At 40.4% G+C, this 144,179-nt stretch overlaps 1 protein-coding gene and 2 long non-coding RNA genes across 6 annotated transcripts, besides 2 other annotated features; 2 read left to right on the forward strand and 1 right to left on the reverse strand.

Moving 5' to 3' along the window:
* Positions 1-2,028: 2,028 nt before the first annotated feature.
* LOC107986789 (uncharacterized) lies at positions 2,029-2,491 on the forward strand. The gene is made up of 2 exons (XR_001745187.2): positions 2,029-2,152; positions 2,243-2,491. It is a non-coding gene; the product is annotated as an uncharacterized LOC107986789 (long non-coding RNA).
* A 1,476-nt stretch (positions 2,492-3,967) lies between these two features.
* Positions 3,968-24,260, reverse strand: INHBA (inhibin subunit beta A). 3 transcript variants are annotated; one of them, XM_047420335.1, is made up of 4 exons: positions 24,138-24,260; positions 23,583-23,638; positions 18,841-19,371; positions 3,968-9,396 (listed from the first exon to the last, which is right to left on the reverse strand). In XM_047420335.1, the coding sequence occupies exons 3-4, from the start codon at positions 19,226-19,228 to the stop codon at positions 8,504-8,506; spliced, it is 1,281 nt and encodes a 426-aa protein (XP_047276291.1). In that variant the 5' UTR covers positions 19,229-19,371; positions 23,583-23,638; positions 24,138-24,260; the 3' UTR covers positions 3,968-8,503. The 3 variants fall into 3 exon arrangements, with proteins under 3 accessions (XP_047276291.1, XP_016867663.2, NP_002183.1); XM_017012174.2 differs by lacking the exon at positions 23,583-23,638; NM_002192.4 differs by lacking the exons at positions 23,583-23,638; positions 24,138-24,260 and adding an exon at positions 21,859-21,944.
* Positions 12,773-98,232, forward strand: INHBA-AS1 (INHBA antisense RNA 1). Of its 2 annotated transcripts, NR_027118.2 has the most exons (4): positions 12,773-12,942; positions 29,452-29,636; positions 91,750-91,848; positions 95,695-98,232. It is a non-coding gene; the product is annotated as an INHBA antisense RNA 1 (long non-coding RNA). The 2 variants fall into 2 exon arrangements; NR_027119.2 differs by lacking the exons at positions 91,750-91,848; positions 95,695-98,232 and adding an exon at positions 30,517-32,048.
* Positions 23,985-24,074: an enhancer, noted in NCBI's record as "active region_25899". NCBI's record gives its function as "activates an Ori minimal core promoter by ATAC-STARR-seq in GM12878 lymphoblastoid cells {active_cell/tissue: GM12878}" and the evidence as "EXISTENCE:reporter gene assay evidence [ECO:0000049][PMID:35858748]".
* Positions 27,992-29,191: an enhancer, noted in NCBI's record as "CDK7 strongly-dependent group 2 enhancer chr7:41748736-41749935 (GRCh37/hg19 assembly coordinates)". NCBI's record gives its function as "activates an origin of replication core promoter dependent on BRD2, BRD4, P300/CBP, MED14 and CDK7 cofactors, with strong dependence on CDK7, by STARR-seq in HCT116 cells {active_cell/tissue: HCT116}" and the evidence as "EXISTENCE:reporter gene assay evidence [ECO:0000049][PMID:35650434]".
* Positions 98,233-144,179: the final 45,947 nt, after the last annotated feature.

Raw genomic sequence — 144,179 nt, forward strand, 5'->3', positions numbered from 1 at the left:
CACAAAACCTCAAGCAATCTGGGTTTTTTGTTTGGTTTTTGTTTTTGTTTTTGTTTTTTTTCAGATGGAGTCTTGCTCTGTCTCCAGGCTGGAGTGCAGTGGTGCAATGGGCTCACTGCAACCTCCACCTCCTGGGTTCAAGCCATTCTCCTGCCTCAGCCTCCTGAGTAGCTGGGATTACAGATGCCTGCCACTATGCCCGGCAAATTTTTGTATTTTTAGTAGAGAAGGGGTTTCACCATGTTGGCCAGGCTGGTCTCAAACTCCTGACCTCAAGCGATCCACCCGCCTCGGCCTCCTGAATTGCTAGGATTACAGGCGTGAGTCACCACACCTGGCCGAAATCTCAAGCAATTTGATTCCCAAGGGCCAGCCCATGCCTTCATCAGACTATTCCCTGACACATCTAAGTCACAGTAGAGGATAGAGAAAGGCATTTGATCTTGACCTCATTGCTCCTAGATTGCATCTACTTTTTTCCCATATATGATCATCTGAATGGTGTTTATTACAGGGATTTTTTTTTCCATAAAATTTACTTCCAGTGCTTAATCCATCTACTATCAATTCTGGGCTTATTACTTTAAAAATCAGTTCTGGGTGATGGATGAATTGAGTCAGAATCATAAATGTGTGCTTGTTCAATACAATAATGGGTTAAGGTTACATACCCTGTTTTGTAAAATGTTTAAAGCCCAAAGATAAAAGCTGTTCACCTATCACCTTTTCTCACTCACCAGTGATGCCTAATAGCAGGAGTAAGCTGGGGTGGTCAGGTGGTGGACTGGGAACTTGCTGTCTTGGGAAAAGGAAGGCAAGCTTGTCTTGTTTCTTTGAAGCTGCTGACACTTGGCTTGCTGGGGACATTGGTTGGACCAGCTAACATTTGCTGTCCATCCCGCTTTAAGGCAATCAAAAAGCCACCCCATCTGTTAACCTTGGCAGTATTTAGCTTGTAGATCACTCTTAAGTCCCCAGAATGTTTTCATACAGCGGTTAAATTAATGATTCAATCAGCCCAATTAGCTAGATTTTAAATTGTAATACATATCTTATCCAAAGCCCAAAAGGAAAGGACTCTATTTGCCTACTCCGGGTTTTCAATTCGAGGCCATTAGTAACTTCATGGCAGTATGGGCTAGTCCATGATCTGATGGAGACTGGTTTAAATTCACTCTTTTGAGAACATAGAAGTTAGTTGATTTCAGAAGTGCGAACCCCATAATATTTGGTATATTAATAGCTACTAAATGTATGCCACTGAGAGAACCTAAGCATTTCATCTGGTTGGCAATTAGATCACATTTAGGATATGATTACTCAGATGGAAAATTAGCTTTATCTTTAAAAAATATCCTATGTACTGACAACTTAGAGTCTTTGAGGGATAAGTAGATCAGCCATGAAACACAAACATTTGTTGTCACATCAATGGCAAGAAGACTTCCTGGTTTCATTTAGGAGGGTTTGATGGTTGTCTTCAAAGTGGTTGGAAGCTTTAACACAATAAACACTTTGAAGCACAATGCTTTGTCATTCTCCTGCCTTAGGCCTGCCTGTTTCTGGCATAGATTAGCACTGTTTGTCTTTTTTTCCCCTTTCTTTCTTTTTTTCCTTTCTTCCTTTCACAATGGAAGAGTTTCCCTTTAATGATTGCTTTTGTCCCATGTAAGTACCAAACTTTTTAAATGGTTTTTGGCTGTGGAACTCAACCATGTTGATAAAACTTCATTAATGAAAGGCATTTTCTATGGGAACTTTTGTTGCCATATTATAGTATTCGTGTTAGAACATTGGGTCCCCTGTATAACAGTGATGCAGGCACCACCACCACCATGACAGCAGGAATTACAGCAGGACATTAACTCTAGCCCTGGGTGGCTTTTTCATTGCTGTTTTCCGACAATGATGGGACCTTCTCTCAACACTTCCCCTGATGTGTTCCTGAAGAGAAGTTAGCTAAACCAAAAAACATTCTTCATCATTTTTGTTCACTCAGTTGGCCTAATATTTCCCAAAACCATCTCCAGATTTCAACTGACAAGTTTTCTGCAAGAAAGATGCTTCTCTGGTATCTGCTGAGATCATTTGAAATCATGGTAGAACGCCCAGAATTATGGGCTCTTCTTGAAATTGGATATCATCAAACGAGGTAATTGTTCATTTCTAAGCAGCCTGAAACAGCTTTGTGGTTCTTTGCTTGTGGACAAACAGTTTGCCTTTCCTATTTTTCTTACTGTAGGCACTAATTACAGAACAATTAACAAAAGCCTAAAAGGGTGTAATGGAGAATTTCTAATGAATCCTGACTTATCATGGCTGAAAGAAGACTTGAAGTTGGATTAATGTAGAAACACTGGAATTCTACTGAAGGAGCTGGTGCTTGATTTGATAGAAAAAAAGAATTATTACACTGTTCTATTCCCTTTTTCAGTTTGTAAAACTCCTCAGACAATTGTTTTCTAAGAAAGGATTAAACTCCTATATGAAATGGATTTTGATTTTAAATGATGACACATTCTCTTTCTCAGTCCCATATATATGTGTACAGATATCATATATACACACACATAATCATATATATCATGTATACATATGTGTGCATATATATATACATATGTATGCATATTCAAAGTATTTTTCTATACCTGACTTTAACTTTGTTTTCTTTCAGTAATTTTCACCTTGATTATGATAATATCCATATAAATTTCATTACAAGGTTACTCGTTTATAATTCAGTGAAGTTTTTACTTCATCCCTAAAATGTATTCATTATTAAACTTGGCAGGAAATAAAGGCTAATGCAAGTGCTCATGTATGTACCTGCAGGCACACACACACATACATGCACACACAAATGTCCCACTGTCCACAAAGTAAAATAAAGTACTTTGGATTACCCCTAGCAAAATATGAGAATAGCAAGATAAGACAAAGTAATAAATATAAAGCAAAACTAACAATTCCCATTTTCTAATTTGAAAATAGAAACTTTCCTACTAAAGTAAAAAGCGTTTAGGATAAACTTACATGAACTTGGCATTTCACTTCAAGATAAGTGCCAGTGAACTATCTGGTGGGTATGAAGTGTCTCTGCGTTAAAAAGTTAGAAGTGACTTCAACACTCAATCCACTCACCCCCCTTTTTTTTTTACTACATAAGAAAATTAACACAAAAATGCAATTATGGAAGAACAAAAAGAAAATTAACTTTAGATTTGAATATAGACCTGGGTTGGAATTTTAATTCCAATTAATGTTACTCAATCATGCCTCAGATTCATCTGTAAAAGCAGCAATAACACCTATTGTGCAGGGTAGTTAAAACAATGATATGTGAATATCAAATGAGGCCATACATGGGATATTCCTGGTCCAAATGAGCAGTTTTGGAAGTTACTTTCTCCATATAAACTCTGAGATGGGCACAGATAATAGAGAAAAATTATAGAAGAAAAGGTCGACCTATCAATTAATGTTTGACCTTACTTCTGTAATTCCAAATTCCAACTCTGTTGGTCCCGGTAATAAGACTAAGTACATTTTTCCCCATGTATATAGATCTCTAGCTCTAGTTGCTCCATGCATTTCCAGTTTTCTAGCTAGAAAGGAAAGGAGGAAGAAGGAAAGAGGGAGGGAAGGAATGAATATCTCTTCATTTCCTGTGAGTAGTTGCCACTACACTTGAAGAAATGGGAAATCAACAAAAGAATAAAATATAAATATTGCTGATCCAAGCATCTGCAGCCCATTACCAGCCTCTGCCATGGCAAAATCTATTCTTTTTCTACTTGAGCTCTCTCACTCCAGCTTTTGTTATCTCCCACATTCAGTCTGTTTCTCATCCTCTTCTGGATAATTACAGTAAAAACAAAATTATCACCCAGCAAAGGATGTGTCAATATGTGTGCAAAGTTGATCATGGAAAATAAATAAGACATAAAATAAAAATAAAAATAAAAAATACATCCCAAACAGGTCTTTTTATTTAACATAAGGCCAAAGAAGCTATCAGGCGTTGCTGAATACTGTCCACTAACTGTACAAAATATTGACTGCATGCCTCGCAAACACCAAAATATCCGCTGGAATGCCATAGAAATAAATAACTTCTGCTATAAACACATGAAAACATATCAAACTGTTATCTCTTTAAACATATTGTAAATAAAAAAATTACCAGTACTTCTACACAATAAATATTAAGAAACCATTGACATAGTTGAAATGCACTCATATAAATTAACAACTTTAATTACATTAGCCAAACAGACATTGGTTAAAGAACTGCATGTAGTATGCAAAACAAAACAAAACAAAACAAAAAACAAAGTAAAAAACCAACAAAATAGAAACAAACAAACAAACAACATCAACCACAGAACATAAAAAGTTTTAAAATAAAACAGGCTTCAGATTATCTTGGCTTTCATAATTATATTTTTCTTTTAAAGAAAAATATCAACCCATTGTCAATGCACTGTTTTTCAAAGCATTTAAATAGAGGGTAAAACCCTTTGGAAATTAATACAGAAGAAATGATTCACTTTATGCATAAAAAATAAATAATAATATAGCTGAGACATGTGGTTTGCTTCTGCTCTTGAAGATGTGAACAGCTTCTAAGCATTCATTTTCTCTGACCCATACAACAGCTTCTCAGTGATACAGGGTTTAATTTAAACACATACAATGTCCACCCCCAAACCTTCTGCCCACATCTACAAGTTTTATTTATTTTGTGGGTTTTCAGGGTGACTAAGTTTTTCCCTACATTGAAAAGAGAAGTTGCCAAAAGGTGCACAGGAAATCATTTTTTTAAGTGAATATGATAATATGGGTCCGTGCTTAATACAACTGAGACATATTTGTTCTCTGTTTTTTTAGAGTCACCTCTTAAAGTCCAATCCCACAATGGTGAAAAAAAAATAGAAAGTATTTGTTCTACCTTTAAGGAGACTGCAGGGATTCTCCTTGAAAACGGAGTATGGAATCAATCTTAAATAAATATGAAATTGGTTGGTCTTCTGGGATAAGAAATTCCCAACTCAGTGTGCTGAAATTCACCTGACTTTTTTGGAAAAAATAGTCGAAAATGTCAATTTGGTCCATAAAATACATGTTACTATTAAAAGATATTTAAAGACAAATTCTTTTCAGAGCTTCTAAGATTGGTGTGGGCAGATTTTTAAGAGCCTAGAGTTTAGTCTTAGAGAAAGAGTGAGGAGATAGTAAGGTTAGATAGAGCCACTGAGTTTCAAGAAAAAAACATACTACTAAGAATCCCATATGTTATAATTTAAAGCCTTTACTTTTGGCCTCATGCTGCTAGGTGAAAGAGTGGTTGTTCACAGGACTTGTATTTTCCAAGATGATTAAAGATGGTAAAATACTATCTTTCAATGTTATCAAAAAATGGTAGCAACTTATACTTCTATTTCAAAGCCATATAAATTTAACAAAATTAAAGTTTGTGGGTGTTTGATAACCCAATCACTCAATATCCAATTAAAATATGGAATAAGTTTCAAATAAAATATGGAATTACATTTCTCTGCTTCTGATAACTGTGGTCACTAATCAACCCCCATGTTATCCCCGATATGTCTAGGACTTAGCTTAAAAAGATAGCAGATGTATTTGAGATGAGTGGGAACTATACATGGGTATCAGCTTTCTTGGTAAATTTCTGCTTTTTCCATGGCCTTGACCATCTTTGCTACTGCGCAGTGAACCAGGACTTAATTTCTCACACTGTTTCTGCAGGTTCCGGTACCAAAGAAGATGCAGTTCAAAATACTGCCAGTTTTCCAAGAAATTTTGTAAAGTTGAACATGGCCATCTACTCTTGCCTTAAAACTTTTCTCACCACACCCACCTTCCCACATGCATGATATCCAAGGTCGACAGACCTGGATTAGAATCCACTCTCAAGCTTCTCATGCAGTGCGTATTGTATTTTCTGCATAAGAAAGGGCTGCCTCTAGAACACAGTAAGTGTATTTGCCCAGTAGTGACATTGCCTACATATAGCCAAGTGTTATAGTATACCAACTTAGTATATTTTTCAAGGAGAGCTAAACCACCTTTTGTAATGTTTGGTTTCTCACTGTTATCTTCCTTTCCTATAATTAATTTATTTTAATCTACAAATTGACATAGGGCTAAAAGCTTCAATATTTTACAAAATATTAATTAATGTAATTGTTCCCAATTATTAGAAACTTTTTTCCATTTTTCAAAATGTTTGCCAACTTCACACAAGTGTGTAAAAATAGGGCTCTGGATTTTCAAAAGCACATACATGAATAATTTATTAGCTATTCCAGGCAAGCTAAGTACTAGAATAAACTAGATAAAAACTTGGCTTTAAGCATGTACTTTGATATTTATAAAACAAAGGTGTTTTTTTTTCATTTCTGCATCTGAATCAATACAAATTTACACATGAAGAATTTTGGCTGTAAATTAAAATTTTAGAGATTTTTACTACTGCCCTCACCTCTGCCTCCTCTTAACTGTTCTCTTCCTTACTCTCCCTCTCTTAACACTTTCTCTCAAATTAATTATCTTTTAGTTAGTGATGACATTATTTTTCCCAGCTGGTACAGGTAATATTTCTCACAACCAAGCCTTAATCATTTTTAAAAAATACACTCAACTCTAATTCTGGCCTAAATATTATTTTTCTGAAAAAGCTTCTGATTTAAGATTGATTCCAATAGACACTAAGTTGGAAAAACATCAGCCCAGAGTTTTGATTATCATCCTGTTTTCCCCACAGGGGATAACTTGTAGAAGTGGGAGGGGGCACAAAAAAGAGGAGGAAATTTGATCCCTGTACAATGAAAGAGGGCCTTGCTGAATATTCACTGGAATTTCCAGGCTTTTTCCCATCCGAATTTTTGAAATGCGCCCACCTAGTTCAGAGTAAAAGCAAAAACTATAGCCTATCCTTCTTAAAAATACTGTGTTTTGCACACAAACATTCATTGCTTTAAGAACATTAAAAAATGACAGCCTGAAGTGCTTAAAATGTGTATGGACATGGTACAATACATGTATATATACATACAGATATGCATATGCACAAGCAATGTATATATACACATACAAGCATGTAGTTCCATGAATTTGATTGAACTTGATATCCAACAGTGTACAACTACTGTACATCCAGTATGAAATGTCCTGTTTCATGGATGTAAAAGGAGTCAAAAACCAAACTTCTCAGGTCTTTTAAGCCTGAACACAATCCACACTACTCAACCTTGAATCCCAACCCCTGACTCATTGATGGTGAATGATACCAACCACAGACAGACTGTTTAAAGGCTCACACAAATGTCTTTGGTGTATGTGTCTATTTTTTAAGGTACAAAATAATAATAATAATTATAATTATAATAATAAAAATAGCTATTTTGTGTGCTGTAGCAGTTCTTTTATAGCTCACATTAAGTGCAGCTCTTAAACCCCACCCCCACCCCCAACCAAAGAAAATACTTGTTAAATAAGGATTAGACAGGTCAAACACCATTGTAGTGCAAATAGTAAACGATTAAAAAAAAAACAACAACAACATTTACAAAATATAGAAATGTTTGGATCCAACAGATGGACAAACATATTCCTTTCAAGTATCTCTCCTTGAAGAAAATAAAAATTAATCAGATTACTTCCAATACAAAAAAGTCTCTCTTTTTGTTCTCTCTCAGGTAAACAGTTTCAAACCTATTAGGTTGCATAGTTCTAAGATCATAAGCACCTTAACGAAATGTAACTTGGTATTCTTTTTTCCTTGATCTTTCATTCTTTCCATACTTGTTCTCAATTTTTTAATGTTGTTTGTTTTGTTTTGTTGCAAAAGTGGTACAGAAAAAGGAAGTGTGACCACCTGCACACGATTGTTCTTTTACCAGTATGTGTATATATGTAATGTGTGGAAATGCCTGTGTGTGTGTGTGTGTGTGTGTGTGTGTGTGTGTATGCTGATATACACAGAGATAAGTGTCACACAGACATACCTTATGACCTGGGTAATTGGGTAGGAAAGTGCCTGTGATGGGCCCTTTCAAACTCATGGCTTTCTAGATGCTATTTGGGTTGTTCTAGTCCACACTACTGCAGACTAGATTGGTTGATTCAAGGCTCACAAGGGAACCTCAAGGGGGGAAAGGACAATACCCCGTTTAAACAACTGATGTCATCAGTGTGATTTCAGAAGAAATAAAGGGTACACCATTCTCCCTTTCCCTCCCAATTCCTGTCTCTTTCACTGCTTCATCTCTGAGCCCTGGCTAAGGATTTTTTCCACATCTTCCTTCATCTGTTTCATCAGGTTTTGTTTTTAATTTACTTTTGTTTTTTTTTGTTTTTTTTTTTGTTTTGTTTTTAATTTCTATTTTTCTGGTTAACTCAGAAACCTTAAAAATTTCTTCATTTTGCCACTGTCTTCTCTGGACAACTCTTGCTCCCTTTCCCCCTGGGCTGGGCAACTCTATGAGCACCCACACTCCTCCACGATCATGTTCTGAATGTCCTTTTTGATGATGTTTTGACCATCATCATAGTACAACATGGACATGGGTCTCAGCTTGGTGGGCACACAGCACGATTTGAGGTTGGCAAAGGGGCTATGGCCCCGCATGCGGTAGTGGTTGATGACTGTTGAGTGGAAGGACAGTGAGGACCCGGACGTGCCTGCTATATGGCTCGGGCACTCACCCTCGCAGTAGTTGGCATGATAGCCAGAGGGAGCAATGATCCAGTCATTCCAGCCGATGTCCTTGAAACTGACAAAGAACTGTTTCTTACAGCAGATGTTGACCTTGCCATCACACTCCAAGCCCCGCCGACGCCGGCGATGAGGGTGGTCTTCAGACTGCCGGGCCTGCAGCATGAGGAAAGGTCTGTGCGACTGCTCCTTTTCCTCATCTGCTCCTGCCCCACCTTCACCTCCGCCCTTCTTTTTCCCTTCCCCCTCCTCTTCTTTCTTCTTCTTCTTGCCCAGGAGAACCAAGCTGGCGCCACTCTCCTGGCACTGCTCACAGGCAATCCGAACGTCCAGGGAGCTCTTGCCCTGGTCCAGCAACCGCTGGATGCTGCTGGAGACAGGGAAGACATGCCAGGTGCTCTTCCGAGCGTCTACTACTTTTTCAGAGAGCAACAGTTCACTCCTCTCCCCCTTTAAGCCCACTTCCTCGGCCTCTTCCCCTGTGTCCAAGCTGCCCTGCGGGTGCTTCTGCTGCTGGAAGAGGCGGATGGTGACTTTGGTCCTGGTCCTGTTGGCCTTGGGGACTTTTAGGAAGAGCCAGACTTCTGCACGCTCCACCACTGACAGGTCACTGCCTTCCTTGGAAATCTCGAAGTGCAGCGTCTTCCTGGCTGTTCCTGAAGATGAAAGACAGCATAAGAGAAAACAGGCACACCTGTTAATTCCAACATTTACATGCACTCGTAAATTTCAGGCAAGCAGGAGTCTTCTGTGACAGACCCTCTTGAATAGGGGTCAACAAATGACAGCCCATGGGCTGAAACTGTTTCTGTACTGCCTGCAAACTAAGAATGGCTTTTATACTTTTAAGTGGTTAAAGAAAAGTGATATTTTGTGACATGTGAAAATTACCTGAAATTTAAACATTAGTGCCTGTAAATAAAGTTTTGTTGGAGCATGGTTATGCTCATTTCTGTACATGCTGCCTATGGCTGTTTTTGCACTATAATAACCAAGGACTGCGTAGCTGCAACAGACTGCCTGGCTCACAAAGCCTAAATTATTTACTCTCTGGCCCTTTATAGAAAAAAGGTTTTGGACCCTTGCTTTAGAATGAAGAGGGCCTGCGAGTCTGTGTCTGTTGACTAATTGCTCAACCTCAGTTTCATCTTCTATAAAAATGGGAATGACATAAGGACATTTGACCTGTTATCTCACAGGTTTAGGAAGGTCAAATGAGATAACATAAACAAAAAGACACTGTAAGCTCTAGAAAGCTAAGGAAATACTATTCTCAGACAAAAATGCAGCCCCTGGCCCCACCTCGCTGTGTAAGTCTGTGCAGTCGAGACACACTTGAGCCAGCCTCTTCTTCCCTTGTCACAGCCTGATTCCTCCGCCATCACCTCTTTGCTGGGTCACTGCAGCAGCATTTTCTTTACTTTGCCTCTGCAACACTAAGGAAGGCCTCCTCTCCAGTCATTTCTCCATGAAGCAGCTAAAGGCATCTTTCCCACAGGTGGATCTGATCACATCACTTCTTCTTGAAAGTCCTTTACTGAATTCCTATTGCTCAGTATCCAACAGAAAGTGGCTGGGACTTTGGGCTCTGTACATGCTGTTCCTCCCTTGAATGTCAGCTCTTGCCCAGTCCTGTTCTCTGGGGTCTAAGGCCTTGAGAATTCCACCCCCTTTCTCAACTGCAGGCAGTGACACCTGCTGTTCCTTCTGCCTTAAGTGCTCCTGCCCCAACTCCAACATACCACCCTTAGTGCTGCCTTTAATAATGTTTCAATTTTCAGATTGTTTGGATGACAGTTCCTCTAGGAGGCTTACCTCACATCACCTCCACCACCACCCTCCTGCCAGCCTGGTTTAGAATGCCCGGGGTCTAAGGTCACTATCATAGTCTAGTGTTTAGCAGAAAGTAGCCAATGACTTGATTACTTATTAACAAATAGAGGCGTCCTTAGCATTGAGTTCTATTAAATTAAGAGAGCCACCTAGTACCTCTGAATCCCCCATTTTTGCCTCTGACCCATTACAGGGCAGATTAATGGGCACCAGAAACATATGTCAAATAGCAATCGCTGCTAATGGACAGGAAATCCCCACATTGTCAGGGCAGTTGAATTTAGCAACCACTCAGTTCCAGCCTAACTCTAAAATTAGAAAGTCACCTATTTCCTTCTCTTTTCCTAAGCAACTGTATGTTTAATGACACAGCAACAATTACTATGAAAGCAGGTATCCAAACTAAAATTTTTTGATTAATCAAATATTTTCCCTCACTTCCATTTTTCCCACTTGGTGGCATATAGAAACATATCCTCTTTTCCATGACCGTGGACCTCCTTACAACTGTCTGCTGTACATGTATCCCATGCACAAATCTGGGAACAATCTTCAAGAAGTTCATCTTAGAACTTGCAACTCCCTGGGAGGATCTCCCTGCCTGGATTTCTATAGTTAACGGAAATCCAGCCATACTTATCACTCGAGGCCCTGAGATGTTTACGGTACTATAAATTTTAGGCACAGTTTCAAGTTCTCTGCAGCAGAAGGCAGGCTTTTCTGTGCATTGCGTACTGTGGATTCTGTTCTTAATTTAACACACTCTGCACACTGTGATTATGATAGTGGTAAATTCACTGAGGCAAGGGCCAAGCAGGGCTGCAGATGGATAGGAAAGGTTCTCTGGCATCTTTCTATAAACTTACGAGGATGCTGGCCATGATGATGGTGGCGGTGGTAAGGGGAGTTCCTCTGACTCCGACCTCATGTCTTTGGCAGGAGTTGAAATGAATAATAAAGCTGGGTTTATGATTAGATAGAATACCAGAGCAGAGAGAGCAGTTAGAGGGAGAAGCTGTCTTATTTTAGGAAGCATGATGACTTATTTTTTCAAAATCTGAATTCGATATTCCCCTTTGCTAAGAATTGGTGTGGGTTTTGTTGTTGTTGTTTGTTTCTTAACAAAATAAAAGAGAAGAAGATTCCCATAAGCAGAGCTTAATCATTTAAATCTAAAAAGGCAATCAGCAGTTGATTTTAGGGTGGCAGGGTCCTGCCAAGGCCTTAGGAGAAGGCCGAGGGAAACCTCCCAAGCCTTGGATAACTAGCCTGGAGGGTGTGCAGGTTTCCTCCAGCTTGGGCACATCTGCCTTGCCCCATAGAGAATGTTAACAAGATACCTGCTGTTTTCCCTTCTGCCTCTATGCAGGACAGCTTCTGAAATCCTAAACTGCACAGGGTGTCACTCCAAAAACAGACAGATAGTAGCTGCTAAATTAGAGAACCCAGAGGGCACAAGGTTGGGTTTTGTTTTTCTAGGAAAGAGTGTAAAACTGGAGTGTCTGACTAGTGCCCCGGATAGGGAGGCTTAATAGGTTTGGGGTAACTCATCCCCATGAGCTCTGCTCTACTCTCATCCACACCTGCCAGAAGGGGTCAGGGTGAAGCCGATGGACAGCAGTGCTGACCCGCATGCAGTGGACTTTCCATGAATAACACCCAAGGCTGACTACAGATGTTTAGGTGGGGGTGCCGAGGGAGGGTTACTTGGCTGACTAGAATTAGGGACAGCCGTGTGCAAATTGCTTTTTTAGGGCCAGAGAGGCTGAGGCTGCTGGCTTCCAGTCACACAGCCTACAGGACAGCCCCTGATTTCACAAGAGCAGGTTTCTGATGCATGATCTAGCCCCACCCCTTCTTCACAGGCAGCTGTACTTGGAAGCAAATGATTTAGTGTTCCTGAGAGAGGATTGTACAAAGAGAGTACTCATTAGAGGGGGCTCAATCTGTCAGGTGCTGTTATATTAGGATCAGAGAGTCATCATAAAATGACTTTCATGCTGGTCTTGGCTGATAATTAACTGCATGGCATCGCCTGCGTATTGTAGAGAGGCAAGGGTGCTGATTTATGCATCCGTTTAATTATCTGAATTGAAAGACTCTGTTCCCTGTATTTGCATCCACTGCCTGCGTGCTTTCTCTCTCCCCCATATTTCTGACATTTGGATTTTCCCCCTACTAATTGACATGCCTGTCGCCTCCTTCTCCTGGTGTCCATTTCTGGAACTGCTATTTGTATATTGCATGATATTTTATCAGGAAAAAATATAAAACAGATCTAATTTCATGAAAATGCTGTTGCCATAATGCTCAGGAGAACAGGGGGAAGAGAGAGATTCAAGTCTTCCTAATGTCTACCTTATATGCAGGTACATTTTACAAGTTCTATTGTATTCTGACTTATTAAGCAGTGCATATTTCTTTCTTTTACATTAGCTTTCATTGCAGAAGGGTGTGGGGAGATGAGACTGCTGGAAACTGACGTGGGATTGATGTTTATCAGGGCTGTAGGCTTCAGAAATATATTAAGCCTCGGAATGTCCTAGGTATGAAAAAGATAATAAATAACAGGTCAATTTATTATATTCCCTTTATCTCTATATTACCTGAGAGAGATTGCTATACTGCAGTGACACTTTCAAGATGCCCCAATCCTCCAATCTCCATGCATAACAATTTGAAAAAGGGAAGGTTGACTAAGGCTGGGATGTTCAGGATCAATTTCTAATCAGTTTCAGGTTTTACTCAAATATCTCATGCTGTAAACTCTTGAAATGAATGTCTTCCCATAGTGCGCCGTGAGCAGGTTCTGCATTAGTTTGTACAGGTGCGACCTAGGTTCCTGCACTATTACCTAGCTAACCAGATATAGCTGGTTGCTTTGCGAACCTTTCATTACCTGCTCTCTAATAATATTCTTTTCATCCTCTGTGCTATTTTTTCCCTCCCGAGGCTTGTGAGCAAGGCTGTATCACAGCCTGCTCTGCCTGAGTAATTCACTAAGAAAGTCCCACGCAAACCCATGTGGGTGATAATATTTCATCACTTAAACCTCTATGAGCTTGGTGGACACATACCAAAGAGAGAGAAAAAGAGGTGCAGAAAAATGGGCAAAGAGAAATTTTGTACCTCACAGGGAATACCTCTGAAATGCTGCTGGGTGGGAAGGATTGGACAGAGGAGAGACTGTGTAAGCTGGAAGGAAAGATAGCTGGAAGGGTGTTTGCAGCACATTTTCCTTTGCTTTCAGAATTTTAAAAATGTTTTGAATAAGTCAATCATGAAGGCATGGCAAGGGTTAAGCAACTAAGCCCCTTGTTGTTCCCTCCCCCTACACTAAGATGCAAAATGCTGGACTCATCCAAAAGTCCAGCATCTCAGATTTGTGGGTCTATGAACATTTTCAGTTAAATAAGCAACACACACATGCAGTGTTTCGATTTGGTTTTGTTTTCCTCACCAGGGTCCTGCTTAAAATATGTTGCTCTTTTACATATGGGCAATAGTTATGTCTCTAATGTGAATGTGGAAAGCCTCGTTGTTTATAGAACACATTTAAACTTACCATGGGATGGGGGCTGGGGGAAGCCTCCCTGTAAAAAGCGTCTGTTCCTTTAATTTTCCATTCTTCATCAAGATTTCACTGTGCCTAGATATGGTATAGTCAATGGTAAGGGTATACACAACTACCATTTACAGGGTGCATTCTCTGAAGCCCTAACTTTGCATTTGGACTGCTTCCAGGGGTTTCTGCAGAAAGCAGCAAGTGAGGTCTTAAGGTTATTCCTCCTTTGACCTACAGTAGAGGATCTTTCCTGCAGTAGAACTATAGGTTTGGCCATAAATTATCTTGATTAATTTTTTAGCTTTAATTTCCCTCCTTAGGGTCCATTATTGATTTATAAATGCCCTGGCACAAACGTCCATCATCCATGCCTCTTCCATTAAAGTGGTGATGAAAAAGGTTAAATATTTTGGGAGAAAGGGGTTTTAGGTTCCTACAAGTAGCAAAAATTCTTAAGGTTTAACCCACAAAATTTCAGAGACTTCTTCCAAAGTTCCTGAGAACTTTGGCACTTCTCATTTTGGACTTAGGAACCAGTCGAGTACGAAGAATTCAGAACTACAGCTAGGAGATCACGTGCAAGTATTTTTTAGCAGAAGAGGGGCCAAGACAAATATGTGTTTTCAAGAAAAGTGCCTGGGAAGGTATTACTGCAGTTCTTTAAATATTACAACGGACTTTCCACCCTGGCATCTCCACCACCCCCAGCCCAGTCCATCCACTGCACAGGCCGCAGACCACTATTAATCTCTTTTCCCATCTTTCCCACCATTTCTCTCCACACCCTCAGTTCGGAAACAAACGCATCCTCAGAAGCCGAACACCATGTTCCCACAAGGCATTACAGAAAGAACCTTTTTCCTCCCTGTTTGAAGTCACTTGTCATTTGTCGCTGGTGGAAACTGTTGATAAGGCAGGAAAACTAGGCAACAAAATCAGGGGAGATGGAAGATGTTTTTGTTACGACCCGGGAGACCGTATTAGGGAGAGACTTGTGAGCAAATCAGTATCGCTGATGATTCATAGTCACATTTCTCCCTGCTCCGCTTTGTTTGCTTTTGAAATTTATCACTCGTCTGCCTTCCATAGAGCTCCGGAATGTTCACATGTATCACTAGAATTTCCATTTCCTTTCCTTCTGTCTCATTTAATGTATTACAGGTAGTCATGCTTCTCCCATCTCATAAATTCCTAACTTTTTCTGCAGGATGAGAGGGAGCAGGCGGTAACTGATAATCACCAAGATTAGGGCGCTACAGACAGGGGCTTCCAGTACGCGCAACTGCCTTTCCCTGGATACACTGACAAGGAGCAAAAGTCTTTGGAACGCGCCCTCTTGTGGCCGCTCTTCCCCATTATTCACGGAAGAGAGCGTGTAACCCCTAAAGGCATCCCTAAAGGAGGGGTGATTCACAGAAAAGTTCGGAAGGTGGGATTGGAATGGTGGGAGTCAGCTTCATTTTGAGATGGCTTTCTTGGGGTGGGGAAAATGGTCATCCAAGCAAAGCTTCTTGGATCCCTGTCTGGGCAGTGCAAACTTCTAACTCAAATCTTCCATACATAGTATCCTCCAAGGGGTAGACTTATGTGTTGCGCTTAACAACACCTAGGCTACGTGAGCACATCCATTTCTTGGTGTGTCATTTGTCTTTCTTTCCCTATTCTTTCTACAACAAGTGCTATCAATTGCTAAGCTAATTACCAGAACCCACATCCAGGTTTGACAGCATATGGAGACTTAGAGGTACATTATTATTATGCATTGATTGACCACCTACTGTCATGAGTCAAAATAAAATAAAAATAAGCTGCATCAGCTGAAAAGGCCACTGAATTTAGCTTCATGACATTTATAGTGATAGCTTGGCTTTACCCATCCCTTCTATCTTTCCTTGTGAAGAACTCTGTAGGCCTTAAGGTAAAACATTGAGGGTTTTGTGCCAGCCATGCAAAGAACACACTAACCTTGGTGAGAAATCTTGGGTGATGTGACATATATAAAAATAAAATAATTTTTGTTTGTTGGGATACATTTCAGAGAGCCTTAGAGTGATTCCCTGCTGTTTAGTCAATAACAACTCGCATCAACTTTACAAAAATTGAGCACTTTCTACCTAAACAGGATGGGACAAACTCAGTTAAAAGAGTCCTCAGCACTTCAGCTTTTGGAGGCTCTCTACTTCTGTAGCCAGGCCTTGGCTTTATCCAACAATCAAGGAGAGAAAAGGCAAAAATTAAACGTAGCCTCAAATTGAAGAATCTTGAGGTTGAAAGGGGCTGCTATGGGTCTGCATCTGTGGCATGCTCATGGGTGACAATGTCTGGATTCTATGCTGCACAAAATGGTTATAAGGGAAAGAAAAATGCATTCCTTTTTCTATTCTCCAAAAACTCTTGACATTCCACATAGTTGGAATGTTATTAAAGTTGAATTATTCCAAAAGCAACAAGACATAGGTCTTTTCTATTCATGTTCATATATTTGCTACAATCATTTGGATGATAAATGTCTTTTCTGGACTAGCAAAATCAGCAGCAAAATGCTCACGTGGTTTTCTGCTTGAAGAGTAGACAGTCCATACAGCAATCATTAAATACATGAAATTACATTAAATCAACTTGAAGTTGATGTGTGAAATCCCTCAGAGAAAAATAAGCAATTGTAATAAGTGTTTTCTAAGAATCCAAAGTCAAGTTGTAAAGTCAACCAGGAGTTTCCCATTACAAATCTTAAACTTGACTCAATGTGAACGTCCAACGAATCGCTTTTTCAAAAGTCGCTCATTTTTTTTCAAACTAAACACCTAACTGAGAAGTAAAAAAATGACAAGATCTCATACAACTGAGAGAAGACTGTCACAGAAAGGAAGACCACACATAAGAAAGAATGTAAATGGTCAAATTTTTTCACTGCCAAATCTCTAAATGCTAAGAGAGTGATTTGCTATACAAGTCCAGTAAGTCAGAAAGAGGGGCATATTGCTAGTAACGGTAGTGCGGTTAAAAGTGGTCAAAGGCATAGGTATACTTAGTCATATGACATGGTTAAAGGCAACTGGATACGAGCTGTCATTGAATCCATCATGTGTGGAGGTTGGTATACAAAGACAGGAAGCAACCCTCTAGACCACTGAAATCTGTTTCACATGCACAGCCAAATATTGTAAATATTTTCTTTTTTACCTTTTCCCACCATGAAAAGTTGAGAAAAAAAAATGGGTGTCAACTTGAAAAGTTCCAACCTAGCTTTCTTCCTCAAAAAGCTCCAGAAGATAAAGTCCTAATGATCATGCCTTTTGGGGCTGGGTTAAGAAAGAGCTTTAGGGAAAGAAAGTAGGATCTTCCCTAAGTGAGAGAGGCTTCTGGTGAGAGAGCCAAACTGGGAAGCTTGTAGGACACCAGGGCTTCTCCTGCAAGGGGAAGCCACACAGCCAGCAGGCTATCTGCACCCCCGGAAAGATGCCCTGGTCTTTCATGGTTTTCTTGAAAACAGAACATCTGAGTCAACAGGTTTTCAGATTGGAAATTCTGAGTGTTGCCTTAATTGTTTATACTGCTGCGGCAAACTTTTAAACAAAAATGCTGGGAGTCCCTGCACATACTTTACTGGCCATATGCTCTACCAAACAAAACAATGGCATTCCTTTCAAATGGAGTTGGCAAAGGATGCAATTCTTTAGCCTGGCATTACCATGAAAGTAACACGGTATTAACACATCTGTGTGCCTGACGTGCATGGGCTTGCAGGCATGCAAAGGATCTGTGTCACTTAACTATAAAAATAGCCTGGCTCCAAGTCCATGGGCCCATACTTTTGACAGGTATTGCTATTCAGCAACAGGTTAGTGTGGTCCTGGGCCAACGATTAGAATCTATTTATTAAAGTTCTTCCTCTTAAGGATTGAGTGAGTTCAGCGTAGTATCTGAGAGTACTTTGTCAAGGTTGCGTTCCTTGGCAGAGAGCTCTTAGTAACTTTAGAAAGAACAAAACTGGTTGTTTTATTTATTTTTTTTTCTTTCAGAGAGCAAAAGTCAGTGTCCCAAAAGTAACTGCTGGTTCAATGACAACTGTCCCCCAAAGTAGCTCTTCCCTGTCTTGAATGTGGTGCCTGTGCACTTATAGACATTTTCTAAAGGTAAAAATGACTGTCACTCATAAATATGCCCTGCTTCTCCAATGTGGCCCCAGATTGGACTTTTAAAGGGGAAGGTTTGTTTTAAGAGAGTGACTTCATCTGTGCCATTCCACTCCAATCCTGGTACATTCACCCCTCTACCCTCAATAAAAACTTGGATGGGGTCCGGAAGCCTCCTCTGCTCCCCTAGCACCCGAAAATGCCGCGGCTTTCCTCCGGCTGCTCAGATCTGGTTTCACAGGCAGGGCAAGGCAGCCCCTCACAGTCTGCCTTCCAGCTCAACATTGGCCCCGAGCTTCCTCTCTGTGTGACCCGCTGGGTTTAGTAAGTGTAAGCCAGTCATCTCCAGGCAGAGCTCGACCGAGAATTCCTTTTCTGTAAAGTCCTCTCCCCCTCCCCTGCCTGCCCTCCGTCGGCTAGTCCGCTACCATCACCTAATAACTAATAACCTTCCCAGGCAGTTTCCAGCTGAAGGGAAAAGAAGTTCCTCCTGGGACTGTCAAAGAAATATATTTTACCCTCCCACCCCCCACCCCTCCCCACCCCCTGCCAATGCCAGCACCAACCTGACTCGGCAAACGTGATGATCTCCGAGGTCTGCTCCATAAGTTCATTCATTTCTGCCCTCCTTCCAATGTCATCCTCTATCTCCACATACCCGTTCTCCCCGACTTTGCCCACATGAAGCTTTCTGATCGCGTTCAGAAGCGCCGCCTTGGGTACCGGCTGGGTGACATCGGGTCTCTTCTTCAAGTGCAGCATGTTTAAAATGTGCTTCTTGACGGCCTCCACCATCTCTGGCTGAGAGTTGGGTACATCCTTTGGGAGGGCGGCCAGCGCACAGGACGGACAGTCGGGGGCCGCGCTGTGCCCCTCGGATCCTGGGGTGGGGGAACTCCTCACTATAATCCAGCAACTTGCCAACAGAAATCCTCTCAGCCAAAGCAAGGGCATCCTGGCAGCAAAAGTTGTTGTGATTGCCTTTTTAAAAGGCCCTGCTTTTCCTCCCCCCTCACGCGCAGGTTTTTTTGTGTGTGTGGATTTTTTTATTTTTTTTTTTGGTGTTTTTTTTTTCCTTCTCCTCTTCAGCAAATTCTCTGGAACAAGAACAAAAAGTTTTCTGTGAAGTTTTGTTTGCAGGTTCCTCTCTGAATGCAGTCAGTGCTGTAGGTTTGTGGCTGTCAGGGAGGAGAGTTCTGACTGTCTCCGAGTAAGAGAGAAGGAAGGAGGGAGGGAGGGAGGGAGACAGGGAGGGAGGGAGAGACAGGGTGGCGGGGAGACAGACAGAGACAGAGAGAGAGGATGGGAGGGAGACAGAGACAGAGAGAGAGGAGAGAGGGGGAGAGAAGAGAGAGGGAAAGAAGGGGGAGAGAGAGGGAGAGAGGGAGGGAAGGGAGGGGGAGAGGGAGAGAGGGAAAGGAAGAGAGAGAGAGAGAGAGAGAGAGAGAGAGAGAGAGAAAGGATTGGCCCTAAGTAAGTGAGTGAATGGAGAGGGAGGGAGTTTGCTGTGAGTAGGGCTGTGATTAGGGAGGGAGGGACAGCCCGTTTTCTGACAGGCTGCTCTCCTTCTGCTCTTAGCTTCCTCACAGACACCTCTCTTCAAATATCACCATTTTCGGGGGTTCTACTTTCTCTTCTAAAATAAATTATCCTAATTTTGTTCACTATTTTTTTTTCTTTCTCTGCCCAGTCTCCTGGTTTCACCTTCTTCCTTTTTTGGAGGGGAGAAAAGAAACCCCAAACAAACACAGTGTCTCAATCAATAGGGATGAATTGATTGAAAAAGTGTTCCCACCGCCCCTCCACCCAGCCAAGCCACAGCCCTAGGTGGTAGAACGCCCACCTGGCCACGTGGTGGGGCAGAGGGTGCAGGGAGGTCCAGTGGACAGGTAGTGGAGGTCAGGGAAGAGGGACTCAGGGGTAACAGAGGATTGTTCTGGCCTGATGGGATCCAGGGGAGATGGTCCTTTCCCCCAATTCATTCATATTTAAATGTTCAGGTCATCAACACTGGCAGGCAATCTGAGGAGAGCGCAATGGAACTTTTGTTTGGGGTCATATAATACACTCCACTCTTCCCAACTGTGAAATGCAGCAGGGCACTGAAGGACCAGAGGGCAGGCAGCCTGTCACAAGCCCAAGTTCCAGAAGCGCTTTCTCCCCGTCGCGTTCAGCTGCCCCCTTCTGCCGGGGACCCACTCACTCTCACACATTACAGCCTACCACCACTCGCCGGACTTCACAGATAAAATGCAAAATTCTCTTGGCCTTTCCCACATCCTTTTATAAAAAGAGTGCACTCGTATGACTTGAATAACTGGTCCTATGGGAAAAGACTCTCTAAAATATATTGGCAAATTATTTTTCTCTGTCATGTGGTAGTTTTTTCAGCTTGCCCCAAGCCTGTCCCGACCAGTGCATTCATAGACAGCCTCCTTGACTGCTTCTTTTTCCCTCAAAGGAACAGTGCAGATGAAATCATCATGGATTTTAGTGTGCACAGAAAAAGAAAAATGTGAATTTTTTAACAATGCCTTTCTAAGGCTTAAAAAAAATTCTTCCCCCTCCCCTCTTTTTCATTTTCTGTCTTATTGCTTTTATCTTGCAGAAGAATCTTTAAGGGGTCCATCTGTTAAAGCGTTCCTTCCCTCTCGGTTTCTTTCCCACACATAAGCCCTCTTGGTTTCTGAAGATACACTCAGCTTATATCTGACACCTAGTGTGTTCATAGCATTACAGTCAAGCAATGCAGTTTAGGTGGAAAGAGTTAATAAATATCATTACTACAAGATAAGATCTGAGTGCAAGGGGAAGAGGGCAAGAAAATTGTGACACTAAGTTATAATTACAGTTTGCACAGGTTAACAATGCTTTCTGAATTATATATACTGTCCCCTTTTCCAAAACAACTATTTGTAAGACTTTTTCTGTTACAAGTAACCTAACACCTTTGGGGTTTCAGCTCCAGAAACATCAATTACTCCACCATTATTGTTAAAACTTTGTCAACATTGCCTAAAAAGCCTCATATTTTTTACGGGGATGGTGAAAGAGAATGGGGGAGGCAGGGGACATTTGTGTTACAATGGTTTTATAAAAAATCTTTGTGCTATAATACTTAACATCATCCACCTATTTGGAGTCACATATACAGTACCCAAAATGTTTTGCAGTTCAATTAAGTTTTACAAGAAAGTCTGAAATACAACCAAAAGTTTAATGGCTCTAAACAACTCAGGAGTCCTAATAGCAGCATTTAGATAAGTGCAACTTATCAATATTTGGATTCTCTCTGCATCTGAGTATGTGTGTGTTCCCTGAATTTACTGTTTGCGAATGTAACTCTTAAAAATAGCTTTCTCTTTGGCATATGTACTTGTATATATGTGCTGAGTGGCTTGTATAAACATATAATCTATTTGCATGCTCTAGGACTATTAAAAGCTGTATTAACCTGCCTGAATAATATAAAAAGGTACACATCACAATGCACATTGGAAATGCCAATTAGTTGTAAAATTCCTCCTAGCTTTCCTATCTTTGAATGTGTAAAGAGCTCAGAAGTAAGAGTTAAAAAGCATTACCTTTCTGGTCCCCACTCTTCCACCAGCCGGCTCTTGTATCATGTGGTAAGAGCTGTCTGAGCTCCTCTTCATGGTATTGGCACTGTGAAGTTTTATACTGTACTACTTATTTGTACACCACACATTGGTACCACTGAAACAGAGGAGGGCTGGGGCTTTGTTTGGGATTGGTTGGAATCAGCATGACATCAGCGGATGACTGGTTTTTCCAGTGTGAGACATTTCATAATTCATTATCTAATGGAAAGCCCTTCCTGGCTTCTGAGACACTACTGGGTGATGCACTGAGCCAGTGAAACCTCTGGCTAGGATTACTCTACCTTTTAGAAAAACATTGGAATCAAATAGATATGTCTCAATGAGTGTGTCCAACTTTCAACTTTTACTACTCGCACACACGTCTCGTTATATTCAGGTTCAGTTTTATGTCTTTACATAAAACATCTGTTACTTCATGAAGTTGCTTCTATTTACAAAGTATTTTATTGTTTCTTTCAGGAAAGAAAATTGGTAGTGTTCTTTATAGGGATTCTAATTTTATATTTTTAAAATAAGCTATTTCATTGAGGAAAAAAATTGGGAAAATCTGTATAATCATATGATGATGGTCTCCCCCGACCCCAACCAACTTACACTATTATTTTACATCTTGAAATTGAATGCCTGCTTCATAAATCAAGAACTTTGGAAATAGTAATTCTCTTTAAATGAACTTCATAAGTATCCTTCCCAGGTCTTTAGAATCTCATTCTAACTAACCAAACACACACACACACACACACACACACAACAACAACAACAACAAAAACCCTCATGCATCATTCTTTTTTACCAGAACTTCAACTCCTATAATTTCTAAATTGTTACAAATATAACAGCAGATTAATGAAAAGAAGTGAACACTCCTTGAAATAGGGGTAAAGCTGGTCAGGCTTTTTTTGTGGGGGAGGGGTGTTGGCAAGTCTGGTAAATAACACAGGAGGAAGGGGTCCTCTGACAAGAACGGTGAAGGGTTGTTTGAAGGACTACAGTTGAAGCATAAGCCCAGTTCTCATGACAAGTTGGATAAAATGTGCAAAATTGGGAGCTAATGAGAGCCATATGACCAGATATGTTGTTTTGTATGCAGGATTTAACATGCATAAAATAAACTTTTCACTGTGCCCACAAGCAAAATATAGAGGCTCTGGCCTCCTGATGTGTGGCTTAAGCAGGTTCCATTAGGACACCAGAAGTTTTCTGTGTAAAAGGGTCTCTCTTGGCTAGATACAGAGAAAGTGTGGGTGCTGAGCTGCATGGGGGTGGGGGGAAGGAGTATTCTAAGAACTGCATATGCAGAAATGAAGTAGGAAAAAAATCATTAGGTTGTAGAGGAAGAGAGTGAATCTGAGTGGCGAAGACAGAAATAGGATTAATGATGGTGAACTCCAAACCTGCCCCTCAGCTTAGCACTGGGTGAACTCAAACCCTTTATAAGAAAGAAACTTCTCCACCCTTTTTGCTGAGAATTAGTGGAGTCAATGACCTTCAGGGCATCTAAACTCACCCCTGACCCACACATGAACCCTAGTGTCCTGAAAACATCCCCTCCGCCTCCACACAAAGTAGTGTGTGTGTGTGTGTGTGTGTGTGTGTGTGTGTGTGTGTGTGTGTAGGTGACGTGGGGTGGGGGTGGGGGGCACAAAACAAACCCAGATCAGATCCCAGTTCCTCTGCTCACTCACCGTGTAAACTCAGGCCTCAGTGTTCCCATCTATAAAATGGGATCCATGATATGAACCTGTGGGGGTCAAGTGCAGCTGTCAGATAATAATAAGTGATACTATTTCTGAGAAGCCTGGTGGCTGTTCTTAAACATGGGTGTCACAGGAATCTGCAGCTCTCTGACCAGAGGAGCCACAACACAAGTGTGACTCTGAAACTCCGCTGGCCATCTGATGCCACCGAGTGCCCACCTGCCAGGCCAGCCTACCAGCCGTGCTGCAACCCCTCTGCAACCACCTGCACCACAGTGGCAATGCCTCCTCCCTCGGTGCAAATCAAGGTGGGGGTGGTGGAGGAAGCAGGCAGGTTAAAATAGCTTCTGTGGAATATTCTAGACTGGGAATCAGCTTTTCCCTGCGGAACTCAAGGGCCCGGGGCACAAGCTGGTCAGCCCAGTCCTGACCAGAATCTCCTTCTCCTTCCTTGGTTTGGTTTCTCTTTCACTTCCCCCTCCCCCGGAGCTTCCCCGCACCCCAGGCCCTTCGGGTCCCGGCTTCTCGGCCCTGCTACTGTACCTTGAGCAGCACCTGCTGGCAGCTTCCAGGGATCACGCCGGAACGCGGCCGCTGCTCGAGCCCAGCTCGCAGGATGCCTGGAGCCAGGGCCAAGCCGGTCTAAGCGGCAGCCTCTATTTTTACCCTGAGCACCAGCAAGGGCAACTTCTTTTAAGAGCAGCTCTTGATTTTTTCCCCCCTTTTGGCAGCTAAAGAATTCAGGGAGGGGAAAAAAATCACTGTTCAGTGAGTGCAGCTGGGAATCTCTGAACCCAGCCCTCAGTGCCAGGGAGTGAAACCACAGCAAATGTCAGGGAGCGGGACCTGCGGAGGGGCCGGCTGGCTCCCCGCGGACAGAGGCGAGCCGGGAGCGCTCGCGCACCAGCCAACTGCCCCCTTCTGAGTGCGGAGCGCGGTCCTCCAGCGACTGCACTAGCAAAGTGGCCCGCTGCCACCGCGTTATTCACCTAGTGGAGGCGGCCTGATTTACTGGCGACTTCACAAACCCAACTCCACGCTGGAGCATTTGCATGGCTCTGTTCTCGCCTCGAGGAGCAGCCACTAGCGAACCCGGTGGAGCAGCTTGCTGCGAGAAGGAGCCGGGAGGGAAACTGTGGTACCTTATTTTACTGTAATTGCAAAAGGAACGATGTGCCAGAGATTTATATTTAGAAGTTGTATGTTTCTACTTTTATGTAAATGGAGCAATTAGGGCCTGTCTTGCTGCTGCTAACTCCAATGCGTGTGCATTGCTGGGGAGCTGGTGTTTTCAATCACAATTAGTGAGCTGGTCAAAAAACAAAGTTCGTTTAAGGATAAGAGCTCAATTGTGCGAATGGGGGAGAGGCCAGCGTTCGTGTGCTGGCCCGTGGCTTACGGTGACACCTAGCTTAGGGCCACGGCCAACCCTATAGTGGTGTTTACCTGTGGCAGCAGCTGTCCCTGTTCAAAGTTGGCATAGATGAGGAAGCAAGAATGTTCACTTTTCTTCTCAAACCGTCTGTCCTTCAGCTTTCATCCACGCTATTAACTGGTCTCTTTCCTCACTACTCCTGGAGCAAGGAGACAGGACCAGAAAAGGGAGTGGGGGTTGGGGCATTTTTCAGGGCTCTATTATTTTAGCTGCTGCTCACGGATTGCTGTTATTCAGTCAAAAATACAAGCCAGGAGACGCGAACGCCCCAAGCAGGTGACTGGGATGTTGTTCTCTGATTCAGCTGAAATGACACAAGGCTGGGGGTTCAGAGGCACGGACAAGAGTGCTGACGAGTCACGGTGTTTTCTTTCCTTCCTATGAAAAAATCTGTTTCCAAAAAAGCATGATTTCTGGTTCATCCCGTCTGGGAAACCGAACATAAAACGTGACTATGGAGAGAAATCAAAAGGACTCGAGGTGTTCCCAGCAGCTGATGTGTTATTCTGGGGCTCAGGCCGGAAAACCTGGCCTTGTTGGTGAGGGGTGACTCCCTCCAGAGGCAGCTCAGAATCCAGAGAACGTGGGCAGGATCCAGAGTACTATTTGCTGCAGGGAGACTGCGAGAGTCTGTGATGAAGGGTCTCATCAAATGGTTTAAATCGAACATGGGATTGGCAAACCCTGCCTGTTTCCTGGACAGCCGCAGCCTGTACATAGCTTGGGCTGAATGTTAGGTAGAAAGATTTGGGACAAAGGAGAATCAGCGTTTCACGTTCAAAATTGAACTGGGAAGCTGTTTTGCTTTTAAGTTAAATCAATGAATGAATAGATCGAAACAGAGAGAGAGAGGAAAGCATTAAAAAGTCCCCTGAAATTCATTGAGAACAACAGGGTCAGAAATGGTTAATCTGAAACTTGACTCGTAAGCTTCACATTTCTTTCAGAACCACCAGAATATCCCACAAGGCCTTCTGCTATGTAAGAGCACTCTGTTTTTAGATTATTTGGAAATGCTGCTTTCTGAACCAAGGGAACCCAGATACTAGAACTAAAACAATTAGGGAAAAGAGAAGGAGGAAGAAAACCCAGTAAGTAACCTATTACTCTTCATTCTACAGCAGTGGTTCTCAACCGGGGCGATTTTGCTCCCCGGGGAACATCTGGCCATGTTTGAAGACATTTTGGTTGTTACAGCTGGGAGGGAGGTTCTACTGATCATTAGTGGGTAGGGCCCAGGGATGCTGCTGAATATCCTACCATGCACAGGACAGCCCCCAACAACAAGAAATTACCTGGCCTACAGTGTTCATTGTTCTGCAGTTGAGATACCCTGATTTCATATTATAATTGTAAAGTTTCACTCAACCTTCTCCCTATCCATCTCCAAGAGGCCTTGGAAACCAAAAAAAAAAAAAAATTGCAGCTCTACAAAATACTAATAATTCAAGTGATTCTGCTTCCTTTTGCATCTTATGTTTTCTGATTACTGGAGACTACAGATACAATGTTCCTCTTGGGCAACCTCGTTGTTCCAACCAACTTTCACGTATGGTCTCAATACATTTTCCTGCTGGCTTTTTGTTCTGACCTAAAGCAGAATCTTGGTGACCAGCAACAAAATGAGATGGGCTGGCCCACACCCAAGTTGTTAGGAGACAAGAGACTCATGCAAAAGAGTAAATGAATAAAGGATTGAGTTGTTCATTTTAGCAATTCAGTATCAGATAAATCCATGCAATAGAGAATTCCCTGAAGTAAAATTCACAAACGTAGGATAACCATGCCTTTCTCCTAGAGCAAACAAATATGATGTAGCTTGATTTTATTTGTTTAATACCTTAGGGGAATGACATACAATCAATATCCAAAGAGATAAAACAGTGTTTTGCTAAATCCTAATGGCTGTTGCAAGCAACATTATATTCTCCAAACTTCCTTTGTAAAAGGAAGTGGTGTGTCTATTAAAGGAAGGCCATGCCCTTCCAGGTGTTGCTCTCCTGTGAGGACTGGGGAAACTATTGTGAAGGATTCCATCTCATGGAAAATCGTAAGAGTAATCAACAAGTATTGGTGAAATGCACAAGAGGGAAGTTGCCTGGATAAAACTAGCTTAGAACTGAAATCCTGTTGTCCATACAGTGAGTGCTTACTTCCCTGGTTCATCACTTAGCTCCTGAGTAAAATGGGTCATCCAGAAAGGAAAGGGTAGGTCAGAGATCATTTTAAGATGAAGGGAGCCATGAGGGGAATGTCTTAGACACTCTGACGCCGTATCATCTCTTCCAACGTGTGAATCACTGTCTCCTCAGGTAAATGGTCATTTTGGAACCAAAGGCCTCAATCAACTTTCAAATGATTCAGAAATGCCTGGACTTCTTCCCAAGAAGTAACCATGTAGTACATGTAAAAAAAATTCAATATTGAAAGAAATACTCATTTACAACCACTATATAAAAACATATATTGAAAAAAACCCAGACTAACTCAACCTGAAGAAATATGCCCTCAACATTCTTCCTGACCAATATATATTTCAAAATTGTTTATCATGACTCAGTTCTAACCCAATCAGGAAACATCTGCTTCAACAATTTATCTTCCTATTGCCTCAGAAGATTATTGAAAAATACCCCCCAAGGAATGCGGAACAGATTGTTGTAATCATTTTTCTCACCTGGATCCCCTTGGGTAATAAGTTCCATTGGTGACTTGAAGACATGGTGGTTTAGCACGTAGATTCCATTGGACTGATAAGAGAGCAGCAATCTTGATTTGCATCCACTTTTGCCTGTCCACAAAGATCCCCCCACAACCTGTTCCCAAATCGCTGCTTGGAGGGAAAAAGCCCGACAGAAAAGCCTGGGGGCAGTTCTGTGTGTATTTTTTTTAAATCAGTGAATTGCTGCCTCCCTCGTGTCCTAATAGAGTCCAAAGGTTCTGCCCTCTGTGGGAGCAGCTCCAAGGCATGGGCTGAGTGCTGCTGTTCACGAGTCCTGTGGACTCGCGTGGACACTGGCAGCAGCTCAGCTAGGTGAGTAAATATTTCCAGGTGGCCCACTCTAATTTTAGGAAGGTCAAGTTTGCAAAGGTGAAATAGCAAGTAGGACTTCTGTCACTTTAGATTGGAAAAGCAAACTGTAATTAAGCACAATATTCTTACAAAGTTTAAAATGGAATCACTGAATTCTACAACCAGCTTTAAACTTTCAAAAAATAACTTATGGCTACAATCCCTCTTCTACTCATTGAGTTCCTCTTAAAAGATGGAAGAGTATAATGAATGAGGGAGGAGCCTCTATAGTAGAAGGAAAAAAACACTCCAGAAAACCTCTCTCCAAAAGGCCAGGGGTTCATTTGTGATCCCTTAATGAAACAGGGGCAGAAAGCCAACAAGGTAATTTTGGCCAACTCCAACATCACTTAACTATGAGCTGAGAATAATTAAAATGGTGCTCCCTGTAGAAAAGAGTTCACCCAATAAGTTTCCCAAATTTCAAGGAGCTTTTGTTTTATTAGATGCTGTTATCTTCATGTTAGTCACAGGAAAAAAAAATGCCCACATACACACGCACAACTAAATGTAGTCAGTTTGCTCAGCTGCTGCTGACGTCACTGCTGCCCACTAGGAGTGAGTTACTGTCATAACCCCTCTTTTATTAATCATAGGCTGGAGGAAGCACAAAGTGAGTGACATCATTAGGCAAAGGACCGGCTAACTCATGCTCCAATTTACTCAGCTTTATTATAACATTTCTCGAGTGTCATATGAAAGTGATTACCATTTCACACTTTCCCCATCTGAGCAATCATCCCTAACCTTCAATTCAAATTCCCAGAGAAAAGCTTAGCTTTTCAGATGGAGGTGCATAAAGGCCAAATCTCACTAAGGGTCCTTGTCCCAAGAAGGAATGTCCTCCTCAGAAAGCCTTCTTCCTGGGCTTGAAACAGAGGCAGTTTCTAGAACCACTGGATACTAAATAATTCTCCATTGTCTCTGGCCCTGGCGGTGGCCTCTGACTGGAGAAGATCCTGACAGTCCAAATGGGTGCAGCCAAGTATGGCCTCCCAGTGACCAAGGGCACAGCCACCTCAGTGCTCTGAAGTATGCAAAACACCATTTGAAGATGAGGCAAAAGGTAGTGGTTGAATGTGTGGGTCCTGCAGTCAGACTGACTGGGTTCAAATTTAGGATTCACCACTTTCAAACTCCTGGGCAAATGACTTGGTTCCACAATTAGTATAATAAATATGGATAATAATATTCATAGATAGGATTGTTGTCAGGGATAGCTGAGTTAGTCGTGTGAGCCGCATAGAATGTGCTGGTACACAGTCAATGTTGCTTACTGGTATTATTTCTCTTCCTTTTTTAAAAAAGCTTTATTGGCTGACCTGAATTCCCTGCATCCTATTTTGTAGAGCCTTGGAAAGATGGGCAAATGCTCTGTGACAAGCCACCAGGGTAGACTGGTACTGAAAAGACCCTACTACACACAGGGGCTCTGTCCCTGGCTGGAAAGTTACAAGTCAGCCTACCTCTCTGTGATCTGGTTTCCACACCTACTACTCTTTATCCCATGAGGAGCTTCTGGAAACTAAAATAGGTACGTAATCAAAACCAAAAGAAGACATTGGTTCAAGGATCCTCAAGAGCTCAGCATCATGTTTCTGTTGTTTCTTTTTGAATAGACAAAATTCTCAGTGTTCAGTAGCTACACACACACACACACACACACACACAAACACACACACCCCACACACAAAAGTAGCATCTCCACAATGTTGCATGCATCAGGAAAGCAAATGTTTTTACCACAGGCTGGCTATGCCTCATCCTCTTAAACTAGCATCTTGAGGTCTTTGCAGAAGCCATTTTATAGATGCCTACACTCATCCCATTACTTGCATTCTCATCCTGAGGGTATTTTAAGGAGTCAAAATAAAGTTTACTTAGGCGTGTGTGAGAGACAGAATGATAGACCAAAAGAGAAGGCTAGGGCTTCGTAATATTTAGATAATGATGAAACTGAAATGGCTGATGCAGAGTGCAGTAATTATATAGGATACTTTATTATTTGGGTTCACCTTTGCTCAGTAGTGAATTATAAGCACTCTACTAGGTGAGAGGTTTGGCTTCCAAAATGAACAGCTGGCGCAGGATGGAACTGTCAGACCATGTCACATGATAAATAAAATAATACATAGAAACTTTAGGATCTCCTAATTGGAAGCTTCCTTTAGACAACAAAAGATGCCAGGCTATCTGCTGCCCCCTAACTGGTACCATGAAGAACAGCACATAACTTTTTAAGAAACAAAGTCTGATTCAGGTACAATTAGTTAGTGGCTGAGTCAACCTCCTAAGTTATAGTTGTGAATTTGGCCATTTCCATGAACCTGTTTGTTGCGATTAAGGCAAAGTCATCGGGTAGAGTCTGTTTTGTTTCTGTCTTTTCCTGATGGAGAGGCACTCCTGATTTGCAGCAGCTGCCCAGGTAGAAGAGTGTTGACCAAAGGACACATCACCAGCACAGACTGTTAATCATGTGACTAGAGAAAACTCTCATGGTGGCATTCAAATTTCCATATCCTTCTTCTATGGAAATTTCTGAGAGACCCAGAAAAGAAGCGTAACGACGAGGGAAAGTGATTCCTGCAGACCTGAACATTCCAGACTTACCAGGTGATCCAGCTGTCTGTCAGCGGGAAGAGGCTGAGGCGCCCCCTTCTGGTGCATCTGAATAGTAAGAAACCCTGTGTAGAAAGAAACCCTGTAGCAATTGGGCACCTTCTCCGTGATCTGTCTGCTTCCAATACCAAAAATTGTTGCTTTTTAAATGACATCCATCCTAAGCTTAAAAAAGACGCATATTATTTGTATAAAATGTTGAAGACGCAGAACAAAAAATGTAAATCACATGTAATCATCCCTTCCAGAAATAATCGTTATTAAAATTTCTGTGTATGTGTAAAAAAAAAAATTGCAATCCTACTGTAATATAATCCTGTATACTGATATTTTTCACCTATCACTGTATGTTGAGCATTTTCAATAGTCAAATTATTTCTTGAAAATATTAATGACTGGGGAGTAACCTTTCAAATAGGTGTGTCTTTATTTTTAAACCAGTCCACAATTATTGTATATTGAAGTCATTTCCCAAATTTTGTAAGTATAAGTATTGCATCCATCCTTATATGTATTTAAATGCATCTCTTATTATTTCCTTGAGATAAGTTCCTAGAAGTGGAATCACTGGATTTAAAAATGTGGACATATTTATGCCAGACGCGGTGGGTCATGCCTGTAATCCCAGCACTTTGGGAGACTGAAGCAGGTGGATCACTTGAGGTCAGGAGTTCAAGACCAGCCTGGCCAACATAGTGAAACCCCATCTCTACTAAAATTACAAAAATTAGCCGGGTGTGGTAGTGCACGCCTGTAATCCCAGCTACTCAGGAGGCTGAGGCATAAGAATCACTTGAACTCAGGAGGCGGAGGTTGCAGTGAGCCAAGATGGCACCACTGCGCTCCAGTCTGGGCGACAGAGTAAGACTTCATCTCAAAAATAAATAAATAAAATTAAAATTAAATAAGATAAATAAAAAATAAAAATGTGGACATATTTAAATCTTCATATATATTACCAAATGCCCTCCTGAAAGTTTTTACCTGTTACATTCCAACCAATAGTGTAAGGGCATGACTCTTTCCCTGTGTTTTGGGATGGATGTTATCAAAGTTCTCTCCCACCCAGGCCAAGTATGGTATATGCTTTGATTTAATTTGAATTTTTAAATTATTATTTAAAATGGACATTTTGTTGTCCATTTGAACAACTTTCTTTTGAGTCACTGTTCATGTTCTTTGCCCATTGTTTCTCTTTTATTAGTAAGAACCCTATTGTCATTTTTATATTTTAAATAAAATTTCATTGTATATACATTTATATTATCTATAGTAAAGTATATTTTATTATTAATGAGAACTTTTTATATTAAAGATCCTAACCTACTGTCTGCTACATATTATTGTAATTTGTTTCCCTGTTAGTTCCTGGCCCTTTAATTTTGTTTATATTAATAGTGTTTCAGGCCAAAAGAGAGTTTACACTTTTATATGAACTAATCTAGGAATTACTATCTTTTTGCTGAGGCTTCTCCATCAGGAAATCAAATTGATACTCATGTATATTTTTCACTAAATATTTTTTGGCACTTTATTCTTTAATCCAACGTATCTGGAATATATTTTGGCATACAGAACAAGGAAGAGCTTGACTTTTTAGAAATTTTTCCAAAGATTGAATGAATGAGCACCATTTATGAACTTTTCACTTTGGAATGCCATTTTCATCACCTATTGAATGTGTATAAATATGAGCACTAATTTCATTCAATTGATCTGTAGTGTGTTGCTAAGCTTGTGATCCCGTTCCATTGATATCTTTTTCCAGTTTTAATGTTTTTCTTTTAACTCTGGTTCTGTCCTATCCCAGGTCTTTTCACGTATGTGACTCAAATCCACAACTCAACAGTTATCTTGATTAAAATATCATTTCCTAATGCCAGGGCTTTATAACAACTGTAGATAATTCTAGGTTTTTCTCTACCTGCAGTTACTCAAAGTTTGTCATTTAATGGTAGCATATTATTGAACAGTGTGTTTGTTTGTTTGTTTGTTAAGACTGTGTCTCGCTCTGTCGCCCAGGCTGGAGTGAAGTGGCGTGATCTCGGCTCATTGCAACCTCCATCTCCTGGGTTCAAGTGATTCTCGTGCCTCAGCCTCCTGAGTAGCTGGGACTATAGGCAAGCGCCACCATGCCTGGCTAACTTTTTGTATTTTTAGCAGAGACGGGGTTTCACCATGTTGCCCGGGCTGGTCTTGAACTCCTGAGCTCAGGCAATCCGCCTGCCTCGGCCTCCCAAAGTGCTAGGATTACAGGCGTGAACCACCATGCCTGGCCTTAAACAATGTTTTTGATTGAAAAAGCTTCTTCCTAATTCTAGAAATAATAGGTATTCATTTTTCAAATACAAGCACCATCGAGGAAAAAAGAAAGGAAGGAAGAAAGAGAAAGAGGAGGGAGGTGAAGAGGAAACAAAGAAAGGGAGAGAAGGAGGGCAGAAAAAGAGGGAGGGAGGGATAGAGGGCTCCTACAGTTTAATCATTCAAAGAAAACCAGAAACAAAATTATAGTTTATGTCTTTCCAGAAATGGAAAGATCTTTCTTCATTTCAGGAACATTTTCTTCTATTGCATTTTTGACAAGTGTTTTTGTTTGTTTCTAAAATTTTCTTGAATGTGTAAATTGTTGATTTAAAGATTCTTTATTTTTTGAGTGTGCTCTTTAGCTTTCTTTGCGCTTTGTTTCGTTTCTTCTTGTTAGTTGAGGAATTTATGCATAAGCCCTATGTTGCTGTTTATTCTTTTCTGTTAACTCATTTTTGAATGGGATAAGACAGCAGGTCTACTGTTTGTCCTAAAATAGCATAGGTGTGTTCTCATCTATCCTCCTTTCTACTTCTCTCAACATCATCTACGTCTTGTCTAAGGGTTGGGTGGCCTCTGAGGCCTAGGACAAGAGCTGAGGTCATGGGTCGGAGCCTTCCAGTGACCCTGCAGCTAGGGCTTGTCTTGCCAACTTAGGAGCGTGTCCCTTCTGTTGGAGGAATACCCTTCAGGTTTCAGCTTTTTCCCTAGTTTTAGAATGGACTGGGTTAGAAAGATATTGGAGTTTGCAGCCTTTTTCTTTTGTACTGCTGCATGTGTTAAATTCTTCATCGTGTCTCAAGCTGACTGCTCTCGCTCCTCATTTCCTTTTCTTACCTGTGACAAAGCCTCTGTTCCTCCATCCTTGGATGTAAGCTTATGCCACCGTTAACAAAACTTAGGGAGAGAAAACTAAAATCACCCATGCACTCCAGGCTCGGCAGATGCTCACACCTGACTCATTCTCTTGTTTTCGGGTCCTTCACCCAACGGCTACCACAGCTGTCTGTTGGCTGGCTGCTCCCCGGTCCCCACTTGGACCCTGCTTCTCTGCAGTCCCTTGCATACAGACTCTCTCTGTAAGACACATTCTCCTCCCAGGCCATCCTCTTGGGCAGGACCTAAAACAGCGCCAGGCCTGCCTTCCCTCCCATGTAGACCCTATTAGCTCCACGGGAAACTCATGCATTTCTAGCCCACGCTTGATGGGAATGTGGTTTCTTCATAAACATAGTCCCCTCCTCCTTTTATCCTTTACCTTGCCTTAGACCAATTTACATTTATTCAGGCATGAGTCAAGCATCAGTATGCAGGGGTCCCTCAGCTGCAGAAGGTGCTGTTGAAGCCTATGTTAGTTATCTTCCCTGGAGTTGAAGAAGATTAATTAACCCTGTCCTGTTGGGAGAGCTGGGACTGACACACACCTGGCAGGTGCTTCTTCTGAAGGTGTCTCCCAAAATTCATCCCCCTCCCCGCCTTGCTCTCCACTCTCTTAAACTTTTATATTCTCAACATCTCTCCAGAGTCTTAAAACTAATGGAACCTGTTCTCAGATATCTACTTTAAAGATTCCTTTGCAGTGGTCTCTATCCCCTTCACTCTGGTATATGATAGCTATCTGGTATCCTGGCCCCTGGGTTAGAATTTCAATTCTAAAACATTATACTAGTTTTAAAACACTAAATGTTTGTTTTGTATTATTGCTTGAGTGAGAAATAAGCCTTTATTGATTTTGAGGCATCATCATTTTGGGAACTATTTCTTCTAGCAACTATTACCTTCAAGACAGAGAAGAGCAGAAGATGAGAAATTTAAAGGCAGAGGCTTGGGAACCTTCATATTTACGAGGTGAGTGGAGGAAGAGGAGCCTGTGAGGAGCTTTGAGAAGGAGTCAGATGTGTAGGAGAAAAACAAGTAGGGAACATTGTCAAGGAAGCCAAGAAAAGTGAGAGTTTGAAAAGGTCATATGACACGATGTGGTCAAGTAAGACACTGACAGAAAGGCCCAATAGATCTGGCAATATTCTAATCAGTGCCAGTGCTAGCCTGAGCAGATCAGCTTTGTTACTTGGGGATAGATTTTAGTGGGAAGAGAAGGGGATGAGAAGACTAAGGAGATGTATTCTGTCAAACGTGAAGAAGAAATTGAGTAATGACTAGAGAAGGAGACATTGAGGATTGAGAGAAAGCCCTTTTAAATTTTAAGATAGAGATTTAAGCTCTTCGGAGAGAAGTGAACTGCTAAAGGTAAATAATTTTACAATATGAGAGAAGACAGATAAGCAAGTTTCCTGCTGAAGTGAGAAATGATGGATTGATTCCAAAATAGACCCACATTCACACCACTCCTTACCACCTCCACCACCGTCCCTCAGGCCAAACTGCCATCCCTATTGACCTAAATATACCACCACACCTGAATAATTGCAACAGCCTCCTAGCAAATCTCCCTACTCCCATCCTTGCCCCCATAGACTATCTGGAATCCAACACTCAAAATGACCCTTTCAAAAATGCAAGGCAGATGAGGTCTCTCCTTTGCTCCTACCCTCCCGTGGCTTCTCCACTCGCTCACTATTGTGGCCAGAGAGAAGCTACGTGACCTGGCCACATCCCCGAACGTGCCTTCTTCTCTGTTTCTCCTTGGTCTCTGTCTTCTTCCCATGTGATCCCCCTTGCTATCCTTCCAACAGAATGAGCTCGTGCATTTCCCAAGCCTTTGTGCTTGACGTCGCCTCTGCCAGGAATTTCATCATTTTCCATCAGACACCCTCGCAGCTCACTCCCTGAATTTCTTGTTATTTGTTTCCAGATCGCTGAAGCCTTTTTGGACCACTCAATATAAAATAGCAACGGACTCCATCCTGGTACACCCTAACACCCAGGCTGTTTCATTTTTCTCTGTTATATTTATCACCATCTGAGGTATTTTTTTATTGCCTATGTGACAACACTAGAATGAGGGTAGAGACATTGTTTTGTTAACAGCTAAATCTTGGCACCTGAAACTGTGTTTGACATGTAGTAGTTGCTCAATAAATATTTGTTGGCTGATGAATTAATCCTAAGCATAGGTGGTAGGATTAGCCTTAAATTAAACAAGAAGAAAAAAAAATAAAGGATAGGCATAGAGAGACATGATAATAACTGACAGAGAAGGGAATTAAGAGAATTTTCATCTCATTGATTTTGCAGTAAAAAAGAAGGTAAGCTCATCTGCTGAGAGAGATGTCAAAGCTGGTGGAGGTGGTGGAGTGGAAGGTTTGAAAAGACAGATGAAATGTTATAACAGTGGCAGAAGCAGATAGGAGATGAGGGGGCTTCCGAACACCTCCAGGCATTCTGGAAGTCATTGAGACTGAATGCACAGAAGTTTCAGGAACACCAAACCACAGAGTTGTTCTGTCTTACCCAGAAGTGTTCTTCACTGTAAAGTGTAGAAGAGAGAAGGTCAATTGTTTAGATATAGCACTCCTGTCCAGTAGAACTTTCTGCAATCATGAAAAGTTTCTACAATCTGTACCGTGCAATCGAGTAGCCACTGGCCACGTGTGCTTATTGAACATTTGGAATGTGGCTATTGTGACTGGCTGCACACTACACAGTGCACATCGGGCGATCCAGACTCAGATTCTGGCAGAGCAGGAGCTGAGAAAGGACAACAAAGAATGGGAGTAAAAGGAAAGGTCAGTAAAGAAACTGAGCTGTGCCCTCAGGAATCTGAACCAGGTGAAGAAAGAAGTGAAGCCAGAAAGCAACTGATAGTTTGTGAAAAATAGCATCATCCAGGAATCAGAGATATCGATGATGTGAAATGTAGGTATGTTGAGAGAGAGTGAGAGCTAATGGGCATTGGGTCTCAGAAAATGGAATGCTGAAGATTAAGATTTCAAAGGACAAACCATTGTGAATAGTGAAACAGCCCAGGGCATGGGCATAGGATGTGTTTCTTATGTGGAGTGGTTGTGAAAGTCTTTGGTGTTAAGGGATTCAAAGGTCTGTAAGAGAGGGTTGGCTGAATAAAAAACCTGGGGTAGATGTCTGGCACAGAGATGTATAATGTGATAGCCACAGCCTCAAGGCTGTTTTTAGATGAAGGTGGAAATACGATGAAGATGATGCTCTGTTAGTTATCATTGATCAAGCACTCATTTCTGCTACGCATGGAGCAAAGTGCTTGATATATGTGTAATACCCTTTCACCCTTCAAATAACAATTTGAAATAGGTTTTCTTATTATTGCTAATTACAGATGAAGCCACTGAGGTTTGGAAAGACCAGATAACTTGTCCAAGGATATACCCTGAAGCAATATCCTTGGAGCTAGGATTTCAATCCAAGCAGCTTGGCATGAAAGCTCATGCTGGCCAGGTGCAGTGGTTCATGCCTGTAATCCCAGCACTTTGGGATGCTCGAAGTGGGTGGATCACTTGATGTTGGGAGTTCGAGACCAGCCTGGTTTACATGGTAAAACCCCATCTCTACTAAAAATACAAAAAATTAGCTGGGTGTGGTGGTGCTACTGGGTAGTCCCAGCTACTCTGGAGGCTGAGGCAGGAGAATCACTTGAACCTGGGAGGCGGAGGTTGCAGTGAGCCGAGATTGCACCACTGCACTCCAGCCTGGACAACAGAGTGAGACTCTGTCTCAAAAAAAAAAAAAAAAAAAAAAACAAGAAAGCTCATGCTGTCCAGCACTAAGCTCCATTGCTTTCTTCTTTTTTCTTTATATATTTCATGTTCTCATCTGAGCCTTCATACTTGGAGCAGCAGTGGTCAGCAGTAAGAGTCCTTAGTGGCTATCACCCACATCCATCCTCATCCATGTCTCCCAGATCAAGGAGCCGCAGGAAAACATGCATGCTTGCTAGGAGGTGGAATGTCCATGGAGGACTCCATGTCAGAGAAGTTAGCTGGTGGGCAAGCTTAGAGTGGAAACTGAGAGTTATGGCAGCAGATTACAATGGAACAAGTGGGAAAGTAGGAAGGGATGCAGTAGGAGGAAGATGGTGGGGACACAGAGCCCACTGGATGAGATTCCTGGCAAGGAGAGTCCTTGGAAGGCCTTCATTTGGGATGGTGCAAAAGGCTGACAAGCTAATATTAATTGACCTTAAACTTTCATACTTAAAATATAATATATATGGCATGCACAATACTCATATCTCATGCCATGAGAAACATTTAAGTATAATGCTTACATATATTAACAGATATTAGAATGGCACTAAACAGGAAACATTTTTAAATTTAGGAGTGCCTGGTTAGCATAGTGGCATTCAACCGGTTCTTGCTACACCTGCTTCCATGAGAGTATTACACAAGATAAAAACTTCCAGAAGCACTGAGATAAGAGTGGGAATGAATCTTAATCTACATACACAGGTGGTCAGGATAGGTAATTTACTTTATTTTTCTGTGATTGCATTAAATTCCTACCCTGAGCCTTCAATTTGCCATATGCTAGTAAATAAGCCTCACTCTCTTTGAAGTCTTCACATTTTTTTCTGTACCTAAATTCAGGAATGGGGGAGGGTGGATGGAGTAGAACAGAGGGATGAGAGAGCTTGTCTAGTTTTTTCAGTCTTGAGCTAGAGAGTGTAACATGTGGCTTAGCACCTGTCTTCTCTTTGTCCACAGAGAACCTTTCTTCCTTCCTGGTCTAGGCAGATCAGAGCCAACTTGTTCCTCATTGATAACTGTGAGGCCTTTTATTATAATATTTTTCAAGTTCTGGTCAGTATAATAAGGCAAAAAAATAAAAATAATGAGCAAAACGCAACAAAGTGGTGACAAAATTATCTTTGTTAGTAGATGGTGTGAGTGTGCTACAGGTATAATTTTTCAGTGCACAAATTCATAGCAAAATATGTGACATTTCTTCAGTTCTGAAATCAACACACATCAGTGGGAAGTCAAATCTCTCTTATGGTTTTTTGCCCTCCCCCCATTCTAAAGTTTCCTGGTCTTGGCAAAGGAAAGTTCCTCTGTTCATGGGTCCCCACTGGCTAGTGCTGGGGTGCCGGTGCTCTCCGAGAGGTCCCACAAGGACTGAGACCTTGCTGCTCTCCTAGGTACTGCCCAGCCGCCTGCAAATCTCCACTGCTCCTGTGAGGGGTGTGCCAGCCTCTCACCCACCACTTCCTCTCCTCCCTTGGCCATGTCCAGTTCATTTTCCTTTCTGCGCTGCATGTGCCAGATACCCACCATTGCCTGTTCCAAATTTAGTAAAAGTCTGCCCTGCAGAAGCATCTGAGGCAAAGATATACAAAGCCCTGGCTTTCTACCTTTCATACAAGAAAAAGAACAATACAAAAGATAAACACAAACCAATATTAAAACAAATTGTATTCACCATTGTGTGACCACAACAAACCCTAACTATGTTAATTTACAAACTTATGTTAAAAGTTCAGCCAGATAACAGAACACAAATATTTAGAAAATATATAACATTTTATAGGACAAAATAATATACAATGTCTAGAAATTATTTTAGAAGATAGTTGTTTCTCTACTCTCCATTTTATAGATGAAAGAAAAAGTGCATAAACAGAGTGATTAGTCCAACTTCATGCACCTATACAGTGGCAGAGCTAGACGACAAACCCAAGTCTATCCAGTTCCAAACTCCATGCATTCAATCACTACAGCATACTGCCATCATAAAGTGATATATTCCAGTATTATGTTATAGTGATTGGGTGATATATGGAGAGTTATGTATATATCTCTCTCCTGCATTTGTTGAGCATGTACTATGTGTCAGGCACTTGCTAAAGACTCTTCAAACGTGATATCTTTTAATTCTACAGTATCCACTCACATAGGTATTATTAATCCATTTTGCATCTGAGACAGATGAAGAATGTGATGAACTAATTCTTCATTCATTCTTCAACTGTAATCTGGTGTGTGCCAAGAATGCCATTAAAATTGTTCTGACAAATGTTACCAATAATCCTCTCTACAGAACATTTCAGTGTTCTCTTTTTGAGTGATTGCATCTACTTCCTGGTTTCAACTGATAATATTGGTGATTCCCAATCTCCCTCTGGCAACATCTTTTATCTGAGCTTCAGACTCATACAAACAACCATATATTGATTTTATCCATTCAGGTGTCTTTTAGGCACCTTCAACTCAGCATGTTAAAATTTAACCAACTTCTTTCTCCCTAAACAAGCTCCTACTTTTGAATTTTGATCTGTTATTGGTGTCCAATCACCCAAGAGTTCTTTCCTGACTACTTTCTTTTCAGTCCGCACAACTGAATGCAATCAATAACCTCATCATAACCGTTTACCTTATATGTAGTTTTAAAGGATGATAAAACAGGACATTGTAGGTTAGGACCTTAGCCCAGGTTCTAGCACGATGAAAACTCTCAAGAAATGTTGGCTATTGTTTTTGCTAATATATAAGCAATGACAATAGCCACTACCACAACAGAGACACACTGACTGTGCCACTGCAGACCACGGCTGTTAATTAGACGCTGGATCTTTTTAATTAATGTCCCTATTGTGTCCTTTTTTTTTTCTTTTTTTCTTTCATATTTCCATATCTTTGCTCTGTGTTTAATGAGACTTCTTCAACTTAAACTTCTATCCTTCCTTTTACTTTTGTTTTAACTAATATTTTTAATTTGTAAAAGCATTTCAATTGCTGTTTCCTTCCTGTCTTTGGGTTTAAGTTCTTTTAAAATATTTCTAAGAACATTTTTTCAACGTGCCCTTAGAAAAGACACTTTCTGTTTTGTGCTCTGAATAATTTCTGTTTTCCATATCATCTATTTTTTTGTTTGTTCACCTTTCATAACTTTGGTTTTCCTCATGCCTAGTGATTCTAGCTTGTCCCTTTGTATTCAAGATGGAATATGCTAATTATTATAATGGGCATGTTAATTACCAGAGCTAGAGTGAGTGCCTTTTGCTGTTGTCTAAGTGGTTTGTTTCCTGTCATCTAATTCTTGATAGGAAACATGAGTAGGTGATGTTGTTTGGTTTATTTCTCTTTATCTTGAACTCTATGCCTAGAAGAGCATCTGGCACATAATAAGGACTCCCAAAATAAAAGCACATTGTTATTGAAGGGCTTTTCCTATTGTAGTTGACAAGATTGTTAGTGGAATCTAAAGAGACTTCTAATGAAACATAGGCACTAACCTAATCCCAGGAAAGAAAGAGGAATGTATTTTAAGCGTGGTCAACCCTTCAAGCCAATGTTCTTTTATTTTCTCCTGCTTCTATTACAGAAACTTCCCAAAATCAAATTAAAACAGAAAGGGGCAATGCTGATCTGATAGCTCACACCCTCTGCATTGAGAATTAGATAGGAATCCTGATTCCATTTCTATTAGTGAGATCCTGAGATACATCCCTTAACCCTCTAAATCTTAGTTTCTCTAAATACAGAGGCTGTAAATCTTATCTGCTTGCTTCTCAGGGTTTTGTGGGAATTTAAGTAAATAGTTTATACTTCAGTCATCTTAGAAACAATTCATTTTACAAATACAGTTTACCAGGCTTCATTTTTAAACTCATAATTGTACCATAGCCTATGTTTACAAGAGTTCCTTCAAAAAAGCCTGTGATAACACATTGTGTTAACTGGCACATACCAGGGAATGTGTTCCTGGGTTGTCAGACATGAATCAAGACTTGATTAAATCAAATTCTCAGGTAATAATCTTTTAATCTTAGCACTCTATTGATGTCACCCCTCTATGACCTTCTGTTTGCTTCTGGAGAAGTCTAAAGTCAGCCTGATTTTTTTTTTTTTTTTTTTTTTTTTTTTTTGCTGCTCTCAAAGTTAGCTTGTTACTGTCTTTTTAAATTTTCTTCGTGGATACTTCTCAGCTCTATTTTATTTTGTTTTTATTTCTCTTCATAATTCAAAAACTCACCATGGTGGAATGATATGGGATATTTTCTATTAACACTTCCTGAAACATGTTTAGCCCTTTTCAGTCTGCATACTTTGGTGGTTTCTTTTAGCTCAAGAAAGTTTTCTTACAATTAGTCTGGTTTCCTCTCCAATTCCTAGTTTGGCTTTCCATTTTGTGAACCCTATATCTTTCCTCTGTGAGTATTCGACTGTTGGTATATTTCCTCTTTTTACTGGAAGAGCTACTGAAGTGTATCACTCTCATCTGTGTGGAATTTTATTCAATACCCATCCTGTCCTTTATAATCTCTAGTACAGATTTTAATTCTGCAATTGCCAATTTTTTATCCTTTTTATCTCACTTGGCCCTTTTTTATCCTGGATTTCTTTCTAAATTATTCCACTGCTTTTAATCTTATCATTCTCTCTTTTTCAGGCCACTTTTTCTTGGACTGCTTCAGGGTATCAGATTTCTACAATGTCCTTCTATTAGTAAATAACTTTAAGAAGAATGCTTTTCCACTGAATGCTAAATAACCTGGACACTTCTCTTTTTCAAACATATAGTTCTTTCATTGTTGTTTTTTTTTTCTTTTTTGCTTTTCATCTGGAAAGAGAGCCATTCATACTTGATGTTTGCAATTAGACAGATAATACAGATTCTTTGGCTTTGTTTTCTGACTTTTGTAACCTGGTAAAATACCCTGGAAGGAAGGTAATTAGTAACTCCTAGAATCTGTTAAGCATTCTTCTTAGGATCATTGATTTTCTGATATTCTACATCAGTGGTATACATGGAAACCTACAATTTCCAAGACACACTTCTATAGAGGTGCTTCCATTTCTTACCCTAAAGGAAGGCTTCACTAAGGGGTGGTGATTTCAAGATTTAATGTGTCAGTATTCCCTTGTTTTCTGGAAGTGACAGCCCCAAGATTGATGCAGAAAGTAACAGGGGTAGAAAAGAGGGGAGAGAGGGAAAAAGGCAATGTTATAGCCCATTTGGAAAGTCCTCTCTGTGCAGTGAAAGTGGGGAAAGGATGACTAGTTTTAGTTAAGAGTCAAAAATCAGGAGGAAGGATAGTTGTTTTCCCTTCTTTAATATTTAAAATTTTTAACTTCAATTCTTTTTTTTCTTAGAAATGGGGTCTTACTCTGTCACCCAGGCTGGAGTGCAGAGGGGTGATCATAGTTCACTGCAGCCTTAAACTCCTGGGCTCAAGTGATCCTCCCACCTCAGCCTCCTGAGTAGCTGGGACTACAAACATGAACCACCCCACCTGGCTAATTTTTTTTTTAAATTTTTTTGTAGAGAGGGGGTCTTGCCATGTTGCCCAGGCTGGTCTCGAACCCCTGGCCTCAAGTGATCCTCCCGCCTTAGCGTCCCAAAATGCTGGGTTTATAGGAATGAGCTACCACACCCAGCCCCGTCTTCTTTCTGATGAAAAGTGCTGTTTTATTTAATGAGTCAATGCATAAGTTAGCCAGTCAGGCCCCAGGAAATCAGAGTTAATGAAAATATCTCCCAAATTATCAGTTTGGTTGTTTGGTTATTTAAGGTAACCAAAAAGGGGAACTAGAAGGATGGCTTTTCTGTGAAATAATGAGACAATTCTATGTTTCTGTCTTTTACCCCTGCCATAGTTCTAAGGAAAAGCAGGTCATGAGGAAGGTTTTTATGGAGCATTTTGACAAACTACTTTTCCTCCTTCTAATACATGATAAGATTCTGGACAAGAACAAAGGCCTAGACTTTTCATAGCTTTCTCTGTCTCACATGCACCTTTCCAGCCCATTCCCCTTTATTCATACCATTCTCTGTTAGCCCTCCTGTTTCAATTCAAAATGAGGCAGAATACATCAACGCTTAGTGGTTATTCCCAATCACAATCTTCTCTATCAAATAAGAAAAATGATGTGTCTGACTAATAATGTTTAAAACACAATAGCAAAAATTCCACATAGAATTCTAACTAAACTGTTAGAGTTACCATTAATTATCACAGCAATTATTAATGTTTTCATGTTCATAACCAGCCTGAGACTCAGTTTTCTGAGCAGAAGGCATCTCAGAGTTTGTAAACTTGCCACAAAGTCACAGACTCTGACCGCCAGCAGGGTCCTCGTGAGTCATGAGTTCCGCCATGGCCCAGAGCTGCCAAAATGCCGTTCTTCCCCACACTTTTCCACAGGAACTGGGGGTGCCTCAGCCTTTGGAAAGCTACCTTGTACTCTATCCACACTCAATAAACGCTGCTTAATAATGACAATGAGAATAAGTGTTCCATCTCACTTTTCTCCGGAACACCTCTATTTAGGGAGCCACAAATATTTCCCCAAGTCATTTATTCCATTGCCCGATTGGCTGCACAGTCAAAAAAATTTTCCTACGGTCTCCCCTGAATGTTTCCATTTTCTTTTTGCAGCTCAGCCCGTTCCCCCTTGTCTTGTGCATGGATACTACCCTAAACTATGTTGGTGGTTAGGAAGTCATGCTGGGAAGACGTTGCCTCAAATTTCTTGTTTCCAGGTAGTCAAGTCCAAGAATATGTTCCTGGATTCTAGGTATAAGCTGAGCTTGATTTGCAACCATTCATTATGAGAAAAAGAAAATTCTTTACTTATTTATTTTTAAATGTTGGAAACTCTGCCAAGGCAGAGGACTGGGGAGCTGCAGAGTTGTGTAGAGCAGCCAGGGGCAGAGGCTGCCCAACTGTGGTTGCAGGATGGCCGCTGTCCCTGCTAGTAACTGAGGGATCTGCAGGAATGATTAGCTGAATTTCCAAAGCCCCTTCCTCCCAGGGTGTGCTCCTCAGAGTCCAACTACAGTGTCATGTGTCTGTGCACATGAGCCCACAGAGATGGGTGTAAGTGTATACAGCTTTGTGTGTGTAAATACAATACATCAGCAATTTCTGTTTCAGAGAGGCACTAAAATGTCAGTTAGGATCTGTTTTATCCAGTAGCTCCTGTGCTTACTTCCCCAGCATGAGTCCTTCCTCTTAGAACTGTGAGCAGGATCAGCCTTAAGAGATGTCTGAGTTACAAACTATTCACCTTTAACACGACCCCAAATGCCCTCCCTTCCCAAAGCAACTACCTCACTGCAAGAAATATTTGCTAAAAAATTTCACTCTTCTAGGTTTGAGGCGTGATCTCTCAACCTGATAGTAAACCTGATATTAAAATTCAGAGATATTCCTATTGATCTGTATTAACTCCTGTGGTAGAGGCTAGGAATACAGCCCTGAATAAAACAGCCAACCTCCCCTTTTTTTGCAGGAAGAAGGCAGACATTAACAGAACAGGGAGCTCGTGGATTCAGCACTCCTGGAGACAAGACAGCCAGATTTTCCTTAAAAAGTGACCCAAGGGCTGAAAACCAAAGGAGAAGTAGGATTTTTCTCAACAACAACATCTTGAGGTCATAATAATAAGTAAAAAACAATGCACTGAATGTGATTAAAGCTTATATTTTTCCATAGTAATTACAACAAATATGATCTAGTCTGAGTTTGACACCAACCCCTCCCTCCCACTGCCACTACCATGTAGCCAGTGGGGTTGTAATCGTAGTTCCCACTCCACAGGCTTTGAGAAGGCTTCAGTGAATTACCCATGGTCACACAGCTACTCAGTAAAAGAATATGAAATAATAAATGAGCCTTCCAATTCCAACTCCAGGAAACTTCTGAGCACAGCCTTCAGAGAAATTGGCTGGGGAGTAGAGGTAAGAGGAGAGATTAATCTAACCTCAGATGCCCAACTTCAGCAGTGGAACTCGGTTTTATAAATAAATGCAGGTTTAAAAAAAAAAAAAGCAGTATAATGGAAAGGCTTCAGAGACATATCCAAGCTCAAATCCCAGCTCTGCCAGTGATTAGCTCTAACCTTGGGCAAATAATTCAACCCAACTATAATATGTGACTCCTTCCAAGCCAGCAGGAAGATTAAATGAGCTACTAGAAGACAGAGGACCAGTACCTGATACCTTACATGTTCTAAAAAGTATGTCTTCTTTCTCCTGTTATCCAAGAAAAGAAGTAAAGCAAAAATAATGTCCCTTCACACGAGAGGCACTAGAAAAAATACTCCAAATGGCCAACCAGCTGTGGAGCCCTCAGGACCAAGAGGGGGGTGCAAATATTAATAATACTGGGAGGCAGGAGGGCACCCATGGATGATGCCTGCTCTCCCCCGATTCAGCTCCGGGACCCAAGGAGTCATTCCCAGTACAGCAGAAGGAAACCTAGATAGGGTCTGTTCTAGAGGAAACAGGAGGCAAAAAATAAGGAAGAGAAATTGGGCAAGTAAATGAAATACTTCGATGTAGGACCCTCTTCTGTGCTCTTCCTTGATACCTTGGCTCTGTTTGCACCTCATATGCCCTGTGACCTATGTATGTCACTGCCATGATTGTCCTTTTTGACAGATAAAAAGATTAAAGGCAGATTTAGGTCCCTCCCAGAGTACATGTTTATCTCAACATGAAGTGCATTTCTGGTTAAATTTCTGCTTCCAGTTTGCTCTCCTCCATACACTTTTTTGCTCCAACTTTAACTGGTGCTACTTTGTAATAATTTATGTTCCTTTATAAGACTCCTGAAATCTCTTTATGAAAAGATAGGTATAAGTGAAGAAATGCAAGGCAAATAAGTAAACATTAGATTTAAAAAGTTGTTTTTAACATTCCCACTTGCCAGCCCTCAGGCTGTTTCTAAATCCAGCTTCTGAAGCTCTAAGCGTCTACTATTGTTCAGGGCTGTTATGGCATTCCAAGCAAAGTTTCCTTTAAATAAGAAAACCCTATGAAAATGCCCAAGTTAAAACCAACAATCAAGATTTTGTCCTTAGATTGTCACTGCTGCCCTGCGTTGGGCCTTCACTGCAGCAAGGTGTGGGTCATTGTTAGCTGCTTTACTTCAGAATCATCCTCAGCCCCATTCTTCCGGGGCCACCTCTTCCATAAAGGCTGGAAAAATAAAATGCACATTTTCCCAGCTTTCTCTGTAGGTAGCAAGCCCATGTGACTTAGTTCTGGCCAATGAGGCCCATCGTTTCCTGATAAAAGTATAGAAGGTGCCAGCAATTTTCTTTTTCTCCTGACTTGGACACAGATGAGATGGCTAGAGCTGCAGCAGCCATCTTTTGACACTGAGGCAATAAGCCATCATGCTGAGAATGACAGAGCAAAAAGATAAACAGAGCAGCTTTTGGACTGTCTGGCTCCAAGTGTATTGTTAACTGAGACATGTAAGCCTCTGCTTGGCTAAGTTAGTATTAGCCAAGTTTTCTATTCCTTGAAGCCAAAAGGTTTCTCAACTAAGATAGATGTAAATATAGATAGAGATTAGGTATAGATATAGATGTAGACATAGATATAGATATAGTTATCAATAGATAGATTTATCTCTAGAAAACCATTCTTTTTCAATACAGGCATGTATGAGAAAATACAGCTTAATTACTCTACACAGAATGAATTGATAGACTAAATTGTCATCTGAACCCAAATGTACATGCGTAGTGTCTCCAGGTTATTTTCTTTAACATGTTCTACAAAATAGCACATCTAAATCCATAGCAATAATAGGGAGACAGACACAACAAATTCCATGCCAACTCATTTTCCCTGAAGATACAATTTAACTACATGTGAATAATGATCCCCAAATCTAGAAAAAGTCTTGAGTAAGATGAGGTTAAAGTATGAGAACAAGGGAGAACCTCAGATTACTCTAAGAATAAATAGCTTTCAGTCCCAAAGCAATCACTCTCTATGTCAAACAAGAATTAGGAATGCGTTCTTATTTTTGACTGCCATTCTCAAAGCCCCAGTAGATTGATGATGTAAACAACTTGGAAGGCTTTTTTTATCCAAACGACTCCTGGTTAAGCCAGACTGGCTGACCCCCATGTCCATCAGTTGCTCCGTCCCCTTCTCTCTATTTGTTCCCTCAACTGTGGATGCTTTCTCCCGCTTACACTGTCCTGGCGCTGAATTTCTGGATCCACTTCCCAACTGACATCCACCTCTGCCCTGCTTCTCTGACTGTTGAGAACATCCTGATTCACCTTCTGGTATTTTGGACCTCAGCTCTCTTCTAATTTATGAGTTCGGTTACTCTTCCAGTGTGACAGTCTCCTAGAACAAATTGCAGTCCCAGCTCAGCTGGACTGAAATGAGGAAGAACTCCAGCCCAACTCCAGAAGAAAAGCTCCATTTCCCCTCCACCCCCAGTAACAGGATTTCAGACAAAGACAGTGAAGCCAGAGGTGAAAGGGTAAAGAATAGAAGCCATGTCACTTTGCCCCTGGTCATAAATTGCCTCTGTTTTCATCTGTGGAACCATCCTCGTGGAGGTAAGGGAAGACAGCGTACCATGCTGGACACAGGCGAGACCATCGTGAATTGAAGCAGTTTCCTGAAATGGAAACATGAGGACATATATGGTAAAGGGAGGCTTCTCGGTCTTTTCTGAAGGAAATTATCCAACCACAGGGACAGAAAAAAACTGGTTATATGAAGTTGAACTTTTGATCATGATGAGTTTTAGAAGCAACCCTATGTTCCTCTCCCTTCCTATGCCATCGCCACTTAGCGAGGCTCTAGCAGTGATGATAGTTCAACTCTCCCCATAATTGATATCACGGAATGTCATTAATTACAGGGATTGGGATTCAATAAAGTAAAGCAGGCTTAGTAGATCCTGCTTGAGGAATTTAACATGTGGGGCCTTGTATGTGCTCCTAAGTATTTTGACCAAACTGCGAATATGTTCTAAAAAGGACAGTTTCCAAACTGTGCAGCAAAGAGGGCAGAGTTTACCTGATGGAACTGTGTTAGTTAGATAGAAACACTTGTCATTAGGGGTATGAATGAGTATATCTGTGTATATGTTTCCATGCAAATAGAGATTGGGAAGGAACCACAGCCACCTGCCACCACCCTTTCCTCACTGAACCCTGATTTTGTTCATGCTCACCTTGTATGGCAGGGCAGTCTGGAACTCTTTCCTGCCACAGGGGGAGAATGTTGATTGATCCAGGCTAACTATGGTAATTCTATATCCTAGACAAGTGGTTCACCCAGGAATGGGCAGTTTGCACAATTCTGGCCAATGAGGTGAAGTCTGGAACTTCTGGAGTAGTGTTTCCAGCCCTTAAGAAAATGAAAATAAGAAAAATACCAATTTTTCTGTCTCTAAATGTCACTGTGTGAGGATATGATACTGGGAACAGCCATCTTGTGATCTGGAAGCAAAAGCCAAGATGATTGCAGAGATGGTTGACATCACTGAGCTCCTTACTGAACTTCCCTGGAATTTCCTGGTGCCTAGACTTCCTGTTGGGTAAGATCAGATGCACCTTTATTTATTAAGCCACTTTTAGCTAGGTTTTTTTTTGTTGTTGTTGCTTGCAGCAGAATGCATCCTAGGCGATACAAAAATCATCCCTATAGGCACAGAGTCTAGATATTATTTGGTTTGGGTGAAGAAGGAGTAACTGAGACTCATAGGGAAGAAATACTTGCCTAAATTATAGAAGGCAGACCTTCTGGCTGCACTACTGTATGTATGTTTGCCACTCTACCACACTGTTGTATACGGAATTGCTTGTTCATGTTAAGGCCATCAGCATTCACTCTCATTTGAGTGATTTTCTTATAGTGATTATGGATGTCATTTTAAATAAAACATTTAGCTTGCCTAACCGGGTAATGGGAACTCTTTAGCCACAAGGTTAGAAACTAGACTCAACCTTGTAATTTATTGCCTACAACTATAAACCAAGCCACTGTCAGAGAGCTGAGAAGAAGAATAAACAATGAGACAGCGGCTGCCTGGTCTTTTAACGATAGATGGCAAGGCTAGATATGGCCAACAATAACACCAACCCATAAATATTCTATATTTAACCTACAGTCTTAAAGTACTTTGATTTTCATTATTGATGTGTGGACACCCTCAGGGTCTTCAATTCTAAATCCCTTATCTTGTACTGCCATGTTATTAGGAAAAAGGGAAAGTGCTTTTTAAAAAAAAAAAAAAAAACTCAATATTGCATAGCTTCTTAGACTTTGGCCTTTGCATCCTGAGTGTAACAGGGTTGATGTATCTCTGATATGACAGGAGAATCCCAGCGCTGCACTATTCCTGAGGAGAACGGACTTGGTTTCTGAGTGCGGGGAGGACTGTGTGTTTAGTCAGCGTGAGGTGCAGATAAAGGGAGTTCTTAAATCATAATGTTTCAGAGTCTTGCAACTAGTTATTTAAAAAAATCTGTTATAAATAAGTCATAACATACTCTTTATAATGCCAGGGCTACCATCCTTGCCAAAAAGAGTTTTTTGGAGACAGTCTTCTCCCCCCTGTAGCATCCTGAACCCTACCGAACAGGTGAATTCATGTTGATGCATCACCATTATTGAAGGATGCTGGTATGATTCCCATTTGCTCCCCGCAAAGAATCATTACTCCAACATAAAAAAATAAATCCAAACTGAAACGTCCTCTGTGTCTGGAAAAGCTGCCATGTTTGGATCATAGCAGCCCCATCATGGCAAAGACGTCAGCAGTAGAATCATTTGACCCCAGGGCCTAGTTCCTCTAGGAGGACAGCAACGTCACCACTGTTGAAATCTTCCACTGTCATTCTGCCACATGGCAACCAAAGCCACACAGAATTAATCTTGTGCTTGGAAGATAGTCTTCCCTCAAGCAGTAATAATACTTGCATTTTCTTAACTCTCTAAAACATAAGGTCTTCTTGAAACTTTCCTGAGAACTTCTTGTGGACTGTGCAGTGGCAGCAACCTCAGTATTAACCATCTCATTCATTGGTTGTACATGTTTCAGAGGGTGGCTCCTCTAGTTCCAATGTCATTTCTGTCTTATTAACTCTTAGATGTTCTCCATTGAAGGATATTTGTCCAGTAGCCCACAGGATTATTTTCCAGTTTATTGAAAACACTTATCAATGAAGACCAGATAGGAATGAAAATAGAACTTGAGGATCAGGTGTCTGTGGCAGACTTGGTGTTTCGAAAGCCCAACTTGCTTCTTAGACAAGAGAATTTCCTTTCCGCTTTCAGTGTGTGCTGAGTGAAAATGAAAGAACTGTGTCTGGGGAGGCATGTCCTCATTTAGACACTTACAAGATCTCATCTCATTTTAGTAAAATTTACTTGCATGACTAGTAATTAAGTTTTATTAAATTAGACGTTCTCTTTTTCATTTAAAGATGAGTTTTAATTATATAAAACAACAAGTGCTGTAAAAATGATTGCATGCATTTATTTGAGCTTTGAGTGCCCTCTACTGGAACAAGAGAAAAAGTAAAAAATCAATACTACCTTGATCTTGCATAGTTCTGTCGTAACTACTAAGATATGATTATTAGGAAAACAATAATAACAGTAAGAACTCAACGTATCTCACTCACAGTGATTTAATAGTAATAAAATATTTTTCTAAAAATTACTTTAAAGCAGACCTAACAGTGCGCATTTTGTGGGTTTTACATTTATGGAAAGTCCTGGGTGATACTGATAAGAAGCATCTCTTTAGCTGGTTGGGCTGCTCTCTTATTTCCAGTGACTGCTTGTCTCCATGTTATGAGTTTTGAGTTGATAGCCATAGCCTCTGGAACAAGGCTGGACTCTGGATCCATTTTCTTTTCTAAGCCTTTTCCTTCCAAAACCAAGGGTGATTTCAACTTTCATTTGGATGAGGCACTTCACTTCTCAGGTTCACGGTCATTTGATCCCCTCTGCTCTGACCGCTGTCCCCCCTCTCTGCTGTAACTTCATTTGCAGCCACCCCTTGGCCTCTCCGCTCCACCTCTGACTTCCCGTATTCTGCCGTGACCTTTCCTGTGCGAACCACCAGGTTCCCTCTTTCCATTGTCACCGCCATGTCTTCATGCCTGCTCTGCTCACTGTCAGCGTGCCCAAGCCTAATCTCCTTCCCTTGTCTCTATTGAATCAGACTCTCAGTCCCTTCTTATTTCAATGTATTTCCTAACTTGTTTGGATTTCATGGTTTATTGTTTCCACCACACTATCATCAACACACACATTTCCACCAACCCTTTGATCTACTGCTGTATAAGCCTTGCAAATAGTCTATTCTACAACAGCCTAATGACTCATTCTTACCGACTCTGATTTCTAAGCTGTGAAGCACTGCTGAAGGAAGTCATTTTGCTTTGCTCACTGGGAAATGACAAATTCTATGGCCTTCAGGTGAGACCTCGGGAATGCTCAAGAATGTTTTTTTTTTTTTCTTTTCTGCTGTTTGCTTGTCTTTCAAATCCCTCAAGGATTATTCAAACCTTGACTACTTTCTTCATTCTTAAGACTTGCTTTGTTTCACAAGTTTTGGGGAAAAAATGGAGACTACTGCATCCTTAATTCACTTACCCTGAACTTTAAAATGTGTCTTTTTTTTCTTCAACTTCTGTTTTTAAGTTCTGGGGTACATGTGCAGGATGTGCAGGTTTGTTACATAGGTAAACAAGTGTCATGGTGATTTGCTGCACAGATCAACCCATCACCTAGGTATTAAGCCAAATGTGTCTTTATCTCTATTCTTCCCTTCTGCCACAGGAGATTAGTCTCTTCCCCATTTGCTTTTGATTCTATTCCCTCCTAGCCCTTCTTAGATTTTGTTCCAACAGTTTTTTCAATTTTTCTCTCTCTTCCCAGGTAATTCTCTCTTGAACTCAGACTATAAACATTCCAGATTCTTCTGGAATGCCCCCAGAAAGGGTTGTCCCTCTCCCAGTCTTAATTTCCCACAAACTGCTGCTCCACATTTTCCTTGCTTCACTGTGAAGCTTTTAGAAAGAGTAGCCTGTACTCCTTTCTGTTGCTTCTTGTCAACCACTTCCACTTCCACACAACCCAGTTTGGGTTTATTTTTCTATCACTGACCAGAAACGGCTCCCAACAAACGTAACCAGAGAGGTCTCAGTACCATCAGGTTCCCAGGATTATCTGCTGCGTTGCTCAGCCATCCTTAGCTGATGCTCCAGAGCCCAGGACAGCTACTTATGCTCCAATTCATTGCTGTGGCAGCAGGAAAAAGAAAACTACAAGGAAAGGGATATCTCTTCTCTTGAAGGACAGGTACATGTCACATCTCATTGGCTTGAATGTAGTCACATGTCTAACCTAGGTGCAAGGGGAGTCCTTATTCTAGTTGGCCATCTGTGTAGCCAAAAATTGGAGGTTCTGTTACTAAGGAGAAAATTGAGAGTTGAGTGTTTGAAATTTTATATATTAAATGCTAACGAAAGATCCAAAGAAACTAATGAGACTGAAGTTTTAAAAATGCATATTTTGGTACAACTTTAAGGAATTTTGATTTGATATTTTGTGCAATATCTGTTGTTGGAAAATTACTGATGTTTTGTACACTAATATATGCCAAATATTTTATGAACATGTAAAGAGAAAATATACTCTTATTTTTAAGTCAAAAGTAAATAAATGCATACTAATTTACCGTTATATTAATATATATTTTATGTGCCTACACTTAAAAAAGTAACTTTCTTTAACAGACACAGTGTTAATAACTGCAACACTCTTACATTTCCCTATGTTTTCCTATATTTGCAAACAATTTTTGTATAAAACGAAAGTGATTTTTCCTTCAGTTCACAGAAAGCTCTTGAGACTGTCAATATTAAGGCTTTTCTTTAATATTTTATAGTGATTTGCAAGTTACATATATTTTTTATTCCACTTGAAGCTCTTTCAGAGTATCAAGCCACACATCTAAATCTACATGTCTCTAATTCTCAAGAACTTTTAAGTCTAACAATATTGGTAGTAAAGAATTTGGTACATTTTTACTTCATCTATTCTCTACTTGTTTTACTTCTTACTTGCTGTTAATTCACCTGGGATATTAAATCCATTTTTAAATTACATGACTAATGGTATAATATGCCATTGTTTTTTAAAGAACCATATTGATTTGTGCATTTATATTTCTAATTAATATTTATAAGCAATATACATCACTCTATATACTTATTGGTTTTAATATTTACTGTAGATTTTTTTTATTCTTAAGTTGTTCTAAGTTTTCACTTCCATCAGTTGAAGTACACCTTTGCTTTTTTTGTTTTATTTTAGTAAATATATTCAAGAGTTCCATTTTTTGACTGCTTGCATTGTGAGAATTGTTTTTATTGCTTAACACATAATACTACTTAATTAGGGTATAAGATTCTTATAATACATCCCAGATACTTTCCTTAGAAAACTAAAAGGAGTCAACCGGAATATTATTAGAACCAAGGCGGAAGTTTCACCATGAGGTTGGTTCTGATATAAGTGTGCATCTGTGGCCTTTCCTAAACCACAAAAACTGTTGAGAAGTGTTAAATGGCGACACTGTAGATATGATGTACTTTTTATTCTTTTTTCTTAATTTTCCCCCAAACTTTGCCTTCAACCATGGTATAGTGAATTTCCCATCTGTATCTTTCAATAACATCTTAAGCAAATTCCACAGTGTTTTCTGTATTAACATGTATCTAGATTAAAGATTCAATCATAAACTTGATTTAAATGACTTCTTTCTTCCCAACACAGGTCTGATCCATGGTGCTAAGGATCTGAAGTGTGAAGTAAGACCTGGTTAGCTCTTTTAATTACACTCTTCCATCTGCTCTATGTATAGATTTTTAGGCTTGGAACCAGCTATGCTAAAACTGCAGAAGGTGGTTCCAGGCTTAAGGGACTAGCAAACACAAATGTTCTGATGAGGTGAAAAGTTTGGTGTGGATCTAGAAACTGTTAGAGGCCAAATAAACTTGAGATTAGTTTTATAAGAGCCCAAAGGCATGAGATATGTTTGAAAAGTTAGATAGGAGCCAGATCATGAAGAGTTTTGAAAGCCATGAAGAGACTTGAGATTTTATTCCAACCACAATGGAAAGCCATCTAAAACTTTTGAACAACGGAGTCACTTGTAATCTAATTTATATCTTTAAAAGGCATCTCTGGCCATTGTGAGGAGAATGGTCTGTGAGGGGCAAGAGTATAAGAAGGAAGACTAGTTAGAGAAGGATAGCGAAGGTCCAGGCAGGAGATGTCAGTGGCCTGGATGAGAGTGGTGTCAAAAGAGATGATGATGCAGAAAATTTTAAGATCCAGACAACAGGATTTGCTGATAGATTAGACACTGCATGGGAGAGAGAGAGAACTGAATGACTCTAGATATTTGACCTGAGCAACTTGGTGAACAGTGGTGCCTTTGACAGAGAGGGGATATACTAGAGGAAGAAGAGCCAATATGATTAAAACAACAACTCAAGGGTTTGGTTTTAGACACGTTTGCCTAAGATTTTTGCTACATCAAAGTGGAAATGTTAGGTAACTGGTTATGCATGTGAGTCTGGAGCTCTGGGCTAGAGACATAAATGCAGAGCCATCAGCATATACATGTAGGGCTATGTGGCATATAAAGCCATGGGAACAAAAGTAATCACCAAGCAAGTGAGTGAATACATGGAAAAGAAGGGATCCAAAGGCTAAGCCTAGTGAGACGTCAATCTTTGGAGGTTGAGAAGTTTGGAGGGCGAAGGAGTAACGGAGACTGACAGGGAATGACCAGTACAATCGGAGCAGAACTAGTGTAGTGCCCTGGGAGCCAGATTTAGAAACACTTTAGAAAGTGTTTAGAAAGTTGAGAAATATTCTAAAATGTGTTTCAAGAATTGTGTCAATCTCTTCTTTAGCTCTTGTAATTTTTTGGCTTTATCTCAGATAGACAGATTATTGGCAACAGCAAAAAAAAAAAAAAAGTTTTTCTGTGTTTCAATACCAAAACTATTTTAGAGGTATGCTTTTCTTTTGTATTTTCTGACAGATACTGCCTTTCCCTTGTGTGATTAGTTTTTTCAAGATGCCACATGGACATGCTTCCCCTTCCCGCATACAATGTAGCCACGTCATATACACATGCAACTCACGTGACTCCAACTCTATGCACTTGAGAAAAAGAGAGAACATGACAATGCCGTAGGTGATACCACCTGTCACTCAATGCGTATGCCCAAGAATAGAGAAATAGATGCGAACCTGATGTTCTTCTGGGGTTATGCCCACAAAACAATACTTTCTGAACCTATGGATGGATTGTGAGATTTTTCAAGATATTTTAATTATACATAACATTTGCCTTATATGCTGAATCTAGGCTTATGTTAGATGCTATTCCACCCTACCTAAACTTGAGTGGGGTGCAATCTGCCCAGCCTTAACTTTGTCCACAGAAAGGATGTGTGGAATGTTCTTAACTCTGGTCCACTTGGGTCCTGGCAGGTCACTCTGATATCTGTTTCCTCATTATCCAGCACTTGGGCATCTTCTGGGATCTATATGACTGAGGTGGAGTTTTCTTCCTCCAACCCTCAGTTTCTTTGCCATATTAGATTTCATGAGCTTTCTCTTGGTCCATAACATATTCAGAACATCTATGTTGATGGTTACTGTTTCATACACAAAACTATTTTATCAGAGCTCTCTCTTCTTCCTCAACAACAATGTTTTTATTGAGACGACCACTTAGCCCAAGACATGTTAGTGGATCTTTTTGATTAGTTAGTTTGTTTGTTTTATTTTTATTTTTATTTTTTTGAAAACTGACATCAAACAGCTCCAGTTATTTCTAGTTTTAGCAGCACAACAAATAATTTTCTGGGGGGGAGAATAGGTAGCCATTTGTGATATGAGGCAAGCAAACCATGATCTTGTGAATATAGCAAGTTGCTGAGGCACAATTTTCCCAGGTGGATAAAGCTGGGCACTGCCCCTCTCATCTGCATCTATTTGTAGCAACAGATTTCTATTAAGGGCCAAATAGCCATCTGCAAGGAAAGAAATGAAAGCTTTGAGGTTTTGAGTTATTAGAGGATATCTGATATCATGGTGTTTTTCTGGATGAGGCCAACAGATGAGACAAGGGGCTCCCAGGAGAGGTGGATTTAGGCTTAACGCTGGGGCCTTGTTGTTGGTGGGGTGAGCACTTTCTGGCAAATCGGGTTCTGTAACCTCCTCTCCCCGCCCCCGAACCAGTGTCCAGGCACCATGATGCGCCCTGGAGAAAATGTCTGTGTCTGAGTATAAAGTGATAGGATTATATCTTGGAATTTGGGCTGGGAGTGGTGTGAAGCACCCATAGATGAGAATAAGCCTGAGAGGAAAAGCAGTTTCTTCCTCACCCTGGATTCAGAAGTAAGGCCAGGTGCTCTTCAGTGCTTTGGGGCTTGTGGCCTTGCCCTAGAATATTCACCTGCTGATCACACCAGGCAGTGACAATGGCAGTAGAGAAAGCACTCCCTCAGAGGAAATGGCCAGACTTCCCAGTTTCCTCCTCTGCAAAGGGTTATTAATCACCACGGGTCCCCTTCCACTTAGAATGCATTTGAAGCACATGCAGAGGGAGAGCTTTCTCGCGATCAGTGGAACAAAGGCTTGGAGTCAATAGGATTTGGACACCAGAAGAAAGGAGACATTATTTTGCACCACACGCTGGTGAAGTGGGTATTATCTTCATCAGAATTTTTATGTAAAATTTGGAGACTGCCCATCAAGAAAGCTTCTTTGTGAACCCAAAGGTAGTGATACTTTCCTTAACAATGAGGGGGTAGAACTTATGGGAAGCAGAATGCAATTAAAACTCATATCCGATATTCTACTGCTCAACTGATGTCTTATTAAAAATGTGTGCTTGTGGCCAAGGAAGTAGGAGGTGCGCTCTCAGCTGTCAGGCAGAGAAGAGAGAGCCGTGCCCTGGATCCATGTTTAAAGGCCTGCACACTCAGATCCCCAGTCCATGAGGAGGGAGCCGTTTACATCCTCTTCCCACATGACAATCAAAATCACACCACAGACTTCATTTTTCTCACTTCTCCTACACAAGGGCTCATGGTTGGGCATAAGATAATGAGGACAGGCTCTGTCACCCACAGTGTGGCAAGATAAGATGTAGCATAGTCAGAAGAAATTATTTTAGGGCCCCCTCCCCCAGAATTTTCACTGGTGACTCAATTCATCCTTTATGTGGCTAAATGGGTGATATCAGATATAGGATCCTCAGATGCCCTGAGTTTTAATTCTGGCTCTACCACTGACTTCATTTCTGTAATAGGTATACTATCAAATGTCTCCATGCCTCTGTCTCCTTGAAGGGAAAACTCACTTCACCAAATTATAAGGAACACCAAATTATTGTGAAGTCCTCTGCCAAGTCTAGTTGAGATTTGTATGATTCTTCAACCTGTCCAGCATCAGCCCCTCGATATTTTATGAACTGTGGCTCTCCATAAATTAAAATTTACCAAGACATAATTGCAGGAATGTTTTAAAATATTACTCATTTTTAGTAACATTTTGGTAGCATTTGAAATTATGGCTGCTAGATCTTTCTTGGCATTCATTGTATTAAACCTCAATGGCTCTATCAAGTAATGGGTTTTTGAGTTGGCCAGTAAAACTCATCCAATATCTCATAAGTTATCACTGTATTTAATTCTGTCTTCAGGAAGGCAGAATTATTAATCTTGAAGACATCAATGGTATGTTTCACATAGGAATTGAAAAATGCTTAGTGACAATGAAGATAATAGAAAATCTAAGTCACAGGAGAATGAACAGTGGGCTAATGGCATTCAACTACAGGAGAAGGAGAGAACAAGAAGAGGAGGAGGAGAAAAAGGAGGGGAAAGAGAGGAGGAGGGGGAGGAGGGAAGGGGGAGGGAGAGGAGGAACTAAGGAACACATAGGAACTAAACAGTTACACTTTGGACCAACAGTAAACTCAAAGGTCGAATACAGAATATTTTCCTTCTTCCTGTGCCTCAATTTGCTTATCTGGTAAATAGGGATAACAGCTCAAATCACCCTCGCTTAGTAGAGATTTATATCTTTGCAGAATTTATAACTATTGTTAGTATTCACTCACTAACTACAATACTAAAAGTGCTCATTAGGTGTGTATATACATACATAGCTTTCCAGAAAAATAAAATGCCTTCATTTCTTCCTAAATTATTCAACATATAGAATACATCTGTTTGTGGGTTATATTTTGTTTGTCTACAGTGAAGTTAGAAATGTTTATTAATTGCAGTAATATCAGAAGTTTTAAAAAGAGAAACCTCTTTATTGTAGTATTTACATATAGGATTGTTAACTCCAATAAATTCATGAGGAATTGGTAGATAAAGATTTATGAGCTAAATATTAAAATTCTGTGCAGTCACTAAATATTCCCAAAGAAATGGAAATATCTGGGAAGTATATAACCATGTTTTTTGGCCTTTATTTGAATATAAAAGAGATGGCTTAAATGACCATTAAATTACATTCCCAGAGAGTTTGTGTACAAATCAGATGATAACAGATTATACATTGACTGGCGCAAATTGCTTCCCAAAGTGAATATTAATATAGGGTCACAATTCTTGAACCATAACCCATGTGGGCCATACTTTGGGATCTGTTGTATTTTTTGAATGGTAATGTGAGCACAAACTATGTATTGTGTAACACCCCCCATCGGGAGTTGGGGGAAGCATTCAAACACATTAAATTTTCTTCAGTAAAACCTGAAAATATTCACACTAAGTGAGATAAACACTATTAAATTATTTCACATAATTTGATTATTTAAATCGAATAATTTTTTAAAAAAGTTTGCAGACTTGTATTTTCTTTCTCAGATTTTTGGATGATTGTGCACCTGTATTCTTTAAAGTGTTTGGGATGCTCTGCAGTCACCTGTGGGGAAGTCTTTGAAAATGTAATGGACACCTGTGGGAGGATATAATATCAAATATAAATAATAGCAGTGAGCTCACATTTTAATGAACTCACCAAATATGTAAGCAAAGGATATTTTTGTCTTGGTTCCCAGGACTGAAAGTAATTAAATTTCCAATACTGCCTAAATAGTGTAGTGGTTAAGGAGAAAATAAAGTTGAGGATGGTACTTCAGATGCAGGGACAAGGAGTCTACAACAACAGAGAGTGAAAAGAACCTGCCAGAAAGGTGGGGGGGATAAATCACCTGAGTTAGAATCAGTCTGAGCAAATAATCTTTTTTTTTTTTTTTTTTTGTAATATAAGAAATTCTGTATTGGCCAGGTTTTCAAAGATATCACACATGCTGAGAACTCAAGCATCCCTCCAAACTGACGATGTTTTGTAGTCCAGTCTGCAGCAGGGCCAGCTGCAGAGCTCATGCCTGGGCCCTTGTAAAGGACGGTGTGCTGAGAAGGACCCACTTTTGGTTTAACGCTCTGTGGTCACTGACTTTGTGTTCATAATCATAGCTAAAGAAGGGCCTTCACATTAGCATTTTGCACTGGGCCCTGCAAATCATGTAGTGGGTTGTGTCCACAGGTAAGCCTGTGTGTGGAATAGAGTGGAGGACCATCTCCACTTTTTCTCTTTTTGTTAGAAGTGAGAAGACAGCATGCTGCCTAAGCTCAGGAGGAGCCCACTGACCACATGGCCAGGGAGGCCTTCACTGTGGCTCCTCTCAGGTCTGCTCCAGGCATAGGAACACTTGCAGAGAGAGGAATGATGTGATACCAGCTTAATTGTCTCATAGAACTGATATTTACAGGTTTTTTTGATAAACATAGAAGTTGACCTTCCCTGACTTAAAACTTGAAACTTACATTTGTCTCATCTGAGTTTCTTCCTCAGGAAACTGACCCTAAGGTAAGGGACTGAAACTCACCAGATCACTGCATCCAGGCCTCTCATTTTTTATGATTGCTTCCTTGCCCTTGCCCTTCTCTAACTCCTGTTTTCCTGCCTTACCCATCATATAAAGCACCCCAGTTTTTGTTGGTCAAGGAGATGGATTTGACACTCTTCTGCTGCAGCACCCAATTGAAGCCTTCTTCCCTGGCAATACTTGTTGTCTCAGTGATTGGCTTTTTGTGTGTGGGCATCAGGACCTAGACTGAACCCCTGGTGTTTCAGTAACAGATGCACAATGCCCTTTCTCTCCTTAAAAGGAGGAAGAATTTCCTTCTTATAACCTCCCTCTAAGCGACAGCATTGAGCAGAATGCACAGTTCCCTGTGACAGGAGGATTGATGAGGATCTTTGCCACAGCCATCACCTTCTGGTTATGTGGCATAAGGTGGGAAGTCTGAAGGCACCATCTCCTCAAAGTTAACCTAAGCAGAAAGTAATAAGTCTTCATATTTGTTTAACATTCTGCAATGTACAAAGGAGGTTTACAGCCATTATTAGATTTTATTGATTCACTAATGAAACACACACGTGCAAACACACATACACCCCACCTACACACACCCACACATACATACACATCCCCCACATATGCACACATTTTTATTCTGCAGCAAGCACAAGCCACAGAACTGGATCCTCTCCCATTGTAATAAGGGAATCTTTAATCACCTCTTTCTTGCTTGTCACTGTCTGTTTTCCTCTTTTCTCTAATGGGTGACTCATAGACACTACTGACCCCCAGGGTCTCCATTCCCTTCACTTCAGTTCTTACCCCAGGCCAACTCTGTCACTGCCATCCCGCTGACAAAGCACTCACCATGTTCTCCAGCACTCATTAGTGCCCTAAGCAAAACTTGGCCTCTCACTCCTCAAGGCCAAAGTTCTGCCACAGAGATCCCTGATTTACAGAGCACATCTTCCCTAAAACCTAAGTTGAGTGTGGCATTGCCTACTACCCCCTCATTCAGGGCAGGCTCTCCCTCTTTGGTTTCTAGAACACAGTTCCTTTCCTGGCTTCCTCTTATGTCCCTGGAACTGCTCTTCAGTCTCCTCTGGAGATTCTTCTTTCTCCCACAGTGGTTGGGGGTCCCCTAGGATTTCCTCTTTGACCGTTTTTCACTCTTTGCATTCTTTCTAGGAAACCAGTTCAGTACTCCCCTGTGATTTCAAAGGTCATTTATCCAAATATAGATCTGAAGATCTATATTTGTTCTGGCTAGCCATGTGATGTGGGACAATAGATGTAATCTCTTAAGCCTCAGTTTTCACATCCATCAAATAGGCAAAATAATCATCCCTACCTGATACAGTTATCACAAAGCTTCCCTTATTTATTCAACAAAAGTATTGAATACCTCATATATGCCATGCAGGAATAAACAAGACATATTAAAAATCCTCATCATTGTTGCACTTCTATTAATGGTGTGGGGCAGACACTGAACTAATGAGCCAATGAATTATTTAATACATAACAGTGATGGGAGCTATGAAGAATAAAGCAGGGCAAGAATGAATGACCTGATAAATGCAAAGCAATTAGCAGAGAGGCTGACATAAATTAAGTGCTCAGTAAATGCTATCATAGTCCTCCCCATCACCTGCTGTGAGGGTCTTTGGTCTGTTTCTAGCCTAGATGTCTCTCTCAATGTCCATAGAAACTCAAGTTTAGTACATCTAAAGCTATTTTTTTATTCCACACTTTGATCAATAGCACCAAAGTCTCAGCTGACCATCAGTTTTACCACCCTAATATCCATTTTAGATCTGCTCCTCCTCTCTAACCCTGTTACCCTGACCTGATTCAGGTCTTCAATTTTTTGGCCTGATCTACTGTGAGAGCTATCTGTGTTCCCCTTCTTTAGACAGTTCTCCACTCAATCCTCCACCCAACTGCTGGGATGGTGTATTGGTCTCCTGCTTAAATCATAGAATGGCTTGCTATGATCCTCCATAGATGTAGCTCAAGTTTTTTAGCCCAACCCACTACTCCCTACCCCTCCCATTCTAACCCTCTACACTAGGACACTGAAGTGTATGAGCTCTTCCTGCTCATTCAGCTGTCTTGCCTCTGCACCTGTGTACCCCCGCAACACACTGCCTTTCACCCTTTTCTCTCCCTGCAATGCCTTCCACACATCTTTTGATCTGGCAAACTATTGCTCACCACCCAAGACTCAGGGCCAACATCACCTCCTTTAAGCATTTCCCTTGTCTCCCCCTTACCCCTACCTTATTCCAACTGTTACTGAGTTGTGTATCTCCCATAAGGGTCCCACATACCCTGCTCAAATCTCTGTCTCTTTCACTAAAATCACCAGGTTTCTTTGGATTTTACTTTTGTGTCTGTTTTTACCAGATTCTTATTGAAAGAAAGAAAGAGTTTTACTTGTTTTCTTTGGGTTCTTTCAGGAGGACTCCCACCCGCATTTTTCCCACAGGCTGTGTGCTCGTGTGTCCTCCACAGCCCATAATTGTCTGTCATGAATTTGCCAAAGTCTGGATTTGTCAGTCTTAAAAAAATACCATGTGGGAAATACCAAAGGGCCGTCTAAGTTGGAATGTAAGGAAAACTTGCCTCTAACCCTTCAAGGCCATAGTTCAGCCACAGAGATACCCAATTTACATGATTAAACAGACCACTTAGCATCTTCTGTTACGGCATCTGCATTTGTATTTATAATGCCTTTGCATTTTTATCCAAGAATCATGGAGTAATTTTTTCATTACTTTTATGTAACTAGAGGGCCCAGTGTGAATTTTTAAAATCAAGCGAAATCTCCAGTACAGGAAACTACCAGAACCCAGAATGTTAATACCTTCACTAAATCATTAAAATCCCTCTCCACTGGGCCCCTGCAGCAGCCTAAGTAACTAGAACAAGGCTTAGCATCTAGAATAAAAAATGAATTATCTCTTCCCTTTTCCTTTCCAGCAATGTCTTCTCTCTTAAGTTAAGACCTCACTCTGATGACCATTAGGAAACTCACATTCTATTATGTTGAAAACTGAACCAAGTTCCCACCTCACCACCACCCATCCTTTTCTTTCTTCTGAATTCACATCTTGGTTAATGCACCAGAATTTACACAGGGGCCCCAAGCCAAAATCTTGTCAAAGAACTTTAACTCTTTCCTGTTCCTCCCTCCACAAATTTCATCAGCACCCATGCTCTGCCATTTTGCTTTCCTTAATTGTAGTGTCTGGCTGATGGATGTCAACAAGGCTTTGTTGAATGCCTGTTGTTAAAAATTTGCTCTCTCATTTCCATTGCCATGGCCTTTAATTTCTCACCTAAACTGCTGAAATAGTTTTCCTTTCCTGGGACTCTCATTTCTCCAAGAGCCTGTCAAATTGATTCCTCACTTCAAGCCCATTCAGTCTTTAAAGTCTTCAATATCCTATCGTCACCTACAGAGCAAATGGAAATCCAGTAGCATCTGAAAGAGTGTAGGGAACGTCATCCCAAAATATGGCTTCTTGCTATAAAGATTATTTTGAGTTAAAGACCCTTAGGAAACAACAGACTGTAACAGCCCAACAGGTTCTTCTTGCCCACTGCCCAGAAAAGCCAGTGCACTGAGAACAGCAGGTTTTGCAGCAAAGAAAGAGTTTAATAATTGCAAGTCCAGCTAAGCAAAAGGACAGGAGACATTTCTCAAGTCTGCCTCTTAGGAAACTCAGATGCTAGGGTTTTAAAGATTATTTGGCAAGTAGAGGGCTAGTGAATTAGTGCTGCTGATAGGATAGGATGAAATAATAGAAGTATCCAGACTGTCTTTGTGCTAAGTCAGTTTGTGGATGAAAGTTCCTGGGTGGGAGTCAGTTTCTTGGTCTGACTCACAGGTCTGGCTGGAATCATTTGGTTGCCATAATGCAAAAGTTTGAAAAATATCTCAAAGACCAGTCTTAGGTTTTGACAATACTGGTGTTACTGGAAAGGGGTCCTGATCTAGACACCAAGAGAAGATCTTGGATCTCATACAATGAAGAATTCAGGGTGAGTCCATAAAGTTAATGCAAGTGTATTAAGAAAGTAAAGGAATAAAAGAATGGCTACTCCACAGGCAGAGCAGCTGCTTGGGCTGCTCAATCAAGGATACTTATTATTACTTCTCGATTATATGACAAACAAGGGTGAATTATTCAGGAGTTTTCTGAGAAAGGTAGGCAATTCCTAGAACTGGGGCTTCCTCCCCATTTTAGACCATATTGGTTAACTTCCTGATGTTGCCATGGCATTTGTAGACTGTCATGGCACTGGTAGGAGTGTCTTTTAGCATGCTAATGCATTCTAGTTATCGTACAATGAGCAGTGAGGATGACCAGAGGTCACTGTTATCACTCTTGTCTTCTCCAAATTCTGGAGAAATTTGATAGAAACAAGTACGCTCCAAATTTTGTTCACAAGAGTATACTTTACTCAATTGCTACAAGCTGTAAATAGCTCAAAAGAAAAGTTTCCTTGATTTTGAAAAACAAAACAAAGGATCAGCAAAAAAGGTGTTTTTTCTTTTTTTGCAAAAAAAAGCAAAAAAGTCAAAAACAGAGCATTTTGAGTTGAAGACCCTTAGTTTTAAGCAAAAGTCAAAAACACTATGTCAGTCTTCCATTAGTTCAGTTCATACAGTTAACTCCTGTTCTGCTTGATATTCATGAACATTCCAGCTCTCCATGAGAGTCCTGAAAGTTTTTCCTCTATTCTAATGTGCAATCTCCAAAGTTATTAGAAGCCTGTATTCAACAGCACCTGTCAAAGCCCTATAGCTGATTATAAATGACCTTTTGAAGAGGATCAAAATAAAACAACAGTTGTCTGTGGATGACAAAAAGTTTTAGGACAGCTACTATTAAAGCCACAATGGACTAGCAATTTTGATTACTTCTGTGGAATACAACAATTTTAACACAACAATTATAACTATTAATAACATACACTAAGTCATATCATGATCATAACAGTTTCCCATAATTTTGGAACACATACCACTAACATATTTACACAAATAAAGCCCAAAGAAAGCCTAATACATTTCATATTTGACAATGCATCCTGTATGATTTTTATACTAAATAAGCCAATTTGGACTTTAGAGGACCTAATAACTAAAAGATTAATCAGGTCAGAAAAAGGCATAATTTATCATTTGATTTTGGAAACTTTGTCAAATGTCAAATCCCAGGTAACCATAAGTCATTAATTTAGCCAAAATAATAAATCAAAAATTTTTAAAAGGCAAAAGCTTTTCCTCATTACGAGGGGAGACATAGCTTTCCAAACAATGTGTCTCTTTTCTTTCCTTTCTTTTTCCTACAGTTTATTCAAAAGGCAAGACAAGGCCAGGTGTGGTGGCTCATGCCTGTAATCCCAGCACTTTGGGAGGCTGAGGCAGGCATATCACAAGGTCAGGAGATCGAGACCATCCTGGCTAACATGGTGAAACCCTATCTCTACTAAAACTACAAAAATTAGCTGGGCGTGGTGGCGGGTGCCTGTAGTCCCAGCTACTGGGGAGGCTGAGGCAGGAGAATGGCATGAACCCGGGAGGCGGAGCTTGCAGTGAGCAAAGATCACGCCACTGCACTGCAGCCTGGGTGACAGAGCGAGACTCTGTCTCAAAAAAAAAAAAAAAAAAAAGGAAGACAAAAATCTTTCATTTTAAAAAATATTACATGAAAATCTTGTTCAAGAGAGAAAGCCAGTCTTACCCTTGCATTAGTGCACTATTGATGTCACACCTAATTCTTAATAAAACCTTATAGACAAATCTATCCAATATTAATCAATATGACCATAAGGTAAGATTCTTATAAACCTTTTATAACCCTTTACACTTGTTGTTGTTGTTGCTAAAGAGCAGAACAATGTTCTAAGAAAACTCTGTTGTGCTTTTATTCCAATGTTCAGTTTATGGAATAACTGAATAATACCCATTTAACTTTAGCCAATATAGTCACACACAGAATCTCTTTCACAATTAATTTTTCATAAATCTTCAACAACTTGTTCAAACCTTTAGATTTTTCCTATCTCACTTAAAACAATCCTTTAACCCTCTAAACTTAGGCAAGAAATCCACATTCTCATGCCTTCTTTTGGTAAAATTGCATTCTACTTTCCTTAGACACCTGTGTATAGAACTGTTTCTTCAGTTCTCAAATACATGTTATGCTGTTAACTCTTAGCAACTTTTACTTTTGGTGAAAAACCTGGATAGTAAGCTATTTTAATTATGTATCTGTCTGGGGCACCAGACAGAAGTGCAGATAAGGTCTGACTCTTTCCAGCATAGCTAGAGGGTGTGGCTAACCCCATGTCCTCAGGCCTTAACTAGCTGTTAAGCAGGCAAGTTGAACTGTTTTCAAAAGCTAAAGAAGGTCAAAAGATTATGACCTTAAAGCATTAAGCAAACCTAATATCTGACTTGTATAATTTAGACCAAATGTCTTAATTTTGAAGATATTTTTATTTTACCAATAATCCTTAAAACTGTCTTTATTTCCCAAAGCTTACCAAAGGCATGTGAACTAAAAGGCATTAGTTTTATTTTTCTGACACATATTTTATTTAAGCACTTACAATTATTATTTTTATTTTTGAGATGGAGTCCCACTCTGTTGCTCAGGCTGGAGTTTAGTGGTGCCATCTTGGCTCACGGCAACCTCTGCCTCCTCAGCTCAGGGGATTCTCCTGCCTCAGCCTCCTGAGTAGCTTGGATTACAGGCATGGGCTAATTTTGTATTTTTAGTAGAGATGGGGTTTCATCATGTTGGCCAGGTTGATTTAGAACTCCTGACCTCAGGTGATCCACCCACCTCAGCCTCCCAAAGTGTTGGGATTATAGGCATGAGCCACCACACCTAGCCTAAGTGCTTATTATTTTTAAGCCAATTAATTGGAAATTTTTCGTATATAAACATCACATACACAACACACATAAATACACAGACAGACAGAAGAAGATCCAATAGTTGTAAGATTTTTCATTTCCCAGTTTCTTAATTGGATTATTGGCTTCAGGGTGGAGCTGTTAGAGGAACAGGGCCAGGAAAGCATGCAGTTTCCACAGCCCAATAAGCAGGCACAGCTGGAAGACAAAACAGATCCCAAAAATTAAGGGTCCCATTTTTATATCAGATCCTAGATCCCCAAAAAGAGAAATGCTACAGAACAAGACAGTGACATGATTTTACCATGCATTTCATTACAAAATAACCCAAAGCCCATTCTGTGATTAGCTGATCCCCCATGACAGTCTTATCTCTCAGTGAGAGAGTGGAAATATCTTCATACCTTCCAAGTGGCCAAGAGCATGTTTCTCTGATCCAAACGTGCAAAAAGCCATGTATTTCCCCATAATTGCCACTAGCTATCCCCAAAAGTATATTTCCTACGTAGTAGTTATTACACACCAAAGTTCTTTCATAATGCAAAGTAATTTCTGATATCCCCAAAAGTCAAAAACATCAGATAATGCATGCAAAACAGATCAGAGCCTTAGATTTTTGAGAGAGATCTATCCACTTTCAATTCTTGAGGTTTCATGAGGAAAGCAGATGTTTTTCCCAAAACAGGGTCTATGCCACCTCCTCTGTTTTTTTCCAAGGAGTTCCAGGCTGTTAGAGCTTGAATAGCTGCTTTTAATTAAGCTGACTTTTAACCATAGTGCTCTTAAAAAAAAATTCTTTCAAATTTCTTATTACCTAACTTCAGCCAGACAAAAAGTCCAATATTTCTGGCTTTTAAATTTTACCAAAAGTAACCACCCAGGTGCTCAGAGAAAGAAAAATTCAAGATGGTTCATGGATGAGAAGAGAATTAACAGGTGGTGAAGGTCACACATATATCAATTAGGAAGGACTCATTCCCTAAGTCAGGAACTGAACCCTGAACCCAGGCCACCATTGTGAAAAGACAAAGCCTTAGCTACTGAGCTACAGCTATTAGACAGTTTCCATTGCCCTTCCCAGAAGGAGCCTAGAGCAGTCAATTCTGAGCTTGCAAAGGCTTTTAACTGCTCAATATAATTTTTAGGGCTATGACATGAACCCCAAAATTTCTGTCCTCCAGGTGGCAGAGAGAAGGTACCACCACATGGTTAAAAGGTCAAGCTTTCAAGGACATTCTTCGACATGTGATCTCTGGGCAAGATGGTCACCCTGAGTAGCAGAAAACATAACAAAGGCAAAGAAGAGAAAGGGAGAAAAGCATTCTCAGAGAGGCCAGAGAAAGACCCACCCATCGCAGTGACACTGTAAAGTTCAGGTGGCCGCTCACAGGGGATCTTTTCCAGCAGTCTCATCAGTTCTCAGGTTTCCCCTTTTGGGAAAGCAAAAGCTCCCCATGCCCTGTGTTCCTGTACATGCCTAATCCTATCACCCATAGTCATCAGCAAAGAGTACAAGGCAGATTAATCCAAAGAAAATACTAGTTAACATCCCATAGTGCCAAATCCTTTCTTAGCTGAGAGGGACCTTACTGAGAGGGGCCTCTAATCCCTGAAATTTTAGAAGTGACTCTAATCTTCCTAAGTTGGGCCTTAAACCCAAGTTTGGTCAAGTGTCCTTCCTTTTATTAAAAGGGGCCTTTAACTCTCTTCGTCTTAGGAGAGACTCTAACTCTCCTAAGTTGGGCCTCTAACTCAATCCCATCCTCTACCCGTGTAAATGTACCCCACTAACCCAAAGTTGGCCAGTTGGGGCATTCAGACAATTTTCCTTTGGGTCAGGGGTCTCTTCATTATCGTCCCTTTGTCGTCACCAGAAAGATGTTACTGGAAAGGTGTTCCAGTCCAGACCCCAAGTGAGGGTTCTTGGATCTTGCACAAGAAAGAATTCTGGGTGAGTTCATGAAGTGAAAGCAAATTTATTAAGAATGGCTACTCCATAGGTAAAGCAGCAGCTTGGGCTGCTTGACCAAAGATACTTATTGTTACTTCTAGGTTATGTGCCAAACAAGGGGTGGATTATTCATGAGTTTCCCCAGAAAAGTGTGGGCAATTCCCAGAACTGAGAGTTCCATTTTAGACCATAAAGGATAACTGTTTGATGTTGCCATGGCATCTGTAAACTGTCATGGTGCTGGTGAGAATGTCTTTTAGCATGCTAATACATTACAATTAGCATACAATGACCAGTGAGGATGACCAGAGGTCACTGTCATTGCCATCTTGGTTTTGGTGGGTTTTGGCCAGCTTCTTTACCACAACCTGTTTTATCAGCAAGGTGTTTATGACCTGTATATTGTACTGACCTCCTATCTCATCCTGTGACTTAGAATACCTCACCTCCTGGGAATGCAGCCCAGCAGGTCTCAGCCTTATTTTACCCAGCCCCCATTCAAGATGGAGTTGCTCTGGTTCAAACGTCTCTGACAGTGATGTCATCTAGAGAAGCAATTGGGGAAGTTACAAACCTTGTGACCTCCAACTGCATGGTTATTAAACAGTAAGAAATTCTAGGAACAATGACTGGTTATCTTTAAGCTACACCTACATCTTGGCAGAATTCAGGCCCCTCCCAAATCCTAAACTTGTGGGCTTTCATTAGTCTTACAAGGACAGTTTTGGTCCCCAAGTAAGGAGAGGGTTTGTTTTGGGAAGGGACTGTTATCATCTATGTTTTAAAGTTAACAAAGTAGTGAGCTAGTGAGGTTAGAAGAAAGATGCAGTTAGCTATGTCATATTTCACCTGAGATCATAATTTTTTTTTTTGCAAAGGTGGTTTCCAGAATTTTCCCCTACCTACATGAAGACCCAAGGTGCCCACCAAGGAAAATAATTATTTTTCTTTCTCCTCACTGTTATCTCATCTGGTGAAGAATCTAACCACACCTGAACAATCCCTTTCACAAGATAATGTCTGGCTGTCAGGCTCATTCAATTTCCAAAGCAAAGTATTTACAAGTTGATATTCATTCTCTGATCCATTTATTTTTTCCTAGTAATCATTTATCGCCCCTCAATAGAATTACCTACATTTCCCAACCCCCTAAATTAGCTATGTAAGTACCTGGGCCTCTGTGGAATATTGGGTAATCATTCTGTGATATTCCCCTCTGCAGACTAATAAATTCATATGCCTTTCCCCTTATTAATCTGCCTTTTATCAGATGATTTTTCAGCAAACTTTCAGCAGGCAAAAGGGAAGCTCAAACACATCATCTGTTTTGTTCTCTGACCCCTGAGTACCTTTCCACCCTCGTCTCCTCTTATGCCCCCAAACAGAGTCTCTATTACAGCCAACTATGACTTTCTCAGAATGCCAGGGTTCTCCAGGTCTCCTTACCTTCCCACTTGCTGCTTTTTCTTCCTTGTATGCCCCACCCCCAGCTGTGTGCCCTGACTGGAGAACTCCTAGTCATTTCTCAAAACTTTGTTCAAACATTTTGTGGGAATATGATGGCATTCTTTACTCTTCTGTGTGCTCTTTCATCTCCAGTCTCTCAACAGAAGGCATTTATGGTGTTGTCAGATGATTTTTCTCTAATTCTATTAGTAATCTTGTTACAGGAAAGGGGTCCTGATCCAGACCCCAAGAGAGGGTTCTTGGATCTTGCGCAAGAAAGAATTCAGGGCGAGTCTGCAGTGCAAATAAAAGCAAGGTTATTAAGAAAGTAAAGTGGTGAAAGGACAGCTACTCCATAGACAGAGCAGGATGTTCCCTAAAGCAAGAGGAGGAAGGCATCCACCCTAAATACAATGCTTGTATATATGAGGAGATGTGCTCTGCTACAAGCGTTTGTGATAAAGGATTACTTGTCTTAATTATTATATTTTGCAATAATTTATATTATTATCTTTAAAGCAAAATTAGGAATGCCTTTGTTGTCCAGATATCAGAATATCTGGACACTCTCAAGTCTGGTCTGTTTAGTAAACATTATTAGTTTTTTCCCTTAACCATAAACATCTAGAGGCCAGGAATGCCTAACTTTCTGAGAATGCAGCCCAGCAAGTCTCAACCTCATTTCTCCAGCCTTCACTCAAAATGGAGTCGCTGTGGTTCAAAAATCTCTGACAATCTCACTGTCTTACATTTGCTTATGTATTTGCTGCAGCCACTAGACCAGGAGCTCCTAGTAGCCAGAGCTAGTAAATTCCCCATTTTCTATTCGAAGTATTGACACCAGTACCTGACACATAGCCAGCACTTGATAAATATTTTCCAATAAATAACCAAATGGTAAGAGTTAGCAAAGCAAAGCATCCAGCCATCTAATATCCCAGAAACATTTTTTTCTTTTTCTAAAGAGAAAACCTGTAGTTTAGAAGATAGTGAGAAGTTATAGTTGCTTATTGCTGAAATGATCAGGAGTTTATAAAGATGCTCATAGACTTTATGCCTTTTACAATGTAAGGCAGTGACATTGATTACCAGGTAATAACCTCAAAAAGAGAGATTCTCAAGAGCTCTTTTGAGGGCTTATAGAGCTGCCAAAGTTAAGAAAATGTTAACTACAGAGAATATGAAGAAGGTCTCTAGGGGGCCAAAGACAGAGAAGTTATTTGTAGTAAAATATGAAGGGCTCCTTTCATTGGAGGGGCACTGGTGAGAAAATGAAACACTGGCAATGAGAATAAGAGCAATAAAGAAGCAGGAGGGGAAAAAAGGCACCAGGAAAAGAAAACAAGTTTAGTTGTGATGCTAGAAGAGATATAAATAATCATGTGAATGGGCAATTATCATCCTAAAATTTGCTTCTTTAAAAATATTTTTAAAACAATGAGACAGACAGTAATGAGATTTTTAAATGGAATCAGGAATTTCCAGTCACATATTTAATTCTTTGATCAGGATAAAGGAAATTAGCTAAGATGTGAACATCGCATTTGTCTAAACACTTTATTCTCATGGGGAAAGCCAGGCTGAATTGAGAAGAAAGGACACACAAGACTTGTTAAAGGAAAGGGGTCCCAATCCAAACCCCAAGAGAGGGTTCTTGGATCTTGTGCAAAAAAGAATTCAGGGTGAGTCCACAGTGCAAAGTGAAAGCAAGTTTATTAAGAAAGTAAAGGAATGAATGAATGGCTACTCCATAGACAGAGCAGCCCCAAGGGCTGATGGTTGCCCATTTTTATGGTTATTTCTTGACGATATGCTAAACAAGGGATGGATTATTCAGGCCTCCCCTTTTTAGATAATATAGTGTAAATTCCTGACATTGCCATGGTATTTGTAAACTGTCATGGTGCTGGTGGGAGTGTAGCAGTCTGGATGACCAGTGGTCACTCTCATCACTATTTTGGTTTTGGTGGGTTTTGGCCAGCTTCTTTACTGCAAGCTGTTTTATCAGCAAGGTCTTTATAACCTGTATTTTGTGCTGATCTCCTATCTCTTCCTGTGACTTAGAATGCCATAACTGTCCAGGAATGCAGTCTTGTAGGTTTCAGCCTCATTTTAGCCAGCTCCTGTTTAAGATAGATTTGCTCTGGTTCACATGCCTCTCACATTTACTCCCTCCCTTTTGTAAGAGAACCCTTAATCCTAAGGGTTGCAGAGAGACAAAGATCTATCTTCTGTAACTTCTTCAGGCTGAACAGAGGCAATGATATTCCTGCCTAACTATGAGTGTCTCTTGCATTCAGGGAAGGGATGAGTTCAGTGAGAAAGCATCAGTATGGTAAGGTCCATTCACAACTCCTGAGTTTCAACAAAAGGTGATATCTGGAAGATTAATAAGTGTTTAATTTAAGAAAACATTCAGTAAGCTTGTCCTGTCTTCCTACAAAAAGAACTGATTGGTTCACAGGAATAAGCAGCATTAGCCTAAATTGCAGAAACAAACTTAAAAACAACAAATGAGACTAAAATTTAATAACAAGTGTACCATAGTTCTTGAAACGCATTATTTTTCTTTCCAGTTTCCCATTTTTACTAAAGACAAATCATGGTAAGATTGATTTGCTTTATTATATTTGGCCTGGTTATTTGTATTAAGTGTATCAACAATAATTATTTTCACATAGGATCTTTTTAAATGGGCTTTGATGGAACTCTGTTTTATAGAAGGAATCTTACATAAGACTTTTTAAAACCAAGCTCTGCCATGGGTTTGTACCCTCAAACACCCATGAGTTGAGTAAATCCCTTCCCCTTGTGGACTCAAGATAAGTTGGGGCTCTTGGATCTGTCAGAAAGTCACATTCTTTACTTACCACAGCTCAGAAACCCTGTGCAGGGACTGTTGCAGACAAGGTCTGAGGCCAGTTCTCCAAGGGGCTTTTGTTGGCTTTAAAAGTCAAGTTTGATTCCTTAAAGGAAAACACACCATTTTAGTTAAAGCATTGGTAAAATAACCAATTTCTCCAATTGTGTCCTGTGACAAAAGAAAACAGATTCTTATTGCATTTATGCAAGTAACTATATTGCCATAAATTAAGAATACTCAAAAATAGTTTCCAAATTTTGGAGTAATCAGGTAGAGAGGAACAAATATGCTCCAAATTTTGTTCACAGGAGTGTACTTTACTCAATTGCTTAAAGCTGTAAATAGCTCAAAAAAAAGTTTCCTTGACGCTGAAAAACAAAACAAAGGATCAGCAGTGTTTTAAGCAAAGTTAAAAAGATTACTTCAGTTTTTGATTGGTTCAGTTAATTCAGTTAACTCCTGTTTGGTATTCATGAACATTCTATTTGGTATTCATGAACATTCCAGCTCTTCATGAGAGTTCTGAAAGTTGTTTCCTCTATTCTAATGTTACAATTTCCAAAGTTAATAGAAACTTGCATTTAAGAACACCTGCTAGAGTTCTATAGTTGATTATAAACCACCTTCTAAAGAGAATTAAAAGAAGGCAACAATTGTCTGTGGATGATAAAAAGTTTTAGGACAGCCACTATTAAAGCCACAATTGATAAGGAAATTTGATTACTTCTGTGGTGCACAAAATTTTACACAGCAATTATAATTATTAATAACATACACTAAGTCATTAGAATTATAGGAGTTCCCTAAAACTTTAAAACATATACCAATAACATACTTATGCAAATATAGCCCAAAGAAAGCAAAACACCATTTTATATTTGATAATGCTTCCTGTATGACCCTTATACCAAATAAGCATAATTTCACCTATACATTAATGTACTATTAATGTTAAACACAATTTTCAATAAAACCTTATGGACATATTTACCCAATTTTAATGTTCAACCATAAGGTATGATTCTTATAAACCTTTTATAGCCATTTACATTTTTGTGTGTGTGAAAGAGCAGATCACTGCTCTAAGAAAAATCTACTGTGCTTTTTTTTTTTTGAGATGAAGTCTCACTCTGTAACCCCAGGCTGGAGTGCAGTGGTGCGATCTCAGATCACTGTAACCTCCACCTCCCGGGTTCAAGCGAGTCTCCTGTCTCAGCCTCCCAAGTAGCTGGGACTACAGGTGCACACCGCCATGCCCAGCTAATTTTTGTATTTTTTAGTAGAGATGTGGTTTCACCATCTTGGTCAGGCTGGTCTTGAACTCCTGACCTTAGGTGATCCACCCACCTCAGCCTCCCAAAGAGCTGGGATTACAGGCATGAGCCACCGCTCCTGGCCCTATTGTGCTTTTATTCTAATGTCTAATTCACAGAAAAAATGAATAATACCCTTTTAACTTTAGCCAATATGTTCACATACAGAATCTCTTACAATTAATTTTTATAAACCTTCCACAACTTGTTTAAACCTTTAGATATTTTTTCTTACTTAAAACAATCCTTTAACACTTTAGGCAGAAAAAAATCCACATTTCCATGACTTCTTATAATCTTTCACCAAAAACACATTTTACTTTCTTTACACACCTTCCATGTAAAATTGTTTCTTTAGTAGTTTCACTTACATATTATAATGTTAACCCTTAGCAACTTTTATTTTTGGTGAAAACCTTGGTAAATTCGAGATTTTAATTGTGTACTAGGTGTGGAGCCTAGCCTAGGACACACCAGGCAAAAGTGCAGATAAGAGCTGAGTCCCCAGCATAGTTAAGGGGTGTGGCTAGCTCCACATGTCCCCAGTCCTTATGTAGCTGTAAAGCAGTCAAGTTGTTCAGTAAGAGTCATAGTGGCATTTCATGAAGCATTTAGGAGGCCTAACAATCTTTGAATTGTATAACGTTTCTTGCATAAATTCCCTTTCACAAATCTTTTCATGACTTACACAGACCATCTGAGACATTCTTGGACTTTCTGACTTGCCCTAAGCATCTCTCCATTTAAACAACCAGTCATTTTACTTTAGGACGAGAATTCACCATACAAGATCCTTTCTTATATAAAATCTCTTTCTTTGTAATCTTCTTGTATAGCTGGGGGCATGGCTAATTCCACATATCCCCAGAACTTATCTAGAATCTAATGGCTTTAAGGTAGGTAAATTTTTTTAAAAGCTAAAGAGGCAGTTTATGACCTTAAAGCATTTAGCAAACTTAATATCTGACCTACATAATTTAGTCTAAATGTTTTTATCAATACTTTTTGAAGCTGTTTTTATTTCCCAAAGATTACTAAAGTTACATAAACTAAAAGGTATTACATTTTTTATTTTACTTTCAAGATATTTAAGTGTTTATTTTTGTTTAAGCCAATTAATTACAGCCCTTTTACATAAACATTACCCACAATACATATATAGCTACACAGAAAGACAGAAGAAGATTACTGCAGTAATTGCAAGATTTTTTATTTGTCAGTTTTTAAGTTTCTTAATTGGATTACTGGCTTTAGGGTGGAGCCCTTGGAAAAGCAGAGCCAGGAAAGGAGTCTCTGGTGCCTCCTGTTTTTCCCAAGGAGCTCAGGCTCTAAGAGCTTCAATATCTGCTTTTAATTAAACTGATTTTTAACCATAGCACTCTTTAATAAAAGTTCTTTTAGAATTTCTTATGCCAAACAGCCAATATTTCTGGTTTTTGAACTTTATCAAAGGTAACCTCCCAGGTGCTTAGAGAAGGAAAATTTAAGACAGTCCAAGGAGGAGAAGAGAGTAGACAAGGTCATGTATATATTCAACCAGAAATAACTTAATTCCTGGGTGAGGAATCGAACCCAGACCACCACTGTGAAAGTGCAAAACTTTAGCAACCAAACTACAGCACAGGGCAGTCTCCATTTTCTTTCCAGGAGGTAGTCTAGAATAGTTACTTTTGAGCTTGCAAAGGCTTTTAACTATTTAATGTGATTTTTACAGTTAACTATGACTTGAACCCTAAAATTCCTGTTCCTTGGAAGGCAGAGACCTAGAGAAAGTACTGCCACATGGTTAAAAGGTCAAGCTCCCAAGGACATAAAAGAAGGTGGAGACTTCATCCAGTTTTTTTGTTTGTTTCAGGGATCTGCAACCAAGTTTGTTACTGACCAGCCTGCTAGGTCATCTTGAAAAGCGGGCTTACAGGTACTCTAAGCTCATGTTTTATCCTAAAGTACCCCTTGACACAGAAAAAGGAATTCATAGCACAAAACACACCAGCTTAAGACTAGCCTTAGAATTCTTTTTCGCATTAATCCAAACTTTTACAGAGGAGATAAACACTGATTTTTTTTTTCCATTCATTCAACCATTTGCACAGAGAGAGAGAAACCAGAAACCTGACTGGTAAGAAATTTTACCCTTTTGCTGGCATGCCAGGCTTCTGGGTTCCCTTTCCCTGGGTGGCCCTAGTGATCGGGCTTGCGAAACCATCACCCTGGGGCCAAGCCACATCATAAAGGAAAATTATTTTTTTTTCATTATGGTCAGAGCAAAATATGTATGTTGAAACATAGATATTATCCACTCTGCTTAGCACCCATTATTAAACTGTCAAGGCTTAAATTTGCCCCCAGATGGGCCCTGTCATTTTTAATCCAACCTTTGACTTGGAGTTTCAACACATGGCCTCTGGGCAAGAGGAAAATACAGGAAAGGAAAAGTAGAGAAGGAAGGTACTTCCTGTGGCAGGGTAGGGAAGGTGAAGAGCTTAGGGAGGCCAGAGAAAAGACCTACTCATTGAAGCTGACAATGAAAAGTTCAGGCAGCTGCTTGTCAGTAGCAAAGGGATCTTTTCCTGCACTCCCATCAGCTCTCAAGTTTCCCCTTTTAGGGAGGAAAAAACTCCCAATATCCCACGATCCTGTATATGCCTAACCCTGTCACCCACAGCCATCAGCAAAGAGTGCAAGGAAGATTAATCCAAAGACAATAGCAGTTAACCCCCCATAGTGCCAAACCTGTTCTTAGCCAAGGGGGACTTTACCCGAGAGGAGCCTCTAACCTCCTAAATCTTTGAAGGGACTCTAACCCTCCCAAGTACGGCCTCTAACCCAAGGTTGGTCAAGCGTCCTTGCCTTTTATTAAGAAGGGGCCTCTAACCCACTCTGTCTTAGGAGAGAACTCTAACTCCCCCAGTTTGGGCCTCTAACCCAATCCCATCCTTTACATGGGTACCCCACCACTTGCCCAAAGTCATCCAATCAGTGCTGCAGTCTATTTCCTTTGGGACAGGAGGTCTCCTCAGTATTGTCCCTTTTGTGGTTCACGAGAAAGATGTTACTGGACCCCACCACTTACCCAAAGTTAGCCTTTGGGTCTGGGTTTTCCACAGTATAGTCCCTTCTGTGGTCACCAGAAAGATGTTACAGGAAAAGGGTCCTGATCCAGACCCCAAGAGAGGGTTCTTGGATCTTGTGCAAGAAAGAATTCAGGGCAAGTCCACAGTGCAAAGTGAAAGCAAGTTTATTAAGAAAGTAAAGGAATGAAAGAATGGCTACTCCATAGACAGAGTAGCCTCGAGGGCTGATAGTTGCCCATTTTTATGGTTATTTCTTCATGATATGCTAAACAATGAGTGAATTATTTATGCCTCCCCTTGTTAAACCATATAGAGTAAATTACTGACATTGCCATGGCATTTGTACTCTGTCATGGCACTGGTGGGAGTGTAGCAGTGAGGATGACTAGAGATCACTCTCATCACCATTTTGGTTTTAGTGGGTTTTGGCTGGCTCCTTTACTAAAACCTGTTTTATCAGCAAGGTCTTTATGACCTGTATTTTGTGCTGACCTCCTATCTCGTCCTGTGGCTTAACAATGCCTTAACCATCTGGGAATGCAGCCTCGTAGGTTTCAGCCTCATTTTATCCAGCTGCTGTTTAAGATGGAGTTGCTCTGGTTCACACGCCTCTAACAGACTGATCTTGACAAGTCACAGATCTCTAGATGAAATTTCCTAAAATGCAGCCAGTAGACTTCCTAGTTTTTAAATATATCAGTAAGAGAGAATTGTACTGGGCATCCAACTAGCTACACTTTCAATATACACAAACGGCCCTTTCCCAGAACACTGACCTTCTTCCAGAAGATCTGCTTAGGAACATACTCCTGGGCCCTCTGAATGTGGGTTCAGGGAGCCAGAACCCACATTCTCCTTTGGCAAATGGTTTGTTTGTTTGTTTGTTTGTTTTTGGAGTCCGTTTTGCAGGAAATGGAGTTGTCCTCCCCTGAAGAACAATTGTGACCTGTTCAAACCCTGATCTGCTGCAGCACTGTGTTTGAAAAACTGTTAACACCAGAAGCCAGGATCTCTTCTTTTCCTTACCCTCACTGTATACTGAGCAATTACTGAGTAAGACCAACAGTGGCATCTCAAAGGTAGCAGGAAATTGCATCAGACTGGGCAGGACCAATTATATTCAAGAATGATACTGAGCCATAGCGACAGAAGAAAGGACAACAGAAAATAGGCTAGTAGATTTTCCAGATTCTCCACTTAGCTCTCCAGGAGGTGCTTAGAAGCAACACTGGATCCTTTGAAATAAGACTTCTGTAGACTAAGTTTTAATGTATTTGAAGAGGGAGTAGGAGAAAGCTCTGAGATATTTAGTGAGCTTCCTGAGATGGCCATATGTTTATAGCTCCAAACTGTTTAATTAGAGGATATCACAAAGGAATAGTTTTCAAAGCACTAGAATCATAACTCTCATATAAATATAAAATGAACATGTGTCAAAGACTTTCAGTTAACCTATAAATTAATAATGGAACCAATAAGATGTTAAAACTGCTTCAAGTGAGAATGTGATTTACAAAGGCTTATATTCTCTACTGGACAAATTCATTTGAATAGCTATGAACAGGAATCATTTGAATTGCTGTAGACAGGAATTCTTTCCATTATGATCAACCTTCTAGATGTTAACTTCGCCTGTACAATATTTGCTAATAGTTAAGTGAAAGTTGAACATTATTATAAAATGAGATAATTCCCAGAGGAGGGTTCGCTAGGCAATGCTTGGCATTTCACTGAAAGGCACCCAGGAATCCTTTCCTTTGTTTCCATTTCCACATCTTTAACATTGTAAAAAAATGTTCTAAAATCAGACATGATAACTATTTTTCTCTCCTCAACTGTCCAGCTGCTCCTAAGATATAAGATGCTCGTCATTGTTAAGGGAATTTTTAGGCAAGAGAGCTAAAACACTAAAATATACAAAGAAATAAATATAGAAAAACATTGTGAAAGACTTTAAAATGAACCCAGAAACTGCTGGAGTTCTGTCTAATGGACCCATCCAGATTATCTTTACCTTTTTTTTTTTTTTTTGGTCTTTGGGCTATTTTAAAATTATTTATGGTGGAAAATAAGTAATAATGCAAATTATCTTTGTTCCTAGAAATGCATATTCATTATGCCCAGTATAATGCAGTTGATTACTACTCTGTGGATAGACCTATTTTCCATATATTTGTAAATTCATTTTAGCATTTTGTATTTGCCTATGTGTGTATTGTGTTAATGTGTTTACATGTATGTACAACATATGTAACTGGTGGTAACTTTGAACTGGTAGGAGAAGGCAAAAATATTGTTTTTTATCTTCATGGAATATTTATATGTTGACAGAAAAAAAGCAAACTCTGTAAAATAGCTAAAGAGTTTTATTCTGATTCAATATGAGGGACCATGGCCCTGGAAACAGTCTCAAGAGGTCCTAAGAAAGTGTGCCCAAGGTGGTCGGATTACACTTTGCTTTTATACATTGTAGGGAGACAGGAATTGTAGGTAAAATCATAAATCAATACATGGAAGGTGTACATTGGTTCAACCTAAAAAGACAGGATATCCTAAAGTGGGGGCTTACAGGTTGATATGGTTTGGCTCTGTGTTCCCACCCATATCTCATGTTGAATTGTAATCCCCACGTATCGAAGAAGGGGCCTGGTGGGAAGTGATTGAATCATGGGGGCGGACTTCCCGCTTGCTTTTCTAGTGATGGAGTTCTCATGAGATCTGGTTGTTTAAAGTGTGTAGCACTTTACTCTCTCTCTCTCTCCTGTTCCATCATGGTAAGATATGCTTGCTTCCCCTTCACCTTCCATCATGATTGTAAGTTTCCTGAGGCCTCCCAGCAATGCTTCCTGTACAGCTTGCAGAACTGTGAGTCAATTAAACCTCTTTTCTTACTAAATTATCCAATCTCAGGTAGTTCTTTGTAGCAATGTGGGAACAGACTAATACACAGGTCATAGGTGGATTCAAACATTTTATGGTTGGCGATTGATTGAAAGAGTTAAGCTTTGTCTAAAGGCTGAAGCCAGTAAAAGGGAGTGTTTGAGTTAAGATAAGGGGGTTGTGAAAGCCAAAGTTTTAGTTATGTAGATGAAGCCTCCAGGTAGTAACTTTAGAGAGAATAAATAATGGCAAATGTTTCCGTTTGAATCTTAAAAGGTGTTAGACTCTCTTAAATCCAGGAAAGCCCTGGCTGCATTAATGGAGATTCTCTGCAGATACAAATTTCCTTCATGAAAGTTGGCTTTGCAGGGCCATTTCAAAACATGTCAAAGAAATATATTTGAGATAAAATATTAGTATTTCCTTCAGAATCTGCTATCTGTCATGTCAGTCAGGTTGGAATTTGATACCTTATTGCCACAGAGTCCATTCTGTCAGTCTTATGATCTCCATTTTAATGTCAATGCTGGTCAGTTGTGCCTAAACTCCAAAAGGGAGGGGGTATAACAAGATGTGTTCATTCTCCCTTCCCTTCCCATCACAGCCTGAAATGCAGTTTTTCAGGTTTGTTTGCAGTCCCTTTAGCCAAGAGGGAGTGCATTCAGTTGGTTGGGGGACTTAGGTTTTTATTTTTGGTTTACATTCATAAATGTGTTTTTCTAAATTTTATCTCTGTCAAGATTAAATGTATAATTAAAAAAGTGCATCCCAATTTTAAAAATCTTTCAAGAGATTAAGGAATACACACATGCCAGACCATTTCCTGTTTTCTCAACTTGATGCTTAGGAAAGTGTTGTATAGGCATCAGGAAACCAAGAAGAGTGGGAAGCCTAATTGGCACATCCAATTCTGGAAACTTGGGATCCAAAGTCGTGTATCGCGATAATTCTGTATGTGGCTCTGATAGGCCTTCTTGGAGAATTAATGAAAATAAATTAAGGTGGGGTTCTTGGACACTCAAATGTAGACTCCTAAATAAAGTTGACAAAGTCTTCCCCTAACTTGAGAGCAGAGTGCCCAAGTAGACAGGGAAGACACCTCAGGGTAGAATAATCTCTAGGTTCGTTTTGTGGATGCTGTATTTGGATCCTGGTTAGAGGTGAGCATAAAGGAAACACTTTAGTTAGTTTCTTTAAAATGTCCTGTGGTTCTTCTGGAGAGAATTTGACACAATGTGCTCCAGAGCAGGGCTATTGCAAGAGAAGGTGCTACAATTTCCTTTGAATAGCCTGCATGCATACACCACGAAAATTTAAAAGGTCAACACTGGTAGCAGAGAGAATTCTTTCATTGATGATCTGTAGACTTGGAACCAACGAGAGTCACTAGGTGAATGCTGAACGAAGTCATGGCATGCAAGATAACATGGCTTAGTTCAGGCAGGGAAGTAAGACAGCCGTAAAGGACCATTTCTGTGGGCTACCAAGGACTCTGCCAGGGAAATGATGTAGACTTGAGGGGAGTCTCAGTGACTCTGCAAAGTGGGGCCTGAAAATACCAGATCAATGAGTTTATTCCTGGTCTTTGAATTCCTCACATCTTTTGGTCAGAGCCTGGGGGAGCAGAGTAATATTTGTACTATCCCCGTGACTGTTAGTGGATCCTTAACTTTTCACCATTGCTGAGGCTGGTGTGACCAGAGGAAGCAAGAGTTGGCCAAAAGATATGGCCAAAAGATTCTAGCAGAGCTTTAGGAGAGCATTATAGACATGGATCAGAGGGAAACTTTCAGGTCAATGGAAAATTAAAACAAAGAAGAATAGTCACTTTTTTTTAAATTTATTTTTTGAGACGGAGTTTTGCTCTGTCACCCAGGCTGGAGTGCAGTGGTGTGATCATGGCTCACTGCAACCTTCATTGTCTGGGCTCAAGCAATCGTTCTACCTCAGCCTTCTGAGTAGCTGGGACCACAAGAGTGTGACACCATGCTCAGCTAATTTTTGTGAGTGTTTTGTTTTGTTTTGTTTTGTAGAGATCGGTTCTTGCTAGGTTGCCTAGGCTGGTCTTGAACTCCTGGGCTCAAGCAACCAGCTCAATTCAGCCTCCCAAAGTGCTGGGATTATAGGCTTGAGCTACCTGCTTGGCCAATAGTCATTTTTCTTTTTATTTGTTTTCTTTCTATTTTTATTTCTTCTTACTTTAAAAGAAAGTAAATTGTGTGTGAGTTTGTAGACTAAAATGTTTATCTCCCCTCAAATTCATGTTGAAAGCCTAATCCCTAATGTAACTGATTATATTTGCAGGCAGGGCATTTTGGAGGTAATAGGTTTAGATGAGATCTTGAGGATGGAGTCCCCATGTTGAGATTAGTGTTCTTATTAGAAGAGGAAGAAATCAGAGCCATCTCTCTCCCCATACACATATACCAAGGAAAGACCAATGAGCACATAGCAAGAAGACAGCTACAAGACAGGAAGAGGGTCTTCACCAGACACCAAATCTGCTGGCACCTTGATCTGGGACCTCCCAGCCTCCAGAACTGTGAGAAATATTTGTTGTGTAAGCCATCAATACATATACATATATAGAATACAGCCACCACCGAATCCTATCCAATCCCATTCTCTCTCCGGAAGAAAATTCTATTATCAGTTGTCTGTATACACATGAGATTGTTTGGATTTGTGTCTTCACCCAAATCTCATGTCAAACTGTAATCCCCAATGTTGGAAGAGGAGTTTCGTAGGAAGTGATTGGATCATGGGGGCAGAGGTCCCTTCTGCTGCTCTTATAATAGTGAGCAAGTTCTCATGAAATCTGGTTGTTCAAAAGTGCATAGCACCTCCCTCTTCTCTCTCTTCCTCCTGCTCTGGCCATATGAGGTGCCTGCTTTCACTTTCTGCCATGATTGTAAGTTTCCTGAGGCCCCCAGCCATGCTTCTTGGAGAGCCTGCAGAACCATGATCCAATTAAACCCACTTTCTTTATAAATTACCCAGTCTCAGGTAGTTCTTTATAGCAGTGCAAGAATGTACTAATATATCCTGTCTTGGACTTTTTCTTTCTTTTTTTTTTTTAGATGGAGTTTTTGCTCTTTTTCCCCAGGCTGGAGTGCAATGGCGCAATCTCAGCTCACTGCAACCTCCGCCTCCCGGGTTCAAGCGATTCTCCTGCCTTGGCCTCCTGAGTAGCTGGGATTACAGGCATGCACCACCACACCCGGCTAATTTTTTGTATTTTTAGTAGAAACAGGGTTTCACCATGTTGGTCAGGTTAGTCTCGAACTCCCAACCAGGTGATCTGCCCATCTCGGCCTCCCAAAGTGTTTTTTTTTTTTGTTTTTTTGTTTTTTTGGTTTTTTTTTGAGATGGAGTCTCACTCTGTCACCCAGGCTGGAGTGTACTGGTACGATCTCGGCTCACTGCAACCTCAGCCCCCTGGATTCAAGCGATTCTCCTGCCTCAGCCTCCTGAGTAGCTGGGATTACAGGCACCTGCCACAGCGTCTGGCTAATTTTTTTGTATTTTTAGTACAGATGAGGTTTCACCATCTTGGCCAGGCTGGTCTTGAACTCCTGACCTCATGATCCACCCGCCTCAGCCTCCCAAAGTGCTTGGATTACAGGTGTGAACCACCGCACTAAGCCCTATCTTGGACTCTTTCTATGTATTTTCACTTACTTACATTATTCCCCTTGGAGGTATACTACTTAACCTCTGTGCCTCACTTTCTTCATCTCTAATGTGGATAATAATAGTTCACTTTCTAAGAAGCAATTGTGGGTTTCCAATGAGATAGCATATATAAAGTCATTGTTACAGTGATGGGCACATTGGGAGTTTTCAAACATTCTTAAGTCTGAATCTTGCTATATAGTTTGGTTTTATTTTCTGTTTTTTACACAAGTGGAATCATGCTCTTCGTGTCTTTGTGAAACTTGCTTTTTCATTTAGCAATATATCTAATATATCTTTTATGTCCAAATATGTAGCTCTACCTCCATCTTTATCATTATTGAGTAATTTTTGTTTGTTTGTTTGTTTATTTTGAGAGGGAGTCTCGCTCTGTCACCCAGGCTGGAGTGCAGTGGCGCGATCTCGGCTCACTGCAACCTCTGCCTCCTGGGTTCAAGCAATTGTCTTAGCCTCCTGAGTAACTGGGACTACACGTGCACGCCACCATGCCCAGCTAATTTTTATATTTTTAGTAAAGATGGTGTTTCATGATATTGGTCAGGCTGGTCTCAAACTCTTGACCTCAGGTGATCCACCCACCTCAGTCTCCCAGTGTGTTGTGATTACAGGTGTGAGCCACCGCGCCCAGCCATTATTGTGTAATATTTTATGGGATGACTATACCACAGAAAAATTACCATTTCATTTTGTTAAGTTTGCTGTCAATTCATCAGAGTAACAGATAATACTTCAATAAACCCTGTTGTATAAACATATGGATTATTCTCCAGGATACATACCTAAAAGAGGAATTCCTGCACAGAAGGCTATGGTCATCACTAATTTTGATAGACTTTATGGTTCTTAAAAAAAATAACTTGTACAGGGACAAATGATATCTTTCCTAACCATATGAATTTGGGTTTTTCCACTTTTATTTCAGTGAGGTCTAGGGACACAGCTTGTCATACTTAATGTGAGGCATAAGAATCCGATTGATATCAGTGTGTATGGCCCATTTGTTACTAACACTTTCATACACATTGTATCTACAACAAGAATGTGGAATCACAGTCCTGTCTTAGAAAGAGGGCACAGTTCACTATAGAATATAAAATTAGAGCTCATGTGGATTACAGATAGGAGTCCTAAAAATCCCCAGGTGTAAAGAACATAGTCATAGCAACCAGAATTGTTAATATAAGAAAACAAAATAAAATTTTCTGGGGGCAGTTAGGCTGCCTTCTTACTCTCTTCTTTCAGCCCGCTGGGCACCCCTTTAGCAGCTGGTAACATTCTTGACAGAATTAGAGGACAGAAAGGAAGTCAACCAATCTGCTTCATCCATGCCTTCAACAAGCCTGCACCAAGCCATCAGAATGTGATGTCCCTCTGACACCAACCATCTGTTCTCAAACTCTCCAGCCACTGTTGAGAATTCACTCTTATATTTAGTGATTCTCAGTGTAAAGCAGCCATTGCTTTTCTAGGAGAAATTAAATAATGATGACCCAAGAAACAAAGACTATAGTACATTATTCCCTCAGCAAAAGCTCTTCAGATGTTTCAAGGCATTTATTTTATTGACAATCATACTTTTCTTTCTTCAAATCTTATCTTCCCATGAAGATAAGGGAACTCTTTAACTCTTCTTTACACTATTTATACAATTTCTTTTCAAGTTTTCTATAGGCCATTTGGTGTGAAACTAAGAATTTTAAAAGCATCCAATCAGGCAATAGTTTTATAAAATGTGAGTGTTTTTTCTTTTTGTTTTTGTTTTTTGGTTTGTTTTGAAATACACTGGTGAATTCCAATAAGTTTTCAACATTAGAAGTGTGATACCATATTTACTGATTAAGAAGAACTTATTTTTGTTTGTTTTCTTTTTGTTTTAGCAATTCTCTGCAGAAAAGCAGATAACTTATTTCTCATTTCTAAATGCTATTTTGCCTTCACAGTCCTATATTAACACCCTGAAGTCATACTCTTCAAATAAGGGTGACACATTGTAAAGGAGGAAAATAGAGAGAGGAATGAAGAAAAACATGGAATGATAAGGAGATTAAAATGTTTGTTTCTAAATGTCTCCATAGTTTTAACTAGTTTATAATTAATAAATCACTTGGAGTAGCCTGATGTATTTGATTATACAAACCACATTTTATAAGTTTAGCTTGGACTCCAGGAAGTTTCAGTGCTCAAAGATAGATGTTCTTTTTTTTTTTTTTTTTTTTCCTGGCTTGATCCTTTTTAAAATGGCCCAGGTGAGGGTTTCCTTGCACATACTTTAAGCAGTTTAGAGGTTAATTGTGGCCATGCATTACAGTTTAAAACTCTCTGTCTCCTGGGGTTTGAGTGCCAAGGAAGAGTGGTCAGGGGGAGATTTCAATGAAGAATATTCCTCTTCCCACCCAACTTCAACTTCACATCAGAAATGTAGACAGACAGATGAAGAATCCAGATGAGACCAATGTGCTAGCTTTGTTATTAATAAAAACAAGTCTGGGTGACATGGTTTAGATATAGGACAAATGGTCTTGCTGAGACTTCTCCCCGAATGAGGCTGACTTAGCCAGTCACAGGGCGTGCTGAGCAGGAGCAGGTCCATGGTGGAGAGTGCCCTGAGAAACACCTTCCTCAGGAAGGGACTGAACCAAGCCTGGGAAGCCAGCAGTATAACGCTGAGGAAGTTCTTTCACATGATAACAGGAGGGGTGAAACATATGTGATAGTTTCACCGTAACATTTGACTATTTTTTTGTTGTGATAAAACACACCTAACTTGAAATTTACCATTTTAATCACAAGGTGCACTTTTAATGCAAACCTTTTAAAGTGCACAATTCGGTGGCATTAAGTACCTTCACAGTGTTGTACAGCCATTACCACTATCACCAGAACATTTTCATCAACTCTCCAAAAAACTTGTGCATTAAGTAGTCACTCCCCTGCCCCCCAGCCTTTGGCAACCACCAGTCTGCATCAAGTCTCTATGGATTTATCTAGTCTAGATGTTTCGTATAAATGAAATCACACAATATTTGGCCTTTCGTATCTGGCTTCTTTCATTTTGCATAGTGTCTGCAAGCTTCATTCATGTTGTAGCATGGATCGGAACTTCACTTTTTATGGCTGAATAATATTCCATTGTAGGAATATATCACATTTTGTCTCTGTTAATCTGTTGATGAACATTTGAATTGTTTCCACCTTTTGGCTTTTGTAAATAATATGCTGTGAACATTTGTGTACAAGTTTTGACTTGAACTTCTGCTTTCAGTTCTTTTGTGCATATACCCAGGAGAGAAATTGCGTGTGTCTTGTGGTAATTTTATGTTTAACTTTTTGAGGAATCACTAAGCTTTTCCACAGCAGCTGTGCCATTTTACATTTCTACCAGCAACGTATGAGAGTTCCAGTCTCTCTACATCCTCCCCAATACTTCTTTTCCTTTTTGTACTCATACAGCCATCCTACTGTGTGTGAAATGGTAGCTCATTGTGGTTTCGATTTGCATTTCCCTAATGACTGACAATTTTGAATGCCTTTTCATGTGCTTTTTGGCCGTTTGGATAACTTCTTTGGTAAAATGTCTTTTCAAGTTTTTTGACCACTTTTTAATTGGCTGGTTTGACTTTTTGATATTGACTTGTAAATGCTCTTTACGTATTCTGAATAATAGACCCTATCATATATAAAATTCACAAATATTTTCCTCCATTCAATGGATTGTCTTTTCCCTCTCTTGATAGTATCCTTCAATGCATAAAATTTTTAATTTAGATGAAATCCAACTTATCTATCCTTCTTTTGTTCCTTATGCTTTTGATGTCATATCTAAGAAAACATTGCCAAAGCTAAGATGATAAAGATTTATCCCATGTTTTCTTCTAAGAGTTTCATAGTTTTAGCTCTGAAATCTCGCTGATTTCCCAAAAATAAAACAAAACCAAAACTTTTTCTAAACATCAACTTTACTGAAGTGTAATTTACATATGATAAAATGCACTCATACCATTTGACCCAGCAATCCCATTACTGGGTATATACCCAAAGGATTATAAATCATTCTACTATAAAGACATATGCACACGTATGTTTATTGCAACACTATTTACAATAGCAAAGACTTGAAACCAACCCAAATGTCCATCAATGATAGACTGGATAAAAAAAAATGTAGCACATATACACCATGGAATACTATGAAGCCATAAAAAAGAATGATCATGTCCTTTGCAGGGACATGGATGAAGCTGGAAGCCATCATTCTCAGCAAACTAACACAGGAGCGGAAAACCAAACACTGCATGTTCTCACTCATAAGTGGGAGGTAAACAGTGAGAGCACATGGACACAGGGAGGGGAACATCACACACCGGGGCCTGTCAGAGGATGGGGGGAAAGGGGAGGGAGAACATTAGGACAAATACCTGATGCATGTGGGGCTTAAAACCTGGTGATGGATTGATAGGTGCAGCAAACCACCATGGCACATGTATACCTATGTGACAAACCTGCACATTCTGCACATGTATCCCAGAACTTAAAGTAAAATTTTAAAAATGCACTCAATTTTAAGTATACAATTTAATGAGTTTAGACAAGTGTCTACCCCAATTAACCACAATAAAAACATGAACATTTCCATTACTCCAGAAAGCTTCCTTGACCCCCTTGCAGTCAGTCTTCCCGACCCTCCCATCTATGCAATCACTGATATGATTTTTATCACTACAGATGAGCTTTATCTGGTCTAGAATCTCATACAAATAAAGTCATACAAATGATGAACTCCTTTGTGTCAGATTTTTTTCTCAGCATAATGTATTTTGATTGATTTATGTTGTTGCTTCTATTAGTAATTTGCTCCATTTTATTACTTAGTAGTATTTGATTGGATAGATATACTACAACTTATTTATCCTTTTACCTTTCGGGATGAATAGTTTTTTTTTTTTTTTTAATTATGTTTGTGTATCCCCTTCATTATAAAACCAAAACAGGTTTTGGATAGAAAAATTAAAACATGTAGGCCACAAAGAGGCAAAAAATTATAAAACTTATATTTTACTATGGAAATGTTAACACTTTGATGTATAGCTTCAGAACTCTTTCTGGGGCTGTGTATAGGTATGTTTCTATTTATAAGATATTTGAAACTTTTTCCAATTTTTTTTCCTGAAATTTACCTAAAGCTCCAATGTTGAAATTAAAAAAAAAAAAAAAAAAAAAAAAAAAGCACTAAGATCCCCTAATGAGACAAATAGTCAATCCCTGAGACTAGACTCCTTATCCCAAGACTTAGTGAGAGGTGACAGAATCCTCACCCCCATGGCCAGGCACCATCCCAATGCTCCTTCCTTCAGAGCCTGTGTAAGCAGAGGAAGGGAGAAGTATTGAGATTGTTGGCTTTGTAAGTTATTTAGATTTACAGTAAGAATAATTTTGTGTGTGTCTTTTTGGCTGGTGAGGTGGTCATGCACTTTCCTCTTCAAAGTCAAGTGAGGCAGCTCCCAAGAGAATTACTGAAGCAGCTTGGGAGTATTTGCAACAAGGAATGACTGGCCTGTGCTCCAATTGGATGTCTATTCAGGTGGAGGACTGGCTTGCCTGACTCTGCCTAATTGGAAAAGGAAATGAACATAAAAGAGAGAGCAGGGTACCAAGAGGGGATGTCAGTGGGGCCACTTGCATCTGCACAGTGGCACTGGCATGTCCTGAAGGCCTGTGCCTCCTGTGTGCTCACAGGGAAACCGCCAAAGGGACCTGAGTAGAGCTCATCTTGCCCCACTTAGAAGGGGATCCAGGAGGAAAGCCCATGTGATTGAGCATGGTGGGAATTGACAGGGAGTGGAAGGGTGGATCTACCACATCAGAGAAGTGTGCAGTTGGCAGGCGTAGTGAGCCTCTGCTAGGGGCTCTGGAAGGGTCTGCATTTGGATACCCACCCCGTAGAGGGCAGTGCTGTCAGCGTATTTTAGCCAGAGCAGCAAAGACTCCAGTAAGAAGACGACTGTGACCATGGCCAAATCATCAAGGAAAAAGAAGCTCTCTCTTGTCTCCTCCCCTTAAGAAGCAAAGCACGCCCTCCCTTCACCTTCGAAATGTCTCAAGCTGACACCCAGGGGGCAGGTGATGACATTGGAGTTGGATTGAGATTGGAAATTTAAACTGGAGAATACTTGATAATTGAAAGGGACTAGATATATATGGGATCTGATGCTGTTAAAGAAAAAAGGAATGGGACTCAAAAGGCTTTGTGGAAAGCAATATGTAGAAGGAAAAAAATATGATATTAAAAATAACTATTGCACAAGCATAACAACACACTAGTACTATTATTATACTTGTATTCTCTGGTAAACTGTTTTATATAAAACTTAGCAATGTATAGTGAACACTGACCATGCCCATGTGTATTCATCTAAGACATCATATTTAATAGTGGAATCGTATTCCATTACATGCAGGTACCACAATTTAGAGGTGGACATTTACAGTGTTTTCATTCTTTTAGGACAAATATCGTTATCATTAATATTTGCACACACTCTTAAATAATTCCTCAGGTGACAATCTAGAAATAGAATTGCAAAATCAAAGACGTATGTCTATCTATTAACAAAATGCCCAACAACAATATTATACTAGCTTATGTGACCACCAGCACTAAGAAAGACTTCGTTTTTTTTTTTGTTTGCTTGTTTTTAACCAGTCAGTTAGATTTCTTTCATGAACTGCCCCTCACCCCAATCCCATTGTATTGTTCGTATGAAGCAGGCTGGCTACGAAGAACATACGGCTCTGCACTTCACTAGCCACATATATCTGTAGTTCATGTTTAGTTAACAGGGATACTTGCATATCCATTGTTGCCCTACGCCTTTCAGAAGCTTGGCCACATAAACAGGAATTCATGGAGGGCTAATCTCTCCCTTACAGGTACTTCGAATTTCATTGTTGCATCGAGCCAGCTGATTTGGGAGTTGAGTTCCTGGATAGGCATACTATCCACAGTGTTTTACCAGAGTGAAATCACAGGTGATATCATTCTATATTAAGAGAAATATAAGTGTCCACTCTGTGAAATCTGTCACATGTATAGAAAAAGGATACTGTCTTTTTTTTTTTTTGAGACGGAATCTCACTCTGTCACCCAGGCTGGAGTGCAGTGGCACGATCTTGGCTCACTGCAACCTCCTTCTCCTGGGTTCAAGCAATTGTCCTGCCTCAGCCTTCCGGGTAGCTGGGATTAGAGGTGCACACCACTACACCCAGCTAATTTTTGTGTATTTTTTTAGTAGTGACAGGGTTTCACCATGTTGGCCAGGCTGGGCTCGAAATCCTGACCTCAGGTGATCCGCCTGCCTTGGCCTCCCAAAGTGCTGGGATTACAGGCCAGCATGAGCCACTGCACGCGGCCTACTGTCATTTTTTTATTCTGTCTCCTTTCTATGAGGAGCCCTGGGGAAATTGTCTTTAGTCTCACTATAAGAAATAGTTGTTCTTTTCCTGAACTAATTTTATTTAATTCTATGGCTACTATGACACTTTAAAGACATTTTTAGGAAAATCAAGTTTTGGCCCACATCCAGCAAGAGGAAAAGATTTCATGGTGTACATTCATGTCACTTTTTCATTCTGGCTGAGGGCTACTTTGCTCAGCCTTTCATATATTCCCTTCCTTCCTTCCTTCATTCCTTCCTTCCCTCCTTCCTTCCTTTCTTCCTTACTTTTGACAAGGTCTTGCTCTGTGGCCCAGGCTAAAGTGCAGTGGCGCCATAAGGGCTCACTGCAGCTCTGAGCTCCTGGACTCAAGTGATCCTCCCACCTCAGCCTCCTGAGTAGCTGGGACTACAGGCACGTGCGACCACACCCAGCTAATTTTTGTACTTTTTGAACAAGATCTTGTCTTTTACAGGGACATGAATGGAGCTGGAAGAAGTTACCCTTAGCAAACTAACACAGGAAGAGAAAACCAACTACCGCTTGTTCTCACTTATAAGTGGGAACTGAATGATAAGAACACATGGCTGATAAAGGGGAACAACACATACTGGGGCCTATTGGAGAGTTGGGGGTGGGAGGTGGGAGAGGATGAGAAAAATAATTAATGGGTACTAGACTTAATACCTCGGTGATGAAATAATCTGTACAACAAACCTCCATGACACACATTTACCTATGTAACAAACATGCACATGTACCCCTGGGCTTAAGAGTTTAAAAGAAATTTTTTTTTTTTTTTTTTTTTTTTACTTTTTGTAGAGATGAGGTCTCCCTATATTGCCCAGGCTGGTCTCAAACTCCTAAGCTCAAGTAATCCTCCCACCTCAGACTCCCAACATGCTGGGAATACAGGCACAAGCCACTGTGCCCAGCCTCATATATTTCCTTTTTTATCTGAAATACAAACACATCTTTCTTGTCCTCCTTGAGTCCTCTTTTAAGTAAGTTTGGAATAAATAAATAATATTTATTTTAGGTTGGTACAAAAGTACATTACTTTTAATGGCAAAAATCACAATAACTTTCGCACCAATCTAATAATATAGAGTGACCAAAAGATAAATCCCTTAAAAATAAGAAAACTGTTGGGAGGCCGAGGTGGGCGGATCACGAGGTCAGGAGATCAAGACCATTCTGGCTAACACAGTGAAACCCCATCTCTACTAAAAAATACAAAAAAGTTAGCCGGGTGTGGTGGCAGGTGCCTGTAGTCCCAGCTACTTGGGAGGCTGAGGCAGGAGAATGGCATGAACCCGGGAGGCGGAGCTTGCAGTGAGCCGAGATCGCACCACTGCTCTCCAGCCTGGGCAACAGAGCAAGACTCTGACTCAAAAAAAAAGAAAGAAAGAAAAAGAAAAAGAAAAGAAACCTGGGGATGAAGTAGCAGGCAGCTTCTTTCTAGGCATAGAGGCAGATAGGAGTGCCTGGCATGAAAAGGGCTAATAATTGGGGATAGTTAAAGACATTTAGATGCCATCACATTTCAGTTTGGGCTTTTTAACTGGAAAGATGCTTTGCTTTGCAGTTCTTTAAAGGAATCGCAAGCTTTGTGATAGAGGAGGGGGGCTTAAAAATCCCTGTGCGCTGTTTGGCTAGAAAACAACGTGAGGCCCCAGTGAGAAGGCGCAGAGGGCTGCGTGCTTGGGATCAGCTAGCTCTCAATTCCACATTCCAAAAACAGAATGACTAAGATTCCCTCAGGCTTTTCCCTACAATGGTCAAGAGGGTCTGAGAGGGCAGGGCGAGAGGCTGGACAGGATCTTGATGGGTGCTGGCCAGGGGAAGCTGCGTCTGTGCCTGGAGCACTCCTTGCTCCGTGTTTCTTAGGAAGTGTGGAGGCAAGCACGGAGCAGGAGGGGAGGGCGCAGAGCATCGCTTTCTCTGTGGCAGTTGTTCATTTTCCACAGTCCTTGTTTTAGACTATTTCTTCAATTGATGAGTGATTTTGGTTTTTTTTTTATTTTAAAATGTTTAACCAACAACTAAAAATCATATGTATTCAAGGTTATAACATGATGATTTGCGATACCTATGTATAGTGTAATGATTACCACAATCAAGTTAATTAACATGTCCATCACCACCCACAGTTACCCTTTGTGTGTGTGTGTGCGTGTGTCTTGAGGACACTTCAAATCTTTCAAACTTCAGCTAAATATACAGTATTATTAATTATAGCCACCATTAGACTTCCAGAACTTATTCATCTTATAACTGAAACTTTGTACCTGTTGACCAACACCTCTCCATTGTCCTCACCACTAGCCCCTGGCAACCACCATTCTACTCTCTATTTCTACTGTCTTTTCCACATATGAGTGAGATCATGCAGTCTTTCCATGTCTCACTGACTTCACTCAGTATCATGCTCTCCATGTTTGTCCGTGATGTCAACCAATAGCAGGCTATTTCTTTTTATGGTTGAATAATATTCCATCATATATATATGTGTGTGTGTGTGTGTGTATATATATGTGCATATATATGTATATATGTATGTATATATGTGCATATATATGTATATATGTATATATGTGCATATATATGTATATATGTATATATATGTGCATACATATGTATACATATGTATACACACATATATATATATATACATATCATGTTTTCTTTATCCATTTATCTGTAAATGGACACTTAGGTTGTTTCTATATCTTGGCTGTTATGAATAATGCTGCAATGAACATGAATTGAAATACTGATTTCATTTCTTCGGACATATATTCAGAAGTAGGATGGTTGGATCATATGGTAGTTCTATTTTTTAATTTTTGAAGGAAACTCCATACTGTTTTCCTTAATGGCTGTACCAATGACATTTCCATCAACAATGCAAAAGAGTTCAATTTTCTGTTAAGAGTGATTTTGAAGGCTGGGCACAGTAGCTCACATCTATAATCCCAGCACTTTGGGAGGCGTCCCAAAGTGCTGGGATTATAGGTGTGAGGCAGGAAGATCACTTGAGCTCAGGAATTTCAGACCAGTCTGGGTAATATAGGGAGACCTTGTCTCTACTAAAAATTTAAAAAGTTAGCCAGACACGGTGGTGCACACCTGTAGTCCCAGCTACTTAGGAGCCTGAGGTAGGAGAACCACTTGAGCCCAGGAGTTCATGGCTGCAGTAAGCCATGCTTGCACCACTGCACTCCAGCCTGGGCAACAGAGTGAGACCTTATCTCAAAAAAAAAAAAAAAAAAAGAGTGAATTTGGACTTATCTGTTTTTAATATGTATAAAATAATTTTAAAAGAGGGACAGTAAATTTTTAAAAAAGGATTGAGTTGGGTGAAGGCTGTGGTACTTGTTCCTGGTTGCATATGCACAAATACCAAATGCCATGCTTCTTATTCTTCTCTTCATTCAGGATAGGCTCAGCTGTAACAAACTATATCAAATCTCAGAAGCTTCAAAAGACTAAGGTTTATTTCTCACTCATGCCACCCGTCTACTGAGGGTCATGCGGAGTTCTGCTGAGTGATGTTCTCCATCCAGGATCCCAGCCAGGATCCCAGCTGGTAGAGCAGCCTCCACCTGGAACATTGCCTAAGATATTGGAAGGGTACACCAAGGCAATGGTGAAGCTCAAAGTGGCTCCTAATGGCTGGCCAGAATCAGCCTTTGTATCTCCTTGGCCAAAGCAAGTCTCATGACCACAGCTAATTCCCAGCAGGTGAAGATGTGATTTCTTCCATCCAGAAAGACAGAAAGCCAGAACATCTTGAACAGCTCTGGTGACTATCATATCCTTTTCTTCTAAGCCAAATATGAGATTCTTTTATAGCAGCTATGACATTCAAGGAGCTCTTACAGATGTCCCCAATACTGTCACAGTGGAGTTTATCTTACAGAATTGGGCCACTCTAAGTGACTACCTGTTGCCTCAAAGGGTAACAGGTCTAACAGAAAGAACTGTACTCCAGAATTGTAAGTCTTCTAGATTCTGCAACTGGAAGAGTAAGTGGATAAGAATAGCCAAGAACATGTGAAAGAAGAATTTGTGGAAGTTAATTTGTAATGAGGACAATCATAAATTCTTCCTGAGTTAGGTCTCCTTATCTGCAAAGTTCCCATCTGCCAAGGGGACAAGATACAACATGGGAATCCCAATGGATGCAGAAGGGAAGTAGAGGTAAATTTGCCTCTTCTAGCCACACAATATCTGGTAGAAGAAACGGAGAAAAAGGCAGGGGCAGACAACCAGAGGGAGGGGTAGTGATTCTGGGGAAAACAGAAGGCAGAGTATATTCATTACAATTTAATAAAACTATAGGAGGTGACCCTCTTGAAGGCTGCCTCCACACCCACCAGTCAAGGCTCCATCAATGTAAACTAGCAATCCAACATGGTAGTGCCCAGAGAGCCAAGATTATTTATCATGTTATGGACAGATTGGCATAGGCCCTGAGGGGTACTCAAAGGCCAGTGGGACTGCTTCAAGGCCCTTGTGTTGGGGTGGTATCCAGCATAGCAGACTCCTCTAGGTTGATATCCTGGGCCAGAGGGGACAGCTGGACAGTGTCACATTGGTTCTGACAGGTGCATGGCACTTGCATGAGCCAGACTGGGGCTAAGTCAGCCAGGCAGGCTGTCAGGCCCTAATCACATCAAGGATGGCCAAATCATGTTCCACTAGGGACCAGCTTGAGCTGCAAATGACCAATAGGACAAATGATGTCATCCAGAGGACCCAACCACCCGGATCTGAGACACAGTAAGCCTCCATCATCCACCCAGACATACGTTAGGAAACTGAAAGAGGAAGACAGGAGCCTCCAAAGATTGGGTTTTTGTGTAGAAGGAACTGAATAATTTAAAGAATGTTCAGTTTATGAGGTCAGACTGAGATGAATGAATGGAGATAAGGTGTCACGAGGAAGATCAGCTCACTGAGAGCAGTAGTTCTCAACCCTGGCTGTACATTGCCCAATGCCCAGAGCTTTCAGAAAATACTCCCCCCCACCCCAAACCACAACTATTATGTTGCAATTGCTGGTGGTGGGCTTAGATCTGGGCGTAGGTGCATATGTATGCAAGGACACATATGTACGTAATTTCTCCAATGTTTATAATGTACAAATATGAATTATCTAATAGAAATAAACAGTGTCACTAAAGGGCATGCCCTGGCAGATCCTCAGGGCTGGTGGAATTGGCTCCAGAACTTTTGCTCTTGGCTCCCATTCCCCACTGGGAGAAGCCTGATACCTGACTCCCTGAACCTGGCCTTTGGCTTCAGACTCTGAAGTCAAATCCCTTCCTTCTCCCTCTGGCTCAGTCTCCATCGACTCAACTAGTCCTGCCACCTCTTTTCTGCTTGGCCCAGCCCTAGCACCCTACTCACTGGTGTAGCCATTATAGGCAGCTCAATGTAGACCAGTCAGCGTTTTGGCTGGAAAATAGACAGATGTAGCTGAAAGAAGCTGATGGATCTTTCTCAGGACTGGCAGTTACCCGCCATGAGGATGAAGGCCACATGGGGTATAGTCAAGGGGTGAGCACACGTCCAGTGAACTGGCTGATTCCTGCTGTGGCAGGTGCAACCTGCAGGCCCACGGATGTCAGATCTTCTACAGAAGGGAAGCCAGAATTCTAGATTTTTATCTGAAATTTACCAATATTTAAATACCAGTAAGGAATTCATTTTTTATTACATTGTATGTGCCAAATGAAAAATAAACCTATTTATGAGTTAGTCCCAGCCCCAGGCTCCGGCCTTGGCCTCTGGAAAGCCTCTGAAACAGTAGGGATTGCGGGAAGAAGGGTGTGTGGAGGCCAAGGATCTGCTGCGCCTTTCCAGTCAGGTGGGTCACAATGAGATGGTTAAGTGTTTGAGCAGACTGTGACCACACTAAAAGTGATGCTTCCCCTGGGGCAGTTTTACAATAAAGATAATAAAAACCAACAAAAAAAAATGATGATTATAATTTTGTTTTGCATAACTTCTTTAAGGAGGCCCTCAAAGCTTTACAGAATACTTTAACCCTTTCAACGTCTCTATGGGGGAGGAATATGGAAAGTGATATCTTCATTTTTATAGCTGGAGAAACAAATGTTGGGGAAAAAGCTACTAAACGACCAAAAATCTCACATTTTTTTCAGAGGTGGATAAAAATCTGGGCTTAAGGACAATATTTTGTTGGTTATTTTGAATCCACTTAAGAAAAATTTCAACATGACTTATTTGCTCACATCATCCCTCATAATTCTTACATCCCCTCCAGCCATCCACTCACATCCCCTGTGCCCATTTTTCTGGGCTAAGTTCAGGTCAGTTGCTTTCCATGAAACCTTGCTGGGCTGTCCCAGGTCTCAGCTGACTCTCCCTCCATTCTCTGCACCCTGGTATTTAGCATGAGGACAATTCATATCACAATTAGTCTTGCTTGGTCTCCCGACCAATTGCTCTACCTACTGCATTGACACTGTGTTATTGCTCTGCGTTTTTATTGTGCTTTTTAAATGCTGCTCAACTCCTGGTAACTCCTTCAAGGTTGGGATAGAATTTCATACAATGGCTTCTGGGTCCCTCTCAGGGCCTTGGACAGAGCAGGCCCCAGAACATATTTCTCCCATTGCTTCCTTTATCTTAGCATCTGCTTTCAGTTCTCTAAAACAATAGAGTTAAGAAAACAACTGGGTGTGAACCAGCTCCTTGCCAGTTTTATGAATTGCACAAGTCTCCAACTTCTCTGAACTTCAGTTTCCTCAACTGTAAGTTGGCGATAATAGTCCCTACTTCCTAAGGCTGTGGTGAGGATGATATAATTTAGGGTATATAAAAATGCTAGAACATCACCCTAAACACAGTTAGCATTCTCTACATGTTAGCTGGCTTTTTCGTTTGCTTGTTTTTTATTTTGTTTTGTTTTTTAAGACTTAACTTTTTAAAAGCAGTTGTACATTCACAGCAAAATTCAGAGGAAAGTAAAGAGTTTCTCATGTCGCTGCTGCCCCTACATATGTGTAGACTCCACTATTATCAACATCCCCTATCACAGGGGTCCGCAACCCTCAGGCCACAGAAGACCGGTACCAGTCTGTGGCCTGTTAGGAACTGGACTGCACAGCAGGAGGTGAGCAGTGGGCCAGCCAGCATCACTGCCTGAGCTCCACTTCCTGCCAGATCAGCACTGGCATTAGATTCTCATAGGAGTGAACCCTATTGTGAATTGCACATGTGAGGGATCAAGGTTGCACACTCTTTATCAGAATCTAATGTCTGATGATCTGAGATGGAACAGTTTCACCCCAAAACCATCCCCCAAACCACCTGTCTGTGGAAAAATTCTCTCCCCCACAAACTGGTCCCTGGTGCCAAAAAAGTTGGGGACAGCTGCCCTACCAGAATGGTACACTTGTTACAATTGATCTACCTGCTGCATTGACACATCATTCTCACCCAGAGACCATAGTTTACATCAGGGTTCACTCTTGGTGTTACACATTCTATGGGTTTGGACAAGTGTATAAGGACACGTATCCACCATTGTAGTGTCATACCTCACTGCCCTAAAAATTTTCTGTGTACCTCCTATTTTTTCCTCCTTCCCCTCAAACCCCTGACAACCACTGGTTTTCCTTTACCAGAATGTCATATAGTTGGAATCATACAGTATGTAGCCCTTTCCAATTGGCTTCTTTCACTTAATAATATAGGTTTAAGTTTCCTCTATGTCCTCTCATGGCTGGGTAGCTCTTCCTTTTGTGATGAATAATATTCTGTTGTCTGGATGTACCACAGTTTTATTTATCCATTCACCCCAACAGACATCTTGATTGCTTCCACATTTTGACAATTATGAATAACTCCAAACCTGCACCCATATGTGAGTTTGTACATGATCATGAGTTTTAAACTCCTTTGGGTTAATTCCAAGGATTGCTGGATCATATAGTAAGAGTAGCTTTAGTTTTATAAGAAACTGCCAAACTGTCTTCCAAAGTGGCTATACCATTTCAAAATCCCGTCAGCAATGAAAGAGAGTTCCTGTTGTTTTACCGCCTTGCCAGCATTTGGTATTGTCAACGTTCTGAATTTTGGCCATTTGAATAGACATGCAGTGGAATCTCATTGTTGTTTTAATTTGTATTACATATAGTGTGGAAAATCTTTTCATATGCTTATTTGCCATCTGTACATCTTCTTTGTTAAAGCGTTCGGCACATTTTTAAATCTGGTCGTTTGTTTTCTTATTGTTGAGTTTTAGGAGTTTTTGGTATGTTTTGGATAACAATCCCTTATCAGATAAGTCTCTTGCAAATATTTCCTCCCAGTCTTTGGCTTGTCTTTTCATTGTCTTGTCAGTGTCTTCCACAGAGCAGAAGTTTTTAAACTTAATGAAGTTCAGCTTATCAATTATTTTTGAATTATTCTACATTCTTATTATTAGATTAGTGTCAGAAGGTACTAAAACTTGCCCTAGTTGAAATGCAGCAGTAAACTTTTTATCTTTTTAGATTCCACACTAATATTTTGGGAGTTTCATTTTATGACATATTCTCTGGTTTTGGATTACTTTCATTCATCCATTCTTTAAGAAAAAAAAAAAAACTTATTTAGCACTTACTATAGGTCCAACATAGGGGAAACCACAGTGAATAAGATAAGCAAGATTCCTGCATCCACAAGGCACTTCCAGTCTGGCAGGGATGAGGATAGTAAACCAATTATTATAGGTGGGGTAAATTTTGTAAATGGAGAAAAAGCAAGTGCCATGAAGGGCATAGCAGAGGGGACTAACCTGATCCAGAGGGTCTTAGAAGATCTCCCTTAACCTCCAAAAATCTCCATAAAATTCCCATGACAATATAAGGCCAAGGGATATTGGTATTAGCAGGAATGCTCCAAGCTTTAAGGCTTCGATGGTTGAAATAAATTGACCAAAATTGAAAACAGTAACAAGTCCAACAGCTTGTTCACTTTTGCCTGTGAAGTTTAGATGAAGACAAAGAAGGAATTACTGAGAGCCCAGCTACACAGCATCACACATGCCAACCACCCTGCCATGTCTCCAACAACTTGCCACTCAGGAAGTGGCAGAGATGGGAAAACTGCAGTATTGGCTATATATTCCAGAAGACACCTATATGCACCATAAGAACCAGGACTTCTCATCCTGGGCAGCTATCAGAGTATAGAGGTTTTTGTGTGTAGCTGGGTGCCCTCTGACAGGTGTTCTCAGCATCCCTCTATTACAATTACAGTCCTTGTCCTCTTCTTGGCTTATCTCTGAGCACTCCCCAGCAATGACCAGAGTGGAAGTATCAGAATAATAGTGGAGACAGAGGAGGAGGGCTTTGCTGGGCTGTCACCTAGAAATTACCATAAAACAGATTCATGCTCAAGAGCCTGGGACCTCACTTCCAATGCTGCTTTTGAGCTCCTGGTCACCCTGTGAGTTATGTATCCACCTTGGATACCTCACTGTCACCTGTCTAACTTACCATGACACCTGGCATTGAATCCCAAACTAAACATCTTTTGAGGTTACAAAACATTCCACTGCCCTCTTCTGCTACATAACGTTTCAAAATGTCAGCACTTTTCTAGCTAGACTTTGGCCTAGAAATGGAAGTTCACACATGCTAAGGGAATGGCTATTGGTTTAATAATTTCAGTCCTACTGGAAATACCAAAGTTGTCTGGGCCTAGTTCAAGTCATAATAATATATTTGGGCTTGTTTTTGACATTTTATGTGAAACTCTCCAAAAGCCCATGGAAAATAAGAACCCACTAAACCTCTTCATGCCCTTAGGAAGGAAAAGGAAGTTTTGAATTCTTCTCTCCCGGTTATAAATATTAAAGTATATGCAGAAAGAAAAATAAACCGTTGCTTCATCAAGTCTCCCTGGTTGCTAGGAGCTGGAGGCCAGCACGGCTGAAATGCAAAAGGGAGGATTCAATGTGAAACGGACAGCAGGAAGGGCCAGGCCTCACAGCACAGATCATGGCGGCAACCTTGATCTAAGAACAAGGCTAAAGAAGGGCGTGAAGCAGAAATTTGGCTGGGAATAACGCATTCAAATTTCAGTTTTAACAGACTACTATGTTCTGCAGCAAAGGAGCTGAAGACAGAGAACGAATACAAGAAAGTCTGTAGGGAGGCAAGTGCAGTGACCTGGGTGACAGATACTGGTGGCCTGGACTGCAACAGCAGCTGTAGATGTGGAGAGAAGACGGTAGATTTCAGAGGACAGGTCCACAGGGTTCGACTGTGGGTTGGTTTAGTGGAAAAGGTAGAAGATGCTTCAAAGATGTCATTTAACAGCCGGGAGAGGAAGATGTGGCACTGAGTCCAGAGAAGTAGGGGAATAGCCAACGGCGTGGTGTCACAGAAGCCCAGGAGTGGAGATGAAATATTCGCAGGAGGTTATCATAATGTTAAGTGGGTGACTACATCCTACATCCTCTGTAGATGGATCCTGCCCACCATGCCCTAAGATTAAATCACACCAACTATAGTAAGAAGTTACCTTTTGAAGAGTCCTGATTAGGTGCCAAGCACTACACAACTTATATAGTCTTTGTTACCTAATTCAATATTCTAAAAGACAACTTCTGTCAGGCAGGTTTGATTGTCAATCTTCACTTTCAGAAGGGGACACTGAGACTCCAAGAGAACATATAGGGTACAGAAGGCCACTTGGCTGGTCACAACAGAGCCTGGATGCTCATCTAGACCTTTCCGACTCCAAACCCAAATTCTTAACCACAATGTTTTGCTGCTTCTTCACAAAGAGTCTAAACATGAAATGCCTAGGAGTTCAACTGAAATAAATAATTTGGTTTCACAGAGGAAAAGAGAGATTATAAACCATATTTCTAAAGCAGCAGGGAACTTTACAAATTTGTGTTATTGGTCATTGGGGGTTTGGGTGACGTACCGTCCCTGGATCAGCACAATATTGTGTGCTGTTTATTAGAAAAATAACTCACGTCGCCTCTCATTGATTGGTGTGTTCGTAGCATGTAAGTTATGAAGAGACAGCACACATATCCACGACAGCAAATGGAAAAGTAATGATCTGCCTCATTGACAGAGAACAATTTACTTTTCCCCTAAATGAAATGTTATTATTAGAGTTTGAAGTGCATTAACATAAAGGAAATGCATTGAGGAAATGCTTTTTGCAGCCCCTACATGTGTTGAACATCTGAGCAGTACCCCCAGGTAGTCCCAGCCCTCATTTTGGCCAATAGCTAAAAAGAAGGATTGCTTTAGGGGAAGATGAACTCAGCAGTGATTGTATTTAAATACCACGAAAAGCACAGACAAAAAAGAATACAGTAAGGGGATGGAGGTTAAAAACAGATTTAACAAAAAGAAAAAAAATACAATTATTGAGGCAGCGACATTGGGTGGTGGAAAGGGACTGTGCGGTAGGGAAAAGGTGGCTCTGTCTCAATCTTTGCCATCAACAAGTATTTTAAATTCCATGTCGCTAAATGTTAAAAAAGGACAGCAGTCCTGGGCCTAAATGCTGCCTGCCTTCATTTATTTACAGAGTTAGCATTCTTTGTCAGAGAAAGGGGAACATGGGAAGGAAATGAACGGCTTTGGCGCTGTGTGGGCCATTCGTGGGCATTGCCATGACAGGCTTGCATGGCGAATCGTGAGACTTTAATAACAAGAGCTTTGATTTGGATTTTAATTTTCCAAAAGTGTAAGTCAGTGAAATTAACAGAGCAGGTGGTAGAAAGAGAGCAGTGTGGTGAGAGTATAAGCCACTTTGCTTTAGGATGAGGAAAGGAAATAACCAGGGTGTCCCAGATTCTGCTTCTGGTAATTAATGAGGCACCTAAATTCACCCTCACTTTCAAATTATTGAACTAAACTTTCTTCCTGTGGTTTTCATGAGTGCTATATTTTTAATTCAAAAAGGACACTGTCCTCATTTTATCCTCATCCACTGAAAGGCTTTCTCTCCTACACAGTGGCATATTGGGGTGGAAGGGGGTGCTGACAGTGTGAAGTGTCCCATCTGGTGAAGCCATTATAGCATGTTGCATTCCCAGACAGAAATAAGCCTCACTAAGGCAGAGGGCTACACAGGATGCTGCTTATTTGGTTTTGCCTGTTTTGTACAATAAGATTTTGGCTGGGATGATCAGTGAAAGTCTACTGATTCAGGTATTTGCATATGATAAAACTTAGGACATAGACCCTAAACTCTGTCATGAGAATCATACCCATTCCTTAATTATTCAAGATGTATATGGATACATTAAAGCTATGTGCAAATTAAATAGATATATATATATTGCATGTTAAAATACATACATAACAGAATAAAGCAAGGAAGAAAGTAATGTTTTTCAAAAATATGAATGCAATAATTTCTGAGATTTTTACTGTCTAAATGCGTATATATTCCCAGTGATTTTTTTTTTAACTTTTTAACACGTAAGTGAAATTAAGCAAGGAAAGCATCAGTTAACATTGCCGCAGTTGAAAAGAAGCAAGAGAAAATCACAGTTCCAATTAGAATGAAGGTTCTCAGCTACACTGAAAACAAACAACTGACCTTGGCCTGTGCTTCACCCTAGAGAAAGCCGAGGAAGAGCAGGATATGACGGCAAAGTCCCATGGAAGGACAAGCCTGGGCTATCCCTGAATATAATAGAGGCTTCCTCAGCAAGAAATTATAGTAAGGGATGGAGAACAGCATTCAAATCCTTCTTGCTGGAACTGTCTCTGCCTATAACCAATGCTGTTTATGACTTGTTTTTCCTACAAATAAGCTCCTTTGAATATTCAATTTTCCATAAAAAGTTATTGATACAACAATAAAGACAACATGTTTTTGGCAACCGCTATATTTTTGTTATTTTAACAATTATTTTAAGTGTTTTTTAAAAAATAAGAAACAACTATTTTTTCAGGATTCTGACTTCCATACAGTCAAGGCTTACATAGTTACAGCCAATGAACTTGAATGGAAACACAGTGGTTTCTGATATCAGCCTCCAGCTCCTTTGCACTCAGGAACTGGTGCTAAAAGTGGGGATTCAAGATGAGTTCTTATCTAGTCTAGACATGGTGTGTCCTCTATTATTCATGACCCTTGGGTCTGGTGTACTGAAAGGTCCCTTCTTTCTTCAGAGACTAGATGACTTAATCTCTTACTTAAACAGGAATCTTTCTCAATGGACTTTCAGGAGTGTCTTCGTTGACCTCTATTATACTTTCTCAATTTTAGCTTTAACTCTGCTGTACCATAGATTTCCATCTCCGGCTTAAGAGATCTGTGTCTGATTTCTCTCTCTGGGCTAGGAGTTCTCATTATATGACAGGAAAAAGTTACAAAGTATGCCACACAGAGGAAACAACTTATGGCTGGGGGTCCTAACAGCACATAGATCATTGACTGAACAGAAACTTGGTGGCCAGACACCTTCTGTGCAACAATAAACATCATTTTCATTTCCACTATGCCCTAAACAGTAGCTCCACATACAACTGCTTAATCACTTCAGCCTCAATATTATATATTATATCATACTAACACCTCCTTCTGGTTTCATCCAAAGACAGTGAAAATTACAGAAACACTACCTCTTGCTTGCTCACATGGCTTCCCCAAGAACATATCACATCACTTCCACTTTAGATGACAAATGAAACTGGTCTCCAAGCTTCCTTGAATGGCACGCCTGGCGTGGTCACTTCATGCAGGAGCTGTCAGCTCTTAACTGGAAAGCACTCCTTGAAATGATTTGTAACTCTGCTATAAAAAGCTTTCCCTCCAGCTAAAACTTGCACTTCTTTCAAGTTTGATGACAAACACACTACTGGCAAAGACGAGGGTGTATTCATGAGCACAGGCATATGCCCCGGCACACGCACACACCCCCCAAACACTCCCACCTCGATTCTCTTATTTTAAAAAAAGGAAAAGTGAATCTTTCCAAGCATTTCAATACAGTTTAAAGCAGGTGGAGGCCTCTAGCCAGGTGACATTAAGAACTGCCCCTTGGTGCCCACTTTGATTGCCGGCTCCTGTATTTGGGATGGGCACGTGGCAGGTGCTTGATCATTCTTTTGAATTCTATACTGCTGCATTCGGTCTTTTGATGGCTGACCTTGCTTATAACAATAATGTGAAAAACAATTCTAATTCCATTAACAGCCAAAAAAAAAAAAAAAACCAAAAAAGCAAAAACCACTCCTCAATCCTGCCAAAATATCTAGTCACTTCCACTCAGTCTTCTTTCTGCACTTTTCTTTACTTGTCCATGGAAGGAAACCTCCTCCAATGTATGGTAAGACACTTTCCTGGCCCCATTGCTCTGTGATGGAGAGCTAGCAGGCTACCCGTGGGGACCTATTTGGCCTTGTTGTTATGATACTTACAGTACTTAAAAAGAAATATTTATTATGCTAAGGGGCTCAGGCCTCCAAGTCTTGCCAGAGGCAGGGCTCTGGCCCCTAAACTGGTTTCTGAGTTGCTGGGCTGGCTGCAATTAGGACTGGCTATACCCTGCAGAAGGGCAAGGGTTGGATGAAAGCCCTGAGAAGTATGTGGACAGAGACTCCACTAGCTAACCTTCCCAACTAGAGTTTTAGAGACTTTAAAAGCCAAATACATTTAAGGGGAAAAGGCAACATTACATAATGTGGACAAGCAAGGCACCAAAAAGAATGTTAGCATTCTTATAGGGTGACACAAAGTGCAGAGGGACAGTGAGCCATGTTCTCTTAGGGTATCCATTACTTCCTAAAGATTAACGGGCTTGGTAAACTAGATTAACTCATTCAGATCCAGTACAGGAAACAATAAAACTCACTTTGCATTGGTTTACAAACTGATTTCACCTTTGGTTTGATTTCATTATTTCATTAATTGCTTTCCCTATTTACTGTTAACTACTCACTCTTAACCTTCTCTAGTTTGCACCATCTCATTGATAGCTTGACCTTGCAGTATGACTTTTTACTTCTAACCTGGGAAAAATGAGCTAATTCCTATAGTCTGGCTGTTTTATTATTTTCTGGTGCTAGTTGGATGGTTACATTACAAAGTTAATACATAACAAAGCACATTAAAGTTATCAGAAGACTTTTTTAAACCCCAGGAGTTGGTAGTGCCCTTGGCTGAAAAGAGAGAAGAGATTTAAAGCAATTAAAATATCATAAGTATTTATGACACATAAAATGAATATTTGTGTTTGCAGTGCTAAGTGTTTGTAATCCTCCCAAGGATTCTAGAGAGAAACAAAGACTCTGCAATAGTATAAATTAGCCATTAGGACTGACTCACCTATGGACAAGTCACTCAATTGTAACCACTTGCCCCAACAATTCCATTGAGGAAGTAAGAAAACACATCTATATCCTCTTTACTTTAGAGGTAGGTCACCCTGTACCATCTTTTAGTAAAACTACAATGCGTCATCTTTCATGTTCGTGTCACTTGTTCTTACGATATAAATGGAATCCCATAGTTTGGAGAAAAGCCAATTTGGAAAGGAAGCCATTTCTCCATTCTAGTTTGTCCAATATCTTTATTGGAGGTGTTCTTCATTAAACATAAATGAAGGTGCCCTTTGAGGGGCATGTGACAGTGTCCCCTCTTATTTAGACCTCAGCAAAATCAAAACATAATAGATTAAACCTGTATCTGTCAAAGTATTATTTACAATCCAAAGGTATTTTAGATCTAAAGCAGAACAATCAGAGTGTGACTAAGATAGTAAAGACAGAGTGCAACACGGAATCCTGATGCTCAACATGAACTCTAGGAAAGGGAATCTAAAATACTAGAATCTGGCAGTGTTGACCCAGAGAAGAGGCCCGTGGGGTGGTTTGCTATAGAGAAGAAAGACAGAGACAGGTGTCGCTATATCCATGACATCATGCTCACCAGGGTACAGTCCATCTTATTAGATACCTGACACACAGAAGGAGATGCTCTTGCTCCATGATCCCCAAAATTTAAGCCTATGTCCTTATAAGTGTATATTTATTTATAAATTATGCTTACTTACTATTATTAGCTGATATCTTAGGGCACAACATACTCTTAGAGCCAGATCATCCTTAGCAATGGGTCTTGTAAATCCCTATCTAAAGGGTTTTTTAGTAATTATATTTAGTGTATATAATTATAATAATAATAATTTTTTTTTGAAACAGGATCTCTCTCTCTCTGTTGCCTAGGCTGGAGTGCAAAGGCATGATCTGGGCTCATTGCAACCTCCATCTCCTGTGTTCAATGATCCTCCTGCCTCAACCTCCCAAGTAGCTGGGATTACAGGCACGTGCTACCATGCCTGGCTAATTTTTGTATTTGTAGTAGAGATGGTGTTTTGCCATGTTGGCCAGGCTGGTTTTGAATTCCTGACCTCAAGTGATCCACCCACCTCAGCCTCCCAAAGTCATTGGATTACAGGCATGAGCCACCATGCCCGGCCTAGTGTATATAATTATATATAGTGTATATTTTTGTGGCTAATTTCTTAGATCAGAATTGACTGTTGTGTTTTTACCTTTATTGTGTGGCAGAAGGACTTGAGCAAAGGTGATTGCTCCACCCTTTTTCATACTTTCCACTTGGCTTGCATTATTAGAAGTACCCTCTGTTCATTAGTTTTTTCCAGGATTTTTTAAAAGCTGTTTGTGCATTTTGTTTAGCCTAAACTTGATAACATAATATAATATAATAATGTGAGGTAACAACATTATAGACACATAACATGTAAAGTAACTTACGTAAACTGCAACAAGTCTCAATGAGAGCAATGGGGTCATGCCTTGACTATCTCTGTCCTCCCACCCAACATGGAGAGGTGACATGAGAATCTCTGACTTGTACACCCCTGAGATTGTCCATTATATGTTAGCGAAGCTTTACTTCTTTCTTATTTTTACATTAAAATGGAAACAGAAATTTCCAGTATTTTTTTCCTAGCACTCAATGGAAAGTGTTGTGTACCTATGGGGAGGCACAGCCTTTGACTAACAAACATTTCATTCACCATAATGACAAATCCTCTACAGTCAATTAATAAATCCATACCAGGAGAGAGAATATACTGGTCAGGGATAGCAAATATCCCAGACAAACTGATAGTTAGTCTTTCATTATACACTAACAAAATACTCCCAGATACAGGGGCAAAGGCAAATTCTTAGACCCGCAAGCAAACTCGGATCCAGGGGCATGGTGTAGAGATCAAGAGCATACCACCAGTCGCCTAAATGCCAACTGGTGTCCAGGGGCCTGAGGGGTCATCATGCTCTAAATTTCAGCCAGCCAGTCTGTCCTTTGTAATGCCATGTAGCAAGCTCTTTGATCCATTCATTGTAATGTGGGGGCAGTAAAAAGACCACACAGATCTTTATAGCTGGTACATTGTGATTGATTATCTCTGCTTAATGCTTTATAAGCATTTTGGGGGAGTGCTACTAAGATGGAAAACGAGGGCTTGGGTCTCATCCGACCAGTCTCTGTTTTCTGAACTAACTCCGGTTTCCTGCTGCCCCCATGAATAAGTCCCCGGCCCTCTTCTCCCAGTGTTGCCTTCCAACCATGGGGCAGCTCAAAGGCAGTCTGAACCAGGAAGCCTTTCTTCTCTCCCATACAATGATTTCTCCCGCCTCTATACTTTTATAGTACTTTGTACCTAGTACAGCTTTTGTTACCTTTATGTGAGTTTCTTTCTCCCTCATTCAAAGGTAAACTCCCTGAAAGCAAAGACCATGCTTTATATTCTTCCAAACACAGGGTGCAGCACCTTGAAAGGCAAGTGCACAGTAGCCGCTTCTAGAAAGGTATTAAATTGGCCATACAACTTTGAGGTTCCTGGGCACCCTTTTTGGCTACGTTCTTTTCAGATTATTAAACAGCTAATGTTTCGGTTAATACCATAGAAGATCAAATCGCCAAACACATGATAACTGTATTCAACATGAGTGTCTGTATAAACTTAATGAATTATCTGTGTCGACTTGATTTAGAATTCAAATTGCATTCATATTTTCTAAAAAAACAGTTTAGTCACTTTCACAGTTTGAAAGGAAAAGTCTTTCAAAACGTGCTTTAAAAAGTCACCCCAAATGCTTTGGCATCAAAATGGGCCTTGCAGAACAACTATTCTGATGCATGAAGGGTGAACTAATCAACTATTTGATAGCCTTTGGCATACAAAGGTCTTACAAACTAAGGAGAGCACATTTGCAGTGCACAATGGGTGTGACAAAAACTTGGTTCAAAAGGTTCCAGTGAAGCCTAATGTCCTACAGGCTCCATCATCCTCAAAGCCTAATGTCCTACAGGCTCCATTGTCCTCAATTCTTGAGTGTTCCTGAACTTCTTCTTCTTTTTCTTTTTTCTTTTTTTTGTTTAAGACAGAGTCTCGCCCTGTTGCCCAGGGTGCAGTGGTGCAATCTTGGCTCACTGCAACCTCTGTCTCCCAGGTTCAAGTGATTCTCCTGCCTCAGCCTCCCGACTAGCTGGGATTACAGGTGCCCGCCACCATGCCCAGCTAATTTTTGTATTTTTAGTAGAGACGGGATTTCACCACGTTGGCCAGGCTGGTCTCGAACTCCTGACCTTGTGATTCACCTGCCTCAGCCTCCCAAAGCCCTGGGATTACAGGCGTGAACCACCGCGCCCAGCCAAGTGTTCCTGAACTTCTACAACATGCCACTCTTTGGTGTTACAGCAACAGTAGCTTTCCCATAGAGAACATTGACACCTACAATGGCTCAACAGCATGAATGGCCCATGGCCACCAGAGCTGAAACAGTCTTGCTGGCATAGGCAATAAGCCTGGGTTGGGAGTCCTGAGCCCAAGCAGTGCCTGACTCCAGGTTGACTCACCATGCGAGCCTGGGCCAACCACTTCACTTGTGTGTTCTTCACTGTCTCCATTGCTCAAGAAGAGGAATAATCCCTACTGCACAGGGAGGCCCAGGAGATGAATCGGAAAATATTGGTAAAACTCCCTGAAATCTCCGCTAGAAAAATGTGGTCGAAAGATAATTACACGCCAGTAGATTTTCCCAAGGAAATTATGCAAGCAGGGAAAAACTGTTCAGTCAAGAAATACTGTCCAATGCGAATTAGTTCCTAAAATATCCTAAGTAGATAATATAATGTTTTTCTATTTTTCACATTAAGGAGCTAAAGCAATTTTTTAAAACACTGTTTCGCAGTCTAAAAAATTTTTTGAAAAAATGTTTTTAATTAATTAATTATTCTTTGGAGACAAGGTCTCACTCTGTTGCCCAGGCTGGAATGAAGTGGCTGGTGCAAGTGTAGCTCACTGCAGCCTGAAACTTCTGGGCTCAAGGGGTCCCCCGACCCCTGCCTCCTGAATCACAGGGACAGGCATGCACCAACACACTCAGCTAATTTTTTAAAGTTTTTGAAGAGATTGGATCTCGCTACATTGCCCAGGTTGGTCTTAAACTGCTGACCTCAAAAGATCCTCCCACATTGGCCTCCCAAGGTGCTGGGATTACAGGTGTGACCCACTGCACCCAGCCAGGAATAGTTTTTATAAGCAGACATTAAGAATACTATAGCTTTAGTATAATTACTAATGCTATAGTATTAGTAAGACATTAGTATACTATAAGAAGCAACTCAATAAACCTTGTAAACTGTTCTGTGCATGAGATCCGGACTTAGTCATATGAAGCTTCATATGTAATGCTACTATAATTCCTAGAGTGAAGAGTAATTATTACAGAAAATAATAGCTTCCATACTCCTTAAAATAGTGGTGTCATTTACCCTCATTTGTTTTAAGATTGTTATGATGAAGAAGCCAGTGGATACACAAAACTCCTTGAATAGAAAACAGATTATAGACTAAGCATGGTGGTACATACCTATAATTCCAACACTTTGGGAGGCCTACACAGAAGGATTGCTTGAGACCAGGAGTTTGAGGCCAGCCTGGGCAACATAGGGAGACACCATCTCTAGAATAAATTTTTAAAAATTAGCCAGGCATAGTGGTGCATGCCTGCAGTCCCAGCGGCTCAGGAGGCCAAGGGGGAAGGATCACTTGAACCAAGGAGATTGAGGCTATAGTGAGCCATGATTGCACCACTGCACTCCAGCCTGGGCTACAGAGCAAAATGCTGTGAAAGGAAGGAAGGGAGGAAGGGAGGAAGGGAGGAAGGAAGGGAGGGAGGGAAGGAGGGAGGGAAGGAGGGAGGGAAGGAGGGAGGGAAGGAGGGAGGGAAGGAGGGAAGGAGGAAATCAAAGACAGAGAGACAGAGAGAGAGAGAGAGAGAAAATAGACTTCCACCTCTTGTTAAGCATTAAATGACTGTTTTCCACATAAGCCATTTTCCTCCCAATTGTTGGTGGTCACCACCAAAGCTCTGGTGTCTGCACTGTGCTGTCCTTGATCCAACTCTTTGATGTGCTAGACACAAATTTGCCTTTTCACTGAATCAGCATGTGTTACATGTTTGCTTCTTCTTCTCAAATTGCTTTGGTTTTCTGCACAAGTATGCTTACTTTGGCTAAGCCAAGATGTCCTACCTTCTGGATAGCCTTGGTCAGTCTACTGGTCACTGGGAGCCATGATACAGCAGGGAAGGATCTGTTCCCAAATTGATATTTGATTGTTATTTTTGGATCTCTCAAGTAAATTACAGGAGAATTGATTTTCTGTAGTGACCTCCTGCACCTACTCAACCTTTTATGTTGCTCTAACTTGGTTTTATTTCCTTCTATGTTTAGGGTTTTTGTATATGTGCCATGGGAGATTAATAGAGCTGATGGAAATCAGGTTGCCTAATTAGAGGGAGTTTTGGAAGCTCATACAATCAAACTTAATTTCTTATTTAAGATTGACAGATAGAGTTATTTTGCAGATGTAGCTTTGGATGTATTCACTTGTCATGAAGACATGAATTACCTTATCCTATAAAGAAGAGGAACTCTTTCCACTTGTATCATATCTTTAAGATGGCTGTTCACATACAATGCCAAATCGTCTCTCGTGTTTAACCAAACCAGCCAACTATACTCCACTCGTGACCCAAATATCCAGTTTCATCATATCACGACTTCAAAATCATGGTTGTCTTGAACTCCAACTTGCCCATGGGGCATTTGCTCATCCTCACCACCTCCAGGGGTGTGGTTCTATGCATGGCCCATCCCCTTGTGTTTCTCTGCTCGACAGCTGCAATAATCCTTGGGAGACCCTCATACTGCAGGAAGGGCACTCTCCTTGAGAACTGGCCTTGGACATGAGCCCTGTCCTCTCCTCGGCCACTTAGTTCTAAGCCGGTAAGACATTCTTCCCTAAAATCCTCATGTCACAACAGAGACTAAACTCTGACTTTAAACATTTCACCAAAAACTTAGTTATGAGAGGAGAGTGTAGCCTTGGACTGGAAGTGGTGAGTTTCAGGGTCCCCGGCCTGTCTTTCAGGACCCTGTCGCTCAGTCTGTGTGATTCCCCCAGGCTGGCTTCCTGTTCATGCTGCTTCCCCTCCTCCATCACATGGACCTCTAAGGGACTCACTGTCCCCAGCTGCCCTCAGGCCCTGAAAGGAAAGTTTCTTCTCTTACTCGGAGTACCCTCCCTTCCCTCCTTATTTTTCACAGCTGAACATCAGCCTATTCCCAGTTAGACTGACGGTGAGAAAATTTCTCTCCACTAAAGCAAATCCACCAGAAGAAAAACTACATCAGAAAATAATATTTAAGCCTCCTTACGTGATGAGTTATTCTGACAGATATCACTGTGTGGGGGACATACCAACTGCCTGGCTGAGCTGCTGTTTTGGGGATGTCCTTCCTTCCTCAGTCCGCAGGCCTCAGCTCTGGAGTTCTAGAAAACAACTCCACACAGAGAGATGCACACACAAAGCTACAAGAATAGGCAACAGCTAACAGCAAAGGGCCCTGAAAGTCAGACAGGCCTAGAAATGCCGGAACATGCACCCCCCTCCCTCGCAGACAACTATGTCTCCCAGACAGAAGTTTGGCTCATTCCTTCCCCAAAATTTATGTTATCAAATAGAACACTTAACTTCTCGGTCTAAAACATCTGTGTTCGGGTTAATATTGACTTCACATTTCCCTCTAGAACAGTGGGTGAATATTTGATTTACATTTCTGTAAATAAATGGCAGACTCAAGTGGTTTTCCCAGACCAAAAACAACAATTTGCCTCTGAGGTAAATTCATGTCCCCACCCTTAGAGACTGGAAATTGCTTGCAGCTTTAAATGTTTTCCTTCCTTTCCCAGCTACTAAAGATCAAGTTTCTAACAATATCTTAGGGCCAGTGCCAGCGAGGGTAACCCATTGCATGTCTGTAGAATTATGAGAATCATGTCTATTTTGGGGGGCTCCGCTGACTGTTCAATCATAGATGCCAGTGGTTCTCAAATGTGGACCCCAGAGAAGTAGCATCACCTGGGAACTTGTCAGACATGTGAATTTCCAGGTTTCATCTTAGACCACAGAATGAGAAATTCTGGAGGTGCAATCCAGCAGCAGTATTTTAGCAAGCTCTGCAGGAACATCTGAACGCTGGTAGACACCAACCATAGCAGAAAGTTTCAACAAGAATGAATGGTTCCATGGGCAGATTCATTGGGAAGACACACATAATATCTTCCAGGTGCAGTTTCTGGGTTCTGATCCTGCCTTTGGATCCGGTTAAGAGGGGTCTGGCCCCGGGAACCCAGATCTCACAAACTCTGCCACAAAAGATGCTTGATTTTTCTTCTCTGGGCCAAAAAATTTTAGAAATCTCAGAAAATACTTGAATGAACCAGGATTACAGAAGCAGACAGTGTGAGCTGAACAGAACCCCTAGGCCAGAGAAAGCAAGGGTAAGAATGATTGACAGCTGGGGGGAGGGGAGCTTTGGGGAGGGATATGATTGCCACCTCTGCCCTAGGAGAGCAGAGAAAGAGTGCCTGCTTGTCTTTAGGCTGGTTGTCCCCCATTGTCCACAGTAGATGTCTAGCAGACCAGTTCCTCAGATATCTGTATTCTTTCCTTCTACTTAAGTGATGTGGTTCTAGGAGGCCCTTAGAACTACCCAGAAATGCTGAGTCAGACAAGTGAGGCATAAGGAAAAGGTCTCCATCTCCATCTGTCTCCCTAGGAAGCTGAATCACTGGTCATCCCAGGTTACCCAGGACAGCCCAGAAATCCTGAGCTAGGACACAGTTTCCACCCTACTGTGTCCTGGGAGGCTGTGCAACCCCCTAGGCTGAGGATAACAGGGCTGGCCCAGGGGAAGGCATTGCCCCCAGATCACATGAGTGACTCCCAATGAGTAGGCTATAGGGCCATGGGTAAGAACGCAAGGCAGGCGGAGTAAATTAAATATTTTGGCATGTAGTCTATGGGCCTTCAATGATGCTCTTCTCCCAGCCCTGAAATGTTAAAGGTATGCCTAGAAATTATTTAGAAATTAAATTCAGCTCTATTAATTAAGTGGTGAGTACCCACCATGTAGAAGGCATGGTGCTCAGTGTCATGGCACACACAAAGATGAGTTAAGTCTGTGTCTGACCCCAAGCCCTGACTAACTGGTAGCCAAAGGCAACCGTGAGCACTGCCAACTTACCATACCCAAGGTGTAATAACAACTCCAAGGCAGCTATAAAGAAACCCCTAGGGAAAAACACACAAAGGAAGAGGGACGCTTGACCTTGAAAATCCAAAAAGCTCCTGGGAAGACATGGCATTTCAGCAGATCTCTGTGCTGCTTACCAACCCAGACTTTCCTCCAGACTCAGGAGCCACCCTGGGAGAATGCCTCATTTCCTGTCCTTGCTTGACATAAAGAGTAGGCAGCAGAAAGTGGCTTCTAAAATCCAGTGCCTGTCCCCAGACCTATGAATCTACCTCAGGCTCCAGAGGGGAGTTTGGAAGTCCTGGCCAAGAGTGAGGGGCCCAATCCCGGGGATTGCTGTATTTGTGCTTGGCTCTTGTTGGTAGACACAGAAAATTATTATTTTGTGGTATGTCTAACATAAAATGCATCTTCTCAGAATGCCTTTATCATATGCAGGAGTCACCTTGTAATCAAAAAACATGCCTCACAATGCATTTTCTTCTGAAACTGTCTAGGAGGCTAAAATCCTGTTTCCACATTCCAGGGTCATGAACAAAATGAATGAACTCAGACATCAGCAAACTGTGGCCCAGGCACCAAGTCTGGCACACTACCTGTTTGTAAATAAAGTTTTATTAGAATGCATCCACACCCATTCATTTAAAGATGGCAGAGTTGATAGTTGCAACAGAAACCGCATGGCCCAGGAAGCCTAACATATTTATAGAAAAAACTTGCCTTTCCCTCACTCATTCAAAGGCAATCAATATGCAAAAGGAAAAAGCCTTTAAATCTTCACCAAATTCCAATATCTGCCCCAAGTAGCTTTACTTATAGTTCAAGGTTGGACAATTTTATAACTTTAAACAAATGAAAGCCAGAAAGTGAGGCAGAAGGCAGACAGCATCAGTCAAAGTCCTGGAAGAAAATAGAATTCCCCACAGATGGTTTGCATGAAGAGACTTTAATAAAAAAGTCACTTCCAGAAGTATAGACAAAGTTAAAGGAAGGAACAAGAGATGTTGGAGCAGCCAAAGGCAGGCAACAGAAAGAAGCCATTAGCACCCCTTGGGCAGAAGGGACAAGTGCAGGAAAGGGTGTTCCTGGGGCCAAGGAGGAAGGGCCACCCTGTAGGAGCTGTAGTCATGCAAGGGCACAGCTGCCAACAGCAAGGCAGCCTCCAAGCTGGCGGGAATGGAGAAGAAATGCCTCACACTCTTTATCTGTCCCCCACCTTATACTGCTGCTTCCCACTGGAACCCAGGCAATGCAATCCAAAGTCGTCAAGCTTCTGGGAACAGAGAAGGGCAGAGATAAGATATGATATGTTGGGGAGGTGAGTGACCAGTACACAGACCCGAAAAAACAACATGATGTGAAGGTTAAGAAATGTTGCCTATATTGATTAGGATTTCTATTGCAAGTAGAGAAACTCGACTCAAACTGACTTATATAACAAGGAAATGTATTAACTCACATTATAGGGAGACCAGATGTTAAGGTTTCAGGGAGAATTGATATAGTAGCTCTCCAATGTCATCAAGGGGATCTAAGTATTTGTATCTCCCTGCTCTATCCATCTCAATAAGGTCAACATGATTCCAAGGCTGGTTTACCAGTAGCAATTAAGAAAGCATGTCTCCTTGTTCACATCTGGACATGGTGAGGCAGAGGTGGAGATGAGGAAACGAACAGTGTTTAAGGCATTTTCTCCCCATTCCCACCACTTTGAAGCTGTGTTTTGGTGTCCTTCTGTGACTATAGTGTCACATACATATATATGTGTGTACATATATATACACACACACATATATGTGCATACATGTATACATACATATATACACATGTGTATATACATATGCATACACATACATGTGTATATATACATATATGCATGTGTATGTACCTATATACATGCATATACATTTGTGTTATACACACATCTATGTATATACATATATATACAAACTCACATATATTTGTATATGTTTTCTTTCCCTCTCTTAGATTTTTAAAGTTATCCTGAACTCTCTTTATATTTCATTTTCTCTGGGTAGCTTAGGCCTGACAATTCCAGAACCAATCACTATCCAGGGGGATAAATTACTAATTTAGACTAATCATCTGAAGGAAGGATGAATGGGAGTATGGGTGTTGGGAAGCCCACGACATAAGGTATCTACAGGAGCACCATATTATTATCTCCTTTCACATGCATTTCCTTTCTCTGCACCCCATTGTCTGTACGTGTTTATCACTCAAATCTTCATCTGACACATTAGGCTCCTTCTGGCAAACTGTGGGGTGATGGTACCTGCTCTTGTTCAGAGTTAAAACATAATTCCTTACCCAGGCAGTTCATGTGACTCCAGAAAAAGCCAAAAGATAACTTCTGGAAAAAGAGAAAGTAGCCATGTCTAACTAAAGATCCAATTAGACTTTCTCCCAAATCTTTGGTAAATCACTCTTCCTTTGTGGTTTAACTTCCTCCTACATAATTAAGATATATAATGGTTGCAACCCCACAGCAAGAGAAATTACATAATGTGAGCTCAGACGGTTTCACAGCTGAAATTAATTTGAAAACCTTTTAAGAGGTGTTAGGTGTTTTTCACACTTTTCCCTGCACCTGGTAGCTCTTGGGTCCCATTGGTGAAATCTCCCTTTGGTCTTTGATTGGTGGACTTTACAAGGCAAACATAGAGCTTGCCTTCATATAGATTTCCCTCTTCATCATGGGCACACAATTGCCACTGATCTGATCCTAACCTTCATCCTATCCAAAATGGCCTGAGATTTTAATCTAGTTTTTACAGGAAAGGGTCAAAAAAATAACTTACCTATTGTTCCCAGATGTCGAGACACTGAACAGAGGCATGCTGAGGTAGACTGTGGTAAGGATCCCTGGCAGTGACTTGTCAGTGGTACATGGCTTCCCGAGATCAGCGACTGTCAGAAAGGCATAGCCCCTTCTTATGCAACAGAATTCCCATTGAATGGATAACGAGCCAACTTTGTTTAAAGCTTCATTGAAACTGGGGGCTCTTTATTTTTCCTACATGTTTTTAATACTTGGCTGGGCTGATGAAATTGTTGACCCTGGCTCATGGACCAACATAGATTCCCTACTCACCTCAGGATTTAAAAACAAAATACCCATTACATGGACAGGCACAAGGGCAGGAGTCTTGGTGGGTGCTGAAATATCCATTTCTAATAGGATTCAAAGCACAGGAACTCAGTATGTTTCAGGGCATTAGAAAGTAAAGTCCTGGCCAGCAGAAATAAGCCAGGACCTTAATGCCTTCTTTTAAAGTCCAAAATTCCCTATGCCAAACTCAGGCGCATGTTTATAGTTTCAAAGTTATTTTTCTTGCAAAAAATTAATCTAAAACCTTGACAAACCATAGCATTTTTATGAGTTTCCATAGTGGCTTTTCTATACACATTGCAATAAATTCCCTATGAAAATTATTATTATATTAATCAGCAGTGACTCATTTAAAATTATACTTTGGGATCTCTTATTTTTAAAAAGGTCCAATTTCATTTTTATCACGGCCCAAGTTTATTTTTTACTTAAAATTCACGTCACAATTCAGAAGAGGAAATGCCACTGGAAAGTTGTTTTTCAAACCAAGAATTTTGTTTCCAAAAAGAGAGAATGAGAGAACAAATGAACATGATAATGCCAATAATTATGTGTTACATGATTTTTATAACCAAGCAGTTTATTACAACTGCTTTTGTGGGTGCTACAAAATATTTGAACAGGTTTTCAAACCAGTTGGCAATTTATTAAATACTAGTGATTGTTATTACAGGTTGAGTTTTATGATCTAAGGTTGATGTATTTGCATGAAAACCAGAAGGACACATATCAGGCCAGCTTTCTGCTTCAAAAATGCTACCCGGGGCCGGGTGCAGTGGCTCACGCCTGTAATCCCAGCACTTTGGGAGGCCGAGGCGCGCGGATCATGAGGTCAGGAGATTGAAACCATCCTGGTTAACACGATGAAACCCCGTCTCTACTAAAAATACAAAAAATTAGCCGGGCGTGGTGGCTGGTGCCCGTAGTCCCAGCTACTCGGTAGGCTGAGGCAGGAGAATGGCGTGAACCAAGGAGGCGGAGCTTGCGGTGAGCGGAGATCGAGCCACTGCACTCCAGCCTGGGCGACAGAGCGAGACTCCATCTCAAAAAAAAAAAAAAGAAAGAAAAGAATGCTACCCGGTACTTGGCTCACCTTTGAACCACTTATTAGGGCACTTCAAGGCTCCAGGAGGGAGAAGCTGCTGAGGAAGCAAATAGGTTTCAAGGAACTAAGAAAGACATTTGAATGGTCCTTGCAAAGTCAGTTGACAATCTATCAACAAGCAAAAAAATAGCAGTTCATTTAAAAAAGAAAACTCAGGTGTACACATTTATGTTAATTTATGAGTACCTCAGTTAATGAACCGTAATCAACAGCTTATTTAGTGAAATAACAACCAACTGATATGTGATGCTAAAAGACCCTAGAGCCCAAAAAGAAATGGGCTTAATCATTTTTTTCTCCTTATTTAGTAATACTACCAGAGAAATAGGTGAAGCGGTGAATCACATGTCACTCAAGATTAAATTTGCCACTCTGTTTACTTAATCAAATACATTATTGTTGCCACAATAAGCAGTGAATTTAAAAATTTCCTTAGCAGACTCATAAAACTATTATCAAGTCCAGAATTTAGGAACGTGTCAATAAGAATGTATTTTAACAAAACCTGAATTGATAGGCCACTTTCAACTTCCAATTCTTCAAAAAATAACTGACAAAAATCTCTTGGTCTCAGTCATCTTTTGGGAAGACCACCCTGATCTTAAACATCATATCAAGTATATTAAGTATCAAGTTATATGTTTGTCTTTGACTCAAAGAGAAATCCACTCTTTCTCAAAGTCTGTAGGTTCGGTAGGTTCTATGGGGGCAGGGACCATGACAATCATCCCCATGCCCAGCAACATCTAAACACAATGTACCCAAAATAGCTATGCAATAAATATTGGCTGAAGACCTTACAGAATGTCTGAATGAGGGGACATCAGACTGGAAGTATCCAGGAGCGCCCTCTCTCTCTCTCTGGCTCTCTCTCTCTCTGGCTCTCTCTCTCTCTCGCTCTCACTCTCCCTCTCCTTAATAACTATAGAAACTCTGCAAGGCTTAGTAAAGCATCATTCCGATGAAACTCAGGGATGCTATTTCCCTTCTGGGTAACAGCATGTTATGATATTATAGGACCTGAGTAATGGGCTTGGGTTTACAATACTAACACTTAAGAGCCTATTCTTTCTGGGCGCTTTGTCTAAAACAAACACACACACAAAAAAACTAAACAAGAACTTAAGTATATAAACTGAGAGAGTGGTCTTGGGGTTCATATGGCCAGTATGTACCTGAGAGAGTAATAAAATCTCTTTTCTATGCATCTGTATTTTTATTTTAACAAGTATAGAAATGTTTATTCAGATAATCTTTTTGAACATTAAAACTCATCATTGTGGCCAGGCGTGGTGGCTCACGCCTGTAATCCCAGCACTTTGGGAGGCCGAGGTGGGTGGATCACGAGGTCAGGAGATCGAGACCATCCTAGCTAACATGGTGAAACCCCGTCTCTACTAAAAATACAAAAAAAAGAAAAACAAAATTAGCCGGGCATGGTGGCGGGCGCCTGTAGTCCCAGCTACTCGGGAGGCTAAGGTCGGAGAATGGCGTGAACCAGGAAGCGGAGCTTGCAGTGAGCCCAGATTGCGCTGCTGCACTCCAGCCTGGGCGACAAAGCGAGACTCTGTCTCAAAAACAAAAACAAAAACAAAAAAACCCCTCATTATTGTACTCTTCAACCAAAGTACAAGAAATTGTTAACAGAAATATTTTGTTGTTTTGTAATTAAATGTATCCATGTTTTCTGGGTTTTGTGTCATGCTTAAAAAGGCCTTTCCCCAACCAGGATTAGTTGAAAATTCTTTTCTAGCATTTTTGTTGTTTCCCTATTTATCATTAATCTTGCTTCCACTTTGTATTTATTTTAATGTAAGGAGAAGGATAAGAATCCAATGTGATATTTTTCTCAGATAATTATGCAAAAGCCCCACATTATTAATTTTAAAAATTGTATTTTCTCATTGATACACAGTGACAGCTTTTCACATCCTAAATCCACATAGATTGCTGTGTCAGTTTCTGGGCAATTCTATTATCTATTTGTTTATTTATAGTCTCATGCCTTCATGTTTTAATTACAGTAGATTTATATGGCTAATATAGCTAATATCCTTCAATTATTCTTTTCCTTCAGATTGTTACGTTCTATTTTTTCAGTTATTTTGTGTATGAATATGAAAATCAGTTTATTTAGTTCTAAAACTCTCCAGGCTTATGATAAATTTATAGATTGATTGAGGGAAAATTGACCTCATTAGGATGATGAGTCTTCCTATTCAAGAACAAGATACACTCTTTCAAGTTTTCAATTTTCCCTTTGTCTCTCAGTGATTTAAAGTTTTCTCCTCATAGATTTTGCACAACTCTAAACTTCTTCCTAGGCATTTATTTTTTTTGTGGCCACTACATATTTCATTCTATTGTTTTCAAAATGCCAGGTAAATTTAATCAAAGCCATTTAGAAAGAACCTAACAACTTTAAAAACAAATGCTTTGCAACCCACTCAACAGTAGGCATATGAAATGATGAGATGATGTCATTACTAAGAAGTTTGACCGAATGGAATAGAGGATCCTATGAACTCACAGGGCCATTGTCAGTTTGGGGGAGTTTTCCACATGGTACCAGAACTATTTGGAATCCAGAAGTTAACTTTTATCTCACCAAAAATGGGGAGAGGAGTTAAACAAAGAGTCAGAAGAGAAGGGTGCAATCCTACACAAATAGATAAACGAACAATTTATCTTATAATAAGGAGCAGCTGGGGGCATTTTCCAGGAGGAAATGAAGGACAGAAATTCTTCTTAAAATCCGCAAATGTATGAATGTGGGCAAGGGCATGATGCAGGCTTTCTACTGAAGTCTGAAGGCTAAGAAATTGCAACTAAAATTTTTACAAAAACCTAATACTTCTCATCTAGCTTGATGTAAAGAGGTGACTATTCTTGTGCAAATGTGTACCAGACACCTAGAAAGAAACCAGTAGAGAGCCAAAAACCTGGATGAAGACATCAACAAAATAAATGAGATTTAGTCAGAGATGTCTCACCCTACCATTCTTGTATGTTTCATGAAATCTATCAGAAGGAACGAGAAGTTGTTGTACAAGTAATGCTGTCTGTTAATTGTGGTTTGTTACATGCATATAATGACTTTTCTTGAACATAACTGACTCATTTTTACATAGCCTTATTCCATAGTGTGGAATCCTCAATCCATTTTTCTGTTCTTTATAAAGTTCTATATTTAAAAAAATCCGCTTGGTCTGCTGATATAGATGAATACCAACCGGTTTTAATCTCCACTGGCAGTTGATTTGAGAACTATGGCTTCTGCAGTAATTGGTTAAGTGGTAAACACACCCATAAAACAGAATGTCTTTTCGTAGAATACTGTTGTGCCAGGACATATTTCTCCCTAAATCTGCTAAATATTACATTTTCATCATATCGAATCCCAGTACTACTAACTAGTACAATTGACTTTTCTATATTAGTATTCTATCCAGTCAACTTGCTGAATTCACCTATTATTTCCAAGTAATTTATCTATAAAGGCATTTGTGTTTTCTATGTAGACAATAATAATGACAATTATATACACTCTTTTCCAAACCTAATGCCTTCAATATATTTTCTTGTGACATTGTGCAAGCTAGGATCTAAAATACAATGTTGACTAGAATAGTGACAGGGAGCAACCTTGTCTAACCTCATTTCAAAGGGAATGGTTTCCTTCCAACTTACTTTCAAATAAAACTTTAGAAACATAACATTTACAATTTTCTGCATAGGCCCTTTATTAGAAGAAATAATCAGTAGAAAACGAACAAACTGTGCAAATTTGTGTGTGTGTGTGTGTGTGCATTTACAAAATTTTAAAAAGTAACATCTCCCTTTAAGTCCAAAGTATTATCCTATGCCATGAGAAATAAGGTAACATTGTCCAAAAATCCATAAGTCTGATATTGAAAATTTTTCCTGAAATAACAATAAAAGTTATTATCTTTTCTGGAAGGTTTTTAACAGTTGCATTTATTTCATTTGCCCTTTTAAATTTATAAGTACAGTCATGAGCCTTTATTTCAAGGGCCAAAGGCTATGAGCCACTTCAAAGTCACCTAGGGGCCAGGCAAGATGGCTCATGCCTGTAATCCTAGCACTTTGGGAGGCTGAGGAGGGTGGATCACCTGAGGTCAGGAGCTCAAGACCAGCCTGGCCAACATGGTGAAACCCAGTCTCTACTAAAAATACAAAAAATTAGCTCGTCGTGGTGGTACATGCCTATAATCCCAGCTACTCAGGAGACCAAGACAGGAGAATCGCTTGAAACCAGGAGGTGGAGGTTGCAGTGAGCCGAGATCGTGCCATTGCACTCCAGCCTGGGCAACAAGAGCAAAACTCCATCACAAACAAACAAACAAACAAACAAACAAAAAACAACAATAACAAATAAACGAGGTCACCTAGGGAATTTTTTTAAAACCTAGATTACGGGATCCCACCCACAAAACCATGGAACTGAAATCTCCACGGTGGAACCAGGAATGTATTTTTATATCTCCCAAGTGTTTGGGGTAAACATTCAAGTTTGAGAATCACTGAATTCACTGGTTTCTGTTCCTTTGTTAATTTAGACTCAGAATAGGAGGACTGACCTATGTTGCACTTAATAGATCTTAAATTTTGAGATTCTGTGGTTTAAAAAAATTATTAAATAATTCACACATTATAGTACAGTGTATAAATAACAACTAGGCCAAGAAACAGAACAACTCAGAAACATAGAAATTCCTATATTTGTGTATTTCCAAAGACAATTCTTCTCTCCCCAGAAGTAACCATTATTCTAACTCTTGTGAATATCATTTTCGGCTTCTTCTTTATTGTTTTACCACCATGTATGATCCCTAAACAAAGTTTATTTTTAAATTTTATATAAACTAGCCGGGCATGGAAGTTAACATCTGTAATCCTAACACTTTGAGAGACTGAGATGGAAGGACCCCCTGAGCCTGGGAAGTCAAGGCTGCAGTGAGCTTTGATTATGTGACTGCACGTTAGCCTGGGCAACAGAGTGAGACTCTGTCTCAAAAAAAAAAAAAAAAAAAAAAAAAATTCTAGGGTGGGGGTGGTGGCTCATACCTATAATCCCAGCACTTTGGGAGGTGGAGGCAGGTGGATCATTTGAGGTCAGGAGTTCGAGACAGCCTGGACGATACAGTGAAACCCCATCTCTACTAAAAATACAAAAATTAGTCAGGCGTGGTGGTGCACACCTGTAATCCCTGCTACTTGGGAGGCTAAGGCAGGAGAATTGCTTGAACCCAGGAGATGGAGGCTGCAGTGAGCCAAGATCGTGCCACTGCACTCCAGCCTGGGCAACAGAGTGAGACTCCATTTAAAAAAAAAAAATTCTATAAACTGATTTGTATTATATGATTTCTTTCGTTTTGCATCTTTTTTCAAATTATGCTGATAAGATTCATTGTTTAGCTGTAGCTCAGTCTTGTTCACTGCTGTATAATATTCCATTTTCTGTATAACACATTTACTCACCTATTCTACTTTTGATTAATATTTAATTTTTTTCACAAATTTTGGGTATTATAAGCAATATTGCAATTAGTTTTCTTATCCTTTATCTTGGTGCACATATGCATACGTTTCTTTTGAAGGCATATACACACTCATATACTCCCACTTGCATGCACACAATCCTCATTTGGCACAGCGCCATGTTAAATAAAATTGTGTATGTCAGAACTGTGTCCTCGCTTTGCAGATTCTGTGGTAATTTATCACTGTTACCTTAGTTGTCACGGAACTGTGTGAAATGAGGACACATTTCCAATATGCAAAAGTTTCAGTTAACACAGGATTAGATAAACAAGGCCTGCTTGTGTACATATACATACCTAGTAGTAGAATTGCTGGATCATAAGAATGTGTATTCTTGATTTAAATAGTACCAAACAGTTTTCCAAAGTGGCTGTACTAATTTACTTTTCTATTAGCAGTTTATCAAAGTGCCCATCCGTCCACATCCTCATCCACACTTGGTATTTCCCTTATTACTACTGAAGGTGAGCACCTTGTCACATATGTTAAAAGAAAAACTTTAGACAGGTTAAATGTAAATTAAATTTAAATGAAAGTTAACAAAGTTTAACTGAGCAAAGAACGATTCTTAAATTTGGCTGCCTCCTGAACGAGGAGGCTAGGCTCAGAGAAATTCCAGCACAGCCACATGGTAGAAGAAGATTTATGGATACAAAAAGGAAAGTGACATACAGAAAACAGAAGTGGGGTACAGAAACAGCCAGGTTGGTTACAGCTTGGCTTCTGCCTTATTTGAACACAGTTTGAACAACTGGCCACCTTTGATTGGCAAAAACTCAGTGATTGGCACAAGAGTCCGACATAGTTTGTTTACACAACCAATTAGGTTACAGTTCATTATGCATGGAGAAACCACGAGGCTGAGCTTAAAATATATAAAGAGAGAGCTTTAGGCTAACTTTAACACATGTTTTTGTTGGCTGTATATATTTTTTTAAAAAAGTGAAACATCAGCAGAAGTATTTATCTTTTTTCCTATTGAGTTGAACATTATTCTATACCAGAAGAAATAAGGTAACATTGTCTAAAAGTCTGTAAGTCTGATATCAATATTTCAATAACAGACTTATGGACTTTTGGACAATGTTTTCTTTCCCTTATTTATTTATAGACATTCTTTATATATTGTGATATATATGCTGATATGTTATATATCTGTTTCTTAAGTGCATAGTATTATTTGATGAACAGAAGTTCTCAGTTTTATATGTGGTTAAATTTATCAGTATTTTCTTTTGCACTTATTGCTTTTGTCATTGCTTAGGAAAAAACCCACCCTAAAGTCTGAAAGATGTTTACTTAATTAATTTCTTAAACATTTAAGATTTTGCTTTCAATATTTAGGCTCTTAATTCATCTGGAGTTGATTTTTGTTTACAGTAAACGTTTTTGTTTATTGTTACAAATTTGCTCAAGTAAATTTTACAAAAATTTTAAACATGATTCGAATAGAGAAATTGAGGACTGACTTAATGTTGTGTGCCACTTAGATGACAGTCAGCCTTTTGCAGATTTCTCAAGATCTTCTCTCTGTAACTAATCTTTACTGGGAAGGTCAAGTGCCTTCCTCTAGAGATCCAGCCCTCCCGCCAGTTCAGCTAAGGGACTTTACTGTCTTCAGTTTATTCATTTGTAAAATCTGGATAAGGTATGTACCTCAAAGAGATGTTTTGAGGACTGAACAAGATAACATGTGAATTACTTAGCTCTGTGCCTGACAAGCATTGTGTGAACAATAAGTGTCATCACTGCCGCATCCCACAAACACCAGAACGTCAGTGGCCCAGCGCTAATACTGGTTGGCCCATCCAGAAAGGAATCCTTCCCAGTCTGGCTTGAAATAACAATAACAATAGCATCTCCACCTGAGCCACATGAGAAGGGGCTGGGCCTCTGTGGTCATCAATGCCACAAAGCAAAGGGAATAATTATTCTTCCATTGTCATGGAAATTACTAAAGCAATGTGGAGTAACACCACTGAGACAGTCTCAAAGAGGGCACCCATTCTGATTCAAAGTTTGTGTGAGGGGTGTGCAATCTGAGAATCTGGGTTCTCTTGAATTCCTGGGATTCTATGCTGTAGTGAATAATTTCTGCCCCATAAAGACCATGGGAGAAGCCTCGATCATCTTGATCTCCCACATCACTATTAACGATAACTCCCTGCCTCTTATTGCTAGAGTTTCCTTTGCACAATTCTATTAAATATGACATGGTAACCTGACCCACAAGTAATTACACTTCCAAGAATTTTCCTCACACAGTTGGGAAAAGCTAAATTGGTACGTAAGTTCTGAAAACACTGATTGACTTCTCCTCTCTGAGACAATGCAGCCCACCCTCTTGGATAAATCCTGAGAAAGATTAAAGAGTGGTAAGAGATGTCTGCCCTTCAACACTTAAGAAATTATATCTTGCTGTGGCTGTTTTTTTATCTTGTGTATGTATATGAGTAAGCTTAGCAAAGTCCTTCCTGCTAAAATTGTGGATTGCGTTTTATCAGAAGTCATTTGAGATTTCATGTATGAGGCCAATCTTTGAAATTTTCATGCTGAAAATGTTTCCAATGAGGAACTGCAACTCCTCTGCATTCCCTCATTTCATTTTATTTTATTTTATTTTATTTTATTTTAATTCAGCTTGTATTCCAAGCTAGTGGCAAAGTTTTAAAAATTGGCAGCAGGCCCTCACCCCTGAACTCATGAGAGAGCCACCAGTCCCCATTGACCTCGTGCCTCCACCTCCCTTGCCCAGGCAACTCTTTCACATCTTCTCATTGCCTTCTTTGGAATCAGGTTTCCAGGAATTGTTGGGCCAGATGGAGAAATCAACTGGGAACTTCATGCCTCATTGACAGGAGAGGAGAGGTGGGGAAATCCTCCCAACTGAAATGTTAACTCATTCCCTGTTGTGGTTACTTAGGATTGTCATCAGGAAAATTTCAACTGCCTAGTGAGGAAGTGGGATGTTTTTTGGTTTTCACATTTGTGCAATACAATTTAAGAAGAAATAAACAGAGAAAGCTGGTGTGTGTGTGTGTGTCTGTGTGTTCAGCACAGAAACAATAGATCATCTGAAGTATATGGGTATGAAGTGAGAAGGTGAGCAAAGGGATGAAACATCACAGCCTGCTGATCACCTTGATCTTGGACCTTTTCTATATTGCTTTCCTTCAACAGTCAGTGTCCAACAGTTAGAGCCCAGACTGAAGCCGGAAGTCACACAGTGACATTGGAGGGGGATGATGGGGTGTCGGGGGAGGATTCACCCGATGAATTTACGGGGAACAGTGCTTAGGTACATATGGAAAACTGCACTCGGTTGCCACTGCCAGTCTAGGAAATGAAGAGTTGCTCTGTACTGGGGTCTGACAGAACCCAGCCTTTCCGTTTGCCTTCAGATGATATGTGTGCACACGTGCAGATAGAAACTTGAATTGGGCAGAAGTGAGAGGTGACCAAAGTCCCGCTGACTTCTATTTATTCAAAGTGGGAAGAAAAAGAGGTAGCTCTTATTATGCAGGGAACTCCCTGAGCTAAAATTATTTGTTCTCAGCCTTCTACGTGCCCTGGGACATGCAGCGGAGTGACGACCAGTCTAGACACCTCCAGGCTGCAAGGCCACAGGGCAGGCACACCCATAGTGAAATAATGAGCATGTGAACCCACGTGAGGAAGAGTGTAAACCCACGGGAACCCAGTGCTCTCCCTCCTGATGCCAAACCCTCCATCCCACCCCCTCCATCACATCTTCCCTTCTCCAGAATCTCAGCAATTATCCCATTTAAATAAAAATTAAGATTTTGACTACATGTCTTTTCTTCATCTTCATCAGAAAATTAAACAGAGACTAACAAAAAAAAAGGGGTGTGGGGTGAATTTTTGTAAATTCTGTTGTCTAGAGACCCTGACTACTCTGAAGTTGGATCCTTGGACCAGCAACTTCAATGCTACCCAGGAGCTTGTTACAATGTGGCTTTTCAGACTCCACCCCTACCTACTCAATTAGAATCTGCACTTTAACAAGTTCCCAGGTGATTCCTATGCACTGTAACATTGAAGAAGCAGTGGTCTAGTAGCTTCTCTCACTAAATCTTTATCACAAGGGCTAATAACTAGCAAACCTAAGCGCCAGTTACTTTTTGTTTTCATCTTTTAATCTCAGAGGTCCTAATGGTTGGCAGTGTAGCCATATAAAGAACGGTAAAAGAGGCCGGCCTGTAATCCTCCTAGCATTTCGGGAGGCCGAGGTGGGTGGATCACTTGAGGTCAAGAGTTTGAGACCAGCCTGGCCAACAGGGTGAAACCCCGTCTCTACTAAAAATACAAAAATTAGCTGGGCATGGTGGCACACGCCTGTAATCCCAAGTACTCGGGAGGCTGAGGCAAGAGAATCGCTTGAACCCAGGAGGCGGAGATTGCAGTAAGCCCAGACTGTGCCACTGCACTCCAGCCTGGGCAATAGAGTGCGACTCCATCTCAAAAAAAATATGTGAAAGAGAAGTTAAACATCTCTTAGTTCCTGGCTATTCTAAGTGTGGTCCTCAGACAGTAGCATCAACATCACCTGGGAGCTTGTCGAAAGGTAGGATCTGAGATCCCACCCTAAATCTACTGAATCAGAATCTGCATTTTAACAAGATTCTTCCCCAGGTGATGTGGGTGCACATTAAATTGTGTAAAGTGCTGGTCTAGAACACGAGGTCATACATCATATTTAATTTTACTAAGATTGCTTTTTTTTTTTTCGTTTGTATACATCCTCTCCTAGAAAGTTAGATCTAGCCAGATGCAGTAAGGACAGTTACATAATTTCAACTTATTTTTCCTGCTTATTTAGTCCATCTCTCATAGCTGGTGAGATGAAAGGAGTGATGAAAGTATTGACTAATTAAACAGATAGTTGCTGCTACTCTGTTTGCTGTGGGTAGATAGAATTGTCATCCTAACCAAAGTCATCACACCAGTGTTCTGACAGGGCCTGAGAGAGAAGCTAAGGATTTATTCTTTTCACCAAAATATCAAAAAATTTTTAAATAAAGCAACAGATCATCTCTGCTATTTACTCTCTGACTTAGGAAAGTCTACAGAAATCACAAATGATATATTGATTACATAGTAATCAAGTTTAAACTTTACTACTTTTATTTCACAAAATCTCTCCAAGTGTCTTGGTTTCACATTTGTTAATATGCTGTTATGAACTCATAATGATCACATGTGTAAACTCTGTATGCATGACAGTCAGATATGTTCCTGCTTTTGTTTTTGGTGGGGAATGTTTTTGTGGTATTTAATATCATGTGTAATAACTCTACTTCTAATGTTCTGCAGTTACTGGTAAGCCACTTGGGCACTTCATACTAATTTCCCATTGATACCCACTTGAGACATGATTCTCATGTCTCAAAACATGAGAAACAGAGTTCCTGATGTCCCCTTCCATGGTCAGCCTTACAGAGTAGAGCAGGGAAATTCTCTATCTCACCAAGATTAATTTTAAACCTAAAACAGATGCACACATGTCCAGGCAACTGTCAGGGTTGATAACCCTTGGAATCTCTATTCTAGGAAAAGGAACTATGATAAGTTCACCTACAGAAACAGAGGAGGAAATGATCTTCCTCGGGCTTCTATTCTTAAGGGGAATGGGGAAAGCATATATCTGAGAAGCAATGACTCTCCAGAACCCAGGAGCCAAGAAGAGGGAGAAAGGGGCCTGCCCTGGATTTCTGCATGGGCACAGCAGGTGTTCTGGTGGTCAGGGGTCAATAATAAGCTCTCTAGAGAGAGAAGCAGGAGAAATCAACTCAAGGGCCCAGACTGGAAAACTGTGTGAAAACTGTGGCTAGTTCACAAAAGACATCTCCAAGCACTTCCCCGAAACAACGAGGCAAAACTTTGAAATGGGACTAATAAGTCTGCATTGGGCAAACCACAGAAAACTGAATTAGGAATTAATGGGAAAGTATTTGCAAACAAAAGCTAGTGAGATCTAGGAAAACTCTGGTTGAGATCAATTCAGTGAGACCTGTCCTCCCAGCACACAGGCCAGCAACAATGCGCTCTAGGTGAAGGAGGCAGGGGGCTCCCCTCAGCTCTGCAGCGTCTTCACAATAGCACGAGTGAATGTCGTGCCTTCCTGGTAAATCAGGAGAAGTCAACACTTATCATCGCTGTTCACACCAGGAAACCAGAACCAAGATGTCAAGTAATTTACACTGCGCAGACCACCCTCCGTCTTTCGGGTTTGCTTACCTTTTATTTTTCATTTCAGGTGAAATACATTCAGCTAACAAGACCTTATGCTAGATTACATAAAGGCACTTATGCATTTTTATTTTATTTCATTTTGAGTCACTGTCAAAAAGGAGACATTAAGTGTCGTTCTCTTTTGACTTAAGAGGATGAAAAATGTTCATGGAAATTATAATTGGGAGAAAAAATAAAGAAGTAAGTTTAGTCAAAAGTAGAGAAGAGGGTTTTTTTTTCCATTTTTTTTAAAATCTGAATTTCCCATCTCCAGATATCTAGTTTCTTAAACTACCCATATACATTATGAGGAAATGGAAATGTCATGTGTCTTCATGGAAATTTGATCATTTCGCAAAGCGTTAATTGGGAAGTTTGGCAAAGCTACATCAACACCTCTCAAACTGAGAGTGCAGTGCTTGATTCTTTATGACAATCTTCCTATAAAGGGGAAACTCCCATTTTCTAATCTTTCTCAAGGGGCAATAGTCTAAGCTCTTGGCCTAATTGAATCTAAATATGCCCCAGGAAGTAGGAGCCAAATCAACCTCTAACTGAGCACTGAAGAATTTCCAAGTAAAGAGATTTGTGTTAAATGAGTCTTTTGAAGACCTGACCAGCCTCCAAAGAGCTGCAAATTTCTTGGAATCCAGGGAGTCTTGAGGATCTGCTTATACCAGTGCCACCGTATTTCATAAAAGCAATGTGATGGGATTTTAAAGTGGTCTTTTGCAAATTGAAGTAATGAGAGAACAGGTCAAGGAGGGGAGGGATATGGGCATAACAAAATGGTCCTGGGGTTTTTCTTTTTTTCAAAAATAATTTTGTTTACTATATTATTGCAAAGAAACAACAACAACAAAAACCCCTGGAAACATCTTAATTATCTGCCAGTAGGGGAATTTTTAATGTGACAGTACACCTTTGATGGTGGTTAAGAATGTAGGCTGTAGAGTCCGACCAACTCTAGCAAGACCCATCTCTGAGGCTTCGTTTTCTCATCAGCAAAGCATGGAGGTAATCATGATACCAGCCTCATAATGTTGTTGTAAAGATACAATAATGACTGCAAAGTATTATTGATTATTATTGTAAAGTATTATTATGACTGTGCATAGCTCAGAGTAGTCACTCGATAAATGTTAGCAATTATTGTAATTCTCATGATTATTTTCATGAGAATACCGTGCAAGAATGAAAAATGATCATGTGGAGTGTAAATCTATATTTATCAACAGGTAAAGATTACTCCTACCACCATGACCACCACTGCTTCTACTAACCTGATAAACATGGCTCAAATACATTTCTAAGTGGACAGAAAAGAGAACATATTGTACACATCTTTGTGTAGTATGATTCAAAATGTGAGAAGTCAGGAAGGAAATACTTCCTTACCTATTATGGTTATAAGTAACAGTACATATGTCTGAGAAGTGGTGATTTTGGTGACTTTATTTTTTCCTCTGTGATGTCTGTGTTTTTTTTTTCTTTTAATGAACATGAAATAGTTTTTAGGATCTATAACTAAAAACGAATCAAATTGCTATTAGAAAAATAAATGTTCAGCATCCCTGTGCTCTGCCAGTCCAGGGCAAAGGCTGACTCTGCAGTGAGCCTGTAAAGTAGAGCCCCCTGCACTGACGATGCCAGCGCCTTTTGGCCTGGTGGAGCTCTCAGGTGGGTGCAGGTGATGGGAGGGTTGCCAGGAAAGCTCACAAGACAGGCATCTAATTGTCCCCAGGTGTGTCAGAGACTGCTTCTTGGAAGAGGTGATAGCTGAGCTAAGTGCTAATTATTTAGAATGAAAGGAAGGTGCCCAGACAAAGCCTAGAAAGGAGGGCAGCCCAGGGGGAAAGAGCAGCACGGATTAAACTCTGGAGGAGTGACAGACAGGCCCACTCTAGGGACATCAAGGATCAGTATGAACCAGCACAGAGTACCAGAGGGTGAGGCCAGGAGTGATGAGCAATGAAGCAAGAGGTTGTCATTGTCATGCAGGCAGCACTGAAGCCTTTGAAGGATGCTCGGCAGTGAAGTGGCAGGATGCAAGGTATATTGGTGAAAGCTCAATCTTCAGAGCTTCACTGGAGTCTAGTATAATTAACTCTCTAAAGGAGCGTGCCAGCCTTCACCAAGAAGGGGTGCCCGAGTCAGGAAGGAGAGCTGGGCAAACCTTGAAGTGGGAATGCTGTTTGTTCTGCTTGAAAGATGAGGGCAAGTTAGCAAGGAGAATGTGCCAGATAGAGAGATGGGATGGGGAGCGCAGCAGGCTGAGGACAGCACAGAGGAGAGACATGGGGCTTGAGAGAGTGCAGCTCCTTAGAGGAAGAGTCACCAGCATGCAGTGTGGCTGCAGTGTGGCCTCAGATCCTGATGCCCTCATGAGCCCAGCTAAGAGGTTGAATTGCTTCTATATATGGAGCGCTGGTACCTGAGCACCTCCCTCAGATCTGCTTGTGAGCTCTTCTGGTGTGGGGTCCTGCCAGGCGTCACTGTACATCCCAAGCCCTTTGGAGGGAATCACTCTCTCCAATGACTACTCTCACCATTGACCGCTGCCAAGATTCTGCTCTCAAGTCCACCTCCCCTGCCCAGCTCCCCTGTGCATGACCAGCTGGAAACTCCAGCAGGATTGGAGCAAGCTGGTGGAGGGACCGTACAAACTCACAGGCCACATCAAAGTAGTGCCTCTCATCTGTGTTTTCTGCTGCAGACAACAAATGCACATAGCCATAAGGTCAGCATTGGCTGTGTCACTGTCAGGTGGAGCTGATTTGAATCTTACGTCCACTGTCCCTTTGTTATATTAACATAAACAAGGAATTTAACTTCCAAATCTCAATTTCCTCATCCACTGTAAGAATAAAACTTCCTTCATATAAAATACACTCAGTACAGTGTCTGAATCACAGAAAGTATTCAAGAAAATATAGTTACTATTGTTTAAATGTTTGATAGTAAGTTAATATCATGATATATTTTGCCAACTGAACATATATTTCTTCTGTGTGTGACATGACTTTTTATCTTAAAAATGAGTCCTATTAATTTAAAAGGCTAAGACTATACTCTAAAATCATCAGTTCTACAGTTGTGTTTCCTGCCACTGCTTTTTCACCCCCCTGCCACAAATCCTGTGGTTTCTACTCTCCTGCTACTGAGTGCTCACCCCACATTGCTGACAACCTGTTTCCTGCTGCGGTGGACTGAAGTGGCCCCTGCTCCTCACAGAGAAAGCTGCTGGAAGCTAATAATGGAAGGTCATGTTAAATGCTGGTGTTCTCCTCGGGGTTGCGGGGGGGTGGCGGTGGCAGAGAGGGTTTGCTCAGTCTGTGACATGATGCCTCAAACTCAGCAACAAGTCCTTCCTATCTGGGTCTCAGCAACCCCACTACTCAGAACCTTGACCCATGTTTCAATATCCACATCTTCCCACTACAAAAGTCAGAGCCCACGTCCTCTCCATAGAAATAACTAGTTCAGGGCTATAAAAGTATTTCATGTTGAGGCAGATAAAGACCTTTACAAACCCTAAACCCTGAGAAGATTAGGGTATATTCTCCACTATATATAATTCAAATATAAACAAGCATAAGGGAGTACATTCAAGTTCTGATCTTTTTCTATGGCTGCTTCAGTGTGCTTTTAAAATGTCAAAACCTGTTAATAAGCAAGTTTAGTTTTTTGGTTTTTTTGCATTTATTGTCACTGTTGATACATTTGGCTTTATTTCTATCATCTTACTTTGTGTTTTCCTTTTATCATGATTTTTTCTTTTTTTTTTTTTTTTCTATTTTTGTGATTTCCATTGGAATAATCAAGTTTACTTTATTCTCCTTTGACCACCTGTGGGTTTGGAATTTGTTCATTCCATTTTTAGTCTTCTAGTGGTTACTGTTTGCAGTGACTTCTGACACCAAATCCCCAGAGTTGGGCCGTACTTCTCAGGTTCAGGGCACAGTCCTTTGCAAGACTTGCCTCCCTTTAGACACCAGTCACAAGTTTGGGTTTCCCAGGCCATCTACACTTCCAACCAATTTGCTGCAATTTGGAGCATTCTTTTACTGATTCAAATTCTGTAATCTACTAGAATGACCCACAAAACACAAGAAAGCACTATACTTCCGAGTTTTATTATAAAAAACAAAAGGGAATACACATCCAGATCAACCAAAAGAAAAGAACAGGGTGAGGTCTGAGAGAGTCCCAAATGTGAAGCTTCTGTGTCCTCAGGGAAACATCATCCTCCCAGCACATTCATGTGTGACAATAGGCAGAACACTGCCAACCAGGGAAGCTCAACTGAGCTCTGGTGTCCATGGTTTTCAGTGGAGCATCACTACATAGGCAGGATTGATTGTCATTGGCTGTGTGATTAAGCTTGAGCTCCAGCTTCCGTTTCTTCTCTGGAGGCTGGACTGATACCACATAGCTCAAAGCCCTAATGCTCTAACTTGGCTGGTCCTTCTGTTGTGGCCAGCCCCCATCCTGAGTCATCTCATCAACCTCAACTATGTTGGGGCACACCATGAGTCACCTCCTGAGCATAAACTCAGGTATGATCTGAGAGGTGCACCCTAAATATCGAAGACTCTTCTATCACTGGGGAAATTCTGAGGGTTTAGAGGCTCCCTTGCAGGAACCAGGGAAAAATTCTGTATTATATACCATTTTTTTTTTTTTTTTTTTTTACTGAAAATGAGTTTAATTTCATTTGGCTTTGTTTACAAGTTCCACCTTATTCCATGTATATACTATCATAAAAAATATTTAGGTTAGAATATTTTCTTTCTTTTTTTTTTTTTTTTTTTGAGACAGAGTCTCACTTTGTCACCCAGGCTGGAGTGCAATGGTGTGATCTCAGCTCACTGCAGCCTCTGCCTCCTGGGTTCAAGCAGTTCTCCTGCCTCAGCCTTCTGAGTAGCTAGGATTACAGGTGCCCGCAACTACACCCAGCTAATTTTTTTGTATTTTTAGTAGAGACAGAGTTTCACCATGATGGCCAGGCTTGTCTGGAACTGCTGACCTCATGATCTGCCTGCTTCAGCCTCCCAAAGTGCTGGGATTACAGGAGCGAGCCACTGCACCCAGCCTAGGTTGTAATTTTTCTTTGGTATAGTGTTTGTTTCCCTTTGTTCCCCCTAAAATAGAACTGCATCATATACATTACTCGGCACCTATTTTAGACACTCAGAATTTTAAATTTTTAATAAACTTCTCAAGTATGGAAAAACAAACAGCTTTTGTTCTATTGTAGCATCTCTTTATTTAAACAGCTTCACTGAGGTATAATTGACATATAATAAACTGGATATATTTAACTGCACATTTTTTAAGCTTTGACATGTATGTCTCTGTGAAATCATCACCATAGTCAAAATAATCAGTTCTAAAACTTTCATTTCTTCTTTTATTTATTTTTAGTTGACATATAATAATAGTACATATTTATTGGAGACAGTGATATTTCAAACAAGTATACAATATGTAATGATCAAATCATGGTGATTAGCATATCCATCACCTCAAATATTTAACATTTCTTTGTATCATGAACATTCAAAATCTTCTCTTGTAGCTTTTCAAAAATATACAATAAATCATTGTTAACCCTCTTTCTCCTACAATGATACAGAACACTAGAACTTATTCCTCTATCTAGCTGGAATTTTGTATTGTTAAACAACTTCTCCCTATTCTCTTCTCCCTTACCTCTTCCAGACCCCTAGTAACCACAATTCTACTCTCTACTTCTATGAGCTCAATTTTTCTTAGTTCCCACATGTGGATGAGAATATGCAGTACTTGTCTTTCTTTGCCTGACTTATTTCACTTAACATAATGTCCTCCAGGCTCATTCATGTTGTTGTGAATAACAGGATTTTAATGTACCTCATTACTGAACGGTATTCCATTGTATATATGTACCACATTTTCTTTATCCATTCATTTGTTGACAGGCATTTAGGTTGACTCCATATGTTGGCTATTCTGAATAGTGCTGCAATAAACATGGGGATGCAGGTATCTCTCTGACATACTGATTTTATTTCCTTTGGATAAATGCCCAGTAGGTTTACTCCATATCTTGGCTATTCTGAATAGTGCTGCAATAAACATGGGGATGCAGCTATCTCTTTGATATACTGATTTTCTTTCCTGTGGATAAATGCTGTATTGTATGGTAGTTCTGATTTTAGTTTTGTGAGAAACCTCCAAACTGTTTTCCATAATTGCAGTACTGGTTTACATTTCCATCAATACTCTATAAGAGTCCCTTTTCTCCAGATCCTCACCAGCATTCGTTATTTATTTATTTGCCTTTTTGATAATAGCCGTTCTAACCAGAGTGAGATGATTTCTCATTGTGGTTTTCATTTACATTTCCCTGATGATTAGTGATGTTCAGCATTTTTTCATCTACTTGGCCATTTGTATGTTTTCTCTTAACAGATGTCTACCCAGATCCTATGTCCATTTTAAAATCAAATTATTTGTTTTTTTGCTGTTGAGTTATTTGAATTTCTTGTATATTCCGGATATTAGTCACTTGTCAGATGAAGTTTGTAAATATTTTCTCCCATTCTATAGGTTGTCTCTTTGTTCTTTTGATTGTTTCCTTTGCTGTGCAGAAGGATTTTAGTTTGATGTATTTCCACTTGTCTATTTTTGGTTTGGTTTCTTTGTACTGCATTTTAGATTATTTTGATATATCTGTTTTCCAGATAACTAATTCTTTCTTCAAAAGTGTCTAATCTGGAGTTTAAAATCAACCACTAGATTTTTCTTTTCAACAACCAGAATTTTCTTTCCTGGAATGTCTGTTTAGTTTTTTTTTTTTTAAATTAGCCTGTTCTTATTTGATTCTTTCTTAATATTGCCATGTTCTTTCATTATAGTTTCTTTTTTATGTCTTTAATTTAAAATTATTTTCTATTCTCTTCAATTTTTTTATTATCAGCTTAGAATGTTAATTCTCCCATTTGCTTTATGTGTCATGTCTCCCTAATGATAGTGTTTTCCTTTACGGTTTATGATATTTTATTAGAGCCTGACTTTTGTGGAGATTGTATGTGAGAATTCCATTTGTCTTTGGTAATGTCTGTATAAAAGGACTGATTTAGTTAGGCCTCAAGAATTTCATCAGTTTATTTATTAATTTCTCACATAAATTCCCCACCATGGGAAGAATAAATATAGACTCCTATCCTCAGCACATATTTAGAGTCAGTCTCTATTTCTTAAAAATGACAACTCTTGTTGTTTTTCAAGTCTTGTGGGTGGAGTGTTTTTTACCCCCTGTCACAGATGTGTCAGGTCTTGAGGCTCAGTGCAGAGAAGCTAAATTCCAGCTTCTGACCTTTGGGTGGAGGCTTGGCTTCTGTCCTTGACCGGTCTCTTCTGTCTGAGACCCAAGGGCCTGGATGCTGCTTCAGCACCAACTCAGGCTGCCCAAAGGTTTGCTTTGCCTCTTTCTCTGTCATATAGAAATTTATCTTCCACCTTTCAACCAGGAAACATGTTAACTCTTTAGAGTGGAATATACTTTATTCCTCATCTCTGTTTATGTAGGGGGAAGGGCCTTTTTGCCAGTAGTCTTCAAAAGCCCTGTGTGTGTCCCTGCCTTGATAACAACTAAAAACACATGTAGGTGGGCCTGCTGGGTCTGTTTTTCTAAATTTCTTAAATTGTTTTGGCACAGCAAAAATCAGCACATCTCAACTAAACTTAAAGTCTACATCTCTTGGAAGTATGTCTGCTAACAACTAGTTTCTATCTAAATGGGATGTATTATAGTTTCCTAAAATCTCCTCAAAATATATGTAAAAGTAATTTGACAAAGACAAGTGAAAGGCAACAGACTATATGTGTGTGTTTGTACCATTGATTCTCATTTTTAATGAATTCCATATTTTCAAATCCATCTACTCTGTGAAATGTATTTCTAACTCCCAAGTCAATACTCTGTGCATTCATGGTCATTTACAGATGTGGACAGAGTGGCAAAAATTCAAATAGCCGGATGGGCATGATTTCTGAGATTGGACAAGGCAATGCTTTACCTTCTTATTTCAGTTCTTATATTTTAAACACGTGTCCTTTTGGCTATCAATTTCATGACACATTTTTTGCATTTTTGTGCTTTTTCCTCATGATTTCACTGTTTAAAATGTCCCCCAAGCATAGGACTAAAGTGCTGTTTGGTGATCCTAAACACAACAAAGCTGTGAAGTACCTTCTGGAGAAAATACAGGTGTTAAATAAGCTTCATTTGGGAATGAGTCACAGTGCTATAGGTCATGAGTTCAATGCTAATGCATCAACAGTATATGTTAGATGAGATGCCATTAAACAGAAATATACTTAAAATAAAGTTATGGATTGATCTGTTGGTGAAAATGTTGTGACCTGAGGTTCACAATCCCTAACTCTGTATTTCTCCCAGGAGCAATGGCTCAATATTTGCTAATTCAGTGTTTGCAGTGACTTTATAGAACATAACCACTGCAGATGATGGTATTTGCCTGTACATTCATAGAAAATGAGAGAAGGAAGAGGAAAGAGAATGGTTGCATGATTATAGGTGTCCACATTTTTTTCTTCGAATTTTTATTGTTTTCAATTCCCTCAGGAAAAGGGGGAGAAAGGATGGAAGGAAGGAGAAAGAAGGAAGGCAGGAAGGCAGGAAGGCAGGAAGGCAGGCAGGCAGGAAGGAAGGAAAGGAAGGAAGGAAGGAAGGAAGGAAGGAAGGAAGGAAGGAAGGAAGGAAGGAAAGGAAGGGAAAGTTAAATCACCAAAAAATATACTTTGATGATTCTACTTAGAAGGGAATTTCAGGCCTCACACCCCTTCCAGCTGAGAAGTTTTCCTTTACACTAATCTCAATTCTGTCTCTTCCATTGTCATAGATCTCCTTTAGGGGTCACAAAGAGCAAGGTCTTTCAGCCCAGCATGAAAAATCCTTTGAATTACCTCCTCTGTAACTCACTCCTGGAGTTACAGGGTGATTACACTGTTTCTTAGATTATCATAAACTTTATAAAACATATTCTGAAAGATGCATTTGTGAGCTCTATTAGTTTGTGAAACGTTCCCTCTCTCGTTTCAGCTGTTATTTTTCAGAGGGAAATTTCATTAATATTACTTATTTTCAAACTAAGTAACAGTTTGTACTGGGACCACAATTAAGGTTCTTGGTTGATAATCATTCATGGTTAAGCATCCAGGGCTAGCAAGGAAAGAGAGATAAAGAAAATGAGAAACAGTGAGAGACATAGAGAGAGCTAAAGGGGGAAGAGAGAGAGAGAGGGAGGAGGAGAGGGAGGAAGGCACCACCCCAGAGCTCACATTTAGCCAGACCTCAGGACCTGCAAGGCTGTGAATAGTGTTCTATATTTAGCCTACCAGATATTTCGAGTAGTTCTGAAATTGGAAAGCAATGTTTTTCCATGAATTCCCTATAATAATATTTCCTAAGTCAACTCTAATCAAAATATTCCCTTTTCATTCTGTTTTTCCAAGTCTAGAGTGAGCCACTGATGCCCTCCCTTAGAAGGCTGGAAAAGACTGCAGAGCAGGGCAGTCCTAGTCTAGTCAAACCCAAACTTCCCTGGCCTCAATCCATGTTGCATGTGGGCACTGGGGACAAAGTCCCTCTGATGAGAGCAATGGTGAGCCATAGGATTGCTTTCCCACAAAAAGCAATGGGCTCCCAGGACTTCAATCCCATACTACCAATATATTTCCCTGGGGCTTCCATCCTCCCAGAGGGAACCCATGACATCACCATCAATGAAAGCCTTCACCCCATGTCACAACTGTACGTATATCTATAGGCACCACCTGAAAATCCCTCCCCCAGTCTATTCCAGGACCACAAACACATAAGCTGCTTCTCAGACACAGCTTTTTTATTTCAGAAACCAAAGGCTTATATTGAGAGTATCCTCACCAGCAGTCTTAGAATTGCAAGAATGCACATGAGTGCTTTTGGGCTGGACGTCTCCTCTGTTCTGGGAAAAGTTGCCTCTAGTAACTACCTGTCCTCACACCAGCCAGCCCTACCTGTCCCCACACCCCATACACTTGAATACAAGGGGAAGGAGTGTATGTTCTTCATCTTGCTTATGGAAACTGAGGGAGGGTAGCAAAGATACATTGGTGAAGCCAATTGCAGAGGTGATATCATGGTAAAATAACAGGGTAATAGCTTCTTCCAGGCAGTATACCATCAACCCAACGGCAAGAGCACCTTGAGTCAGAAAGGATGAAACTAAAATATGATCAGGAAGCTTTCTGTGTGTGTTGCAAATGACAGGCTGGAGGAGAGCAGACTCCAAGAACTAGAAACTTAGGAGCAAATACAAGGAATCAGACATTTGTAAATATCTGACACAAAAGAGAAAATTGTAGGAAGTAGAAGACCAATGATTTCAGTGGTGTGGAAAAAGCCAGTGGCTGCTGTCTTTAAATGTTGCGATGATTCAGATTTAAATCAGATCATATCATGCTCCTACCTAAACTCTGTAAGGTTTTCACTTGGAAGAGAATCTAAGCATCTTACCAATCTCATCTCACTCATGAGACTCCAGCCATACTGGCTCCATTCTGTTCCCAGAATATTTCCAGCTCTGCCTTTTCAGAGCCTTTCTGCCATGGTTCTCTCCTTCTAGGATGCTTTCCCCTCAGCTCTCTGCATGGCTGACTCCTTCTCGTGCTTTAACTGTGGCAACCTGTGCCACCCTAGGACACTGTGACATGGGCCTTCCTTACTCCAGTCACCACCACTTCTTACCCACTTACCCTCTCACATAACTGTTTACTTCCTCACTGGCACTTCTTGCAACTGAATATTGTTTTATTTATGTAATTCTTAAGTCAGAATGATTTATTACTGTATTTCCACTGCCTGATAAATAGTAGAAAATCAACAAATTTTTTTGAATGAATAAATGATGAATGGGGAATGAAAACAATGAATTAATTTACACATCTAGGCTGGTGTAGAAAGTAGGAGTAAGTTGAATTTCTGAAATAGAATCAAAGACTATAAGGTATTATTTAAGCACAAAGCAGTTTGAAATATTTAAGAAAAAACATTACGTGATACCCTAGAAAACAAGACCATTGTGGTACTTTTCATTTTGACTTCTATTTATTTTTACTTTAAAATATTTCTCTAGAAAGTCATGAAATTACCATTTACTTAATTATGAATCAGATGCATGACCACCTAGAGTTGAATTTTTTTTTCTATGAACATTACATGTAGATATTGACTTAAGTAATATTTTCAGCAGCAAATGTCTGATGATCTCGCAGGAAGGCCTCTCTGAGCAACGAAGTCATTATGAATATGAATCATGCATCATAACCACTCTCCTGGGGCACATCATAGTGCATGGATCAAGGCTCCATGTGGCTCTGTGGTGCTGGTTGCTGGCCTCCTCCTAATTTGAATGAAGCTGGTGTCTCAGCAACAGTAGGAAAGTGAAAATTAGAGTCTGTGTGGTAGAGTAAAATTTCTCCTTGCCAGTTAAAGCTCACAAAACCTTGCACATTTGTTTCTTTTGACCATTATCTTTTAAAGAACAGTCTTCAGAAAAATTATGGTGTGTTTTTGTTTGTTTGTCTTTTGAGACAGAGTCTTGCTCATTGTCCAGATTGGAGTGCAGTGGTGTGATATCAGCTCACTGCAACCTCCACCTCCCAAGTTCAAGTGATTCTCCTGCCTCAGCCTGAGTAGCTGAGATTACAGGCATACGGCACCACATCCGGCTAATTTTTGTATTTTTATTAGAGAAGAGGTTTCATCTTGTTGGCCAGGTTGGTCTCGAACTCCTGGCCTCAAGTGATCTGCCCACCTTGACCTTACAAAGTGCTGGAATTACAGGCATGAGCCACCACGCCTGGCCTAGAAAAAGTATTTTTTTTAAAGTCAATTTTGACTTCTATTTATTTGTATTTTAAGTCAAAAGGCTAAGACATTTTGGCCTCTATGACAAGCTTCTGAAAGTATTTCCTTGACTTTAATTAATTAATTTCAAAATAAAGGCATATCTAGCCAGTTCACACAGGTTATAAAACAGACATTGATATTAAAAATATAATACCTTTATTATAATACAATATATAAAATCAACTTTTTAAAAAAGACAGACATTGATATCTACGGAGAGAAAAAGGTGCCAGTTAGCATGGGCCATCCCGATGATG

The sequence above is a fragment of the Homo sapiens genome, chromosome 7, assembly GCF_000001405.40.
Source record: "Homo sapiens chromosome 7, GRCh38.p14 Primary Assembly".
NCBI classification, from domain to species: domain Eukaryota; kingdom Metazoa; phylum Chordata; class Mammalia; order Primates; family Hominidae; genus Homo; species Homo sapiens.

Bases quoted from the DNA above. Each gene is read 5' to 3' on its own strand.
- INHBA (XM_017012174.2), bottom strand. From the start codon at position 19,228: ATGCCCTTGCTTTGGCTGAGAGGATTTCTGTTGGCAAGTTGCTGGATT. The intron at 9,397-18,840 runs GTTGGTGCTGGC...TTTCATCTTCAG, and splicing joins CATCACGTTTGCCGAGTCAG to GAACAGCCAGGAAGACGCTG.